The following is a 144179-nucleotide window of genomic DNA, read 5'->3' as shown; positions in this document are numbered from 1 at the left end:
GCGCCGCAACAGTCATTTCCCGTTCCCGTTGTCCCATCTACACCTCCCTCCCCAGAGATCGTTTCTGTCCCATTTGCCCCGCCTGTGATGGAACTTGAACTCGTTGAAACAGAAGAAATGGGCGGACAAAGTGGATGCGCGAGAGTGACCCGTAGTGAGATCAGCAAGGAGAGAAAGAGAGAGTTGCAAGAACAGGCCGAAATGTATATAAATGGGAATGATGCAACGTCAGCGCTAGCTTCGATGTATGACTTCAGAAGTAGCAATGAAAGACAGGTAGTGTTGGAATGCATGGGGGAATATTTAGTGGCGAGATGGAAACAGTTAATTGTAAAGCTACCGCCGCAACGATTGTTGGATTTGAATGCATTAGCGCGCTGTAGACAGAGAGAGGAAGAGATAAGGGAACATGTAGACCGACTTTTTGAACTTAAGAATGAACTTGATGATGAACATGCTGAAATGTTTGCCACACCAGGGTATAGGAGTAAAGATATTAGGAGAGATAGGACGGAAGTGGTAGAGCCCTATATACTACGGCGATATTTGCCGTCGACGAGACAGACAGGCGATAAACTAAAAGTATGTGTAAGAGAGGCGGTAAAATGGATTTCAGATCCTAGCATCCCCACAATGGAAATACATGAAATATTTGATGAATACCCCTTGCCCATGAAAAGAAAAGCACTGCAGATAATGGCTGAACATCTGATAGACAAATGTATAAATGAGAAGAAAGCCAGTCCCCCTGAAATAATGGCAGTGTATAAGAGAGCACTAGAACGTGGAACAGGAGAGACAGCCTCATCACTAGACCTGGGAATATTATTGCATATGAGAGAAGGGGGAGGAACAGAGAGTGCAGCATTTCCCATTTCCCATGAGAGAAGTGCCCCCTACTTATGTACCAAAGGTAGAGATTCCCGCAGTAGGCAATCAACCAGCGCGAGTAACCGAAGCGCATTATACCGCCCAATATGTACATGTCCCCTTTTCCAGACAGGAAGGGAATAACACAAAACAGACGATTCCCGATATAAGAAAGAATCCCGCGGGATTTTATAAAGAAGAGTCCTGCCTGCAATCATCCGTGCTCACCATGGGTGACATAGATCTAATATTCCCAGTAATCCTACCAGCAGACATATGGAAGCAAATCAGAAAAGTGAATGATGAAACGGCCTACGGAGCCACATGGGCGAATTTAATAAAGGAGGATAGAGAAAAAGAGGTGGGGGGAAAGCCGGGGCCAAATATGGTGGCGTTACCAGCACGGATAATTCAAAAATTGAAAGAAATTGTGCCAGAGAAAAGAATTCAATGGGACAAATTGACTGCGTGTGTTCAGGGCAAGGATGAGTTAGCGACAGATTATTTTAACAGATTTGAGGAAGCATTTACAGACTTCAGTGGACAGGATGTAGGCACAGAAGCGGGAAAAAGACTATTTGTTGACAAATATGTAAGAGGGTTAATACTTCCAATTCAAAACTTAATAATGACCTCGGAAAGTGCATTTTAAGCCAAAACGTTGAGTGAAGTACTACATATGGCCCAATATTATGAGAACAGATTGAGGTCAAGGATAGGGCGAATTTGAAAACAAGAGTGCGACTCCAGCAAGTGGCGGGACACAATAGAGGAAGAGGAAGTGCACAAGACAGAAGTAATTTAAACATGCATGGAGGGCCTCTGGGATTGAATCAGTGTGCATACTGCAGAGAGGAAGGTCACTGGCGAGCGCAATGTCCACGTCTGCAGAATAGAAATGGGTATGGCCAAACAAGACAGCATAGGGGGCATCCAGGAACTAATGGGCAAAATAGAAATAGCGTGCAGCAGCACCAGAATGGTCTAGGGAATGGTGCCCAAAATCAGAACCTAGCACAGAATCAAACTTCTACTCCGAATCAGAGCCATCAAAACATGCAAAATGGAAATAGAGGTAGGGGCGGGAAAATTTTTGATACCCGATTGGGTGTGTACTATAGTAATAGTAGCGATTACACATCAGATGATGTGTTGTTTCCCCAATAGGAAAGCCCAGGACAGGGGTCGGAACCAGTGTCTATTCCCGTGAATCAGAAAGGACCCAACGTAGAAATGAAAGTCAGGAATGGAGAGCATAGCTTTCTCGTAGATACGGGGGCACAAAAGTGCTCAATAGATCATCACTTGGTTCCAGAAATACCACTGTCAGGGCAAAGAAACATTTCAGTAGGGTCCGCAGGCACCCCAGTGATAGATCCCGTGTCCCAACCAGTAGCAGTGACATTAGGCCCATTCACCGAATATTGTCCATTTCTTTTTCTTTTAACAGAGAGTTGTGGGGAGAACCTTTTGGGGTTAAATCTATTGAAAAAACTGATTGCAGTTATCCACTGTACACCAGATAGAGTATTTTTGACTATATCACCACAAAATGTACCGGTATCTGAATTTGTGTCCAAACCTTTGCCAGGAGAATTGAGTGAGGTGCCAACTTGTATATGGGCAATGAATGACAATGATGTGGGATGTTTGAAGATAGAACCAGTGAAAATTGCTTTGAAAAAAGCAGCAACGTTACCGCGTATACCACAGTACAAAATCTCAGCAGTAGGAGAGAAAGGATTGAAAAGTCTTGTTTCTGATTTGGTAAGTTGGGAGTGATTGAAGAGATTACAGGCAGTACTTGTAACAGTCCCATTCTTCCGGTGTATAAGAAAGGAGGTAATGAGGTACCATATTGTTTCATAATTGATCTGCGTGCACTGAACAAGGTGGTAGATCCTCAGTTCCCATTGGTTCCAGATGTTACCAGGTCGTTCTCAAGGTGTGATTCCATATTATAATGAATTAATGAAGGGTGATAACCATTAGCACGGCGCCAGTGTTAATTCATTAAAAATATTGATTTGGAGATGGGGATTTGACCCCGTTACAACTTTGAGCGACCTGCATCAGACACATCGTTTTCTCACTGAGACTTATAACCATTGGAGGGTAGCAACTGTGTTGCTTATCACACTACCTTGTCCATTATTTCATTGGAATCACACCTTGAGAACGACCTGAAAGGTCGAAACACGTATCGGCTGTTTAGTGAAGAATAAATTGGATTTGAAGCCTAATTTGCATTTTGTTTCATGGATTCCATAATAAGAACTTTGGGATCTGCGCACTGATTTTACCTTCCGTACTCAATCTCATGGTTACCACAATTCTGACAATGATACCTGCCTCGGCTGAGTACTTTAGTGTTATTGACTTGAAGAAGCGTTCTTCAGCATTCTTCAGCATTCCAGTACACAAGGAAAGTAGATATTTGTTTGCCTTCACACTAGGAGGACGATCATTCACATTCACACGCATTCCACAAGGCTACACAGAGAGTCTGAGTATTTACAGCAGAGCATTGAAAGAACAACTAGATATGCTAGAATTACCAGCAGGTTGCGTATTGTTACAGTATATAGATGATTTATTGATCGCAGTAGACACAGAGGAGATTTGTAAAAAAAGTACGGTGTTGTTATTGATCCATTTAGCAGCACATGGCCATAAAGCAAGCTTAAAGAAATTCCAATATTGTGGAAAGGAGGTGACTTATTTGGGTTACCTACTTTCGAGAGAAGGGAGAAGACTGACGCCAGAAAGAATAGAGAGAGTTTCTGGTATGCCTATTCCAAAGACACAGAAAGGAGTCAGAGCCATAATAGGCATGGCTTCTTATTGTCGGCAGTGGATTGTAAACTTTGCCTTGATTGTGAAGCCAATGGTGGAGTTGACAAAGAAGGATGTTGTAGTGCCTTTGCAGTGGAATGAAGAATGTCAGAGAGCATTTGATCTGCTCAAAGCTGCATTGTGTTCTGCTCCAGTTTTGGGCACACCAAATTATGAAAACATTTTCAGATTGTTTGTTCACGAGCGTGAAGGTTGTGCGTTGTCCGTTTTGACACAGGAACAAGGTGGAAGAAATAGGCCATGCGGCTATTTTTCTTCCGCGCTGGTCCCTTTAGCGCGCGCACTACCAAGATGTTTGCGAGCTGTTGCAGCGGCTGCTGCGTCAGTGAAACAAACTGAAGGAATGGTATTGGGGCACACCTTAATTTTGATGGTGCCACATGCCATAGACATTCTACTAAATAGAACGCAGACGCAACACCTCACCTCTGCTAGATTGACTAGATATGAAATTGTCCTTTTTGCACCACACATCCAAATTATGAGGTATAGCGCTTTGAATCCTGCAGAATTATTGCCACTTCCCATGAAAGAACTCGATGAGAAGGATGAAAATGGTTACTGAGGAAGAAACGAAGGGGAGAATTGATTTAAGAGATACCCCACAAAAAGAGCCCGACGGAGAATTGTTTTGTGACGGCTCCTGTTTTAAACTACCTGATGGCACATCAACTGCTGCCTATGCTATCACCAGGTTAAAGAGCATTGTAGAGAGTAAAATAATCCGCTACAACTCTGCACAAGTGGCAGAGATAATAGCCTTGACCAGAGCCTGTGAGATTTCTGAGAAACTGAGTGTAAACATATATACTGGCAGCCAATACGCCTTTGGCGTGGTTCATAACTTTGGCTGACTCAGGGCTTAGAGAGGTTTCCTGACATCACATGGGGCCAGGATCCAACATGGCCCTTTGATTGTATGATTGCTGTCTGCACTTACGTGTCCGAAGCACCTAGCAATAGTGAAATGTGAGGCGCATAAAAAATTAACATGTAAAGTGGGAGAGAGAAACGCATTTGCAGGCAGAAATGCAAAGCATACGGCCACTGACTTGAATACCAAAATGTTAACAGTACAGTCAGAGGAAGTGACCTGCATGATAGAAAATGGAATTTCTACTGTCAAAGAGATGCAGGCAGAAGCCACTGCAGATGAAATACAAGGGTTGGCTGAGGGCTCTGCTGAATTAGATCTAGAGGGTTGTTGGGTAGACAAGAAGAGTAGAAACTGGATGTTGCCCAATTCCTATGTAACTGCAATGGTCACGATGGCCCACAGCCCTACTCATATCTGTGCCAAAAAGATAGTCCAGCATCTAGCCACAGTATGGGAGAACACGCACATAAAAAAGAATGCCAAAAGGGTGGTTCAGAATTGTATCACGTGCCTACAACACAATGTGGGGAAGGGAACGGTGACTCCAACAGGCAGTTTCGGCCCTCCCTCTATGCCTTTTGAGGTAATCCCTTTTGATTTCACAGAGATGGAAGGATGCCAAAACTTGAAGTATGTCCTAGTAGTTATATGTGCATTCAGTAAATGGGTGGCAACATATTCACTAAAAGACTGTACCGCCATGAGCACTGCAAAAGTAATGTTGAAAGAGTACTTCTCCCGTTTTGGTCTGCCCCGTGTCATATGGTCAGACAACGGTCTGCATTTTGTGGGCGCAGTAATATTACAGATTTGCGCAGGTCTCCAGATTGAGAAGTGATTTCATTGTTCTAGACACCCCATGAGTGCCGGTCTTATTGAACGCCACAACTGCATCTTGAAGTCCAAGGTAAGCAAAATATGCGCAGGAAACAAGTTAAGCTGGTTAGATGCATTACCAATAGCGTTACTGTGCATGCATACATCTGTGCAGGCAAGAACTGGGCTCTCCCCTTATGAAATCATGATGGGGAGACCGGCGAATGTTTGGTGTGCACCACAGACGAAACAGTTGCGGGAACTCGAATACCCTGTGATCAGCATTTATTGTAATCTGTTAATACAAAAATTGCGTTTGATTCATCAGCTGGTGCAGGAGGCATTACCAATAAGATACACTGGTCCAGGAAACGCACTGGAACCCGGAGATTGGGTTCTCATCAAGAGCTTTGAGAGGAAAACATTGCTTGCACCCAGGTGGCGTGGACCCTATTTGATCCTCCTAACAACGCAAACGGCAACTCGTGTGGATGGGAGGAAAGCGTGGATTCACGCGACGCACGCTAAGAAGGTCCCGTCACCATCTGAAAAACTGCCTGATCGAGACGACCAGAAAGAGACAGCGGTCTCAGAAACGAAAGAGACGGTTGCCAGTTCTTTGCCACAAAATTTGCCTGATCCTGAAACAAAGCCTGAAAAGATTGCTGTAAAAGAGGAAGAGCAAAGAATGCCCCAACATTGTCCAACAGAATTTGCATCTCAGCTGACTGACACAAAACGTGTACTGCTTTGGCGCCCATCATCTATTGTTGTGCCACCACCTGAAACGAAATTTGCATCATCACTTGGGTGCCCGCCATCATCTGTCATTGCGCCACAAGCTGACTCCGAGCTTGAGTATGGAAGTGCATCTGCACTATTCATCGATCACACGAAAGCAGGAGCAAGGCGGTATAATCTGCGGAACCAGAAGAAGGAGTGATGAAATCTTAATTTATTTTGATCTTCGTTGCCTCTGTTTCCTGTCATGGATGAAATAGGAACCGGAGGCCTAGAGGAGAGTGGCATGAGGGTTGTGCAAATCGGACAGCCCAAGAACGAGGCTCCTCGGTGCTAACTTAAAATCCATGTGTCCTGAACCCGTGCAAACGAACGGGCGTACATGGTACAAAGGCAATTGATAAATGCTTTGGAATTCTTTGAGCAATGTGCAAGTGCACAGAGATCTTGCCCAATGTATAAGCAATCCAGGCTGCTAAGAACTGGCTGAATAGACTGAGGACAATTACCAAACTTATTGACATTCGAACGAGTGCAGCGAGAAGAGATACTCACGACGAATATTACTGAAGAAGAAGAATTGAGAGAGAAGAATGCCGGAACCAGTTTTTGCCTCCTCTTGCACCACTGCTGATAATGAGTTAAACAAAGCACACGAAAAGTTACAAAAGGGAAATTGTCGGAAAGATTGTATGCTGAACTCAACGATAATAATGTGCATAATGAGTATATTAGCCCCAATTATGACAGTATTAGTATTATGGTACTTGGAAGAAATACACCCATTAGAAGTGCTTTTGCCTGTTAGAAACATTTCCACTACTGAAAGCCCGGTTCATGTGATCACTTACACCTTGTCCCCAATGGAAGAAAGACACAGGGAAGGTTATGGAAATAACACATTACTGTTAATAATGACTATGACACACTCAATATTATGAAAAAATAACTGTTGGGTCTGTGCCCACTTGCCACAGCATGGTGGTAAAGGAATTGGATGGTATGTGCAGCCCCTGCCATTGAGTTCTGCATGTTACGCTTCTTTGAGTGCTTTATATTATGGGAAATGGAACGAAAGCGAATCTGGTCAACTAGACCGAACAAATATGAATGAATCCGAAGAAATCGTTATGAAACCAGTAGGTTGCTCCATATTCAACAAAGCACGATTGATTACACCAGTAATGATGCCACAAGATAGATTGGCTGTGCCCTATAAATCATCTGTGATCACGTTTCATATGAACCCAGAAGGAAATAAAGATGCAGTACCCCCCTCTTATACAGTAAATTATAGTCAACGTTCTGTCCTCTTTTGTTTGAGAAAGAAGGGTTCCTATTCAGTGGGAGCATTTACTAGATGCATGAACATAGCATTCCTTGATAAGGAGGTAGAGCCAATTTATGTAGGAGATCCTGTTTATTTTATATGTGGAGAAAAAGCATATCCCTGGTTACCTAGAAACTGGGGAGGTACTTGTTACTTAGGATTTCTGTTCCCTGGGGTATTCCTCTCAAGAACAGCAGACATAACCAAATTGGCCAGGTCAAGACCCCGACGAAATAAGGAAGGAGGTTTGATTGTAGAGGATATAGCAAAATCATTCATACCTTTTGGGGGTCAAGCAATTAACTCTTATAATATAAGACGACTGTCCTGAATATTAGAGGAAAGAATAAATGGAACAACAGATATATTGGAGGAAAAAGGAATCAGATTAATGTCACTTCAAAATAGAATGGCTCTTGATGTAATTCTGGTTGATCATGGTGGTGTTTGCAAAATTGTGTGATCAGTGTGTAAGCAACTCCTCCCCTACGATTTTCGAAGCGATAAGAAAATTGCAAGTTTTAAGCTCTGACCTCCACCCTCCAGAAGGCAGTTGGGAATTAAACGTAAGTTCCTGGTTCTGGGAAGTTTTACGATCATGGGGATGAAAATTATTTGCAATCCTAGTAGCGGTACTAGGAATATTTATGACATGTTGCTGCTGCATACACTGCTTACCTATAATATGCACTGAAATAAGTGAGGGATGTATACAGATGATGGAAAGGAAAGACATTGCTAAAACAAACACTTGTGGTAATGATGAATCGAAGACAGTAAAAGAATTCATGTCAATCGATATTGATGACAATGAAGAAGAGACCAGAAGTGTGCAAGATTCAGAATCTGATTCAGATACTTGGTCAGAGGAGGATGCAATGCATTGATGAGGAATTTGGCATACGGCCAAAAGGAGGGTTTGTCAGTCCAGAAAAACAGACACCCCCCGATCAGAAGGCAATGTACTTTGTTGGCCGAAGGCAAACCGCCTCATTTGTTTAGTATTAGAAAAATGTAGCCATACGCTTGACTGAAGTGCGGCCATTTTTGAGGTGACTGAAATCGCCATTTTGTTTTCTCTAACATTTGCCTTTTGCTTCATGTCAAAACTGCTTCGCTGAAATAGTATTCTGCTCCACTGGTGCATAACGCAATGCCGCGAGACACATGTTGAAACATAACGCAGTAACCCAGACAGAAATGCCCAGTCTCCTCCCTCACATATCCTTGGGAAGTAAGCAGCAAGGCATTCTAATCAGTACAGCAGGTGCCAGCTAGTCTCGGACACACAGTAGAAATGGTAGAAGCGAACATTAAATGATTTGAATTATGCTCTTCTCTGCTCTTCTTTGCGGCCCCCCTTTACTGAGCCCCGTAGAACTCTGGGGAGCAAGTTGACCGCCAGCACACAAATAGAAACCAGGAGATAGCAAGGCCTGGAATGTGTCTCTCCCCTACGCACAGCTTGCTTGTAGAAACAGAAGCATTGTGTTCTTTAAACAAAGACTTATGTCTGTAGGTTCGCAAAATTGCAAACTGTTGATAAATGAATGTTTGAAGATGTCATACTCGTCACCAATGTCAATCATCATGCCCAATTCAAAGGAAATGTATTAGGGGCGGTATTGGATGTGTCACTACTGATTGTAAAATGCTTGCTTTGTATATATGTAACTGTTGTACGATTCTCACTTCTCTTGTGTCCCCTGAGGTCTGGTAGACACACGTCGTGGGGCGTGGGACCCAGTTGGCCAACTGAGACTATTTGCTTTGCAATAAACCCTAGATTTTGGGAATACAACCTTGTGTCTGACGTATCAGTCTGTGTGTGGTGATTGTGCCTTGTTACCACATGCGAGGGTCCCCTAGGGGCCCCATCAAGGGTGTTGTCATGTGGGGTAAGGGGAGAAACTACGACCTTAGCCTCAATGGTGGCTGTAGCAGTCAAACACATATCAACATTTGGGGCAGCATTGGTGGCAGACGCCCTAGTACAGGTGTCAGCATTTTTGGCCATATCCTGGTGGGTAGGTGGGCAGTGGAATACATAACAGCATTGGTTATAGTAGCCCTAGTACACATATCAACATTATTAGCAGTGTCATTGTGAGTGGGGGACCATAGTACGCATAACAATATTGATGGTAGTAGCAATGGCCTGCAAATCCGTGTTTGTAGCCCTAATACACATATCGACATTTGTATCAGCATTGGTGGTGGTAGCCCTAGTACACATCTCAATAAATTTGGCAGTATCATAGTGAGTGGGGGCGTCATGAGAGGACAAAGGCAGTGAATATTGGAAGGGAAATGTGCACAAGATCACACAGTGAATGGCTTTGTGTCAGACAACATGCACACAGGAACAAGGCACATGTACACTAAAGCTCAGGATTTGCAAGTAGAGCGGGATAACAATACAAATATATGAAAAGGGGTGTTGGGTAAGCACTTAGATGCTCCTTATGATTACAAAGAAAGTCGGCAAGCTCCTTACCCACAATAGCTGTTACAGGTACTGACAGCACTAAGCCCACATACAGGGCAAGCAACAACAGGATCTGAGAGCTAACACCCTTGATGGTATTGTATAAGGTAATTTAAAGGCAATACTTACGAGGATGAGAAAAAACACCTGAAATGTCAGCGAAGCCCATGAACCCTGTTGATCAAACAGGGACCCATAAAGGCTATAACAGCAATAGGAGGATAACTTAATACATAAGACTCATGACAAGGGGATAGTAGGACTAGTGATTACAGAATATTGAAGAAAACATAGGCATTAACACAGGAGCTAGATACAACAGCACTCCACACCTACTAATTAATAGGAAACAAATGGAGAAGTGCACGGAAAAACTTGGAATAGATTCAAATAGAAAATAAACGAACAGGAGCAGGGAAAACGAAATTACAAAGGCAAAACCTCCCCAAGGCAAACTGCTAAATCTATAGACAGGGAGAGACTAAAGGATCAAGGTTTCACAGCAGAATAGGGCAAAGTCTAACAAATATAGAACACAGGCAAAAAGGGCTGCACAGAAAAAGGAAAGGATTGGGAAGTGCTGCCTGCAAAACAGAGGAATGCAGAAAGGGAATCCAAGAAGCAGAAGTCACTAATAAACACATTACGAAAGGGAAATCCAGAGAAAAGGAACAAGAAAGTAGAAACTAGGAACTAGATACTAAGCAAAGAACCAGGAACAGGGGACCAGTCACAAACAGGAACACTGCATCAATGACCAGCACTGGACTGAAGCAAACTGAGGCTTTTAAAGCTGCTTAACGAGCACACGCCTCAGGTGTGCTGCTTGCTGCACCTGCCAGCCACAGGTGTTACTTATCCTCCACCCAACCTTGTCCTCCAAGGGTGGAGATGAAGCAGGTGGCCAGACATTCTGGGAAGCATGTCTTTTAATTAAAGCAGCCTGCTGGCTGCCAAAAACCTGGAAGTTCAGTAGGGAATAAACACCAAATCATTTATTTATTTATTTATATTTATATAGCGCGCAAGAAGCCCAGGGGCATTGAGGCGCTGTTACTTGCAATAACTTAGTTACATGGTACAGGCATGAAGGCGATTGTTAACACATTATGAATACTACAAGATATCGTACTGTTGTTACAGATATTGCATTGGGACGTATATTACAACATATATGATAAGTATTAGTGCTGGTGTGTCGGGTCTTATGTGAAGAGGGAACATTGCCCCAAGTGGTGTGAATGGGACCAAACGGAGTGAATAGTGACAGTGGGGAGCAGAGGCACACATAACAATTTCGGTGGTAGTAGCAATGGCCTTCATATCAGTTTTTGTATCAGAATTGGTGGCGGTAGCCCTTGTGCATATCTCAACATTTTTGGTGGTATCATAGTGAGTAGGGGGGAACAGTAGTACACCTAACAGTATTCGTGGTGGTAGCAGTGGAGCATGTATCAACATTTGTAGCAGTGTTTGTGACAGTAGTCCTGATACTTATATCAACATCAGACATGTTGGCAGTAGCATAGGGAATAGAAGGAGTGATGGGACGCAGGACAGTGGGTGCAGCATTATAGCGGACTGAGGCAGCATGCTTTTGAATGCGTACTTGTGATCTTACATTTGGTACGGTCGTAATGTTCTTGCAGATGGCATGGCCAATAGACTTGCTCGATTTGGTCATGGGAGCGGTGCCCATATTGGTGTTGTGCATAGGTGCCGAAACTTTGTAAAGGTGTACGCTCGTGTTGTGCAGGGTGAGCTGGATGCAGGGACTGATGGCCCTCATTGCGTGCAGGTTCTACGGCGTGTACATTTAGCTGCAGTTCCAACGGTCGCAGTGAGGAAGGACAGGTTCAATTCCTGTCTCAGTGAACTTGGTAGCTGTAGGCATTAAGGCACATATCATGGGAAAATGGGTGAGTCGGAGGAGGTTGTTGCAGATCCTTCTGTGCAGAGTGCAATTTCTAGCGTGTGTCGGATGCAGGTGTTGTAATGGGTTGTTTGACTCACTAAGGTGGGATATTTGGGTGGTTGCTGGAGTATTTCACATGGAGATTTCTCCGTAGCTTCACTGGTCGGGTGATTTCAGCGGAATCCTGTAGGCTCAGGGAGCGGGCAGGAGTGGGAGGGAGCCTTCTTGGAGCGACAGTGCTGTAGGAGGGAAGAAGGGTGTTGGGGCCAACAATGGGATGCAGAGTGTGGCGACCAGGTGGATTGCGTAGGTAGGCTTGTGTGATGCATTATGCATGCAGCCTTATCTGACTGAGCAGTCGCAGACATGGGCGAGGGATGAGCCTTACCTATTCTCCGAAACTCCTGTTGGTCGTGAGCTTCGATCTGTGCACAGGCAGGAGCAGTTGGAGATCTGCGATCCAATCTGAGGCAGTCTGAGGCATACACCAGGCTTATGTTTTGGTCTTGGAAATCGGCCGGCTGTGCCTCCCGGCTAGGGGCTTCCTATCCTAATGTTGCAGGGGGCAGCCAATGGGTTGGAGCTGGAAGGCAGTGCAGAGGAGCCTGCTGGAACAGCAGTTCCTTGGCTGAAATGGCAGCGTCCATCTAAGACTCCCTGGGCACTTCTATGTGCTGCAGGGGAAGTCTTTGTTGCTGGGGGTCCTGCTCTCCGAGAGGGCTTCTTTCTGCAATAGGCAGTTTGAGGCATACAACGGCCTTATATGCCAGCATTGGAAGTCGGCCAGCTGCACCTCCCGGCTGGGAGCTTTGTGGCAATATGTTGCAGAGAGCAGTCAGTGGGCTGGAGCTGGAAGGCAGTGCAGAGGATCCTGCTGGCACAGCAGTTGTTTGGTTGAAACGGTGGTGGCCATCTTAAACTCATGGGGGCATTTCCATGTGCTGCAGGGGAAGTCTTTGTTGCTGCCAGTCCTGCTCTCCGAGGGTGTTTCTTTCTGTAATTATGCAGTCTCAGGCATACAACAGCCTTATATGCAGGCCTTGGAAGTCGGCCGCTGCGCCTCTCGGTTGGGGGCTTCCTGGCCATATGTTGCAGGGAGCAGCCAATGGGCTGCATCTGGAAGGCAGTGCAGAGGATCCTGCTGGAACAGCAGTTCCTTGGCTGAAACGGCCAATTTGATTTTGTTAACGAAAAAAGTGTTAAAAACATTGACTTGGTAGACAGAGGGTGTAAGAGTTTGTGAGGTACATCTTAGATGGAACAGGCCAACATTCACAACAGACATTTCTCATGAGGCTGTTCTGAAAATCTGAATCTTTTTCTGAAAAGACTTGGCCTTGGTTTCAAAGATCACTACTTTTTAACTGTTCAAGGCTGTTTTTACAGATGTGATGGTTTTATGGTTCCTCCAGAGGTGTTCCATTTGCCAGAATTTCCTCTGAAGGAGCTTTAAATTTGACGAATATCAAGGGTCGGATACTCTTTTGGGTGCTCTGTGAACCAGGGGGGCATATTTTTTATACAGATTCTAAATTTCCCCAACTTTGGTCCAAAAACTCCACACACATCAATGTTGGGTTAATAACGGCCAGACAATTCACTAATTGAATGCCTATAATGGCTTGCAGATGTTTTGGCCTATGATAGGTAAGTGGTGTAATTATTGAGGTCCTGTTGGGGGCTTAAGTGCCTGGGTGAAGGAGAACAAGCTGACAAAGTGGTCCGACTAGAAAACTGAATCAGACTTAAGAAAAGGAAACCCTGTCCTCCAAACCAAACCGTGGTTGAGGTAGCGGCCATGTAAATGGGTGGGGAATACTCTTAGAGGTTTCATGCCATGGCTATTCAATATCACCCAGAGGTATCCTGAATCAGCTGGTGTAGCATCATCCAGCGAAATATTAAAATCTCCCAAAAGTATCATTTGTTGTTGTCTAATTCAGTCATTCGACAGGAAAAGATCCAGGTTAGACAAGAACATTTTTCAGAGGGCAATGGGTTCCTGAACCGAATAAAATTTTACACGAGGCGGTAGGCAAAAGCCAAATATTCAAATGACACACATGGGCCGAGTTATCCCAACAGAAAGGATGACATTGTGAGATACCCATACTCATTCTGTAAATAATACCAATCCCACTCCTCGTTTTGTAGTATGATTGATAGATTGAATTAGAAATCCAGAGGGTACTAAAATAAGATACATTGCTTCTGAAGCCTCATTAAACTAGGTTTCAGTAATAAAAAGCATATCAAGGAAAAACTTCTCAATTAGGTAAAGTTCAGCTGCATGATCCATAGTGGACCTGATAAAGTAAGCAAGCATGATAAGTGTTATTGTGCGACGAGACTGGCACTTTTTTGTAGCCAGTCTAGCCATTTTGTATAGTGTCATCACATTTGTATCTGGGCATCCATGATAAATCAAGCATGAAAAATGTTTTTATGTGGTTAGACTGGCATTTTCATTAATCAGGTCCAGCTGTTTCTTACTGTGGCATGACATTTTTTACTGAGCATCTATGATAATACAAGCATACTATGTGTACATATGTGTCTACACTGGCCGACATTGGAGCTAGTTTGGAGATGGATTCTTATTGTATCATGGCATTTTTAATGGAAAAGTCACCAGGAGTGTGTTCTTATCTGGAGGTACTGGCATTTATGGGCAGAGCCAGCGTGGATATGTTTTCTTATTGTGTAATTACTGGCATTATTCAGAAAACAAACTTGAGTATGTTCCTATATGGGAATACATGCATATATTGGTGCAACCAGCATAGAACTGTATGGGCAAGCCAGCTTGGAAATGTTTCTTATACTGGCAAATATTGTGGGGAAAGGCATGGAAATGTGTTGTGAAATGGCCTATGCACAGTCGGTAAATTGCTTCTATTGGATTCTTTTCACAATTTACCCTACGAATCAGATTGCAAACTGTCTGGTTGTTTATCCAGTTTTTTGTAGAAAGTGTGCTGTATAATGAACCGTTTCAAACGATTATTCAAAATTGTGTCTCAGGGGCAGAACACCCCAGGACCCTGTTTTGAGGATTTGGGGTCCCTCGTTTTGCTCTGTCCCTTTTGCATACTTGTGGTAAATATTTAAGCACCCGTGATAAAAAAAAATGTGCTAGGCACCGCTGGTGGCTGCTAAATTTGGGTGCCTGTGGACAGGCTTTGCCCCCTTGTTTTTACTGTATGTGAATGTGAATGATTTAATTTTTAATTTTTTTTTTTTTTATTGTGACATTTACATTTGAAAACTTTTATCACATTCCTTATGTTAAAAACCCCATCTCTCCCACAAAACCACAATTATTTTACTATATCCCCATTCAGATATTCAATTTGTTCTTAACGGTTAACGTTGCGATGGTGTCAATTTCCTGGAGAGTCTTCTCTAAAAACTTTATCGCCTGACACGTGAATTTGTGGTTATGTCCTTGTAGAAAGTAGTAACAACATTCATTGGTACTTTTGCCACCTTCTAGCGCCAAGTATGTCTTCAACAGTTGTCTCGCATTTTCTTCTACGCTGCATTCCAACAGCAGATGAAATGTTGTTTCCATTTATTTTGGTTTTTGACACCCTCTGCAGGTTCCGTTAGTAATCCATCTTTTACCAGTCTGGTTCATGTAATCATTGGTTGTATACAGATCTAGCCTGATTTTCATCAAACTTCCTCTGTAGAAACTAGAGGGGAATTTATGTAAATATGCAGGCATTTTGTTTCTTTTCCAATGTTCGTTTGCCATATTTGCACTATTTTTGAGAGCCATTTTTGCTTCTCTTGTCGCAATCCAGTCAAGTCTAAGAAGTTTCTCCTTCACTTTGTTTGGATTAGAAGTTAGTTCTTTCATAGATGAGTCCAACTCTGCCAACACTTCTACCCACTCTTTTTTCCAGATGTTTAGGAGCTCTGCGTTTTTTCCTTTTCCATTTTCACCAGTATTCTACACCCTTCTGCAGGTTTTTCTTTTGCTGATTTTCCTCAGAAGCCATAGAGAGTTCCATTTCATCTTTGCTTCCATGGAATCACGGCATAATTCCGCTCTTATTGCAACCATTGAAATAGTTTTTGGCAGTTTAAGTAACACTTCTACCCACTCCTTTTTCCAGATGTTTAGGAGCTCTGCGTTTTTTCATTTTCCATTTTTCACCATTATTCTATACCCTTCTGCAGGTTTTTCTTCACTGATTTTCCTCAGAAGCCATAGAGAGTTCAATTTCATCTTTGCTTCCATGGACTCAAGGCATAATTCTGCTCTTATTGCAACTGTTGAAATAGTTTTTGACAGTTTAAATATGGACTTCCAAAACATACGTTCTAATTTTGGCCAGATTTTATGACTTAGGTTCATACCTGCCTCGCTTCCGTACGTTAGCGACGGCACCACTTTCTGAGAGTAAAACATTCTCTCTGTGACAAGAGAAAATTTGCCAAATCTTCTGTTTATAATGCTACCCTGTGAGCATAACATCTTTACCTTTGACAAAAGCTCTTCTTCCCATTTACTTTCTATGCTAGAGCTGTTAAACCTGATACCGAGATAGCGCATCTCTGAGACTTTATCCAGTTGTTCTCCTCCAATTTGCCATTTAATTGTTTTTATTGAAAGTTTCTTACTTCCTCCAATTGTGACGATCTTCGATTTCTCACTGTTTATCACCAGGTTATTAGATGTCATATAAACCTGCAAGTTGATTAATAGCCTCTGCAAACCAATTCTTGACTCGTCCAATAGTACTACGTCGTCGGCATAGCATATAATTGATACTTCCTGCTCATTCAGTTTTGGAGGGAAGTGTCGAATGTTTGTTGTTATTATCGGGAGATCGGGTATATATAACTTGAAAAAGGTAGCTGCCAATGGACATACTTGTTTTACTCCTTTTTTTATAGCCACGTCTCGAGACAGCGTTCCTTTGTTATCAAGACACATTTGTGTTGTTGTTTTTTGATGTAAAGCTCTTATTGGGTTTAGAAGATTTTTCGGGCACTTCCACTTTTCCAATTTGTCCCATAGTTTTCTTCTCTGTACCATGTCAAATGCCTGACTAAGATTTATAAATGCAAGATGTACTTCTCTATTCGATTTTTGTGCATTTGTTATCAGCATGTTTAGTATGAAAACATTTAGGTCTGTGCTTGTTCTTTTTTGGCTCATCCCGGTTCCCTTTTTTGTACATTGGAACAGTAATGCTTTTATTCCATACTCCTGGTATTTTCTTTTGCACTACTATCTGGTTAAATATGGTGTTGATTAGTTTGGCCCATTTTTTGGGGTCTTTTTTCAGATGTATATTGGTTAGGCCGTCCGGTCCAGCTGCCGTAGAGTTTTTTTATTTTTTATTGTGTCTATAAGATCTTTTATCTCCATCCTCCCTGTCAAAGGAGTCTTTATATCCTCTTCACACTGGGTCACATCGTCTTCATAAGCTTTGAATACTTGAGTATAGTGTGAAATCCAGTCTTTTTCTGCAACCCCAGCAATCAGCCTTTGTTGTTGCTTCAGGGAGCAATTGTTAATGATCTTCCATGTATCTCTGGTTGTTGCATTCCGTAGAGACCTTAACATTAGCTCACCTTGTTCTTGCAGTCTCCTAAATTTAAATTCTCTGAGCCAGGATTTGTAACGTTGTTTGACCCGGGGTAATGCATTGACATCATAGGCTTTTTGATTTGATTTTTTTAACTGGCTTATTTCTTACCTAAGTTGTTTCCTTCTCGCCACTAATTCAATGCTATACTGATACTTAGGTACCATTGCGCCTTGTTTTAGACCAGTTTTTTTGTCACGTATACTGCCAGCAAGGATTCATATTCAAGATGTTTATTCGAAGCTGTAAGTTTATCCCTTAAATTCGTAATATCTTTGATGGTAAGATGCAGCCGATTTCCTGCTGGATTCAGTGACAGTTTATGTGATCTCGAGTTAGCTGTTGTTGTTCCTTTTCTTTTTATCGGCAATAGGGATGCTTCCAATATTTTGTGGTAGCTGTCTTCTTGATCAATAATTCTGAACCTTTTTATTTTTTGCAACATTGAAGATGAAGTCCACATGTAATCAATTGTTGATTTCGCCGCTCCATTGGACCATGTAGCACCACCGGGGATTTCACCCTTTGTCTGGCCATTCAGCATTGATAAATTATTTTCATATGCCATTTGTGACTATCTTGCAGCATTGGAACCACCCATACTTAGCTAGTCTACCTGTGGAAATCCATTGGCATTCAAACATCTTATGTTTAGGTCACCACAAATAAGTATATACAAGTTGGTGTTGTCGGCAGTGTTGGTTCGCAGTAAGTCTGCTATTGCTGGTAATAAATTCTCTACCGAAATCCCTACGTGGTTCCAATAAACATTAATCAATACTGTTGTTGAGATCTTCTCGATTTCAGTCTCTCTTTTTTCTAATAGTTCCCACTGTATGCATTTGTTTGGGTTTCCCTTCTTTATTATTCGGTATCCATTTCCTTTTTTAACCAGTATTAATAGGCCTGCAGAAGGTCGCCCGAACTGCCCCTTTATCGCTATATCAACAATGTTACTAGTTGGTAAATCGCTTAGCCATATTTCTTGTAAGCATATTAGGGAGGCATTATTTAGATGTTGATTTTCCATGGTCATTAAGTGATTGAAACCCCTTGTGTTCCATGAGATTACTGTATCCTGCCTTGCATCGATTTTTAAGTCATGCTACTTCTGTTTGTTATTTGTTGCCAAAGAGGTTGCTATCCAAGACCAGTCCTCAATGTTGTTTGATGGTCCTGCAACGTTCTGTATTGGGGTCTGGTTGGTATTCTCAATATGATTATTTTTTACCGTTATTTTGAAAACTTCTTTGTTTATTCTGTGGTCATTTGCACTTTTGATTAGTGCACAGGCTTCCCCCTCCCTATTTGGAAAAGACAATGGGCCTCATTACACGGACGGTGGTAAGGGTTTACCGGTAAGGGTACCAGTGCCGGTAAACCCTTACCGCCTTACTACAAGGTCCCTTTGTGGGACCCTACCTCAACAGCTGGTTTTACCAGCATTAAGGACGGGACCCGCAAAGGGACCTAGGAGGTAATTACAGTACCGCAATTTGCGGTACCGTAATTACTGCCTTCCCCATTCCCATTGAGCCCTATGGGGGCAAAAATGGGAATAGGGAAGTGCCATGGTGAATGGGGAATTACCACCCCCACACACCTTGGAATAAGGCTGTAATTCCGCCATTCACCATGGTGGACGGGGTAAAATACCGGCGGCAAGCATGGCGCTAGTAGCGCCATGGTTACCGCCGTCCGTGTAATGAGGCCCAATATCTGCTCGTCATTTACCACCACAGGAGTATCTTCAAGGAAGTCCCTCATGTCATAACCTCTTTTCTTAAGATCATTTGCCTCCTTAAGCAGCACTGTTTTTGTTGTTCTATTCTTTAGATGCAAAATTACATTATCAACCTGCTCCTCGTCAACATATTCCACAACAGCTATGTCGTCGGACCTTATTGACCTTTAACCAGGCACACACTGTAATAGCTGCATGACATTTTTCCAATTCAAGTTGTACTCATCATTCTCAAGTAATATGTTCTCAAACACTATCTTTAAGTCATCTGATCTCTTTGTCTTGTTTTGTTTGGACTCTGTTCCACCGCTGGTATTTTTACTATTAATTTTCCCTGACATTGTAGGATTCCAAGTTATTTTTTGTACCTTGATTGCTTCTTTTTTCTCATGTTCCATCTGTAATTTTTCACTTTGTCTAACCAATAGCAATCTTTTTTGGTCCAATGTTAGGAATTTGTGTTCCACCTCATTAGTATCTTCGTCAGATGTATCTATGGAGCCATTACTCATTAGTTCCACTAGACAAACATTTTGTGTTATTCCTGAACTCAATTTCCCTTTTGTTTGGACCTCTGAATTTACTTCTGGTACTTGTTCAGCTTCATTAAGGTAGAAAGACACATCATCTATCAGATCTTGCGATCGTAATTCTAGCTCAGAACCAATGTCCTCATCACTCTCTACTATTAGCCTTGGTCTCTTGTTGACCGTTTGAGCTAGCTTACTGACTTTGTTTTCCTCCGTCATGGCGTTTATCTTTAAATTTATGTTTCTAAAAAATGATCTTGCTCCTGTATTTTGATTCCGTTGGGTACCTTTGATGTTTTCTGATTTCTGAGCCTCCACTGGGGCAATACCCTTTACTGTTCTCTTTCCATTTTCTGTATTTTCTTTTGTACTTTGAAGTGTTCTGGACAGGAAGGGGCCTTGGCTTCCCCCAAATACTGGGAACAGTTTGTCCTTATCAGTGGTTTTTGCTGATTTGCCCGAACCTCCCTTATGTGGGACTGTTATCTCCACCTCATTTTTTTCTATTGAAGTTATAGAAATATTTATATTTGTGTATTTATCTTGTTTAGCCTCTTTTGCGTCACTAAATTCAGACTCCATAATTCCTTGTGATGGTGCCTCTCCCTTCTGTGCACTTGGTATCGCATTTGTTCCTTTAGTAATTACTACTTTCATCGATTGGTTTCCTCCATGTCTATGTCCACTTTCTTTTAGGGTTTTAGAAGTACTGCAATTCCACCTCAAATCAGGGAGCACTCTATTCTCATTAATATTGATGGTCTTGTTTCTGTGCACACTCCTTATATCGATGTCTCTACTTTCACATGTTTTCCTCATGCATTTTAAGGAGTCCGCAAGTGCTTGCGATAATTGTTCTTTTTCACGTTTTTCGCCACTTGCTAGGTCAAAGAGTCTTCGTTGCCATGCCGCAGAGTTTTCTGCTTCTTGATTAAGTTTGCCATCAAAATTAACTGACATCATCGCTTGTGCTGACAGTTTTGTTAGCATTAACGCTAATAATGCGTTGTTGTCTTTTAAGCTGTCACTTATGTTTTCTTACAGCTTCATATAAGGTGCCAAAGAGATTGAGAGTGCGGCCATGACGTTGTTATGAATCTGCATGCCTGCTTCAATTGAAAGATGGTTTTTATTTCCTTGATTCGCTTCCTCTTTCTCAATTTTGGATGACTCTTTTAACCGTTTGCTTTTTTCTACCTCCTCATGCGCATTGTTGTCACTTCCAGTAGACACACAAGTGTCTTTTTGAGTGATGGTGACATTTTCTGTTTGATTGGCAATTGATCTGTTTTTTTCTTTTAACCAGTTGTTTCCATCTTGCAACTTGGAACCACATATGTGTCTTCCTTTTGACACAAATGTTGATTGTAGGCAGTATTTGTCATGCTGCAGAGATCTGATCATGTCAACATCTTCTAAACTATTCAATAAGTGTGGGCCCCTGTGGGTATTCTTAGATGTGAGTATTTGTTGCGATTGTGGTAAAAACTCTGCGACATATCCTCCTTCCAACTCCGGAAAGTCATTATAATATGACACTGTATCTGGAGTTTCTTGTTCTTTGTTTTTCTTGAAATTTCCTTTCATCGTTTTTATGAATTGTTCTCTCCATTCTTGCTCGCAAATTTCGTCTGCAATAGATAGTTCATGATTGCTTGTACTTTGGTGTCTTACTCTTTTCCCAATTAGAGGGGAGGCTGCTTTTCTTTTCACTTCGTCTAGGAGCGGTTTCACTTGAGTAAGTTTCTGGATTTAGTGACACTTTTTTCTTTAGTAGGAGTTTTGAGTTCTTCCACTCCTACCACCTCTTTTTCTTTGTCGTTAATGTTTAAAGTCAAATCTTTTACAGATTTTGATTGGACTTTTTCATTGGATTTGTGGGGAACGGATGTCCATTCCGTACCTTTGTCCTTCACATTGTGTCTATTTTCATGAACAATGCCACTGACAATCGTATGCGAATCTTCGCTACACTCGGGAGCCACAATCGCTCCGACCTCTATTCCTTTGTCCAGCCTGTGGTTCCAGTCACCAGCCTTCAACTGATCGTCAAAGCTCGAGGATACTGTGCCAATGTTTTTGATTATTGATTCCTCAATCATTGGTTGTCCGTTGGGAATCATATCCTCATACCGCTCTGCAGTGATCATTAAGTCTGATGCGTCAGAATATATGGAATCATCCAAGTTTGTTGCAGAGCACTGAGTTAAATTAATTTGAGTTGGTTGCACTGTTTCCATCTCCACTGGGGTCTCTACTATGTTTGATGCTTGTGGAGTGTTCCTTGAGACTTTACTACCAGTAGATTTGTCATCACTTAATCTATCACCAAAGCTGATTTCCATCTGTGACCGGGCAAGGACACCGTCAATCTGGGTTCCTACTTTGGATAACTCAGCATCTGTGACATTCAGTGCATGTTGCTCTGTTTTGTCAGTGTTGATTGACTTCTCCTGTATCTCACGCCGTACTTTCAGTTGAGCCAATGCCCTTTTTTCCAGGACACTGCCGGCGCATTGCTGCAAGCCACTATTAACCCCCGAAGGGCGGGTAAACAATTCTTGTGAACTGCCTTTGGATGTTAAGTGTGTTTGTGTTTGCATTTGTAGTGCAATGTCTTTTGATGTTATCTGTATATCACTGTTCCCCACAGAGGGTTGAGGTTCTTCCACTGGAACATTACTAGTATACTGATGTTGTTTAGATTTCCCCAGCAGCCCACCCTTGCCACAATTGTCTAGAGCAGATACGTGATGTAACACAGAAGAGTCCCGATCCTGCTCCTTAGCTGTTCCTAAGCAGGCCAATTGTGTTGCATAGCAGATGACGACATAGTACGTGGATGTGTGGGTAACCTTGACTTCGTTCTGGTGTTGTGTCGCGGTACAGCCATATCAGCAGGACTCTTTTTGGACATGATGTGTACAGTACCTAACAGCGAGAGACACAAACGCCTCGTGCTGATCCTCACGTTGAGTGCTTTAATACCCTTAATCCGTTGGTAGAAGAAGGATATATTTTCCTTGCGCCGCAGCAATGCAGCACAGCCAAACAGAGCCAATAAAAGCATCCCTTCACGCGCCAGGGCTTAACGCCGCAAGTGTCGCTGGGGCGTTCATTTGATGCACCGACTTCCTGGAGGAGCGGAGCAATAGGCGGGATTTACCAGGCTTACTTGCCAATGTCTAGCCAATGTCTTTGCTAGCAAACGCTGCCCGTAAAGTCAATTCAAACAGCTGATTTCCACAAAAGCTGTCAGCAAATGCTCATGCTTGCAGCTCCTCTCACACAGCACAGCCAAACAGCGCCGATAAACGCAGCCCTTCACTCGACAGGGCTTAACCTGTGAATGATTTAAGCTTTAATTTTAAAAAAAAGCGTACATCGTTCACCTAGCGCAGTGTGCAGGTGCCACTACAGCCACATGGTCATTCTGGGCATTGCCCTGGCACGCACACCTTGTGGCATGTCCCATGATTTGTTCAGGAGCTTGTTTGGTAGCCCCAAATGTTGTGTTATGCCACTGAGAGATACACGTGGCCACCAGAGAAGATGATTAATTATGCATGCCACATCCTAGAATGCAGACTGAACAAGTTCATGTGCTGCATTCTACCACCTCCTGCGATATGGAGCAAAGTCTTAACTTCCTGGATACATTTCCCAGCCTCCAAAATTCGTCTCCATCCTGGTCTCGCAGTTTGGCATTTTAGCAGAGCACCCCAGATCCAAGAGGTAGCTGCTGTTTTTGCAGAAATACTTTACCAAGAAACCAGATACTTTTCTAGTGCATAGTCTTTCTTAAGAAAGATATATTCATTGAGAACCCTCTCCCATGGTGCTGGCTGCTAGGTTGTATACTAATTGACCTTTTCACAATTGACCTCGGGAGATTTGACCTCAGGAGAATTGACCTACTTTAGAAGGTCAATTAGGACATATATGCGGGGGGAAACCCCTTCGCAACCCTCCACCCAATCCAAAACACCCCTCAACCCCTCACCCAATTCCCCTTATATTATTTATAATCCAAAACCAACACAATACATAATATAAACGAACTAAAATAATATAAAGGTCAATTGTGCATAAGGTCAATTAGGACTACTGTAATTAGGTCAATTGTGCAAAAGGTCAATTGTAAAAGGTCAATTTGGGTAATACCGGCTGCTAAGGTCTCATTCTAGGGTACATTCCAATAAAAGGGAAATTACACATATTGATAATAGTTTTGATTGACACCATTTTCCATAAATCACCCCTCTTTAGACTTGATGTATACTATCTTACCACTTATTTCATGTGGGATACATTTTGTTATTATGCTTGATATCATCGTCATTATAACCGGTTGTGTCAAGTTGGTTAAACTTTGTCATTTATGTGTTTTTTTTTTTTTTAACAAGGCTTTTTATTAAGATTTTGTTAACAAACAGATTGTTGTAGACATTATTCAGGTCGTAATGTGATCAAGAGCGAACAAGTAGAAAAACAAAAGTCAAACTAAAACATCAAGGACAACAGGGGGGGAAGTCTGACGGGGGATTTATAGGAGGGGAGGCAGCTTCAGCTCGTAGAAAAGGTTGTTGGGATCTGCTGCTGGGCTAAGCGGTGGGCCAACTAGCAATGGCAGAGGTCTAGTTAAGGGGTGATTGAGGTGGACGTCGAGTTGTTTTGACTGGGGATCCTCAACTGTGTCGCCCTGTAAGACTTCTCCTGGGTCCCACGGGATCGAGAGGCCTGTGATCAGTTTGACCTGCTCCAAAACCTCCTTCCAGAACCGAGCCGCTTTCGGAACTGTCCACAGGAGGTTATATAGTGTGCCAGTATCGGTGCAGCCTCTCCAGCAGTGTGGTGGGATGGCAGGGTCACTCTTATGTAGGGTCTCCGGCATTAGAAACCATCTATAGCAAACCTTGATCGCCCCCTCTTTGTTTGTGACACATTTGGAACTCCCATGGGTCCTTGCCCAGATGCAGTTCCAACTCTCTGCATCTAGCTCTCTCCATATGTCTCGCTCCTATCTCTGCATGTAAGGCTCCTTTAAGTTGGGGTCCCCTAGGTCCAGCAGCCTGTATAAGTTCAATATTTTCCCATTGGGCGGCAGCGCCATCAAGGTGCGTTCCAATGCCATCAGCTCTCTGCATCCATGCGATGTTATTGTGTCATGAGACATCAAATGTCTGAGCAGGGCATAGCAGAATCGTTCATTGTCTGGGACCTGAAATTTCACTTTACATTCCTCAAAAGTGAGCAGAGTGCCATTTGTGAAGAAGTCTGCGGTGTGTCTCAGCCCTCCCGCCCTCCACCGGACAAAGTCGTTTGGTGTGATCCCTGGAGTGAAGTCGGGGTTCTCCCAGATTGGGGTCAGTGGTCCCACTGTGTTTGTACAGTTCCATCGTCGGGCTGCCTTCTTCCAGCTCTCTGTTGTGTTTCTGGTTGTCGTGAGGGGTCTGGCGTTTAGCGGGTTTCTGGGCCAGGTGATGTGCGGAAGGGATTCCAGTGGGTAGGGGCTCCAGTCTTCTTCTAGTTTTAGCCAGCGTGGTCGGTTGGTGCCAGATTGCCATGAGAATGCCGCTGAGAGCTGAGCCGTGAGGCAATATCTGTTGACCTCTGGGACCCTCAGACCTCCGGTTCTCGGACTTCGGAGCATCACCACCCTGGCGATTCGTGGCTTCTTCCCTCCCCAGACGTATTTTGAAATGTTTGCTTGTAATTTCCATAGGTCTCTTTTGGGCATGGAGATCGGGAGGGCATGTCAGTGGTATAACAGTCTGGGTACCAGGTTAATTTTTACTGCTGTGATCCTCCCGGTCCAGGATATCTCTTGTTTTTGCCAGCGGGCCAGGTACGTCTGCAGCTTTTTTGAGCAGGGCCGGGAAGTTCATCTTATAAGTCCGGTCTATTTTGCTCGGAATTTGGATACCGAGGTAGCTGAGGTGGGTTTAAGCCCATGGAATAGGGAATCTGGGTACCAGGGAGCCGACCAAGTCTTTGGGGATGTTGATGCCCAGAGCAGTTGATTTTGTGAGATTGACGGTAAACCCTGATACTGCTCTGAAACTGTCCAGTTTCTGCCACAGGGCGCTCAAAGAAGCCTCTGGGTGGGTTAGAGTCAGCAGCACGTCATCTGCGTATAGAGCAGCTTTGCAGGTTTCACCTTTAAACTCATGGTCGTGAACCAACGGGTTCTGACGAATTTTAGAGGCGAAGGGCTCCATGGACAACGCAAAGATGAGTGGGGATAGAGGGCAACCCTGTCGAGTGCCTCTGGTTATCGCGATCCTGGGGGATTTGCTGCTGTTTATTCTGAGTGCCGTGGTGGGATGTTGTTAGTTTGCCAGCGTCCACTTCAGGAACTTCGGGCCAAAGCCGAAGTGCTTCAATGTTTCTTTCATGTATCCCCAATCGAGCATATCGAAATCTTTGTGGGTTTAAAGAGACAAGACAGCCATGCTCTCCCCCGTTCTGTTTGTGGATTCAATGACATCTAGGGTGTGCCTGGTGTTATCCCAAGTGCTGCGGCCTGGGATAAATCCTGCCTTGTCCGGGTGCATCAGGTTCGGGAGAATTCCTGCATCCTGCAGTAGTTTTGAGAATATTTTTGTGTCAACGTTCACCAGCGCGATGGGTCTGTATGACGAGGAGAGTTCTGGGTTCTTCCCAGACTTCAGAATCAATAGTGTGAGGGATTCTTCCATTGTGGGGGTAATGCTGCCTGTCGATAGAAAGGAGTTGTAGAGAGATGCCAAGTGGTGGCCAGGATGTGAGCATATTTTTTGTAGAATTGGTTAGTGAGCGGATGGTTTCAGTTACCTCCTCGGTAGAGATAGGGAGTTTCATGGTGTCCAGCTGCACGTGTGGGGCGAGCCTTTGAATGGTTCACAGGTAGCGAATTTGTGATTCCTTATCCGTAGGGTCCCCGGACATTACGTTCCTTTGATGTTCAATCATAATGTCCAGCTTTTCTGCCTCTGTGCAACAGGGCTTGCTGCTTTGGTGTTGAAGGATCAGAATGTTGTTCCTGGAATGCAGTTTTTTGAGTTTATGCACTAGTAGTCGATTGGCCTTGTTGCTTTTAAGGTAATAGTATTGCTTAATTTGCGCTAAGGCTTGGGTCGTTTGATCGGCCTGGTGCATTTAAAGTGCTGCTTTCGCTTTTTTGAAGTCACTCCCTGCTTTTGCTGTCTGGCGTTGTTTGAAGTTCGCCTCCAGTTCTGACACTTCTGCCTCTAATTTGGAGAGTTGGAGTTGGTGTCAGCGTTTGTGTGCCGCTGTACAGTCAATGGCTATTCCCCTGATCACTGGCTTCATGGCATCCCAGACCATGGATTCAGAGGTGCCCTTTGCTGCATTTTCCCCAAAGTAGTTTGTATGGGAGTCCGATAGATCACGACTGGATGCCACATCTGCCAGGATATAGTCACCTCAGGTGGCTTAAAAGAATATGGCAGACAAAGTCTTTGTGGAAGTGGCGAGTCATAAAATGGTTGGGATTATATGCTGATCATTGGAGAGGAAGGAGGGGAGCAATTGTGTGGTCCAGGGAGGTTGGAGCGTGCCGTGAGTGGCCTTCCTTCCATTGCCCCCCCCTCCTTGGTACTTTGATATTCACATCATGCTAGAAGTAACTGCCCATAAACAACCTGCAGAAAGCTCCCAACATGACCACGGGCAACACCACCCAAAAGACAAATTAATTCAATAGTTCCTCATAGAGCCACACTACGGAGTGACACCAAACTATGGGGAAAACCTCCACAGAACCCTCACAGTAACTAGTGGACATCCCATGCTGCGCCTTGCAGTAAAAGGATGACACAGCAAGCAATGCCCTTAGTGGACCATTTCCAAACAAAAATAAAGAGATTCTTCGAAAATGCATCTGCCGCTAATTCGACAGTGCAAGGAGCCGCTGCACCGGACAATCATATTGAAACTCAGGAGGAGTGCGTTATAGACCTTAATTGCTTAATTGACAATGATGGCTCACTTTTAAAGCTTTGCCATAGTATGCAGAGAAATTTGATGGCACCGTCGGACATTATATATGATAATATCTAGCCATTAGGCATTTCCTGCACCCCTAACTTGGAAAAATGGCTAACCACTTCGAGTCTCTGGCCACTGATAGTGAATCGATGGCTGTGAATATTACCACTCCTTATTAGTCACATAATTATCTACCCATGCTGATGCTTCAATGGTGGTGCTGGAAGAAAAAATGGGTGACTTTTTCCTGTTGTGCTCAAACATGGCGACAGAACAATTGTGTGTTAAGGAGGATTTGGCCAAAGTGATTGATGCAATATTGCGGGCTATGGTTGAGCAGGACCCTCTGAATAGTGGGGCAGCCCGGGGATATGGGATGTACAGCTTCCCTGTCTATGGAAGACAACCCTCTGCACCCCCACCCCTTAATAAAATGTCACACAGGGGTGGCAGGTTTCTGTTCTTCATGGGTGATGTTGTTGCCACTCCAGAGAGAATTATAGCAAGGCTCGGTTTATGTGGTGGCAGATTCTGAGAGTGGAGCATTAGAGACAATTTGTGCCGAATTATCACTCCTCATCAGTTCACCTAGTCCTCGCATGTCCAGAAACTCAAGCATTGTAGGAAGAGGATTCCATCCCCTCGACGGTCGCACTCCAAAAATTAGATCAGCGGACATAGAAAAAATGGGGGCTTGTCATGTTCTCTCGATAATGGGGGGGCAGGATTGTTACTATACTGTGGGAAATAGTGAAGTGATGCGGGTTTATCTTCAGGGCCCCTTGGACACGTGACTTTGCCAGCCCGCTTCAGAACCAGAATTACAAACTAGGAAAGGACCTGTGCAGGTTCCAGCTAACTTAGATATTGTGCCTGAATTCTATCACCTCTGGGCCAATCCTTACTGCCTGCTCCTATTCTGGACCTTAATAAGAACTCTGCCCTACATCTTTTCTGTGTGCCTATCCAACTAACTCAAGAGAGATCGGACATTCCCCTGCCAAAAACGATTTTGTGTAAGTGTCAGAAGGTGCTTCTGAGGGAATCACAGGGTAAGATGAGGTGCACAAAGGAGGGTGAAAGATAGGATTCAGCCGATCTGGCTGCTACTCGGATCACTGAAGCCCTAGTACCTTCTAAATGAGAGACCTGGCTTGAACGGGTTGAGTCGCTGAGACCTAAAATCCTAGAAAACATGGGGCTTAAATCAGACTCATCATGGTTTACTGACTTGTTGCATATTACATTTGTGGAAATAAAACCCACAGCTTTTAGTCCCTTCCTGAACCGCTCATGGCTACTGTAACTATTGCATCTCATCCCGGACCTCTGTACTATTTTGTCTGAGGTCATTCAACAATTGGAACAGCCTACTATTGAGAGTATTGATAATTGGTCATTGGTAACCTTTATCTCTCCAGTGGTAGTGCAGAGGCCTTATATCAACTGGGATTCGAAATTTTAGTATTTCACCCTACCCGGCAAAATACTCTTCCCAGTGTCGTCTCTCAGTGTACAATTCCCATAAGGAGACCTAAACCAATTGAAGGGAAGCAGGACCTACCGAGGCAACAGAGGTAATGGTCCCATTTACTCCAGCCATCCCGCTGACCAGTCCCTTTGGAGGAGGTGTGCACTATTTGCCTGCTATCCTGGAACACCAGGGGCCATCATTATTTTCTTAACAATCCAGGGCCCCTTGCGCCCCTATTGAAGGTCCAGTACTTCTGTTTACAGGAGACCTGGCTAAGTTCATCTTTTGATCTGGATGGATACACAGTGTTATTCTGCCTATTCTTGTGCCCATTAAGGGGCTGACCAAAAGGTAGTCTGTGTATAGGAGCCAAAGCGGTTTATAACATCCGTGAATATCTCCCTGGTAGGCACCATGCTAACTTAGTGGCTGCTACTATTAATACTGTATGGAGCGGCCAGTAGGTCTCCCTGGTGGCAATCCTTTATGACCCTCCGGGTGGCGACTTGACAGCAGAGTTAATGCAGGTGGTGGTAGAGAGTCTGAGAATTTAGTATCTGCCGTTTCCTAAGGTTAGAATTATTGTGACGTGAGACTTTACTGTCGACTATCTGCAGAAGCAACAATATAATGCTAGGGATGGAGGCACGTGCAAAGTTTGAGTTTATGCCTCTGGCTGTTAATGACAGAGAAGCTTGGAACACCTCGTCCAACAGACTTTATAACAGCTCTATTGACTTCATTTTTACTAATTCCCAAATTGCTAGATATATCCCAGAGCTTGTTACCAGGGCAACAAGGGCTAGCAATCATGTGATGCTGTATATGAACTGCCGGGGGCCGCAAGTAAAATGTAGTGACAGATTGATATTCTAAGGTTAATACCCAAGGGAATGGGCTGTTCTGGTCAGCAGGCAATTCAGTAAAATGCAATGTCTCATTAATGCAATGTGGCTATAATCAAGAGGAAATCCTTAGGAATCGCAACCGGGATTTGTGGAAGCTTCAGGCTTTATGGGGACCCACAGATAATAGACATTTACTCAAGAACAATCACTCGGCTAAGCTAGGAATTAGCTATGATTATGGAATAGCTAAAAAGAAAAAAGAATTGAATGCGGTTGTCAATAAAACAAAGAGAAGTTGTTTATTAATGGGGACGGAGAAATTTAAAATCATAGCAGCGGCTAGGGGAAGATATAAGAGGTGGCTAAAGGGGTATAGATTTTCCGGGAATAATGCAGGTTAGAAATGTATAAAGCATCTAATCAAGACATGTGATTCAAAGAAATGTTGGCACCTTATAAGCAGCTATGGGGCGGGTAATTGGTCTGAGGAGATCCCTGGTTTATCAGAGGAGCAGTGGGGTCTCTTTATAGAGAATATCTATGGGTGAGATGGTGAACCGAGTGTGCCTGATGCATTAAAGTCCATGCACAATACATCAGTAGGTACGCACATAAGGGGGGGTTAGAGCCTGTATTGCTTAGTCTAAGGCTACTAGGGCCGCTGGCTCTGATGGACTTTGTAATATGGTCCTAAAGGCTGATCCGCAATCCTCACTTGTACAGCAGTTATTTACACAGATATGTGAAACTGGGAAGTCCCCCGACTCTTGAATTTCCTAATTCCAGTCCACAAGAAAGGGCCACCTGATCAACCTTCACATTATAGACTCTTAGTAATGTTGGATTGCAGCTCCATGATATTTGCAAATTTACTGTTGTAGTTGCTATCCTCTTGGACCATGGAGAAGAGTCTGCTGAACTGTCACCAGACAGGATTTAGAAAGAGTTGTGGGACCACCCACTCAATCTGCACCTTTTTAACCCTGATCTCAGACACACAGTGTTATCTGGGAATAGTGTTATATCTGTGTTTTGTAGATTACTCGGCTGATTTTGACAGCGCAATAAGATCGAAGCTCTGCAAAAAGCTGTCACACTGGGCCATAGACCTGATCTTTGAGTGCAAGTATTTGGGCATTTGCATTAGACCTTCCACTAACTCACCTTAATTGGCAGGGGGATATCACATAGGGCCTGGTATAGGTGGCTATCCATCTAAAGAATTATTGATGCATATGATGGCCAATATATAGAGGCAAAAGTTATTACCTAAAGGTCTTCAATTATCCCGGATATATTATATGCCCTGGAGGTATTCCCAACCTGGGCGATCGTTTGGCTACCAATCATTATTGAGTCTTTCTAGTGGGGTCACAGTGGTAGCTATAAGGCTCGAACTAGGAGTTCCTTCCCTTTTATCACTTTGGTAAGTCTCCACTTGTAAGCTCTGGGCTAAAATGCATTATTCTTGCCTTTGTTTTGGAGATGATTCATTGTTGAACCGTGCAATCATTAATTCTAGAAGATTTTCCAAAAGTGTATGGTTTAAGTATTTGGAGGTAATGATGAAGGCTTGTTTTACTGAAATGTGTCGGCATAAAGCCCCGAACCATGGCTAGACTTTAACTCAGCAAAAATAGAGAAGTCCAGATTCCATGATGCGGGTCAAGCTCTGGAGCATTTTGCTAAATTGCGTAGGTTTGAGGCTTACTGGCAGCAAGCATTTTCTTTCGGCCGCCGGAAGTCGTGCCTTGGAATGTCCTGGTTACCCGCATTGACTAGATTGATCCTCAGGATTTGATTGTATATCCCCCCTGTCGTAGAAAGAACAGGGGGTTGGGCGGCACTCCCTAGGGGTGATAGACTATGTAGACTTTGCTCTAAAAAGGTAGAAATACTGCAACATATTTTGACACAATGTATGATAAATCATATAGCAAATTTACTACTTGCAGTTTGGATACATTTAGGAGCACAATTGCCAGAGTAGAGTCATTGGCGATTACTTCATCGGCCTTATATGTATGGCAGTTGGCAGCTAGTACATTGACACTTGAGTTATTAAGATTTTTTTTTTTGTTTTGTTTCAGATTAATTTTAAGAGACTTGATTTACTTGAAGCTCATTTTATTGTATTTTATGGTATTTTTAACAATTGTTGTATCAAATTATAAAATGGAATACGGTCTGCAAAAATAAATATGCCTGTTCAACTGAACTGAACTGAGTAGACAGTAAACTAAACTGTACTGGGGGAGCAAATAATTCAGAGTTTATCACTACTTACCTGTTCTATCCGCTGGATTAGGGAGTGTCAAATAGAAGGCTTGGGTGGCAGGTGAACATTCAAACAGGCAACAGCCTTTGCCATGGCCCTTGGTGAAGTGCCTGGGCATGCTACCCTGGGAAGCTTGATATAGGGGGCAGGTTGTATCAGGTGGACGGAAGAAAACTCCATTGAGGTAAAGGGAGGGCAGAACAAAGGATGGCAGGGCAAGTAGATGAGAAAAAAGAGAAGTAGAACCTTGCAAATGCACTGGGTTCATTTAACACAAATAGGAGTCATAGCACTATTCCGAGGGTCTGCACAGGTAAAATAAAGGATATCTAATAGATATGAGCACAATGGTGGGGGGAATATGCTCTCCCTTATTTGGGTCAGCTGACTCGCATGAAGCTCAAATGGTGATGTGGGAAGGGCAGACAAAGGAAGGTAGGGTGAAAGTATTAAGGTAAGGTTAGAGGGAGCCCCACACTGGTTCTGGGCCATCTAACAAAAATAGCAAGCCCAGGGAGAAAAAAGAAGCTCATTGGAGGGTCCCAACAAGTAAAGGGAAGATTGTACAATGAATTAAAGCATTCCAAAGTGTAGAAATACACTCTTCCTTGTTTAGGTCAGTATACCTGAGCCAAGCACCAATCGGTGTGTGAGGCTGAGGTAGCAAAAGGCAGGCATAGGAAAATGAGGAAAGGAAGGGAGAGCCTGCAAGGGCTCTGGATTTACCTACAATAACATGATATGATATGAGTCGATATGACATTTATAACGTGCCTATAAACACGTGTTTCAAGGCGCGACGAGGCAAGGGAGGGGGAACAGAGCAGAGACAGACAATGTTCCTACTAGGCCAGGTATCATTCAGATCACGCAAGTGCATGGGAAGGGGGAAAAAGCAAAGTGCAGTGGGGTCTGTGGTGGTAAATAGGGTGGTTAAGAGTAGGTCTGTCGTGACAGGCACTCACTGAAATGTCCAGAAAGGTTCAATGAAGGCTGCACAATGTAGTAGAGCACAGTGGTGTCAGGAAATACACACTTCCTTGTTTGGTCCAGGGGCCATCAAAATTCAGGATAGCGGGAGTGTGGGGTAAAGGGAGACATGGGAAAAGGATGCAGGGAATGCAAGAGAGTGGCATGCAATGGCTTTAAGGCCCCTAGCTCACATTACAGGAATAGTTGGTTCAGTGGGACAATGTTTCTCACCAGAGGGCATGCACAGGTTCAGGAAAGGCTGTGCAATGGGTTGTTTGGGACAGGTGACTCACACCATTCACCAGGAAGAGAATGGTGGGACAAATAGAAACCGGGGGAAAAGCATCAGGAGATGGTTATGTACAGACCCAAAATAGATCTAGATCCATCTAAAAAAATGCCTATGCACAAGGGGAAACGTGAACTCACCAGGGCATCTGCACATGTTCGGGAAAGATGGCATAATGGATCAGATCACCGTGGTGTGGGGGAATAATCACTGCTTGTTTGGGCCAGGTGATAAACATCAACAACCAATTTGTTATGGGTAGGGAGGAAGGGATGTGATAAGATATGATAAGTAATTTATAATGCGCCTGTACACAAGTGTTTCTAGGCCAGACAAGACAAGGAAGGGTAGACAGAGGGAGGACAAAACAAACGATCTTACTAGGCCTTGAGTTATTCAGATCGTGTAAGTGTGAGGGGGATGGAAGAGGAGAAGTACCAGGGGGAGAGTGCAGTGACACAAACGCGGTAAGTGCTGACTGCATGGTGTCTCAAGCAAGTGCAGGGAGGCAGGGGACTGTAGGGTTGAAGGTACAGTCCCTTAGTGGGTGGGATACCCAAAGACAGTGCAAGGGGCTACTGGTCATGCAGGAGCCAGGTGCCCATGAGGTTCAGTGGGTGGCCAGGTGACCAGTTAGCATGGCAGACAGGAGCATCAGCAGGGGCGAGAGAGAGAGAAAGCGGAAGCGAAGAGGAAGGTCTAGAGTTGCTTCCAAAACCTTAGGAGGTCCTGCTCAAGTTTGAGAGAGGCAGGGAGGCTGTTCCAGAAGGAGGCCCCAGCTGAGGACAGAGATCTACCCCCCACTCTCTGCCTGGAGAAGCGTCTGACCCTCAGAGAGTTGGAGGTGGATGAGCGGAGGGCTCGAGAAGGAAGATGCTTAGGAAGAGAGTTGGATTTAATGTGCTCCCCAGCCCCAGAAAGCCTTGTGGATGATGCAGAGGGTCTTGAATTTGATCCTTGCAGCCAACCAGTGGAGAGATTTCAGGGCTGGAGAGATATGATCACTGGGCTTGAGGCTAAGGACAAGTCTTGCAGTCCTGTTCTGGATTAGTTGCAACAGGAAAAGAGTAGAGGCAGTCAGATTTAGAAAGAGGCTGTTGCAGTAGGCCAGCCTAGAGCAAATCAGGGCTCTGGAGACAGTGAGCTTCTGGGGGAAAGTGAGAAAAGGACAAATACCTCTGAGGAGGTGCAGCTGGTAGTGTGACTTCTTATAGATGTCAGAGATGTGAGGAGAGAAGGAGAGGGTGTTGTCGAAGATGACTACAAGGTTCTTTGCCTCACAGGAAGGTGAGGGTAGAGGGCTCAGGGTGGGTGGCCAGAGTGAAAGAGGGAAAGCGGGAGCAGGGGTCCCAATGCGAAGGATCTCCGTATTACTGGCTTTCAGGCAGAGATCACTGGAGGTGCACCATTCCTGAATCACTGATAGACAGTCAGGTATGAACAGGAGAGCAGAGGAGGCCAAGGGAAGCCTGAAGGAGAACCGAGTGTCATCCGCATAACACTGAAAGTTAGAACCCAAGGTAGGGATGTGGTGGGCCAGAGGTGCCAAGTAATGGTTAAAGAGCAAGGGTGAGAGGTTAGAACCCTGGGGAACACCACATATATAGAAAGATGTCATAGAGAGAAAGGACCCAAGTTGGACCTGGGAGGGTCAATCGGAGAGAAAGGAGGTCAATCAGGCTAGGGTTGTAAACACTTTCTTGGCAACCTTCACTGGACTATGTTCCCGGAGAATTCTGATTTTTTGCTTTCTTATATGTTGTCTGGATTAGTCAGCTATGGTGTTTTATCGATGCCCAGATTGCCATGGGTAGAGTTAAATCATTTTCCAAATAAAATACATTTCCACTTGCGACTTTCCATTTTTCAATTTTTATATTTTCTTGAGTGCCAAAATAAATTTCCTTCACACTACGTGTCTTTTTCAAAATATAAATATATTTATTTCATATTTTTCATATATTTCTCATAATTTTGTTCCATTCACTGATTTTTACTGTATCATTTTCAAGTTGTATTCTTTCAAGTTCTATTCTCTCTACACGTGTTTCACCTTATTTACTATCACTAAGGATCTTCAGGAGAGATTCCATTTCTATTATCTACAAAAGAAAGACAGCATGCAATTTGCATTCTTGTTATACCAAAAAGTTAATCAAAACTACTAATTTTTTCAAAAAAATTTCAAATAGATCATGGTGAAAAAAAAGATTCCAAACAGATGACACTCACCAATACTGTAGATTTAGCTTTGCCACAATTCAATCATTTATTTTTAGGCGCTTCCTTTGACTTTTACTTCTATTTCCTTTTGGTGTATTAACCCTAGATAAATAAAAGGGCACACATTTTTTTAAAGTTAGGTTAAGATAAATTGGTTTCTTAACTATTTGCTACCAGACTTTATAGCCTATGAGGGAATGAAGGTTTACCTTAGCTTACCTTGATTTTTGTGTGATGATCCGCTTGTCACTTTTTGAAGTGATCCGCTTGTCACTTTCAATCTTCTACACTGGCGCGCTTTGTTTTCCTCTGAATTCGCGCTATTTAAACTAATATTGCGTGTGATGTCATCACGCTCGCAATTTTGCGTGCGTGATGACGTCATCACGCATGCGTGGTCACCGTGGCGTCCATTTTGGATGCGCTCACGAGCTCCTGTACAGGAATGCTTATTTCTCTCTATTTTCACACTGTTACTTCTATTTATGCGTGTGTCGTCATCACGCTCACGTTTCTGCATACGTGATGACGTTATCATGCTTTCGTGTTCACCTCGGTGGCCATTTTGAATTCGCTTGATTATTTTGCTTAAATATTATCAAGGTGGCATTTAAATTCCTCAATGTTTCTGCCATTAGGGGAGAATTTTTTGTTAGAACTAATTAGATGTTGTTTAGACAGATTAAATTTCTATTTCTACAATAGAATAAGAGAAAAATGTAGACAGTTGTTATTTAAAAGAAGATAAAACAACTTTGTGTTACATACAATTTCAGAGCCAATTGCAAAATTCATTTTCTGAATTAAGACCAGTTTCACATGTGTCCATAGAGCAAATCCATCTTGATTCTCGTTGTCTCAGGATTTTTTCTTTATCACCACCTTTGGCAGGTCTTCAATTCTATCTAATCCATAGATTTTCAGTTGCTCCACTCTAAGTTCTGTATGTTCCATTAGACAATGTAATGATAATGGGTATCTGAGGTCTTGATTTCTTATGGCACGTAAGTGTTCGAAAATTCTTATTTTTAAGCTTCTTATTGTACTTCCTATGTAGGTTTTCATACAAGTACATTCAATTGCATATATCACAAATTTACTGTTACAGTTGATAAACGTATTCATTTTAAATTCTTTTCCATTTGGTAGCATAATTACTTTCTTGCCATTTTCTATTTGCGGGCATAATTTACAATTTCCACACTTAAATGTACCATAGATCGGTTGCTGCTGGAACATACTCCTTATATCTGTCATTTGTGTTGATTTGAGATGGCTTGGACTTAACTTATTCCTCAATGTTGGCGCTTTTTTAAAGCAAATACTTGGCTTTTCATCAATATACTTCAGTAAACTATTGTCCAATTTTAACATGTTCCAATGCTTAGTTAAAATTTTTCTTAGTTTTGAGGCATCTGAACCATAGGTGGTAATGAATTTAGTTTGAGTCAATTTCTTCTCATTCTTCGGTTTATCCTTTAATAAGTACTCTCTTGATATTTTTTCTGCGTTCTTAATTGATTTCTTTATTTTTTTCTCTTTATATCCTCTGTGTTTAAATTTAGTGATCATTTTTTCAATGTTGGTTTCAAATGTTTCATCTGTGCTACAGTTTCTCTTTATCCTTAAAAATGTTTGAAAAAATTAGTAGTTTTGATTAACTTTTTGGTATAACAAGAATGCAAATTGCATGCTCTCTTTCTTGTGTAAAAAATAGAAATTGAATCTCTCCTGAAGATCCTTAGTGATAGTAACTAAGGTGAAACACGTGTAGAGAGAATAGAACTTGAGAAAATAAAACTTGAAAATGATACAGTAAAAATCAGTGAATGGAACAAAATTATGAGAAATATATGAAATATATGAAATAAATATATTTATATTTTGAAAAAGACACGTAGTGTGAAGGAAATTTATTTTGGCACTCAAGAAAATATAAAAATTGAAAAATGGAAAGTCGCAAGTGGAAATGTATTTTATTTGGAAAATGGTCAATCAGGCTAGGGCTTGATCTGTGATGCCCAGGTTGTAACGGAGACGATTGATCAGGATGGCGAAGTTGACCGTATCGAAAGCAGAGGATAGATCAGGGAGAATGGTTAGCGTTGAGATTAGAGAGCAAGTCTTCACATGTGTTCAGGGGAGCAGTTTCCGTACTTCTTGTGAAGATGACGTATGTGGATGGATGATGCATGGAGTAAGGATAACATGGGTAGAACGAATGAAACGATCAGAGCGAAGATGACTTATGTGTATGGATGATGCATGGACAAAGGATAACGTGGCTAGAACGAATGACGGGAGTAGTGCATAAAATGGTGGAGGGCATAAAATGGTTGAAGTGCATGGAACGGATGGGAGTGCATGGAACGGATGGGAATACATGGAACGGGTTGGAGTGCACAGAATGGCGGGACGTACATGAAATGGTTTGGAGGGCAGGGAATGTCTGAAAGAACACTGAAAGGAATGGTCTGAGTGCTTGAAACGGTCGTAATGCATGGAACAGTTGGAGTACATGGAACGGATGAAGTTCATGGAAGTATTGGAGTGGGCGCGATCTCAAGCACCTACAGTAAACCACCATACTCACATCTCCATGCTTACTCTCTTCTTTACACCACCACTCAAATAGAACACAGCGATACTATGACACCATTCGGTATAGCTGTTCTCATACCAACATCTGCCTCATACTCCCCATCACTCTAACTAAACACTGCTGGTTACACACCCCCCAGCCAGGCGTTCTCCTCAGGCGTAACGCAGCCATGATCGGTCTGGATAATTCTTGCCAGAACGAACACATACTATTGACCTCCCAACCACCACACCTACCGCTAAGAAGCAGCTATGACACGAATGCCACACCAGCTGCACACATATCCGGTGCTCACACGCACCTTTGACTCTCTCTACACTCTCTACTGACTTGAACTTCGGTTCCCAAGGGCGTTCAACCTACCAGCGCCTTCAGACCATACCAATGGTATATAAGGCGCTATATAAATGCAAAGTAACATAACATAACATAACTTCTGGCTGCTCTAAAGCCACACTGGTGGTCATGGAGGCAACCAACAGATTAATATGGAGCGTAAGCTGTTAGATGTCCAGCTTTCCCAGGAGTTTGCCCAGGAAAGGAGTGAAAGAGATAGGGCAGTAATTTTCCAAAGAAGAAGGATCGGCAGAGGGCTTCTTGAGAAGGGGGTGCATAAGGTAGTGCTTTAGGGGGAAAGGGTAGGTTCCAGTGGCAAAAGACTGATTGCAGAAGTTGGGCAAGGATGGAGCAAGGGTGTCGGTGTGGTCCTTAATGGTTGTGGAGGAGTAGGGGAGCAACTGCTCTGGCGAGACTTTCATTTATTGGACTTGTCTAGAAACATTGTCTGGAAAGGAGGAGAAAGGAGGAGGGGTGATGGCCGGAGAGGGGTCGGGAGTGGTAGAGGGAGGGGAAGAGGAGAGAGTGGACAGGATGTCCTGAGTTTTAGTCGTGAAGTGAGAAGCCAGTGCCGTGCAGAGGACCTGGGAGGGAACAGGAGAGGTGGAGACAGAAGCAGTTTTGGCCAGCTCCTTACAGATTTTGAAAGGTTCGGCTGAGTTGTTTGAGGCTGCAGAGGCGCGTGCTTGGATATAAGCTCTCCTCTTGGACAAGAGAGAGAGTTATATTGTCTTTGGAGCAGGCAGCAGGCCAGTTTGTTGGAGGATGAGCCTGATGCCCTCCACTTCCTCTCAGCCACCCTACACTTGTGTTTAAGGGTGAAAAGGTCGGAATCATACCAAGAATTGCACTTGGATGTGTGCTTCAGACGGCTCCTCATGAAAGGGGCAAGGACATCAAGAGTGTTAGAGATTGAGAGATGCAGGTTGGCTAGGGCTGTGTCAGAGTGTGAGTCAGCCTCAGGAATAGGAGGAGGAGAGAAAGTAGCCTCCACTGACACACGCCTCATGGGCCAGATGACTAAGAAGGTAGGTGGTGGTGCTGTGGTCAGCTTTACCTGGGGGACAGAGAACGACAGGTGAGAGGAGAGAAGAAAGTGGTCAGTGCAAGAGAGAGCAGTGGTGAGACTATTGGAGAAGGGGATATCTGATGAGATAAGAATATCCAGCGTGTGCCCCACAGAGTGTGCCGTGCCAGAGGGAAGAATAGGGAGAACAAGAGAGAGTTGCAGCGACTGTGAAAGAGCCTAGAGCACATAGGGGGGCTAGAAGCATCAAAGTGGATTTGGAGGTCTCCGAGGAGGAGAAGTTGAGATGTAGAGGCAAGGAGGGAGGACGAGAGTTCAGGCCACTCGGAGAGCAAGAGGGTGACCTAGCCAGGTGGCCTGTAGATGGTGACCACAGTGAGATAGAGGCCAGGAGAGATAAAGAGCCTGCATACCAGGAATTCAAAGGAGGAGTAGGCCTGTGTAGGAATGACAGATGCAGGGATCCACTCAGGGAAGATCAGGGCTACTCCACCTCCTGGATGGTTGGTTCTGGGTTCGTAGAGGATCTTGTAGGCATCATGATGGAGAGCATCAACACTTGTTACAGAGCTTGATGTGAACCATGTCTCCTTGAGACCAAGGGCATCCAGATCAAGTTCTTCGAGAAATCGGCAGATGTCCAAAGAGTGTTTGACAGCAGAGCGAGACTTATGAGTAGCGACTTGGAACAGAATGTCACATTTAAAAGACTTCCGTGGAGGGGTACAGGCATGAGTTACACCCTGCAGAGTTGGCAAAGTAGTCAGAGAGGAAGAAGAGGGTGCCAGAGAGGTGGTGAAGGAAGGAGAAGGTAGAGAAGCCAAAGAAACTGAGGAGGGTGCCAGAGTGGTTTCAGAAGAAGAAGGTGGCGGAGGAGCCAAATAGGTGTATGTAGGAGTAGCAGGAGAAGGAAGGAAGTTGATAAGATGCAGGAAGCATCTATCAAAAAGGAGGGGTTTGGGCCCAGGGCCCTGGACCAAGACAGTGCCATTCAGAAAGACATTGATGATGGTCTTGGAGGAGTGTAAGGGGGCCAGGAGAACCTCTCACCGAGTGCCACCATTCATGGGAAAGGACGAAAAAGGAGAGTGAACAGAGAACATATGGGGGTTCCATAGGCCTGGAGAGGGAACTACAAACAGGACGTCAGTGAGGGTCTGTCTGGAGGAAGCACTGGTGTGGGTATTAGCGATAGGGTGGCCTGGGTTGGAGACCAGGGTGTCCCATGTGAGCTTCCAGAGACTTAGTGAGAGGGATAGGATGGGAGAATTGCAGTTGGCGAGACTGAGAGCATCATTGAGGGGTGTGAGGCAGAGAGCAAAAGAGGAGGAGGCAACCCAAGCAGGAGGTGTGGGGTGGGGGCTTTCACATACTAGGGGCACTCATAGGTCGAAGGCACAAGAAGGGGATGGGTACAGTGACATAGGATACCGTCACAACAATAATTGCAGTTAGGGGGACCTAAAGAGGAGGAGACAGTTCAGTAATGTGCGATAATACAATAGAGACGATTAGGGGTGTAAGAGAGTGAGAGGAAAATGCAAATACAGTACAAAATATGCAGAACACTAATAACCCTGGGGGACCTAGAGGAGTAAGAAGAGAAATGCAAACAGTGCAACAATATACAATAAATAGTCACAGTACAATAGAAAGTGAGAGGGGAACGCAAATACAGTTCAACATGCGCAGAACACTAGTAACCCTGGGGGACCTAGAGAAGTAAGAAGAGACATGCAAACAATGCAGCAATGTACAATAAATAGTCACAGCTGGTGGGGGACCTGGAGAGGGAAGGAAGAGAAGGGAGAAAGGACCAAGGAGCATGGGGAAGCGCTCGAGGAGAAGAGTAGAGATGGGAAAGACTTGCACGGCCGGGAGAAGCGGAGCCTGAGTTGCAGGGGTAAAGCACACGTGGAGACAGGCAGAGCGGGGAAAGACGCACAAGGCCAGGAGAAGCGGAGCGTGAGTTGCAGGGGAAAGCGAACGTGGAGATGGTCAGATGGGGATGGACACGCAAGGTTGGGGAGTTGCATGGAGTGCAGCAGAGCTACTCTCCCTCCCCGCACCTTCTTACCTTATGGACGCTGATGGACAGAGATATCGTCCGTGCTCACAATCTGCACCGCTAACCCTTTGTCACCAAACACCTGTGTCACACAACACCGTGGCCTTGACCAGTGATTACTTTGCTGAAGAGGGTCGATCCTCAGTTCTTAAAGGCTCGGGAGTGTGGAAGTTGTGTTGTGTGTTAAGTATCATCGGGCAGTGACTCCTGCATACCTACGTTGCACAAAATAGCAGCCGTGTCCTGCGAGGGTTTTGCCACAGAGGGGCCAGTCCTCAGTTCTTAAAGGCTCGGTAGCATTAAAGTTCATTCCATGCTACATGTTGTCAGGGAGTGTCTCCTGCGTACATGCGTCGCACAAAAACACAGCGTTGTCCTGCAAGGAATTTTCCACGGAGGGTCCAATCTCCAGTTCTTAAAGGTTCGGGAGCATGGAAGTTGCATTGCATGCTACATGTCGGGCAGCATCTTCTGCGCACCTGCGTTTCACAACACTGCGGCCTTGACCTTTAAGGGCTTTGCCACAGCGGGTCCGATACTTGGTTCTCAAAGGCTCAGGAGCATGCAAGTAGCATTGCATGCTACGTGTCATGGGGCAGTGTCACCTGTGTACCTGCATCACACAACACCGCAGCCTTATCCTGCGAGGGCTTTGCCGCAGAGGGTCCGATCATCAATTCTTAAAGGCTCGGGAGTGTGGAAGTTGTGTTGTGTGCTAAGTATCATCGGGCAGTGACTCCTGCATACCTACGTTGCACAACCTAGCAGCCTTGTCCTGCAAGGGTTTTGCTCAGGAATGTGGAAGTTTCATTGCATGCATGCTACGTGACATCAGGCAGCATCTCCTGTGTACCTGTGCCTCACAGCACCGCGGCCTTCTCCTGCGATAAAGGGTGGCTTGAGAAAAGGAATGGGGGAAGCTAAGGGAGAGACCCACTATGGCTCTGGTTTTACCCAAAAAGAATGCAATGATCCAGGGAAACAGAAATTCTCACTGGTGGTCTGTTTAGGTTCAAGAAAGGCCACACAATCCAACCGTGGAGCCCATCCAAAAAAAGGTCAAACAATAGTAAATGTGTGACTCATTTGTCACTGGCATCTTTTGAGGCATCAATTGTCCTCAAATGTTTGGCACTGTGTTGCTTGGAGCGGCATCATCTATACAATAATGAACCCTGCATTTGGAAACATGCTTGAATATGCTATATAGGTTTGGCAGTACAGATTCCTCTGTGATCCAAACAGAGTGCTTCGTGCTGCACTTTAATTTTAACAGGCAACCTGTGCAAATGGCAAAAAGCAGGTGATACACGATCACATTAGCCTAGTTTGCAAAGTAAGTAGGCTGCTAGGTTCCGCACATACTGGAGCTTGGAATTGCGGAATCTGGCCGGTCCAGACAGACTGCACTACAGGAGACAACCCAGGGTGACATGAGGGAACTTATCAAAGTGATTTGAACACTACCAGAGAAGTACCTAGACATCTTCTGTAGCAATCTAATCTAGAAATCTGGGGGAGAGTTACCCTTCACTACCCTACACAGCCCGCTCAATCCTTTCCACGGGGAATGCTGGGATGCTGAGTGGTTAATCATCTCTATGAGCCAGTAATTAACTACTCAACAGTGTGTCATCCCGAGCTCTACCTAGTCATAATATGGAGCACATGGGCATATGTTGCTAATGTTTCCTGTACAGTTTACCTGTGGTCATACGATGGCAATGCTTGGTGTATGTTAAGGGTACCTGCATGACATTATCCCAGTGCTTGAGCACAGCAGCTATAAATATTACAGCACTACCCAGGCGTACGGCACAATGTGCATGTTAGACCAATCTACTCCTGTAGTAAACATTTTAACTCTGCAATCTGCTGTCAGATAGCACAACTGTCAAACCACGACTGACACACAAAACACACCCAAAGCTGTGCATTCATGAACCTTGTTCTGAACTGTCCAGTCCAGAAGCCATGCACTTAAACAGATGAATTGGCTGTGTCAATGCTTCTTTATAGTTATTGCCTACCTCCTATGACATACTTACTGCATTATGGTGACCAAAATGCTACCGCATTTCGAATCCTCATGGAAACCACATCAGCCACAGATTTAGCCACTCGCAGCACCACACCCATCTCTCTGCTTCTGCCTAGAGATTATTGTTGCAAATAAAGAACAGCCATAGGGCTTCTGCTTCATGTTGTCATTAGGTATCCAATGGGGTGTTCTTTACCCGTTTCACAGGCCATACCGGAGTTAACGGCCCGAGCGCAGCCCGAGACGAGGACCCAGGACGTTACCCCTGGTATGGCCCGTGGAACGGGTTAAGAATGCCATTGGCACACTGGGTTACCAAAGTGGTAACCTGGCGTGCTAAAAAAAGCCTTTTCATTCATTGAACAGGACACTGTGTGCGTCCCTTTCAATGATGGCCATAGGAGCCACTCTTCCATTACCATGGCAGCCGGAAGACGCAGGGGAGCTGCTGCGGTGGGCAACGCCACAATTAGCTGGGTGGGGTTGGGAACATAGAAAAATGGGAACGTAAAAAAATAATAGGAACGGAGAGTGAGGGGAAGATGGCGGGCTCGGGAGCCGGCTATCAGGCGGCTTCGAAGGCGGGCTAGATCTGGAGTATCAGCCCCTGTCTCCGGCCTCCTGATTGGCCGGCTCCCACCCGCCGGGTGCTAATATGTGTTATGATTAAAGAATGGCCTCCTGGATAGTCTGGCGCCCAACGATACAGGGCCACACCCGTGGAAGTTTAGGGTTTTGCAAATACCCAAACATTAACATCAAATCAACGCATATTTTCTTTGCACATGATCAAAATAGATTATTAGCCGCTGGGTTTTTGTAAGAGCACTACTAACAGTTTTGTGCACTCTATTAATTTGCTGCTCATTGATGGCTGCATGTATGTCAGCATTGTACTTTGTCATGCTGTACTATGCTCTGAATGAGTGAGGTACTGCATACGCTAACGTCCATGCATCACTTTCTTTGAAAAACCAAATGTCAAAGGATTTTACTGTCTTTAAAGGCTGGGTGTTTAAATGTTCTGTCAGTTAAAGCACTGTTTTTCCATGGACTCATATTATGAGTGTACACTGTCTTTCTTAATGATGAGGGTTTCTTCCTCTCCCTCTCCTTGCTCGCTCCATTCTCCTGCCTTTGTACCCATTGGCCGCTGTAGTCTTCTCCCTTCAGCCTGGCATGTCCTCGGATGTCCTGAGAGCACACGGTAATTGAAGTGCAATGTGTGAAAGTAGGATGCGCTGACCCTGGTCAGAAAGGGAAATTGACATTATGACATACCACTAGAATAGGTCTGTCATGCTTGCACGTTTTAGGCTACGTGTGAATCATCAATGGGACTGATTCTGCTGTTTTATTTTGAAACCATGTTTCATAATTCCTTGATTTAGTGAAGGACATTATGCAAAGGTTGTCCTTCTGAGCGCTGACACCGCATCCTCTGATGAGCTTGACACCAGGGTGCATATGAGGAAGGAGATGATAGTAGGCGCATGACTTTATGCAGACGCAGCAGCTGGAGAGCTTGCAGGCAGGTTCGAATTGTGGTTTGCGTAACTAGGCAACACAAGATTCAGCGCTGAGGCAACACTGAGGGAGCTGGATTTTAGTTTTTACTCTCCTCTCTACATTACCATTTCCACTTCTCTCCTTTCGCTTTGCTTCCTCTTCGTTTCTTCTCCTCTTTTCGCTTGTCGTTTCCTCCTCTATTCTTCTCACGTTTTCTCCATTGCTTCCTCTAATCTACTCTTCATCTCGTCGTCTTTCCTCTGATTTCCCCGCATCTCCTTTCCTTCTCTTCTCTTCTCTCATTTCATTCTGCCTCTCCTCCTTTCATCACAGTATACTTGCTCTCTTTTCTCTTCTACTCATGTTAATCTCTTCTCACTTCTCCTTTTTTCTCCTTCCCTCTCATGCATTTTTCCCTCTGTCTCCTCCATCTGTTAATACCAGATGCATATGTTATTTCGAGAATTAACCTCTTGACATGTGGCTTAATTCTATCCTGCAAACTGGCTGGAAGAAGACCTCCAGTCATCTGGTATTTGTGAGATGTCAAATTCCCTTTTTCTAAAATAATTAATCATTTGCACTGGGTGAGTTCGTCCACCTGTTCACTACTTGTAATTTGTAATGGCGCCAATGAATATGGACTGGAACTCCCTTACCAAGGTTTATAAGATAGACGTAAAATGCTTCCCAATTTAGTTAAACCACCTGCTTTTGCTTAGATGTTGCCTGTTGCACAGTTTGCATTAACCTGTAACTTCATCTTTCAAATGATAAAAACATTCTAGATTCACAGTCGCTTCTAAGCATACAATTTGCCCATGGATCTGGAAAGTTATGTTGCGCTTTAAACCAACTTCTAGACTCTCAGTTGCAGAGGTGCAGTCAATGCGTGTACGACTATCCATCTTGTTTGGAGCACATGTAATACTCAGTAGATGAATTGGAGCAGAATAAATAGGGTATACATAATTAATTCTTGTGCCCGGTGATGGTTGTCAGAGTTCACGTTTTTTTTAATCACTGACATGGTACAAGTTTCAAGTTTATAATTCAACAACGACCCAACTGGTGGGGGCTTTACTGTGCCGGTATTTAATTTAGCCTGGGCATTACCTGTCCTGGTAAAGCCCCCACCAGGATGGGTTTATCCCGGCATGATTAGCTAGATGCTAATAGTTTATTTTTTTTTAAGTTGAGAAACGGCAAAGTTGCCATTTCTCCACTTAAAAAAAAAACTAGAAACCAAGATGGCCACCATGCACTAAGGTGATGGGAACTGCACAAAGTCTGTTCTCCCTTTCCATGGTGCCCATTGCCACAAATAGATATGCGCCGGGAGCACCGAGGGGTTCCGCCGCCGGCGAGGGACCAAGGAACGCAAGGTAAGGGAGGCAGGTGCGGGGGGTTGGGAGATGTTGCGGGTGGAGGAACGAGGGCAAGGGTGTATGGCTGAGCACCTTTCTTAATTCAGCATATTTTCATTAGAACCGTGGTATTTATTGGGTTAAAATAACACTCTGTTAAACAGAAAGTTTGATTATTGTATTTTTTTTATTTGATTTTACAATTTTGTCAGAAAGTGTATTCTTTTGTTCAGGATTTTCAGAAACATACTATGAATTATTCATTTTATTCAGTTTTCTGCATGTGTAAAAAACGTGTACTTTTTAATGACTTCTATTTATGAACCAAGTTGCGTGTTTTTTAAATGAATATTGTAATTGGAAATTCAAGATAAGGTACAATACAATTTCTTTCAGTTGCCAAACCACTTAGTGAGTATAGCTCACAAATTAAATCTCGCCTTTGGTATGGAGCACTTCAAAATGCCCATGTTCTGAATGAGCACTTCAACATGTTCACGTGAGCACTTGCACCTGCTGAATGCTCACAAGGCCTAGTAGGACCGCCTCTCTGCTTCTTCATGGTCATTATATTTGCCTTTCATTAACATGTGACCTCCCCGTTGCCATGTGGGCGCTTCGCAACAAAATGTACTTGATGTATAAGCGCCTTACAAATGCACAATAAATAAAAATAATTCCAGACTGAGCAATCACATCCCTTCATGCTTCCAAGCATTACATTGATCAATAATAACAGTTGTGGGAGGCATCTGACATAAGATACTATAGAAAAATATGACATTATTATGAATAATTGAGTCCCTAACTAGAGAGCATCCAACATCCACAACTCTACCCCTTCCTAACTTCATGAAGTCAGTGAAGGGAAATGGAGAAGGGTCAAGAGGCTATAAAAGAGTATTGCATTCATTGTCTAAGAAACAAAATAACCAATACCGGTCAAACAGGTTCACCAACCTCCTTGTGGCCAAAGCGAAGAGAGTTTACAAATATAATGCCAAGTAAATTCTTTCAGGAGTTTCTGAGTCACAAGTATTTTCAGAGCTAATCCTTTGAAAAGCTGAACTCCTCGTATTGAATTGGGCTATTGATATATAACAGCTACATACATAAGAGTTAATTGTGGGTGGACCTCGGCCCCTCCACAGTCATTTTATTTAGTTTCACATACGGACTTTCTGGAGTTTTTATCTCACGAACTCCATCTTTTGTTTGTATTTTTTTTTAACTTGGAAGGGTTTTCCCAGCATGCTGTGCGATTATTTGTGTCAACATTTTAGTTTGCTGTTAATCAATTGGGTAAGGCCATATGGATTTGGTGCATCATTTCTTCATCAGTGTTTTTGTTCTGAGTACAGTTTGTAGCATCTACGGCTATTAAATTGTTATACTGTTGAGAGTTTATGAAGATTCTAAAATGTGATCATCATCCAGGCTTTTTTTTCAGTTTGGCTAAAGCAAGCCACAAAGCGCTCCTGGAAACTTTAACTTCATGTCTTCTTACTAAGAGCAGCGTTTTTATACGCAGGAGGCACATAAGTATTTTCTCAAAACCCACTTAGCAATAGTGACAACGTGTTAACTAGTCTCTTGTTTTCTTGCAGAGTTCGAGTATTATGTTCAATTGTATCAACAAAACAACACAGTTGTTTAATGTATGGCCGTTAACGCTTGTAGAAGTTTCCCCAGTGCAGAAATACACTGAAGCAATAGTAAATTGCACTGCTAATTCTAGTACTAATGTACACTGCAAGAGTGCACCATTTATGTAGCGTTTTTTGTCACATTTCTTTTTTTAACTTCCATCCATTTATGGTTGGAAGAAGGGCAAAAAGCAAAACAAGTCAAGCAAACCAAGTTTTCCGAAATCCACTCCGTCAATCTCCCTGCCTTACTCTACTAAAGAAGGACATTTTGACATATTACTCTTTTTTAACCTAAAATGGACTTTCAACCACACATCTCAGCCACTATTTTGCCCCTAAAACATGCCAAATACATGTGCTCTGCAGGTGTGCAAGACATTCTCTATCATTTCCAGCCTGCACCCAAGCAAACCATTGCCAGGCGCAAACAATATTCTGTCACGAGCCCACAGTCAGAGCTGTGGTGGACCAGAGGTTTTACCTGTAACCTGGGAAGTGAACTGTGCCATGTGCTGTGACCAGCATCGCATTGTCATGCTGGGATTCACGCATAGGATTCCTAAGGAATCCTTCTGTGTTTATCACCGGCTAAAAGCTGACATATTCCATAAGAATGCGTTGTAAATATCTGCAGTGTTTGGTGTGTTGAAGGAAGCACCTCGAGCTCTCTCCGACGTTGTTAAGGACTAGGAATACCATTTTTTGCAACGTTGCTACTGGCCCTCTAAACCTGCACAAGGAACTTAAAATACCCACCAGGCAGCCCGAAGCGTGTTGCGCGCAGTGAGTTAGCAGAGTGTTTGATGTATTAAAGGAAGCACCTCACTCTGCGCAACGCGCTTCGCGCTGCCTGCTGGGTATTTTAAGTTCCTTTTGCAGGGTTAAAGGGCCGGTAGCAATGTTGCAGAAAAATATATACCAAGTACAATACAACGTTGGAGAGAGCTTGAGGTGCTTCCTTCAATACACCAAGCTCTCTCCAACGTTGTTTTGGACTTGGAATACACTTTTCTGCAACATTGCTACTGGCCCTTTAACCCTGCACAAGGAATTTAAAATACCCATCAAGCAGCAGAAAGCGCATTGCACGGAGTGAGTTAGGAGAGTGGTGTATTGAAGGAAGCACCTCGAGCTCTCTCCAACGTTGTTTTGGACTTGGAATATGCTTTTCTACAGCGTCCCTACTGGCCCTTTAACTCTGCACAAGGAACTTAAAATACCCACCAGGCAGCGTGAAGCGCGTTGCGCGCAGTGAGTCAGCAGAGTGTTTGGTGTTTTGAAGGAAGCACCTCAAGCTCTCTCCAACGTTGTTTTGGACTTGGAATATGTTTTTCTGCAATGTTGCTACTGACCCTTTAACCCAACACAAGGAACTTAAAATACCCAGCAGGCAGTGCGAAGCGCGTTGCACGGAATGAGTAAGCAGAACGTTTGGTGTATTGAAGGAAGCACTTCTAACTCTCTCCAATGTTGTTTTGGACTTGGAAAACGTTTTTCTGCAACGTTGCTACTCGCCCTTTAATCCTTCAAAAGGAACTTAAAATGCCCAGCAGGCAGTGCGAAGCAAGTTGCGTGGAGTGAGTTAGCAAACTGTTTGGTGCATTGAAGGAAGCACCTCGAACTCTCTCCAACGTTGTTTTGGACTTGGAATACACTTTTCTGCAACATTGCTACTGGCCCTTTAACCCTGCACAAGGAACTTAAAATACCCAGCAGGTAGCGCGAAGCGCGTTGCGCAGAGTGAGTTGGCAGAGTGTTTGCTTTATTGAAGGAAGCACCTCGAGCTCTCTCCAATGTTGTTTTGGTCTTCGAATATGTTTTTCTACAGTGTCCCTACTGGCCCTTTAACTCTGCACAAGGAACTTAAAATACCCACCAGGCAGCGTGAAGCGCGTTGCACGCAGTGAGTTAGCCGAGTGTTTGGTGTATTGAAGGAAACACCTCAAGCTCTCTCCAACGTTGTTTTGTACTTGGTATACATTTTTCTGCAACATTGCTACTGCCCTTTAACCCTGCAAAAGGAACTTAAAATACCCAGCAGGCAGCGCGAAGCGCGTTGCGCAGAGTGAGTTAGCAGAGTATTTGCTTTATTGTAGCAAGCACCCACCTCAAGCTCTCTCCAATGTTGTTTTGGACTTCGAATATGTTTTTCTACAGCGTCCCTACTGGCCCTTTAACCCTGCACAAGGAACTTAAAATACCCACCAGGCAGCGTGAAGCGCGTTGCACACAATGAGTTAGCAGAGTGTTTGGTGTATTGAAGGAAGAACCTCGAGGTCTCTCCAACGTTGTTTTGGACTTGGAATACATTTTGCTGAAACATTGTTACTAGCCCTTTAACCCTGCACAAGGAACTTGAAATACCCTCCAGGCAGCATGAAAACAATGTCGGCCTGCATGGGCTTAGTTATTGATCCGAATGTAGTGGTACTGGCTTGCATACATGCCCCCCCCTGTGGAGGGGACAAAGATAACAAACTACTAAAATGTAGCGGAAGGGGCACACACAAATCAGTGTGTCCGCAATTCCAACATGGATATCGAAATCTGAATCAATCTAGATCCAACTACACCGATATTGATAACACGTTGTTGGATCTATGTAATACCCTGCAAAATGCCCTAGAAAACAACAGGGGGTTGGTGGAGACATCTGTTGAAGTAGAGAGCCGGGTTCCTATCCACATGGCCTCATCTCTTACTGCCCATCCTTCCACTATAATTCTGCCTCCAGCCTCAAACCCACGCCTTTCTGCGTCACCCAACTTGTTCCCTAACACCCCATTGGAAGTTCCCCACAACACAGTGGAGGCACAGAGCCGCACAACACGAATACTGTGCATTCCGATGCAGTTCAGTTTGCAATCAAGATTCTTCTAAAACTCTGTGGCTTAACTCTGAATGAAGTGCAGCTGCTTGGCAAACAGGTTTCTGCATTGGATGCTAAGCTTTCAGCAATGGCTTCATCCATGGTCACTTTAAACAATCCCACAAGCGACTTACAGCCACAACAGTCCTCTACAAACCCCGTGGCAAATGGGCTCTCTGTGATTCTAAATCATACTTCTAGCAGGTTGTAAACTAGTCTCTTGGATGTTACCATCTATATGACACACAAAGAAAGGCGTTTAGCCAAACGAGCAAAGGCATGCCAACAAGCTGCATCTACATCATCACAATTGATCGCAAATAAATCGCAAAAACAAGAGGGATAAGAAGAAGGCCACAAGGAAAAAGAGGCAGAAATCAGCAGGTACGCTTACCAGTTGACTGATTGGTGATGTCACCCACTTAAAACTGCATATATTAGAAGAAAATCTTACATCAACTCCTACAGCCTTGTTAGCATGTCTACCTTGCTCTCTGGGACCTCTACAAGATGGCCCTTTACAAGGTCCTCCAATTGTGGCGCCACCGATTCAACCTACCCCTGTAGTATGTGTATACCAATCAGAGCCCGCCATGGTGTGACCATGCAATGTCAGTTTAGATCCAAAGATGTTTACGTTTGGGGGAGGGGCACAGACCTTTTCTGATAAAGCCACCAATAGATCTGATGTAGTATTGGTCTGTAGAAGAGTTGTGGCCCTACAAGTGCTCTCCTTGTCTGACTTGAGTTTTGTTGAATCTGTTAAAACTTGGGGAGGCAACTATGTGTGGGTGCACTGTGCCACCCCGCAAGTCTCGCCACTTGTAAGATCTCACTGGGTTGAAATTGAGAATGCAGGATATCTGATTGACAGTTTAACACAAATCAGCCTTAAACAGCAGGAAGATGAATTGGCAGCAATCCGATTGGCTTGCAGGATCCAAACCCCAATTAAAACTGGGGGGGTTGGGTACTAGCAATTCACCCCCATCAGTACCTGAAGACGCTATGTGTCAAACACACATACAAGGGAAGAGTTTTCAACACTCTCCCCCGAACCACAGAAGCCAAATTGATTCGACCCTCCCACTGTGGTTGGCACAGGCACCTGATTTTACAACACACATAACCACGTGGCAGCCAATGTGGGTAAGTGGGATTAGGCAGAGGTTGTGGATAGGGTAGGGTAGTTAGGAACACCGGAAAGAGGGAGAGGGGAAAGCCTAGTTGGGATAGGTATGGGAAAGCAACAGGAAAAAACCCTAGCATGCATAACCAGAACTAACCATGCTCATATTCTCCAATCCCTGCCTGAATTACTTTTCTAGTACTAAATGGCCTAAGCCAAATGCCTTCTTCCTTCCTACCTTAGTGAAACCCAACAGAACACATGAACATATAAGCATTAAGGCATGAGAACATGTAGTTGCAAGCTGGATGGCACAAACAAGGGAAGCTTCCCAAATGAACTGACAAAAACACATGGCCCAGAGGGCAGGCGTGAGCACACATACACAGCAGTACATAACATTGCTTTCCAGCATAGCACAAATTGCACAAAGTTTGCTGAGCATGAATACACGACTTATATAAGCACCCATGGCCAACAAGGTAAGGAGGTGTATTCCCACTTCTCATGAACATAAATGCGCGTAACTTAATAGGAAACACCAGAGGTGTGCCTCCGTAATCATTACTGAACGTTCTTCCCGATTGCCGGAAAAGACTGAGGCTGAGAACCACTAATTCAGTATTTCCCCAGGCAGCGTAGGAAACCTAATGTTAACATGAAGCAAGGTGCTCACAAAACATTGCCTCTGCTTTTAGAACAACTCATAATATTCAGAGCAAGTGATAAAGTACTTAGCTTTTGGTCTGGGTGCCCCACGGGACTAGCCGGACTGAAGAAGCAGCGCCTTGTCAGGAGCCTGTCTCTATCACCGCCGCATGGCCCGCGGTTCTTCTTCCCTTCTGTAGCAGTTCTTCCACGTTCGAGGAGACTCGAAGGGGCTCCGCCTAAAACGTCCATACCGATACAAAATAATCTGCACCTCAGCCGTGCCATTGCTGGCTGATAAGCACACCCCAATCATAGTCCGCTGGTGATGTGCGCGAAGAACAGAACTACTTTTGTCCCAGGGGTTGCTGGGAATTGAAGTTCCCAGGCTAGTGTTTCCTGATTCAGCTAGCCTGATGGTCCTGCAAGCTCTGTTACGGGGCCCACTGCAGCACTCCATGCCTGCCCCAGCCGCTATTCCTGACACTATGGGATGGGAATGGATCAGGACATTTCTGTTGAGGCACCTAGCATAGCGCGATTGATTGCTGAAGGGGGAAACTTGGAATACTCATGGGCATAGCCACTTTGTGAGCCCTAATGGCACTATGCGCCGTTTGCAAGAAACTTGAGGTCTTTCTTTTACAAGATACTTTGTTGACCAAAACAATCTACTTTGAGGGTTTTTCCTTGTTTCAGTCACTCGCTATAAAAGGGACACTGGGATGTCTCTCGGGCGGCCTTATTATAGGGCTTAGGCAGTCTCTACCCATCCATGGTGAAAAACTATTTGTAGTACAACTAACGTCTTGGCAATTGAACTGGGTTTGGATACTTGAGACAGGGAAACCTTGAATTTACTATTGATCAACGTATATGCACCATCCCCTTTGTCTAACTTAGATGACTTACATGAAGACATCAATAATGTCTGTTCTAACTGGCTGATGATTGAGACCCACAAATGTCTCCTATTCAGCAGTGATTTAAATGGCAGCTGTATACATAAATAACCAGGTGTCGCGTATGGGTCAGTGGTCTCTACCAGCGTTATGCTGAAGGGCCGCGGTCATTCCAAGGAAGCTAAATGGATTTCTTTACTTAGGGACTTAGGCCATGTTATCTTTAATGGTCGTACCCCCGGTGATATACCCGGCCACCCTACCTGGCAGATAGCAAATAGGTATTCTACATGAGGCTATTTCTTTGGCAGTAACTCATGTGCAGAGAAGGTGGAATCATTGGTGGCCTTGGGTACAGAATATAATGATCATGACCTCCTGACCCTTTCCCTGAGTATGCCTAAATTGCAAAAATGCTTAGTTGGCATCCGGGGGGCGGGTATCAACCAAGCTGGGAATAGGTTAAGCTGGATACCTTGAAATATTGACTAGGCTTCCAGTGCAGCGTATCAGCTGTTAAAGTTCAAAGTCAGTAGATTTGCATCCATGTATGTGAACAAAATGTCTGCCTATAAACATTTACTCTCCTTCGAAACAGACTCTATGCCTAATAAACCCATTACCACACATTCTACCCAACACAAACATGCCTTTGACATAGAGATCAGAGACACCAAATGACAAATGCATTGGCATATTAGAAAAGCCATTCAAAGGGAGGTATGAAGTGCGAGGTAGGGGCTAGGATGATGAAGATCAAAAATAAATACAGAAACTGTCTTAAAAGAAAATACTGTCTTGGGGTGGCACCAGATGTTTTCCACATTATGTGGTAACACATATAGGGTAATTTGGCAACTTCTATCACGGGAAAAAGGAGTCTCAAAATGACAGATAGTTAACCCCATCCCTGCGAACAATTGGATCAGTTTTCTTAAAGCTAAATTTGTACAGGCACCCCTTATGCGAGACAACCAAATCGGGGAGGGGCTCTTTTCCCTTGAAAATTGGCACTGATGCAATTCTGAAGGCTAGAAGAGCGCCAGGCTCCAATGGTTTATCAAAAGCTGTCCTAAAAGGAAATCTGGTTATTTTGCCTACGATTCTAGAGACCTTATTCCGAAAAGTCTGTAATGAGGGATTGGTCCCTAACCTCTGGCGACAGGTAATTTTACTCCCTGTATACAAAAAAGGAGATAGAGAGAAGCCTGAAAACTACAGACTACTCTCTCTCCTTGATGTTACTCGGAATTTGTTTACTACCTTTGTCTTAGCTACCCTGCAAAACTGGGTCATGAGCCATAACATCTTACATCCTACCCAGACTGGCTTTAGACCAGAGTCAAGTATCACACATAATATCAGGGTACTTGACAAAATGATCCAAGATGCAGCAATGAGAGGTAACCCTACTACTTATTTTATATTCGTTGATTTAAGTGCATTGTAAATAGAGACATACTGTGGCAAAAGCTGAGAACTATGCCCTAACTGGATTGCGAATATATTTATTATATTGCACACTGATACTGGAGTCTATGTACAGTTGGACAATGCTGGAACTCTTTCCCCAAGGGTTGAAATAAACATGGGGGTGAAACAGGGGTGTTCCCCTGCCCCCCTGTTGTTCAACCTGTATTGAGCAGACCTTCCCCCGATCCTGGTTTCGAATTGTGGCTGCTCTGTTAAAATAGGTGATACCACTATATCTAGCATCTGATATGCTGACAATCTTGTAGTGATAGATCGCACTATAGCAAGGGTGACAGCTAAATTCAAAACCTTGGTTGAGTATACCAAGCAAAATCAGCTGTCGATTAACATGAATAAGACGCAAATGATGGTTGTGTCAGGGTGTAAGGTACGAAGAGTTTGATTGGAAACAGAACTTGGTTCTATTGACTAGGTCGAGAGTTATGTTTATTTAGGAGTGGAGCAATCGGCTGAAGATGGCTACCATAGTCTCATCGAACTAAAAAAACGTAAGGCATGTCGATTGACCTATGCTATAAATCATTTTACTATATCTACTGCAGGATTTCCCCTTGCTGGTACCATCAAGTTATATAATCAGTGCTTTGTTCCAGCAAATTTATATGGCCTTGATACATTGGTTATACCTAACTGGAATTGGGTTGGCGTTCTAGAGAGGAAAGTTTGGAGGAAAATGTTGTCTCTCGCCCAGTCTACACCCATGGCTTATCTAAGACTGTAATTAGGTCTGACTTCGAGGAGAATGCAGTGTATGCTACAAAGTGGCTTGTCATATATAAAAGCGAGGTCCAATACTAAATGTCCCTTATTAAGAATACTTGGGAGTGCCAAAAAAGGTACAACCAAAATAAAAACTCTTGATTTCCAGTGCCTTAATGTAGAATGTTTTGCGCGATCAAATGGATACCAGATTTTGATTGTGGTACAGGTTTTCCAATGTTAAAAAACACATTTAGGAGAAAGATGAAATGTCATGACAGGCTGAATAGCTACATACACCTGAAAAAGTTACATAATTATACCTTTATGACAGGAATTTCTCAAAAATATCTCAAAACACAGCACTATTTGATCAAGTGCCCTAATCCACGTGTACGTAGTTTTATGTTATGCCTTAGAACTAACCAACTTCCATTGCTTGTGTCCTAGGATGCCTACATAAAAATGCCCAGAGAATCCCGAACCTGCCGCATTTGTAAAAGTACAGATAAACCTGAAAGCCCACAGCATGTCCTAACGCAAGGTGTGAAATTGGGTTCAAAATATATGTGCACACTGGGACAGTTTGTTGGCGATTATGACACCATTCATTTTGATAATTTTTGGCATTATTGCCTTAATTCGACTCTGAAGCTGTACATATTGCAATCTATGGTCACAAACAAACTGTTTGCTCGTAGTCTGATTATAAATATGCAACGACTCTTGTAATAGTTAAAATGTCAGATTGATTGCTTTCCTTATTCTTTAAAAAATATATGTCTTTCATTTTAGCTTTTATTTCTCTCCCTTTCTTTTTATCCACTTTTAATTCTTGAATTTGGTTATGTACGTTATTATTATCATCTTGATTGTATTTATGGAATATCTATCTTTTGTAAAAGTTAATTTTGAACTAAAACAAATAAAGATTATTATATCTCCCAAGTGGGTATATTACTGGAGACATGTACTCTTCTTTGTACTACAAAGTACCAAAAACGAACATTAACCTGTTTTCACCTGGTTTTCCCCACATATTTTACACTAGCAGTGCAAATCATGAAAATTGGAATGAGGGGACTAAAGTGCATGGAAGTGCATGCAGATGCGGTTTTCTTGTGTAATTAACTATTTCACTAACGTTTCATCTGTACTGTTATTCCATGTGAAGGTCTCAAACCCAAATGTGACTCGCTACAACGAGAAAGCTGGATAAGCCTTCTCGTTACTGCTATATTTACAATTCTTTCAGTCAATATCCTCTGCAACCACCTTAATGAATGCAGATTACCTTCAAGACATTTGTCTTAACTGAAAACGTATCCAGCATTCTTTTCAACTGCCCCTTTGCACGTATATATACATGAGTTAATTAGCACACACTCCCCTGACACATTCTTTCTAACAGACAGTCCTTGACCTCTCAGAGAGCCTTCAACACCATAGACCACACCATGCTGCTCAACAATGTAGTAAAGCAATGTCCATACTTGAGTTAGATTGCTTATAAGTAAGTTTACTTCCAGTTCTTCAGTTACATATCACAGGACATAAAGACATAAGATAGATACTAAGATAGATACTATCACCGGCACCCATCACCCAGGGAGGGAGGGACCAACTGACCCATAAACAGAACACTCAGCACAGCCTTCTCTCACTCATACATCAACATTCCACTTGGTACTGTGATGTCATGCAAGTACCAAGTGGCTAGCTCAGCTCGCTCAGGCAGTGCCCGAAGAGTGTGACATAACACATCTCCCTCCTTAACGAAACGTCTACACAAACAATAAGCACTTTACATATAGGCAAGTCATATCACCATCCACCATACAGCTTCGCAAGAAATCCCACAGCTATGCAATTCCAAACTTCACCTACATATCCAGGTCACCCTCAATACCAACACAAATCACCTTCTGTCTATCCCTGCCACGGATAAACTCTAGACTCTCACCCTAGACACATGCCAGCCTATACACCAGGCTAAAGCTACTCTACAAACCAAACACTCGCTAACATAACATATATCCTTCCGCCCGCCCCTGCCACAGGCGAGCCTCCAGGCTGCCACCCTGAAGCATGGCTTGTGATCCTGGCACAATACTAGACATCCAGGAAAACAACAGAATCACCATACCTATTGAGAGAATTCATAAAACCGCTATCCACTGCTGAAATATCACCACTATGCCTACATCACGAATATACAAACAAATACAACAAAACGACTAGGCCAGAAGAGTCCAACTCAACCACACCAAGATAAACAGATCCTACAACAACTCGAAGATACTGGCCAGGCATCTCCAAGACCACCAACAAAACAGTGGGTTGGACTAAACGCTCAACTCAATGGCAGCACTGACGAGTCCCATAATCCTGATCTTGGGGTACCTTGGCCTGGATTCACATATAACACAAAAAGAAAACAACTACAAGGCAACTCTTCATCTTGGACAACATATTTCCATTTGGCCAATGTTACCACCAGAGGGCGTCCCCAACCAGTACAACAGCTAATTCTAAGATAACCACTACCACATCTTCATCCAACAAAACCACCTGTCCATTTCAGATAAGAGTTGACTTCTTCTAACAGTGCACTACTACCATTCCTAAGATCTTCCTAGAATCACCCGACCACAACTCCCACTCACCTTAGTACACTTCTCCACTTACTCACTCCTGCTCCTGAAAGGGCGCTACCCCCATTAAAACAAGTGTCCATTGCCAACCAATTGCCACCTAAACGAGGCGCTACCTCAATACAGTCAATTTAAGTAAAAGCGCTACCTCCATCTCAATACAACACCTTAATGAGGCGCTACCTCAATACACATATGTAAACAAAAGCGCTACCCCCATCTCAATGCAGCTGGACAGTAATCCTAACTGTCCTAACTCCTAACCTACCCATCAGAAAAATGTCTCGAAGTCATTTGAACATGAACTAAGCTCACATCATTCATAACCAGATACATATCCATCAGGTTTACATATTCACAGTCAACCTTATGTACAATGTATGTACCATAAATAACATTTCTTTAAAATTGATGATTTAACAAAAACATTTCCTACACAGTTCTTTTGCTTGTCCATGTTTTGCATTAATCTTAAATGCAAAATATCACCTATATAGTTCTTTTGCTCGTCCATGTGCTGCATTAATTCTAAATGCCTAAAAGTCCAAAAGTCTATAAAACACTTTGAACCTAAAAATTCTCAATAGGTTACACTAGCTCAATCACACACAAAGAGCTCCACACGGTATCACACTGCATTTAATTATGCACCTTTTAGTAAACTGTGTAAAAAGTCCATAAACCTGCAAATATTAAAGAAATGGTTAAATTCTAACTGCAGTGACTTAACCCATTCCATACACAGTCTCACCAGACCAGCATTTCTCATACAACAGTTTTCACCAAAGCTCACACTAATACTCAGTACAACAACAACCAACATTGCATTAATTAAGTTCTTAACTTAAATCCTAAATGCAAAACAAAATAAACTCCATCTCAACATGCATTTAAGCATTATACAGTCTCATACAAGTAGCATTGTACAACAATTTTACCAACATGTTAGCCGCTGCATAGCGCCTCAGTAGTGAGGCGGAGCGGCGTTACCTGCACCCGACCTCATGAGCGAAGGATGCCTTCCACAGTACTTCACCACGTTGCCCGCTACATCGTACCCCTCACGGGCGGAGGATGTTTGCTGCATACCGAGCAGTACAGCGTTCCTCCCCACACAGTAAAATTAGAGCGCGTTCCTGAAACGCGGGATCGCTTCTCCATTCCTAGTCTCCGTTCCATCCAAATCCAATTTAAACTCCTGTGCTCCTCCTGTGCTCTCTAGTAGACCAACGGTCCGTTGAGCTCCTGTGCTTTCTGCTCTACGCGCTGTTTCTTCACGCACCACTGAAAAGAGATCTGCTCAAACTCCCCAAGCACTGATCATCCGTGCACTGAACAGTCTCAGGAAACATACTTGGCACATATATATTACGTCCATTGTCCTTCCGTTATGAAGCACATAAAGAAGCAATTATCCTTCCTTTACTTCATTTCTGTTTATGGGACCCTTCACTGCGTGCACACAAAGGAAAGGATTCACTTCAAATTAAAAGGGACCCTTCTATCTTATTGGCGAGCCTTTCATCACTTCTGCAGTCCCTTTAAGTTCCTTATGGCTCCAGACACAGCACTCCCTTAGATAGCAGGCTGCTCGTCCGTCCAAATTAGTCCAGGAGCACTTTTACTAAAGCGGATCAACAAATCTTCTTATTCTAACTCCCCAAGCGCAGATCATGCGTGCACTAAACAATTCCAAGAACCATACTTCATGCATATATATCACGTCCATTTAAGTCCAATATGAAGGGTATAAAGAAACGTTTATCCTTTCTTTACTTCAATAATTTAAAGAAACCCTTCCATCATATTGAGGAGCCTTAATGAGCCTGCAGTCCCATTATGTTCCTTATGGCTATAGACAATTCACTCCTGTAGAAAACAGGCTGCTGGTCTGTTCATATAAGTCCAGAGGCACTTTTCTTAAATGGAACACCTCTTCTTTTGTCCCACAATCGACCATTCTAGGGCCACCCTTGTTGCATGGACCCCTTAGACTTCTCATGCCCCGGGACCCTTCACTCCAAAGGCAATAGGCTGAAGGACCAGCACTCCCAATGCAACGGGCTGCTGATCCAATCTTCTATGGTCCTCGCTATGGTCCTCCTCCTCCTGCTCCCTCTCCTCCTTTGTCCGCCCAGGGTGATGGGTATGCTTACTTGGGGGCGGTGATGTCTTCTTCTTTCCTTGGACCAACATTGGTCCCATCCTCGTCGCCATTGTAGTAAAGCAATGTCCATACTTGAGTTAGATTGCTTATAAGGAAGTTTACTTCCAGTTCTTCAGTTACATATCACAGGACATAAAGACATAAGATAGATACTAAGATTGATACTCTCACCGGTACCCATCTCCCAGGGAGGGAGGGACCAACTGACCCATAAACAGAACACTCAGCACAGCCTTCTCTCACTCATACATCAACATTCCACTTTGTACTGTGATGTCATGCAAGTACCAAGTGGCTAGCTCAGCTGGCTCAGGCAGTGCCTGAAGAGTGTGACATAACAAACAACCTTTCCCACATAATTAAACTGTCAGGCACCATTGCTGACTAGTTTTCCTCCTTCCTCACTGACAGAGCACACTTTGTCTCACACCACCTTATCGCTCAAACCCCACCACACCAGATAAGTGCCTTGAAACGACTATGCATTATGTTCGAAGCCATATACCTTAAAACCCCATCTTACCTTAACGACAAACTGAAACCGAAAACCCACACAAATACCAGACTTGGTATAGAAAAATCTATAAATGAGGGGAGTCTAAGGATCCAGACAAGTCAGCACCTTCTAAACATTCCAATCTGCAAACTAACATGCACACGAGAAACAAGCATTACCCAACGGGCACCCAGAGTCCCCACAAGTAATTCAGCCCCTACTTCTGTATCCTAATCATCCTGTCCTATCCTGAAAACATTTTGTAACTTCTGTTTCACCACCTACCTTCTGAACATTTCACCCTTGTAATGTGCACAGAGACCTTCTAGGTAGGACCGGCACTGAACACAAATGTAAATACAATATCCTGAACCACATCTTGTCTAAACAGCTGACAGTCCCTCCAAACCTTATGATTCAGCCAACTAAGTTACAATGTGAATTTGTGCTTTCTCCACAATCTCAATCTAACAATGGTGCAGATGCTGTAATATATGGACATATTCTATTGATGTGAATTATAATTCTAAAGATGTCTAGATTCTAACTCAATGTATTCATCATTTACTTCGTTTTTTCATGTCCAACACCTTTTGTGCATGGTTCTTCACTTCAGCAAATGATTGGGGATGCCACTGAGCAACTTATGTTTGCACCTGCTACCTTATACCCGATTCACACAAACTCGGAAATCTCTGAGATTTGCTTGAGCAAAACTTTGTGAATATCATTTGTACATGAGCAGCTGAATGATTGTACAGGAATCTCCAGATTTGCCCCAGCTTTAAGCTATCTGAATCAGTAATATAGTACCCAGTGCATATCCAAGATGCTCATGGACATCCCCTCATTTGCTCCAGTGCAAATATTTGAGAATGAGCCCCTATGTTTGAGAACCATGACAATAATTGCATGGAGCACCTACACCATTAAGCTAGCTTGGTCTGATGTTTTTAAGGTGTCAGTGTCATAAATTAGTACAGATTTCAAGGTCCTAATCCAATGAGCTGCAGCCGGGACCTGTCTTTTTACTTTTTTCAATGTCAAATATTGCTTATGTGTCATTAAAGGTAAAGTTCACATTTAGGCCTTGATCATTTGTAACCATAATTTTCTCAATAATAACACATGGCATCTGAATTAACTTGACATCTAAATATGGGTGCAGATGTCCTCTTCATAGTCTAGTCCTTTGGATATCGAATATACCTTCTATGTTAAATTAAGTTGCTATATGATTTATGTCATGGGAGGACAAATGGAGGGAACATGGCAAGGGAAATGTGCACTAGATCACACATTGATTAGCGTTGAGTCAAACAATATGCACTCAGGAACCAATACACATATGCACTAAAACCCACTATGTTCAAGTAGAGCGTGATAAGAATACAAATATATGGAAAGGGATGTGGGGTAAGCACTTAGAAGCTCCTTATCCCTATGATTACAAAGAAAGTCAGCAAGACCCTTACCCACAATTGCTGTTACAGGTACTGTCTGAGCTAAAGCCACATACAGGACAAGCAATGACAGGATCAGTGAGTTAACACTTTTGATGGAATTTTATTAGGTAACTTAAAGGCAATACTCACAAGGACGAGAAATACCACCTGAAATGTTAGCGAAGCCCTTGAACCCTGTTGATCAAAGAGGGACCCGGAATGGCTATAACAGCAAATGGAGGATAACTTAATACATAAGACTCCTGACAAGGGACACGTAGGACAACTGATTACAGAATAGCGAAGAAAACATAGGCATTCACACAGGAGCTGGATACAACAGCACACTACATCTAACAAAACGGAGCAATGGAAGAAGTACATGGCAAAACCAGGAACAGATTCCAAGAGAAAGTAAATGAACAGCAGCAGGGAAAACGAAACTACAAGTGCAAAATCCCCTCCCTCCCCAAGCAGGGAAAGAAAATGGGAAAAAAATGAAAAATCTATAATGACGGGAGTCTAAGGATCCAGGTGGCAATGCAGAAAAAGGCAAAGTCAAAGGAATGAAGAAGACAGACAAACTGGGCTGCACAAAAAAAGGAACGCTTGGGAAGGGCTGACTGCAATACAGAAGAAGACAGAAAGGGAATACAGGAAGCAGAAATTACTAGCATGCATACTCAATTAGAAATCCACGGAAAGGATAACAAGAAATAAAGAACTAGAAACTAGACATTAAGCTACAAAGCAGGAAAAAGCGACCGGCCACAGACCGAAACACTGCATCAATGAGCAGCGCTGGACTGAAGCAAACTCAGGTGTGCTGCTTGCTAGCACCTGCCAGCCACTGCTTATCCACCACCAAACCATGTCCTGCAAGGGTGGAGATGAAGCAGTGGCTAAGCATTCTGGGAAGCAGTCTTTTGATTAAAGCAGAATACTGGCTGCCAAAAACCTGAAATGGATCCTGAAGGGAAGTGAAATGGAAAATAATGATTTAGCACTCTCAAATCACTACATCATTGTCTCTTAAGGTTTGAAAGGAATGAACCCCAAATCATGCCCCCAAGTGGCACAAAAGAGAGCTAAGGGAGCAAATCATTACAGTATACCCGCTCCTGTGGCTGTCTTCTTGCGCCGGCCACCCGCACCATGCATCTTGTTTCCATGATAGGAGCTATGTTTCTTCTGAGGTGGTACTGATTGAAATGGAGGCATGTGGCCAAAAACAGATGGACTGGAATACATATAATCAGGCTGCAGTATAGAAAAAAAATAGGCAGGCCCCTGGTGAGGAAGATGCTCCTAAGTCGAATAAAGGCGTGAAGGATTTTCAGGATCTGACACAAAGTATGAGCGCACAGGAAACTCAGTCACTTGGAGCGGACACTTGTAAGTCCTTGAGGATGATGACAGGCTAGTGTAACATGCAGTAGACAATGGCAGATAGTCTGTTAACCTTTTTGCTAAGAGCGGACAGGCCGGAGATGTAGAAGCAAAGGCAAGCTGGCAAAAGTCTCCATTTCAAATGCTGAATACTCCGAAGGGCAATCTGGAGGTGCTGCGGTAGTCAACGGTAGTCAATTGTTGGGATTTAGGAGGAATCTCTGTAGCTGAAGGAAATGCAGCAGGATCTGACTGTGTAGGCAGGTATACCTGTGTCATTGACACTAAGGATAAGCACACTACAGGTGTCTTATGAATTGAGGGCAGACATGCAATAGCCTCTAAGACTGAAGACATGCACTTAGCACAGACTGCTGGAGGTTCTATGGCTGAAGAGTGATATACTGGATGAGTTGCTGTAGCTGAAAACAGGCATGCCGGAGGGGGACTTTGAGGCTGAAGCCATGCATGCTGGAGCTATCTCAGCAGGTGAAGACAAGCACATAAAGGACTTTGGAGCTGATCACGTGAATGGTGGAGGCTCTTGAATAAATGGCAGACATGGCAAAGGTTCATTGATTGAAGACACTTGTGCCAAAGGTGACTGAAGACCTGGGGACCGGAACGTAGAAGAGTCAGTGGCTATAGGAAAACAGACTGACATCTCAGAAATGGACATTCACATTGGTGGCTCAGGAACAGAAGGCAACTCTAGGGCAGTAGACTCCTTGGCACCAGTAACCAATGAATGAGCTGTACATTTGCAGTCCCTTTCTTTGTGGAAGTCAAAATCAACCAGTGGCATCACCATAGTAAAATCTCTGTAAATTAAGTTTTCATCAATTGTCCACTCATCTGCCTTAGCCTCTAAACGTAGCACATTACCAACCAACAGTTCAGGAATTGCCTGCAAGTTTTCTGGTCCTGTAGACTGTGGATTGAGTTAATCAGAACAAGGAATCCACACTTTATCTGACTTTGTTGTGACCCAAATTGGTAGCAGCAAGAGTGAATACAGTGTTAGCATCATGTTCCACACCAGCTAGGTCAATTACTATAGTCTCAGCAGCTGGATCAAGAGCAGAGCCTACGTTTACTGTAGTGCCTGAATCTATGTAGAACACTCTTCTGGACTGTGTTTGGAAATGAGAAGCTTGCGTATGTGCTAGCTCTGGGTTGTAACAAGCTGCTGCACGGGAAATCTTAGCTAAAGCGTGCATAGTACATCTTCAGCTAACTGGAATCCCTGACAAAGAGGAGGGCACATGTCAGACACTCTGCCCTGATTAAGTATAGCACTTGAAAAAAGACTTTCAGTCCCAGTAGATCTTACATACAGACAAATATCGGTTCCCTGTGTTAAAATCGTGGCACAAATGGCTGTGGACACAAAATATTGCGGCAAAAAGGCTGTGATTTTGTGCCGTAATCCATGTAAAGGATGCGGGGGACACCCCTGCAACCCCCTGACCCATTATACCATTTAAGGGAAGCGGGGGACACCCCCGCAACTTGTGCTCCCCTTAAATGGTGTGATGGGGTACACCTTTAACAGTTCAAACCACGGCATTTTTGCCATGATTTTTTGTATAGGCGAAATTTTTGCCGCAATTTTATCACTGTATACCCAAATATCATGGTCTACTAAAATCTCTGCGCTCACAGACTGAACAGTGTTCACATCATCAACAGCGGATAAGATGTGATCTGTATTCAGCAAAGACTGCAAGGTTTTATTCTCCTCTTGCAAAGAAACACATTGGCCCTCATTCCGAGTTTGGAGGTAAGTAAAGTCCCTTACCGGTGTGGCGCAAATAGCGTGTCCGTGCTGCCACCAGTCCGCTAATAGTGGACTATTACGACTTTGCGGGCACGAGCTTTGCGCCATGCCGGTAAGGTACCTAGTGCCATGCCGCAAAAGGCACCCAAAAAGCCCTTACCGGCATCAAGCTTAGCGCAGATAACACTACCGACACAGTTCACTGCGTCATTAGCACTGACTGTAAATAGCGGTGACTGTAATTAGCGGACACCGCTAATTACTGTCACTGCTAATTAGCAGACCCGGAAATAGCGTCATCGCACAGGAACGGGAAGGAGCACGGTGGCCATCTTTAAAAACACAATACATTGGCATCCTCAGCACACAGGACCCCTGGGACACTGCTGATCATCAGAAAACTTCCTCCTGCAAGACAAGAATGCCGAAGGCCCTGAAGAAGGGATCTGCCTGCCTCAGAATGCAAAGATTCAATCAGAACGAACTCCAGATGCTTGTCGACACTTTGCACAAGCATGCAGGCACAGTCTTCTCTAGCAACCTGAGGAGAGAGGCAGTGCAACGTAAAAAAGAGATCTGGGCACTTGTTGCCCAGAAGGTTAGTGCAGCGGTCAACACACCACGCACAGTGAAAGACTGCCGTAAGCGATGGGACGACCTGCGCCTAAGGGTGCGCAATATATTATCAGTCAGTCGCAGCCAGGCCATGGAAACTGGAGGAGGACCTAGTTCACCCATAAAGCTCACCCCGTCGGAGGACACATGCGCAAGCATGATTGGGTTGGAATCCATTGAAGGCGTAGGCGAGATGGAGTGTGACACCACCACATCTGGCAAAGGAGGTGAGTGTCCAAAGTAAACAATGCTATGCCAAATCTGATGAAAGTCAACCCCAATGCCAGTCGAAAGAGTCACGCCATGGTCGCCCACACACACACACTCCCTGTAAAGTAGGCCGAAGCAACAGAGACACATGCTGATGCCTGCTGCAAGGCAACATCGCACATGACACATACCATAAAAAGTAGGAAATTCCACGAGGCACACATCGTGCATGATCAAAAAAAATGCATGTCAGACAGCACTGTTCCTGGCCAACATGAGTGACGCCAACATATGCCTGCATTTCCCGCCCATGTATGAAATGACCCGCCCATCCCAACACAAATACCTATTACCCCCATTGTGTGGTTGAGCAATTGTTCCTATGTATGTATGTTGCCTATCAAAACATCACTCATGCCGTCCCTCTCTTCCACCCCCACAGGCAGTGACGATGACAGTGATGGGCAGGATGCCACCCCTGCACAGGCCACACCCAGAAAGAGGTCCCAGGAGGACAGCAACCGGCCCTCAACCTCCAGGGGACAAGCCAGGGGCGGCCGTGTCCCAACAACCAAGCCACCACAGGTACACATAGCACCTGTGCCACCAAGACCTGTGGTGGACACAGCACCACCACCACCCCCACCCACTGGTCTGCCTGCAGACACCTGTGAGACACCCCATTCAGAGGAGTCTAATGTGGCTGGGGAGGTGGCAGCCATGCACCCCTGACAGTGGATGACAGCCAGGAGGATATCTGGGGCACCCTGGAGGACGACATAATGGATGTGGTCCAGACCCCAACCCAAATAGCATCCCCCGAAGTATCATCGATCGATACCGGGAACACCAACAACCCAGAGCAGTTCAGCCATGACCACACCCAGGGACATCTTAGTCCAGTTTTCAGTGTTGGGGAGGATGAGCAGGCTGGGCATGACAGCCAGATTCACAGCACACCCACAGGTGCACCCGCAGGGCCACAGCAGACTGACCTACTCACTGCACTCATACGTGAGTTTGTACAGGACAAAAGTCAGTCCAGAGAGGAGTGGCGTACAGAGTTAGCAGCACTAGGCCGGTCCATTACGGACAGCACCACCTCCATGCTGAGTCGCTTCTCAGACAACACCAGCCGCCTCTGTAAGGAGGTCTCGGCCCTCTGGCAGGTGCTAGGGCGCATCGCGGATGCCATGGAGGCAGGGCATCTTCCCACACAACCTCAGCAGGCAGCCACACCATCGTCCTGCAGCTCCACTCAAATGAGCCCGCTCAGCAGGTCGACCCGTTCACAGCGCCGACAAGACAGGCCACCCCCTGGATCAGGGAGTGCAGAGTGACATTTTTGGCAGCCCCATGTAGGCTACGGGGACTCAATGGGACTTTTGTGGGGGAGTTGTGGGGGGAGGGGGGGAGGGTGTGTGGGGGAGTTGTGGGGGAGGGAGGTGAGGGTGTGTGGGGGAGTTGTGGGGGGCAGCAGAGGGGGGGAGAGTGGTGGAGGGTTTTGTCACTTACGTTAATATTGTTACATTCAATACACCGGTTGTGTAAAAAACAAGACCTGAGTGGACAGTCATCATTGCACATGTGTAATTTAATCATTTACAGTGCATAGTGTACATGTACCCCCACACCCAGTGCCCTATGTCCAACCATTATTTCACCCTCTGCTGACATGTGTGTCAGAAATATTGTGCGATCACTGACTGGTGCACAGCACGTCCCTCCTGTGGATCGGCACTGTGAAGATGTCCTGCCACATCTTCCTCCTCCCCTTCATCTTCATCAGGTGGTATCAGTTCCATGCCAGGGGGCAGGGGCATGTTCCAGCGGATGCACATATTGTGCAGCATTACACATGCCATGATGATCTTGGCCACCTTCTCATACCTTCTTCTCACCCGACCGGCTGAGGCAGCGAAAGCGTGCCTTCAACAGGCCAAAGGTCTGCTCGATGACCACACGGGTACGGGTACGGGAACGATTGTAGTCCTCCTCGTGCCTGTTCTTTGGGTTTCGGATAGGGGAGAGGTGCCACGGCTTCAAGGGATAGCCACTATCACCTGCATGAGAGGGAAATGAAGGTAAATGTTAGGCAAATCATGAAGGACAGCTCTAGTGGTCACTCATGCCTGCAGGTTATCGTTGCCCACATGCACATGATCCTGGATGCATTGACGCCATTTGGAGTCCCTCAATGTGTCCTGTGCCATGGACTAATGGTGTGGGTTGCATCTTCAAGATGATACATGGTGCACACTGGCATCTTGTTGCACATGCATTGTGTATACATACAGCAGTGTTGGAGTCAAATTAGTGAGGTGTTGTGTCCTGTGAGATTTACTTAGAGGGAGCGTTGGCAGTAGTCTGTGCAATATTGGGCAATCAGCATAGATCATTCCGATGTTGACATGCAGCACTCCTGTGAGTGTGCCGGCCCTGTGCCAGACAGTGGATTCCCTAGTAGGGTCAGTTTGATGCAATCCCAGGGATGCTTGTCCTGTGTGGTGATATGCTGGAGACAGCAACATGGTGCATATGCACTGCATGGTGCAGGATGGTGTTATGGAGGTTGAGGGTCGCTGATGAGTGGTGCACGTGTTGTGGGATTGGGGGTGGTTTCCTGTTAGTCATGTAGTGATAGGTGTCGACCTTACTTCATTCCCATGGGATTTGGGTGTCATGTACCATTTGAGATGCTTTGGGCACAGTGTTTGGTGATGTGCACATCATGATGTCACATCAACATTGGCAGCATGGTGGTGTGTGCATCTCTCCCCCCATTTCAATGCCATGTGCCAGTCATGCAACTTACCAAGCAGCCAGGCACGTCGTCCAGCATGTCGCTCCATGAAGCGATGAAGCGTGGTAGGGTGGAGTTCCACAGGACCATAGAGTCATGAGTTGATCCGAGATATCGGGCACAACAATGTGTGATGATCTAGCTGGCGTCGCATACCATCTGCACATTGATGGAGTGGTATTGCTTGCAGTCGCGGTACACCACCTCCATGACATGCGGGACCACCAACTCCACGTGGGCACCTACACAATTTGGCATGCCTGTCAGTGCATGGAAGGCAACTTTGGTATCAAATGTCTCCTGGGGAGTCCGTGGGAGGGATATGCAGTCCCTTGTGTGCTTGAGGAGGGAAACCAGCACTTGGTTCAGAATCCGGGAAATTAAGGGTTGTGATATGCCATGCATGTGCCCTACTGTGTGCTGGTAGGTGCCTGCGGCAAGGAAGTGGAGCACAGATACTACCTTCAGTAGAGGGGGATGGCGGTGCGTATTTCAATGAGGCTCACTATGTCGTCAGGTATCAGGTCCACTATGGTGGTGGTGGTGTCCCAGTCCAGACGGTACAGGGTGTGGATCTGCTCAGGGGTTAGGTTGAAAGGACTGGTTCTGATGCAAGTGATTGGGGGCTGCCGGCATGGTAACGGTGGCTGCACTGGTGGGGCATGCTGAGCCTGTCTCACCTTCCTTCTCATCCTGCGACTCCTCTGTGGTGGCGGCTGTTGTTGTTGTCGTTGTTGTTGTGGTAATGCAAGCAAGTCCTCCAGCTCCAGTAATGCTACTACTATTGAAATCATCTTGGTGTGGGAGGGGGTGTGGTGTGTGGGAGTGCTCCTTTTGTACTGGGCCTGACTCCATTGTCTCCACCTGTGCTGATTGTGTGCACCTGTGGCAGTTGGGAACACTGCTCAGGGCTTTTTACGGCATATCGGCGATGCCGGTATTTACGGTGTGCCGGTAAGCACTTTTTTCACCCTCATGAGGCCGTTATTTGCATGTCCACCCCACTTGTGATCTACTCCGGTTTACGGCATGCCGCTAATGCTGGCATGGTGGGTCGCGTGCGCGTGCCCAGACTGCTATTAATGGTATCGTACTATCCGATGCCGTTAATAGCGGTGTTGTTGGTCGGAAAATATCCCGTAGAGGTAATCGATGCCAGTATTCCTTTACCGGCATCGTTTTTCCCTTAGCACCAACCTCGGAATGACCCTCATTGTGTCTTAACTCCTGAAGCTCAGCTTTAAGCACATCCTGCATTAATTGCACATCACTATCACTAGGCACATTAAGGTAACATCAGAGATGGGTCCTGCACTATCAATCTAGATGTGCAGTGATTACACATTGTCCCTTAGTGCTTGTAGTTTTTGTGATTTCTTCTTTCTTTTACCAACTTTGTGTTTCCCTTACGAAAACGATTAACATCAGACATCTTGACATTAAGGACTACAGTATGTTGTTGGACCGAGGAGTATGCTACAGACTGAAGGTAGAAAACAGAAGTTATGCAAGGAACCCCTCCATTCGTTATGTTTCTATCATTAAAACATTCAATCTGAGAAGCGTAACTGGAAACATGGGGTTCAACAACAGAGGTACTCTTGTGTAGTTAGCTTAACAGTGTGCTGTATTCTGCTGCTAAGGCTTGTGCAGACAAAGAATCATTATACGAATAATGGACAGTAATAGGATCTGGCAATGTAGAATGTGCCATCCAGTAGGAAAAATAGTTTTCCCGTAAATGCCCCTTCGTAGCAAGGAGTTCATGTATGTAAGAACCTGTAATTTGATTGTTGCAGATAAATGTAGGGGAAGCGTTCTGTAAAAACCTGCTAGAGGCTTTGCTGCCTTTCTTTAAGTTGCCATATTCAAACAAACAAATCAAAGTTCACAAGTGAATGCTAGGTATCTGAATGCTAAGAAAACATAGGCAGAGTGTGGGAATAGTGGGCTGGTCATTATGTCTTCTGTCATGAGAGGACAAAAGCAGTGACTATGGCAAGGGAAATGTGGACAAGATCACACAGTGAATACCTTTGAGTTAAACAACATGCACTCAGGAACCAAGACACATACGCTAAAACCCAGGATGTGCATGTAGAGCATGATAACAATACAAATATATGAAATGGGATGTGGGGTAAGAACTTAGAAGCTCCTTATGATCAAAATCAAAGTCGGTAAGCTCCTCACCCACAATTGCTGTTACCGGTACTGTCCATGCTAAGCCCACATACTGGACAAGCAATGACAGGTTCTGTGAGCTAACACCCTTGATGGTATTGTATAAGGCCGTGGTCTTCAAACTTTTTAGGACTGGGCCCCCCCTGAGCAAAATGTGGGCAGGCTGGGCCCCCCAAAAATGTCACATGGACAGTAAGTCCAAATGGCTATGAACTATCACGCGCCGTCACTGCACCTGACTCCCATTATAGTCCCTGGGCTCCCCCACCTGCTCCCATCACATTCTTTGTGCTCCTTCATCCCACTCTTACCCAGTCCCATGGGCTCTCCCCACCCCACCACAGAACCTGTGCTTCCCCACTCTGCTCCGACCACTATCCCATGGCTCCTGCACATCCTGCTACCAGCACAGTCTCTGGGCTCCCCCTCTCTGCTCCCAGCACAGTCCCAGGGCCAGTGGCCGCTGGTGAATTTTTAAGTGGAGGGACAAAAATATTTCCCCCAGACATGCCATAGTGACTGAGACTATCAAGGGAGCCCAAACTAATGAAGGGGGGTTCACAGGGTTTACCCCGCGGGAATTATTTTAAAATAATCGGTTAAAAAGTTTCATTTTAGAGCATACTTTAAAAATAAATTGGGTAAAAGGCCAAGCAGTTTGCAATTGTCACTGGGGGGGGGGACAAGGGGGCAGGCATAATATTTTTACACTGGACATCTATGATAGTTGTCCAGTAAAAAAATACCAACCCTGTCCCCTGAGCTCCACAGCGCCTCAGAAGGGGAGCTGATTTTGCAGGGGGTTAGGGGGATTGTGCAACAAAGGCATTTTTAAAATCCTTTTGTTGTACAACCATCCCCCCACTCGCCAAAATCAGCTCCACAGACCAACTCAAACATACACACACACAACAATCGCTCTATCATTCACTCGAGAACGTATCACCATACACTCACTCAAAACACAAGCATACACGCATCCCTGAACAGGAATCGTTAAGCAAGAGCTTCCTGGTTCCTGCACATGCATGCACAGGGGCCTGCACGGGAGCAGGGGCCTTCACAGGCCTGGACAGGCCTGCACGTGGGTGCTGAAACGCATGGGTGCTGAAAAGTCCCACTGCAGGCTGCTCTGCCATTTGTGCAAGGAGGCGCTGGAGCTGCCCGTCGCACATACAGACATGCAGTTACCCAGCCAGCAATTATAATGCGCTATGCAAGGCTGGCGAAGCAAAACGCCCCCAGCCTTGCATGGCTCTGTGAGCATTTGCAGCTGGGGAACTGACTGTCAAAGGGAAACACTGTTTCCCTTTGACAGTTCGGCCAGCTCAAGAGCACTCCCTCACCTGGAAAAAGCAGCTAAGGGAGTGCTCAGTGTTTCACTTGGCTGGCTCCTTGGCTCCTCCATAATGGATGAGGGGGGCAGTGGGTCGATACCCCCTCTGCCATTACAGATAAGCCGCCAGACTCGGACTGGTCTATGGTCTATAGGGCAAAGGGGCAATGCCGAACCAAAAATGAAAAATGGTAGTGTGGGCCAGTTTTCTGGGTCAAAGTGGGCTACTTTTTTGGCCAATGTGGGCTAGTTAAATGAGTTACTTCACTACGCAGTTAGTAGTTTTGACCATTGTTGCGGAACAAATATTCTTTAAATATCACACATTGCTTACATTTGAACAAAAAACACCCCTTGGGTACTATTCAGTCTGTCACTAAAGGAATGATTTGTCATTTGCAACTGTGGGCCACTTTTTCATTGGTGCCTGAGACAGTTTTATGCTCCAGTCCGACCCTGTGGGTCACCCCAGCCCATTTCCGCCATTAAAGAAAGAAAATTCAAGCCGGGGTCTCATGCCCACCCCCCCCCCCCGAATGCAGCTCTCTCCCCCTGGAGGGCGCACCCCACAGTTTGAAGACCTCTGGTATAAGGTAACTTAAAAACAATGCTCACAGGGACGAGAAATAACACCTGAAATGTCAGTGAAGCCCATGTACCCTGTTGATCAAACAAGGACCCAGAAAGGCTATAACAGCAAAGGGAGAATAACTTAATGCATATGACTCCTGACAAGGGACAAGTAGGAATAGTGATTATATAATAGTGTAGAAAACATAGGCATTCACACAGGAGCTGGATACAACAGCACACTACATCTAACAATCAATAGGGAACAAAGGAAGAAGTCCAAGGGATAACCAGGAACAGACTGTAAGAAAAGGTAAAGGAATATGAGCAGGGAAAACAACATTACAAGTGCAAAATCTCCCCGCTCCCACCCAGAGAAGGAACATGGGACAAAATGAAACATCTATGAATGAGGTGAGTCTAAGGATCCAGGTTGCACTGCAGAAAAAGGCAGTAAAAGGCAAAGTCAAAAGACAAGCTGGGCAGCTCAAAAAAAGGTAACCACTGGGAAGTGCTGACTTCAAAACAGAAGAAGACAGAAAGGGAATCCAGGAAGCAGAAATTACTGATAAGCACACTTAATCCGAAATAAACGGAAAAGGTAACAAGACATAAGGAACTAGGAACTAGAAACTTATCTAAGAACAAGGAATAAGGGCTCAGTCACAAACCGGAAAACTGCATCAATGACCAATGCAGGACTAGACTTAAAGCTGGCTAATGAGCACACACCTCAGGTATGCTGCTTGCTGGCACCTGTCAGCCAGAGGTGCTGCTTATCCTCCACCCAACCTTGCCCTTCAAAGGTGGAGATGAAGCAGTGGGCCAGGCTTTCTGGGAAGCATAGTCTTTTGATTAAAGCAGCATAATGGCTGCCAAAAACCTGGATGGCTCTCAAAGGGATGTGACATGGAAAAAAAGGATTTAGCACTCCCATATCACCACAGCAGTGTCTCATAAGGTTTGAAAGGAAAGTCCAATGCAGAATAAACCCCAAATCAGGCCGCCAAGTGGCAGGAAAGAGAGTGAAGCAAGAAAATCATGACAATTTATCAATTCTAGCCCGACTATCCTGGCATTATATTCAATTAGGCTAGGTTGTAGATACTGATTTATTGCTTTGGGCCAATGTAACAGTCCCTGTTCTTCAGGCTAAATGTTGTATTTCTATGGGACCGAACCACATCCTCTTTCAACTAAATCACAAAGATGTTATTTTAAAATGCTTTGTTCTACTTTAACTTCATATTTCTGCTTTTAACAGTGCTGTTTTCTGCTTTAGTCATTAAATGTGAAGTTCCCGTTTCTTCTGCCTATAATGGTCTTTATCTAGTTCCACATTTTCAAAATGTAAGTTAAAATAAACATCTATTGAACTAAGACCATCCTTTTCAGTTCTTTTTTCTATCAAGTCATTCATTTTGTGCAATTCGTTCATGGCCTACTTATAATCAAATCTATATTTTCCTTAGACTGATTCTTTTAATTTCAAACTCAATTGATCACACCTTTAAGGAGTCCATTGTGTTTTTTTTATATATATGCAAGCTTATAGGCAGGTGCCTGTGGCTATGTGGCATTTTTATAGTGTTGTATATATCAAAATAAAAAACTAACCCCTGCTCACCCCTCGTTGCCGAATGTCAATAAGCAGGATGACTGAAGAAGGAGCACTTTGAATAGCAGCTGTATCTTTCCAGCTATACTGGCCCCTAAGAATGCCCTTAAAACACTTTTTTAAAGTCATCGTTCTGATTAGATTTTGACTGATGTTGTTCTTTTCTCTACTTGTTCTTTCTTCCCTGTCTTTGGACCCTTTAAGTGCTTGCCACCCCCATTGCGGGGCAGAGAGTCCCCTTCTCAGAAAAAACTTGTTGTAATTTGTCCTTGATTCTTTGGGAGTGAAGAGGTCTTCCCCAACGTCCAACACCCAAAAGAGGCCCACTTGCAGGTATGTCATATACGTTCTAGGTGCCACAAAGTGTTAATTATGATTTTTACTTTAGATGATCTGTTTGTTTTTAAATGTATGTCTTACTCTGTCTAAATGTTAGTTTTCTAAACATCATAACTCTGCATCTTGAGTATTTGTGCAATTAGCCTCTTACCTGCAGCCAGTGGTGCCCCCAGACATTTTTCATAGAGGTGGCCACACTTGAAGTCTTGGGGTGGCACGCCAAAACAAACATACATAAATAAATGGGCCGGTGGTGGGGCCCATGTTTTTATAAGGGGGGCCGTGGCCCCCTCGGCCACCCCTTGGAGGCGCCCCTGCCTGCAGCACAGCAATAATTTTTGTCATAGTGCAGTCAGACCTATTTAGAGGATGGCGCTAGGATATGGACAGCAATGCCCTGGCTAAGATGGGCTGTGGCTCAGTGAACAAACGTAATCACTACAGGTTCCTGTGTATGACATCATGGTCACAGGTTTGAATCCAGGCAGATCCACTCAGCCCTTGTAATTGTAATTGTTTATTTGTAAAGCACTTATACACAAGTGAAGTGCTTCAAAGTGCTTCAAGGCAGGAAGTGAACAAGGGCATACAGTTGACATTCTTAGGCCTTGAAGTTTCCTAATGATCTAATAAAAAATAACTAGCATACTAGGCCAGAGGCATTTCTACTAGTGCACGTGCTTGACAGGAAGGAATGAGAGAAGGGGGTGGGGGAGAAGGAAAAGAGCATAGAATTAATAAACTACCGTACTATGCATAACGACATGTCAGCTAGTGCAAGTGCATGACAGAGAATGGGGAGGGAAAAGGGGGAGAGGGAAAAGGACATACAGACATAACTTACAGACAATAATAACGTCTGTACTACGTCTGGTGACATTTCAGAGAGGGGAGACAGAGGGAGGACAAACAATCTTGATAGGCCTAGTACATTCAAGATCATGCAGGAGCGCAGACAAGAGACGCAAGGGAGGGGGAGAGGGACAAGTGTGCCCAGTCCAGCAGGAAAGTATTTCGACTGCAGTGGTGCCAAGCAGACTGCAAAGGCCCAGAGGTAAGTGCAGGACTAGCGGGGGAGCCTGGGACCTATGAGACTCTGGAGGTGCACCAGGCGACCAGTCAGCGAGACTGAGCAAGTTGAGGAGAGGAAAGGAAGAGGGGGAGGCAGGAGAGAAGAGAAAGGAGGTTAGCAGGGGAGGGTGGTTAGTATTATTAATATTATTTATCATCCTTCTGATTTAGATGAAATGAGTACAATTGAGCTGGGTAACAATACACATATGTTATCTGTCAATTTTCCCACAACACCCCACAGGGGGTGAGTGTGCACTCTACAAATACACCTGTTATGTTAATGAATTGTAAAACAAATCAAGGGGAATGTTGAGTAAGAGAGATACTGATCAGTGAAGGAGCATGTTGGGAGAGCTTTATATCAGTGGTCAAGGCCTTCTGCTGACTAATGTTTTACTGTGACTCAACATAGTTTAATTGAGCTTCTTATCCCTGACCGCGTGGGCAATACTAGCTCATAATGGCCTGGAAGCCCTCGGTCAGGTGTTGACAAGAGGTCAGGTACATTACGAGCCAATTTAGCCCAAGGTCAGGGGCTATGTAACTTACTCCCAAGCACTTCCCTTCGTGGCACTCCTAGCACTTACCCCACCCACACACTCCCTCTGCCCTTCTCTTTCTCTCCACTTGCACATTCTGAATGCTCACCAACTAGGCCTAGTAGGACCATCTCTCTCTCTTTCTTCACTGTTATTATAATTGCCTTTCGATCCCATGTGCCCTCATCGCTGCCCTTCGGGCACTCTGAAACACAGTTTACTTGATGTATAAGCACCTTACAAATTCACAATACAATAGAAAATAAATAAAAAAAATATGAAGCCATTAAAATCTGTAACTCCATCTTTAGGCCAAAAATGTCAAAATGTATTTCAAGTCTGCCTCCTTGCTTTTGGGGTTGCTTTGAACTGGCTCTGTATACAAGGTGGGACTGCCAGCGAAATGAGGGAGAGGAGGAGACTGAGTGCAGGAGGATGCAGTGGTAATGCAAAGGGATGGACGGATTAAGGAGTACTGAGGAAGTGAGAGTAACTCTCAAAGGAAGGTCATGGAGCCCAGAAGAGCAGCACACTTTACACTAGACAGGATTGTACTATCTATTTGTATCCAAGAGACATTGTTGATACACAAGGTCTAAAACATCTTCCATATAACTAAAAGGATAAATATATTTTTGAGAGGCCTTACTGTATCAGTTGACACATTTTTGCTTCTTCTCGTTTGAAGAATTGCTGGTTTGTGGATGTATTAACAATGTAAAATTGTTTAAAATATTTTTTGTTCTACTTACGGCTGTCTCAGGACGGGATGCCAAGGTGCCCCACTACACATAAAACCATCTAATGGCATGCACCATTTACAACAACACAGGTGCAATATCATCCACACCCCTACGTGCCATCCACAGTCCCTTTATCTTGAATCATGATTCACATCATGTTCACACTATGAACTTATTTGCCTGAACTTATTTGCCAACATTGCCCCACCTGCCACCCCCCATGTTTGTATGCCTTCCAATTATTACCTATGTCTGCAGAAGTATCATTAGACTCCCCACTATACGACCAACAACTCTTTATGGAACACTCAATCACGGCACTTATACAGCACTTCAATGTTCATGTCAATAAAGTTGTTTGTGGTTTAAATTAGATCCTTTGGTCTTTGTGGATGCATGCATACTGAGCCACTGATCCCTGGAGACCACAGCTCACCGAACGTATGGTAAGCACGCACTTCCCGCCATGGCCCTTTATCAACCGCCTTATCCTTTTTACACTTAAGCGGTTCTACGACCTCTTTTATGCCTGGCCCAATTACACACAAGAGCTGCCTGGCCCACTGTCCTCTAAATAGTAACTCCCTGACAAGCAACGCCCATGACGCAGTGTCTGTTGCCCAGCAACACCAGGCGTCCCACACAATAGTCCACATACGCTGTTCACTGCCTTATTAAACATCACGCTTGTACCTGTAACGGCACAAGAGTATCCTCTACACTTTTGTCGGACCACTAACTCCCTGCGAAGTCATGCACTGATGCGGTCTCTATCGCCCGTGATGCAGTGTCTGTTGCTTAGCAACAGCACGCATCCCACACAATAGTCTGCATACGCCGTTCACTGCCATGTTAAACATCACGCTTCTACCTGTAACGGCACAAAAGTATCCTCTACATTTTTGTCGGACCACTAACTCCTTGCAAAGTAATGCATGGACATGTTTTCTATTGCTAGGCAACATCATGTTTCGAGCTAACAAACCTTGCATGCCTTTGTTATTCATGCTTAACATCAAGCATTCATGCGTGATGTGACCATGGCAGCACTTATCGCTGTTTTTCCACTCTAGTCGCCCAGCCATCATTACCAGATGGTGTACCTTGATTCTCCACTACTGCAACACTAACTCAAGCCATGCAGCAACCAGCCTGTCAGCACCTATCCTCTCTAATCTACCTATTATATCACAAGACTGCATGGCACTGTCTGCAACAAATTGTATGTTGATACGATACAGCAGCTGATAATCCTTTGCTTTCTGCCTTACCCACAGGAATTTTTTGATAAGAAATATTCTTGAGGAACTAGTGACTTCAAGCATCATCTCTGGTTCCTCCCCATTTGTTGGCGACGTCATCTCAAAATTATTGACGTGCACTACCTTCATGGAAACCAGGTAAACCTTTGTTGAGCCACTATATCATTAGGCTGCACAACACTGTCTGCAACTAATCGTATGTAGATACCACACAGTAGCTTATACTACCTTGCTTTCTGCCCTACCTACAGGATATCTTTTTTTTTAAATAAGAAAAACTCTTGAAGGACTAGTGATCTCAAACGTCTCCTTTGGCCACTCCCCATTTGGTGGCGACGTCATCTCGAAATCAATGATGCGCACTACCTTCATGGAACCCAGGTAAACCTCTGTTAAGATAATCAGAATATATTCTGACCTAACCAGACGAGTAACCTTCAAAGTAGGCCTAACAATGGCTTCTCTCTCCTTCCTCTACAGCAACCACAAGAGCCTTTAAGACATGGTGCCTGTAAATGAGGCAGTGGTCTAATAAAAACTCTTTCTTTCTCAAGATGCCACCCACGATTAGAGGTAGGTGCCTACCTATAGTCCTTCTCTTAACCTTAGACACTAGGTTGTTTTGATCAGAGAGCTCCTTTTTAAATAATATTTTATTCTCAGTCTTTTCAGATGAATAATCACACCTACTTCTACAAGTCTCTTGCCAACAGCATCCCATAGTGTCCTGATGACAGTTTGGAGCATTGTATATTCTGTACCACTGAGAGAACTTGATGCAAACCTATTTTCTGAACCAGAAACACTGCTTTTGTGTCAACAGTAGATACGTACTGCTAATGTTTTGACAGTACAGAAACCATCACCAGTGTGCTACTAACCTCACCGTGTACAGAACTGTATGTTTTATGCTTAGTACATGATTAGTAGTTTAGCCTTTGCTTTTTAGTTTACTTCTTAAATGTGAATACATTTTGTTTTATCAATATTACTCCTACTTTGTCTGTGTGATCAAACGGCTGCTTCACAATAATTCCTAGCCATCTGTAGGTTTGTTTGCACCTCCTGTGCGTCAAAGAGAGGGGGAGCCTTGACTCTCTGTTCTTTCTCTCTCAGAAATAGTAGTTGACCAGAACACGCTTAATGAAGTTCAAAGTGAGTGATGGAGGATCATTCCACAGGCTACATGATAATGTCCAGGCTATATAAACTTGCATAGCCCACAGATTGTCAAATGGCAACCTGGTCTGAATGCTGCAAATGAAATGCAGTGACATTCTGACTAATAGATAAATGCTTTCTACATAGAATCAAAAGAGTCAGACTCACAGACTCATCAGAGCCGCCACCTAATTTTCTTTAAAGGAATAGTGCGCTCAAAAATATTATTGGCTAAAAAGATGGCCAATAATCAAAAAGATATCCCAAAAATATTTTTTTTAAAAGTCCCTATGTAAAGTATTGAGCAAATGAAGCTCAAACTTAAAAATGGGAAGCACTAGGAGTCATCCATTTTGTGAAATGGATGCCTCCTGTGCTTGCCCTTGCGGCACTAATGAAGCAAAAGCCAGCCAGCTGTAATAAACAAAAGCTACTTTCTTCATTGGTGCCGGAGGACGGAGAATAGAGACAGCAGGCAGGAAAGCTGCATCTCGGTAAGTGCTTATTTCTTAATTTCTTAAGCACCAGCTGTGTTTTTTCAGGCTGGAGGAGCCCAGAAAACTTAGAAAGAAAACTGCAGCTTTTAAAACGTTGTATTTATGTTTGTGGCAGCTTCAGCTTGGAGCCCAAACTACCGCAAACATAAATACAACGTTTTAAAACGTTGTAGGAGCTGTAGGAGCCTGGAAAACTTAGTAAGAAAACCGCAGCTTTTAAAACAATGTATTTATGTTTGTGGTAGTTTGGGCTCCAAGCTGAAGCTACTGCAAACATAAATACAATGTTGTGGTATTTAAAAACGCTGCAGTTTTCTTTCTAAGTTTCTTGCGCTCCTCCAAGCCGGAGGAGCCCAAGGAGCCTGAGAAACTTGGAAAGAAAAATCGCCGTGTTTTTTAATGCAACTTTATTGTGTTTCTGCCTGCCTTGGCTATCACTTTGAGTCTCCTGCGCTCCCCAGGGGGACTGGGAGATTCAAAGTAAAAGCCAAGGCAGGCCAAAACACAACACAGTTGTGTTTCGAAATTCTGCGGTGTTTCTGCCTGCTGCAGCTTGCACTTTGAGTCTCCCAGGCTCCCCCGGGGTGCCCGGGAGACTCAAAGTGAAAGCCGCTGCAGGCAGAAACACAACGCGGTTGTGTTTCAAAATGCTGCAGTGTTTCTCACTACGGCAGCTTTCGTGTTATGTCTCCTGGGCTCCCCCAACCCGCAACAGTCAGAATAATAATGTGGTATTTATAATTTCCGTGTTTTTCAAACCACGTTGTATTTGTAATTGCCGCGCCTCTGTTTTTTGCGTTCATTTTACATTTTCTGTGCTTCCCTGGGCTTAGGGAGCCCCGAAAACGTAAAATGAAAGTGAAAGCAGCTCTGCTCTGGCTGCAGTAAGCAAACACTCCCAGTAGGGGGCTTTTCCTGCTTGTTTAGTGCTGCCAGGGCAGAGCTCAGGAGGCTGCCTGAAATGGCAAAATGGATGCTCCCATGTAAAAGCTTTGAGCCTTGTTTGCTCAAAGTGTTTACCTAGGAAGTGTCATTCAAAATACGTTTGAACTATGTTTTAGACTATTGCCCATCGTTTTAGCAAATAATATTTTTGAGCGCACTATTCTTTTAAATGGTACAACAGGTGGCAACTAGGCAAAGGGTAAGAATATCAAATGCCTGCCAAAGAAGTGCAGACACTGCTCCCTCTAACTAGAGTAATAGCTGCATACTGGTCAGACCCATTGGCATCAGTGGGCATACATTTGCATATACTGATGATGCCCAATGAAACCAAAAAATGTGCCTGGGATTGATAAGGGAATTATTATTATTATTATTATTATTATTATTATTATTATTATTATTATTATTATTATTATTATCATTTATTTTAAACATATATATAAAGGCCACCCTAGCCCAAGTATAATGGTGGACTGTAAAATAAAAACGAATCAGCAATAAAATAAATAAGAACAAGTGATAAACAAATCAAAGTAAGAACATGAACTTGACAATGAAGGAAATATAATGACTACCCCAAAACATTACAACCAGAAAGTCTAAGAGAAAAAAATGCAAAGAGATTAATTAAGCATAATCCAGAAGAACAACATGAGTTTTTTTTAAAAGAAAACGTTTTTGAAATTCCATCATAGAAAGAAGACGGTGGATAGGAATGGGTAGCACATTCCAAACTTGAGTCATTGCTGCAGAAAAGAGCGATGCAGAGTAATGTGCCTGACAAAAAAAACAGGGAATGCTAAAGATATCATTGAATCTAGTATGTCAACGACAACCAGATATGTTAACCTTTGGAGCCAGGTAACAAGATTGGCCGAATATCAGAGCCTTAAAAGTGATGCACTAGATCCTACAAGCATGTAGTGAAAGGAAATCTGGAGCCAATGGAAAGTAATAAGTATGGGAGGGGTGTGGCCGAATTCCTGCAAGCTCGAAATCAAGTGTGTTTCAGAGTGAAACACAGGTTCTAAAAGGACAAGAGAATAGCTATCAGAAGAGCATTTCTTCCATTCAGATTTAAAAGCGCTAGCACTTGAACAGAAGTGCAGAAATATGACAAGGAAAGAACATTTCAAATTGTCTTAGCAAGTGATAACTGAAAAAATAAGATCGAGAAAGATAGGAAATATGAATATCAACATTAAGATTTAAATACCCAAATAGGAATCTAGAGCTTTGACAGAGGACCTAATGGTTGCAGTGATACCCGAAGAAGGGCACTCTTGGATAGTGAAACAGAGGGAAATGAATGTGAAGATATTAACACAATTTACAGGCCGATTCATGGAATAATTAGCGCGGCGCAAGTGGGCAAAAACGTGCGAATCGCAGTGGAATAGCGAAAATCGCAGTGCAATTGCGAAAATCGCACGAAAAGCAGCGCACGTCGATTCATGGAAGGCCGTGCGCGAGAAAACCAGCGTATGTGCGATAAAAAAGTGCGCGGCGCACGTTGGCGCACAGGCCATCTAACAGCGTGCGCCAGGTCACAGCGAAAATCGCACAGGCCACAGCGAAATTCGCACATAGCGCGGCGCACGCAACAAAAGTAGGCGGAACACGGGCGTAACACTCGGAATGGGGAACAACTTGCCAAAACGTGGGCGTCACGGGGGAAGTACAGGGCACAAGTGCGCGGAACGCCCACACGCTCGCCTACAACACGTATTCATGGAATAGAATAGGGGAAAAAAGCGCACGCTCAAACCAGCGCACAGGCACAAACACGACCGCCACAAGAAAGCAGGCGGTAGCGTCTCTGCGGCTGTAAGAAATGTGCGCCAAAAGGTGCGCCAACAAATAGCACCTATATACTGCCATGATGAATGTCCCATACTGTGGCCCTCCAGGAAAAATGACGTGCAAAGGGGTACCCACAAACACGGACACCCGCTGACAAAAAATACGTGTGCGTGTATACCGGGGTGCGCGGGAAGTCTAAAACGCGATTTCAGCAGGGTACGTGCATCACAGGGGTTCGCGTGAAGTTATTCACGCGATCGGGCCTGGGGGAGCGGGCTACGTGTATTTCAGGGGTTCGCATGAAGTTTCTCACGCGATCGGGCCTGGGGGAGCGTGCTACGTGTATTTCAGGGGTTCGCGTGAAGTTTCACACGCGATCGGGTCTGGGGGAGCGGGCTACGTGTATTACAGGGGTTCGCGTGAAGTCCCTCACGCGATCGGGCCTGGGGGAGCGTGCTACGTGTATTTCAGGGGTTCGCGTGAAGTTTCACACGCGATCGGGCCTGGGGGAGCGGGCTACGTGTATTACAGGGGTTCGCGTGAAGTTCCTCACGCGATCGGGACTGGGGTAGCGGGCTACGTGTATTACAGGGGTTCGCGTGAAGTTCCTCACGCGATCGGGCCTGGGGGAGCGGGCTACGTGTATTCCAGGGGTGCGCGGGAAGTTCCACACGCGAATCGCCTGGGCGCGTGTATTTGAGGGGTGCGCGGGAAGTTCCACACGCGAATAGCCTGGGCGCGTGTATTTCAGGGGTGCGCGGGAAGTTCCACACGCGAATAGCCTGGGCGCGTGTATTTCAGGGGTGCGCGGGAAGTTCCACACGCGAATAGCCTGGGTGCGCGTGTATTTCAGGGGTGCGCGTGGAGTTCCACACGCGAATAGCCTGGGTGCGTGTATTTCAGGGGTGCGCGGGAAGTTCCACACGCGAATAGCCTGGGCGCGTGTATTTCAGGGGTGCGCGGGAAGTTCCACACGCGAACAGCCTGGGCGCGCGTGTATTTCAGGGGTGCGCGGGGAGTTCCACACGCGAATAGCCTGGGTGCGTGTATTTCAGGGGTGCGCGGGAAGTTCCACACGCGAATAGCCTGGGCGCGTGTATTTCAGGGGTGCGCGGGAAGTTCCACACGCGAATAGCCTGGGTGCGCGTGTATTTCAGGGGTGCGCGGGGAGTACCACACGTGAATAGCCTGGGTGCGTGTATTTCAGGGGTGCGCGGGAAGTTCCACACGCGAATAGCCTGGGTGCGTGTATTTCAGGGGTGCGCGGGAAGTTCCACACGCGAATAGCCTGGGCGCGTGTATTTCAGGGGTGCGCGGGAAGTTCCACATGTGATTTGACAGTGTGGGTCCTCCCAGGTGTACCCTGTACACCCTCCACGGCCCCTGCAGGCAGCCCACACCACAGGGGACTACCCTGCATCCCTGGTCATGTCCCGCAGGCAGCCCACCCAACATGGGCATGCCCCCCAGCAAAGGCACATGTCTCCTTGAACTAATGAACACCAACTCATGTCCCCTTGCACCCCCACCCCCCAGCACTGTGGGGCACCTGCCAGCAGGCCCCCACCCATGTCCAACTCATGTCTCCCACCACCCCCACACCCCAGCCACCAGGGGCACCCTCCACCAGGCCCCCACTCATGTCTCCCACCACCCCCACACCCCAGCAGTGCAGGGGCACCCTCCACCAGGCCCCCACTCATGTCACCCACCACCCCCACCCCCCAGCCACCAGGGGCACCCTCCACCAGGCCCCCACTCATGTCTCCCACCACCCCCACACCCCAGCAGTGCAGGGGCTCCCTCCACCAGGCCCCCACTCATGTCTCCCACCACCCCCACACCCTAGCAGTGCAGGGGCAGCCTCCACCAGGCCCCCACTCATGTCTCCCACCACCCCCACACCCCAGCACTGTGGGGCACCTGCCAGCAGGCCCCCGCCCATGTCCAACTCATGTCTCCCACCACCCCCACACCCCAGCCACCAGGGGCACCCTCCACCAGGCCCCCACTCATGTCTCCCACCACCCCCACACCCCAGCAGTGCAGGGGCACCGTCAACCAGGCCCCCACTCATGTCTCCCACCACCCCCACACCCCAGCAGTGCAGGGTCACCCTCCACCAGGCCCCCACTCATGCCTCCCACCACCCCCACACCCCAGCAGTGCAGGGTCACCCTCCACCAGGCCCCCACTCATGTCTCCCACCACCCCCACACCCCAGCAGTGCAGGGGCAGCCTCCACCAGGCCCCCACTCATGTCACCCACCACCCCCACCCCCCAGCACTGTGGGGCACCTGCCAGCAGGCCCCCACCCATGTCCAACTCATGTCTCCCACCACCCCCACACCCCAGCCACCAGGGGCACCCTCCACCAGGCCCCCACTCATGTCTCCCACCACCCCCACCCCCCAGCCACCAGGGGCACCCTCCACCAGGCCCCCACTCATGTCTCCCACCACCCCCACACCCCAGCAGTGCAGGGGCACTGTCAACCAGGCCCCCACTCATGTCTCCCACCACCCCCACACCCCAGCCACCAGGGGCACCCTCCACCAAGCCCCCACTCATGTCTCCCAGCACCCCCACACCCCAGCAGTGCAGGGGCACCCTCCACCAGGCCCCCACTCATGTCACCCACCACCCCCACCCCCCAGCCACCAGGGGCACCCTCCACCAGGCCCCCACTCATGTCTCCCACCACCCCCACACCCCAGCAGTGCAGGGGCACCCTCCACCAGGCCCCCACTCATGTCTCCCACCACCCCCACACCCCAGCAGTGCAGGGGCACCCTCCACCAGCCCCCCACTCATGTCACCCACCACCCCCACCCCCCAGCCACCAGGGGCACCCTCCACCAGGCCCCCACTCATGTCTCCCACCACCCCCACACCCCAGCAGTGCAGGGGCACCCTCCACCAGGCCCCCACTCATGTCTCCCACCACCCCCACACGCCAGAAGTGCAGGGGCAGCCTCCAGCAGGCCCCCACTCATGTCACCCACCACCCCCACCCCCCAGCCACCAGGGGCACCCTCCACCAGGCCCCCACTCATGTCTCCCACCACCCCCACACCCCAGCCACCAGGAGCACCCTCCACCAGGCCCCCACTCATGTCTCCCACCACCCCCACACCCCAGCCACCAGGGGCACCCTCCACCAGGCCCCCACTCATGTCTCCCACCACACCCACACCCCAGCAGTGCAGGGGCACCGTCAACCAGGCCCCCACTCATGTCTCCCACCACCCCCACCCCCCAGCCACCAGGGGCACCCTCCACCAGGCCCCCACTCATGTCACCCACCACCCCCTCACCCCAGCACTGTGGGGCACCTGCCAGCAGGCCCCCACCCATGTCCAACTCATGTCTCCCACCACCCCCACCCCCCAGCCACCAGGGGCACCCTCCACCAGGCCCCCACTCATGTCTCCCACCACCCCCACACCCCAGCAGTGCAGGGGCACCGTCAACCAGGCCCCCACTCATGTCTCCCACCACCCCCACACCCAGCCACCAGGGGCACCCTCCACCAGGCCCCCACTCATGTCTCCCACCACCCCCACCCCCCAGCCACCAGGGGCACCCTCCACCAGGCCCCCACTCATGTCTCCCACCACCCCCACACCCCAGCAGTGCAGGGGCAGCCTCCACCAAGCCCCCACTCATGTCACCCACCACCCCCACACCCCAGCAGTGCAGGGTCACCCTCCACCAGGCCCCCACCCATGTCCCCCTGCCCCCAGGTCCTGACGATACACAATCATGGCAGTAATGGGCAGCATACCCAGCACAAACACCCAGGCAAGGATTGCATCCACCCACATAGTGAATGCAATTACATGACACAACCCCAATGGCAAGTATGTAAATGAACACATGTCCGTCACACACACATACACAATGGCTGCAAGTGAATGTCAAAACCCATATCATGACATGTATGAAACCAAAGACAAAATAAGACAAGTGGAAGTAAAAATAAAAAATGTATTAAAGATTAAAAATAAGTAAACAAATCAAACATACAACTATGTGGATGATAAAATAAATGGTCCATGTTGGAGAACAAAAGTAAAAATCAAAAAACGAAAAAGGAATACAAAAACAAATGTTGACCAAAGCAATATCAAGTAGAAGCAAAAGAATGAAAAACCATTTCCACATGGTGAACACAATAATGAAAAAAAGAAAATTTTCCTTCAAAAAACAAACTAAATACAGGAATGTACCAGGGTCCATGAGCCCAACACCATAAAGGAAACCTACTACTACCTAATAAAAAAAATATATACAAAAAAGTGGCCTTTGTCCGAGCGGTCCAAAATAATAAAAACAAATAAAGGAAACCTAACACTAACTAACTATTTACAAAGGCAGCGGGCAAGTCCTGCGGCTCACTTGTTGATGTTGCTGGCCAGGGCATCATCGAACTCCATGTCGATGTCCTGGAGGCGGGACTCTGTCCTGGCCCCGAGGTCTCGCAGGGATAACCCCATGTTCAGCTCAAACTCCCTGCGAGCTTCCTCGAGGCACTCAGCCCGCCTCAACGCCCGACGCATGGAGAACTCCGCCCTGACCATGGCGAGCCGCTCCTCTTCCGCACGCTGCCGCTCCGCACCTATCCGCTGGACCAACTGCTCCCACATGGAAGACACCACCATCCCAGGGTTGCCCTGCCCTCCGGCCGATGCCTGCCCCTCTGATCTTGATGGCCCCGAGCCATGATGCCTCCCACGTCGAGCCCGCTGCTGCCTCCGACGCCACTGCCTCTGCCAGCACGACGGCATCCAGGCTGATGGAAACCACCGACGCCGTTGTGCACGTGCCCTGCCTGATGATGCTGTCACATCTTCCATCTGCTGGGGTCCAGTTGCTGTGTTGTCCACCCCTGCTGGACCTCCGACTCCCAACTGTGGCAGGGATGGGACCGAGCTGGCTGCCTTGGTCGGGGCAGGTCCACAGGGGGCCCTGGTGGCATCTGGGCTGGAAGACGGCAAGGGGAACGACTGGTGGATAGCCTGCACAGAGGAGGAGAGGGCCGCCACATTGGCCAACACATGAAGGAAACCCCCGAACATGGCCGATCCCAATTGGGCCACGTCGGCACGGTGCACTTCGTGATGACGTGCGTGCTCCTCCCGGGAATCACGCACGGCATCACGAATCACAGCCGTGCGCATCGCGACCCCAATCAGGACCTTCTCCGCACGGCCAGGGGTTCCCACGTCCGCAGGTGGAGGGGAGTCAGGTGACATGGACATCCCCTCTACCTGCGGACAGGCCTGGGACGGGGCATCCCTGCTGGTGCATGGTGGTGCACTCACAGGGTCAGGGACAGCGACATGCACAGGCCCCTCCACGGTGACCTGTGCTGCCTCCTGCCCCTGGCCCTGGACTGCACCACTTGCACCAGCAGGGATGCCCCCACCAGGCCCCATGTGTGCCCCAGTGGCAGCCTCCTCCTCCTCTGTGCAAACCACCAACCTGGATGGCTCCTCACCGTCTCCCACCGTAGCAGGCCCCTGTGGGGGCTCACCCACCCCTTCCGCTGCAGCCGTGGGGGCATCCCCGCCGCCTTGCTCCACAGCGCCGTCTCCGCCCTCTTCTTCACTAGCCGCTGCGTAGAGGGAGACAAAGAACACAAGCATCAGGGCACTGTACAATGGTCCCCTAGACAGGAAGCAATAGCAGATGAGCACCACTGTCAAAGTACACTTCCATCATGTCCCTCCACAACACATGGGTCAGTCCAGGCAAAACACACACAGTAACAGGCATGGTGCATGCCATGGACATTTCCATGCATGTCCAAGGGACTCTTGAAACATTCAATGATATGTAACTCACATGCATCATGGCTCATGCCTATCACATGCACACACTTCACCTCAGTCACATCCATCTGGCCCCAAACACACCAAACACAGCGGATACAAGGGTAATTTGGCTGCTTCACTGAATCTGTGCATTGTCACACACATGTGTCATGCATCCATGGCATGCACAAGTCACAGACACGCAGGTCAGGCACACAGACATGGCTACCATATATGTACCTGGCATCAACACCCATCCCTCACCCCCACCCATGTCCAGGTACAGAGACTGGCATGCTCTCATGTTCAAAATCTGCATAGGGCTCCCCATGCGGCATTTCAACACATGTAACAACCATGTGGATCACACATCACTGGTCGCACATGCATTACCATGATGTCCCTGCACACATACATGCATACATGGCCTATGGCACACATACAGGCAAGTATCATAGAACCAGCACACCGCAACATGCCCTGTCTCACACAGTAATGCTTGGACACTTACGCTCAACTCCAGACGGGCCTCCCTCTCAAGGATCTGGGCGTGGAGCGCTGGGCGTACGCGTTCCAGGACCCTCATCTGGATGGAACTCATGCGGCCCCGGCCCCCCTCCACGAGGCGCCGGGCCTTCACAAGGGTCCTGGACCTCAAGTCCTCCCAGCGCTTCTTGATCTTCAGGACGTCGCGGGTTGCCACCCCCTCCGCGTTGATGGCAACCACACAGTCGGCCCAGATCCTCTGCCGTCCTTCCTTGCTGGCGCGGGACGATCCAAAGAGGGCATCATACTGCCCCAGGACATGCTCCACCAGGACACCAACTTCGGTGACAGTGAAGCTGGTGCCCCTCTGCCCCTCTGGCCTGGGGTTGCCACTGGTGCCAGATGTGGAAGTGCCCAACATGGCAACCCCAGAGGCAGGTGTGGGTGGGCAACTGGGTCCTGGGGCTGGGCTGTGGAGCGATGTAATCCCAGTCGGGAGTCTTCAGTTCCAGCAGGGGTGGACACAGCAACTGGACCCCTGCAGATGGCTGATGTGCAGGCACCAAATGGCAGGGCACGGTGGCAGCAGGCAGGCAGGCAGGCAGGCAGCAGCAGATGGCACGTGGGAGGCTGCTCGGGGCACTGGGGGGCAGTAACTCGGCCTTCTGGGCAGGAGCGTGGTCTTCCGTGTGTTTTCGCGTGGCCAGCTTGATACGGAGTGATTTGGCACGTGAAAATCCTGCACGTCAGCGTGAAATCCGAGGAAAGGCCCTTAGCGCGTAAGCGCGTCAGCACGCATACGCGATTCTATTGGACCAGAGTCCCTCAGCGCGTAAGCGCGTCTGTGACGTGACCCGCACGGGTGTTCCCCACTCAGCACGTGATGACGGGGCACACGTGGAAATACTGCACGTCAGAGTGTCATCGCGTCTAATTGGACAAAAGTGCGCGTACACGCGATTGTCCTATGTACGTGTATTTAATGGGTGCGCGGGCACTTACACACGGAAGTACGTCAGGGAACCTGTATCCCGTGGTGCGTGTGAATTTCCACACGCTATTGGACTGGGAACTGGATTCCAGGGGTGCGCGGGTCACACGCTGTATCCCGTGGTGCGTGTGAATTTCCACACGCTATTGGACTGGGAACTGGATTCCAGGGGTGCGCGGGTCACACGCTCGCCTAGAACACGCGCAAAGCATACATTTGCGGACTTTAACAATAACAAGCTCAGACGCCAGGATGAACATACCGTTCCTAGCAGCAGTGGCAGTGGGCTACCAAAGGAGGAGGAGGAGGATAGTCTGGGCCAGAATATTCACACCCAGAACCTGCCTTTTCGGGATGCCTGATGACCAGGTGTATGGGAGGTACAGGTTTCCACCACACATTATACTGGACCTGGTGAGTGAGTGGGAGGATGACCTCACATCACCCACCCTGTGCTCCCAAGCACTCAGCCCCCTGGAGAAGGTCCTCAATGTACTGCACTTCTTAGCCACTGGATCATTTCAGCGGACAAGTGCCATAGTGGGTGGGGTGTCACAGGCCACCCAGTCACGCTGCCTACACCAGGTCTTGAACATCATCACTGCACGCCCATCAGTCCGCAGGCACATATACCTGCCCAGAACACCTGCAGAAAGGCATGCTGCCGCCCTGGATTTTTACGCTGTGGCACGATTCCCCAAAGTGCTAGGTGCCATCGACTGCACCCATGTGGCTCTACGTCCCCCCAGGGCATCTGAGCACATCTATAGGAACCGCAAGCACTGGCATTCCATCAACGTGCAGGTAGCATGTAATGCCAAGGGAATCATCACCTCAGTATATGCCAACTATCCCGGCTCCACCCACGACAGCTTCATTTACCGAATGTCCACCCTAAGCCGGGACCTAGAAGCTGGGCGGCATGGCGATACATGGCTGCTTGGTGAGTATGTATGCCACTGCACATGCATGCATGTTGGATACTGAGCAAGGTCACAACCCCACCAATGATACCAATCACCACCTCCACAGGGGACAGTGCCTACCCTCTCAGCCCACACATGATGACGCCAATTCGGAACCCCACCACGCCACCCCAGGTAAGATATAACACAGCCCACATTACAACCAGGGGCATAGTGGAGCGCACATTCGGAGTGCTAAAGTCACGCTTTCGCTCCCTTGACCGTTCTGGCGGGCAGCTGTTATACGCTCCCCAGGTAGTGTGCAGGATCATAGTGGCAGCATAGTGGCAGCCCGGGGCCTGGCCGTGGACATGGTGGTGGCCCCACATCCCCAACCACATGCACAGCCGCTGCGCATGGGAGGGGAAAGGGCACGGGGGAGGCAGCCCGTACACAGCTAGTGGCTAATTACTTCACATAGAAATCACACCCCTGTGGAGTGCACACTGCCCTGGCACTTTCCATCTGACAATCAATGATGACTCAACCTGACACTGATCCTGAATGTCTGGAGAATGAACCGGGAATACCATGTCAGCCTGAGATTGTTCACCTGGAAGTGTCACAATGTGTGCATCCCTACCCACATAGACACCACCAATGCAGTTTTGTGAAGTTACACATTGAGGCAGCTAAAATGAATACCCACTTGCAAAATGCAACAAGAGGACAGTGCCATGTCAGCCAACCCAACCCCAGCACCGCCACACGACACACCGTGCCATGTCATGCTAATTGCAGGTAAACAAAGTAATCCCCACAACATGACATCAGTCTCACTATGTACAGTGGCACTATTAGAAACCTGCAACACCTGAAATGCTCACAGCAATGCCGGACCAACAACATACTTGAGCACGTACTACCATTAACATGACATCACAAATGTTACATATTAGTAGTCTCACCACCTGGAAATGCCTGCACTCCCACCACTACCAACTGTGCAGTGTTGTCGCCATGTAGAGTTGTAGGTGCACTGCTGCCAACATGGACCCCATCTCCAGACTAGAGGTCCTTGTGTGGACATGAGGAAGGGACCTGCAAATTGGGAGGTAGACACAGAAGAAGAGTTACACATCAATGAAACATGCAGTGTACAACACAACAGCAATATGCACTAGGAATGTATACACAGTATTGACTACAGACTGCCCACACAGCTCATGGGAGTCCAACGTCACTGTGTAATTCACTGTCATTTGGGCACACCCTTTGCAAGCCCATGGAAACGGGAAGCAGGAGGGGTGTGTGTGACTCAAACCCAAGCATCTGAACCAAATACATTACAAGCCTGCATGTGCCCAGCCACAATGCAGCGTATGCCCACAGGAACCACGGAAGCCAACAGATCGTCCCAAAAAAATTGGGAATAAAAGAAATCAAAATAAAAATAAAAATAAGAAACAATCAAAAATGGCCATTGATGGGCCCGGGGGGGTTGGGGAGGCCACCCAGGAGGTCCGAGGACAGGATGCACACCAGAACCCACCTGCGTGGATCCTGGGAAGATAAAACACCTCCATGGGCTCATGGCCCACACAGCTACCCTATTGTGGGAGTATCACTGCTGTCGCTATTATCACCCTGTGCAGCTGCATCCGGAGGTGGTTGCACTATGGGAGGCAGCCCACGCAAGGCCCTAGTCTGCTCCTCCATGGCTGCAAGCATGCGGGTGTGGTAGGTCTGGTTCTGGAGGATGAGTGTGCGGAGGTCCCCATGCAACAACTCACGGGATGCCCGGACCTCCGCCCTCGTTGCCTGCATCTCAGCTGAGAGCGTACGGGTGAGACGCTCCAGCTGCTGTTCTGTCCTTTGGTGTGTTGAAGCCTCAAGCTCAACAAGAGTCGTCCTGAGGTGAAGGAGCTCCTGCCTCAGTGCTTCCCTGTGGCCCTGGGACTCAATGGAGATGGCCTCCTGCAGAGTCGCCAGTGCCGCCCGCCTGTCCCTGTTGGACCCCAACATGTCCTCCCTGTGTGACTGGCAGATGGAGTCGGTTGCCTGCTCTAGTCGCTCCATCAGCCTTTCTGGGGGGACAATGGAAGTGGCCACCCTATCCATGGCCTGAGCCATCATCTCGGATGATGCAGCCTGTTGGGTTGCCATACCGTAAATGGATTGCTCCCATGCGGTATTGCCGGGTGGCGTACGGCCACCACGTCGGCGGGCACCACACCTGTCTGGGGCAAGGCGAACTGCGCCTTGCTGTGCCGGCACTGCCTGAGGCTGCAGGACTGCATTCCCCCTCTGATCTGCTGGCCCAGGAACAGGATCAGATGTCGCGGAGTGTGACCCTGCATCCGTAACCACCGAAGGTGTAGCTGCCAACACTGACATCCCCATGGAGGGTTCTGACCCTGGTGCAGGTAGGTGAGACAGAACAGAATCCCTCCCTGGAACACTCACCTGCGACGGCACGTAGGTCTCATCCGAATCAACACCTGAGTACAGCTCGGGGGAGGTGCAGCCAGAGACACCCCTTGAGAGCACGACCTGCAGCACTTGTGGGTTCTCCCCCACCACCACACCACGTCCCTCACTGGTGGTTGGTCGGCCCTCGGACCCCTCCTGGGTCTGCACCATCTCCACAACCCCAGCAGTATCAGGTGCGTCTTCCCCTGCAAAGACATGAAAACAAAGAAATGGAAACAGGCATTAGCACCATGGCACACAATGAGGGCTGAGAAGCAAGAGAACCAGTACTTGATTGACACATGTCCCACATGACTAAAACCCTCCCATGCATGCACCCTCACTGCGTATGAGGTGCAGGCAAATGGCACACACTGATGACACCAAGATGGAAGATGAACACATTTTCTGCATGCTGCCTGGCAGTGGCATCACACATTGGCCTGTGATTGCCAGGTGAAACACACATGCCATCACACAGATGGCATGTACCATTGCTATTGAGTGAAGATGGAGAGAAGGCAGCACCTATTTATTCAGTCCAGTTCCCGCATGTAATTGCTTTTCTAATTCTAACAGGTCAGATTTTTCACCTGGAGCTGCCAGTCTGAAATGGTCCAATTGCACAGGGACATGTGTGTACAAATGATATCCAGGTAACAAAGTCACTCCACTTTACCATACCCATGTCAGACATGTGACTAGTGGACAGCGACATGCCTAGTGAAAGTGGTGGAATGCAAACAAACTGACTGAATGAACAGTGAAAAATAAGAAAATATGTTGTGGCAAGGTGACACTTCAAGGGCAACTGGCGTGCAGTTGGGCTAGATGTCTACTGTTGGCAGAAGGGATACTGCTATGGCCAAATGCAGCTGCGCAGGAAGTATTGCATGAAGCACATGGCTGACCCATACGACTCAGGCGCACACACTCTCACCTGGCAGACAAACAGAAGCCCTCACACACACACCATGCACATGTATGACACACACATGCATGTGCACTCACCGGACAATGCCTCGTAATCAGCCAGATCTCCCACGCCTTGGATCTGTTCCTCCGTGACGTAGGTCCCAGCGACTGACTCATGTGGAGTGAGTTCCATGTCTACTACTGGAGACCCACCTCCAGTCACTAGAATTGCGGCATGACTTGAGGCCAGCTTACTCTTTGCCCTGCGCTTTAGGTCATTCCAGCGCTTATAGCAATCATTGGCTGTGCGCCTCACGATTCCAAGGGCGCTTACGATGTCCGCAACGGTCTGCCAGTGTGCCTGGCGTTGTGCAGGTGTGGTCTTGGATCCTGCAACAATGACCATCTCGTTGTCATGTCCGGACACATACTCGACAAGTGCATTCAGTTCGTCATCCGTGAAGCTGGGCTTCCTGGACGGGCCGGACTGTGTAGCCGTGTCTGGGGCATCAGCCTGTGCCGGACGAGCACTCTTCCTCTTCCGCTTGGAAGGTGGTGGTGATCCTGAGTGTCCTGCGCCGCTCTGGACACTAGGGGCAGGAGCCCTGGTGGACTCTGTATCAGGAGTGTGGGATTGCACACTCAGCATGGGAGTTGGTGCAGGCATTGGCTCTAGTGTGATGGTGTCAGGGGGAATGTCAGCAGCATGGACTAGGACCGACACTGTCCTGGCTGGGTGTGTGAGGGCTGGGGTGGATGGAGCCGCAGCTGCCCCTGCAGCCTCTCCGCCCTGCCTCCTTGGTGCAGCAGATGACCTTGCTGCCCCAGATCCACGTGGCATGATGGCATCAACGTGCACCAGCGCACGTGTCGTAGCCCTGCTGACCTGGAAGTCAGCCATGGAGCCAGCCAGGTCTGGTGCCACAATGGGCTGGTCCAACAAGGGCTGAGCATGGATGGTGTCAGCCACATCAGCCTCAATGGGAGGGGGGGAGGGGGAGGGGATTATGGGTGCCCGTGACTGGTCCTCCACACATGGGGGGACAGGCTCACCCTGCAAGTTACGACCACGTCCCCTACCGGATCCACCACAGCCACCACTTGTGGCTCTTCCACCTTTGCCACCCTTACGGAATCCTCGCCTCCCAGCCATGGCACTGATGTTAATGTGCGTATGGGAGTGGATGTAGACTATTGTCCTGGGCAATTGGGGGTCAAAGGGGTTGGGTACCAGATGGTAATTGTACCCTAGTGCTCTAGCAAGGCTGAATGTAACCCCTGGGGAAAGATGACGGGTCACGCAACGCACAGGAGGCCCAAAAAAGGGAGATGACGTGCACGCAACCCCTCCTAGACCACGTGTGCAGAAAGAAAAACCTGCACTACGCTGTGGCACCCAGAAACACAAGAATGAACGTATGCGTGTCACACGCAGCCTAGAATGACCTCTGAAGGGGTAGGCTACACACGGGGCAAGCACAGATGTTAGATACGTGCGTGACTCACCGTCTGCCTGGTAAACGAGCGTGTAAAAGGAGCACGTTTGGTTGGCAACACCCCCGCCAAAAGAAGATTTGTACGCTGTCTGAGGAGACAGGACAACAGTAGAAGGGAACACTGTTTGAGGGAACAGGCCCAGGTAAACCAGTAAAAGCGAAAGAAGAGAAAAAGCTGTCAGAGGTAACAGGGAATACGAACTTGAAACGCCGTGAAGTAAATCGCGTGTGAAACGACAAGAAGTACAGTATTCACCCACTCGCTCTCCACGAAAAGCACGTACAAGGAAGTGGTGTTCTACGCGTACCTTTTATACAGGCCCACACGTCCAGCGTCACTTACGCGGCGTGTACGCGCTAGGGCCATTTCCACCAATTACACGCTTTGTCACTTCTGCGTGTAGGGACATTTCCTCCAATTACACGCTTTGTCACTTCTGCGTGTGGGGCCATTTCCACCAATTACACGCTTTGTCACTTCTGCGTGTAGGGCCATTTCCACCAATCACACGCGATGAGACTCTGACGTGCAGTCTTTCCACGTGTGCTCTGTCATCACGTGCTGTGTGGGAAACACCCGTGCGGGTCACGTCACAGACGCGCTTACGCGCTGAGGGCCTTTGGTCCAATAGAATCGCGTATGCGTGCTGACGCGCTTACACGCTAAGGGCCTTTCCTCGATTTTCACGCTGACGTGCAGGATTTTCACGTGCCAAATCACTCCGTACCAAGCTGGCCACGCGTAAGCACATGGAAGACCACGCTCCTGCCCAGAAGGCCGAACTACTGCCCCCCAGAGCCCCGAGCACGCTCCCACCTGCCATCTGCTGCTGCCTGACTGCCTGCTGCCCACGTGCACTGCCATTTGCTGCCTGCACATCAGCCAGGGGTGCTGTTGCTGTGACCACCCCTGCTGGTACCGAAGACTCCCGACTGGAATTCCATCGCTCCACAGCCCAGCCCCAGGACCCAGTTGCCCACCCACTCCTGCCTCTGGGGTTGTCATGTCGGGGCAAACACCATCTGTGACCACTGACAACCCCCGGCCAGAGAGGCAGAGGGGCACCAGCTTCAGTGCCACCGAAGTTGGTGTCCTGGTGGAGCAAGTCCTGGGGCAGTATAATGCCCTCTTCGGAAGTTCCCGCGCCGAAAAGGAAGGACGGACTCGGATCTGGACTGACATCGTGACTGCCATCAACGCGGAGGGGGTGGCAGTCCGGGACTTACAACATGTCAGGAAGCGCTGGGAGGACTTCAGGTCCAGGACCCTGAACAAGGCCCGGCGCCTCTTGAAGGCAGCGGATGCCAAGGGGTGCCGGGGCCACTTGTCGGAAGAACAGATGGGGGTCCTGGAACGCATATCCCCAGCGCTCCACGTCCAGGTCCTGGAGAAGCAGACCCGTCTGGAGTCGAGCGGTGAGTGTACATGCATCCTGATTGTGAGCAGTGCGTGTGGTGATTATTCGGTATTGTGCAGGTTGCACATCTGTTTGTATGGGGTCGAGTATGGGTGGGGGTGTACATGGCCGTGGGGCTGACACATGAGAGGGCTGTAATGTGTGAGACATGGATGGTGCTTGTGTGTGTAGGCTTGCATGGCAAATGCAGTTGTGCGTGCACACATGTTTGTATGTATGTGTATGTAAGTAGACATGTCCGTGATGTCACGCATGTATGTTGTATTGGGCTGCATGTATGAGCACTGTGTACATGTGCATGTGTGTGTATTTGACAAGGGTGCAACAGTGATGCAACATGGATGCATGTGACTGCGGTATGTGTAAGCCTGATTGGCAGATGTGACATGGATGCCCGTCTGAACAGTGCGACACTTGGCAGAGGTGTACACATGCATGCAAGTGTGGTGGTGTGTGTACATGTGTGGTGCACTTCCTGTGTTGCATGTGATGTCTGGGTCACCTTTGGCTGCTCATGCTGTTGTATGTGTATGGATGGTGGTGGCAGTTGCGATATGCTGTGGTATGGCTCATGTGTGCGAGTTGCAATGACATGTGTGTTGGGGATTGTGATGACATGTCTGAGGTTTGCCAATGCCACTCATATGCAACTGTCATGTGTGTATGTGTCCATTGTACAGTGCCCTGATGCCTGTGTTTTGTTTCTCCCTGTCTGCAGCGTCAACTGATGAAGAGGGCGGAGAAGGTGCTGTGGAGCACAGCGGCGGGGATCCGACCGCCAGCCGGAGACGCAAGGCCCGGCTCCCCTCCCGTGTTGTCATCTCGTCGGGGAGTGAGGAGTCCGGTGCCGCGTCCCAGGCCGCAGCTGCCGGGGGGAGGTCCAAGAGGCGGAGGTTGGAGTTGGACTCCTCGGCAGCAGAAGGGGCAGCTGGGACCCCACAGGGCCCAACAGGGGAAGATGGCACGGAGTCATCCAGGTTGGTGGGGGGTCTGGTGGAGGAGGAGGCCGTGCAAGCACCAGAGACGGGGTCTGGAGGTGGGGATCCCACTGGTGCTAGTGGTGCAGTCCAGGACCAGGGACAGGAGGCAGCACAGGCCGCCGCGGAGGTGCCTGTGTGCAATCCTGTCCCCGATCCTGTCCCTGCATCATCTTGCACCAGCAGGGATGCCTACGTCCAGACCCGTTTCCAGGCAGGGGATGAGCTGACGTCAACTGGCCTTCCTCTGCCTGCGGACGTGGCTATCCAGGTCCGGGTTGAGCCTGTCCTGGCTGGTGTGGCGTTGCGTCAACGGGCCATGCGAGGTGACCTGCAGTCTTTTCATGGAGAGACTGCACGTCATCTCGAATGGCTCGTTGACCACGTCAGCCTGCTGGGACAGGTCACCCAGACTGGATTCCTCCGTCTGATGGGGCTTGTTCCGACCCCCTCCTCAACTGGACCCCCTACGCGCCAGTCGTCCTCTGTGCCATCTTCCCACCCATCAGTCACCTGGGTGCCCTGTGGAGCTGCCTCTGACGGTGCGGCCAGGCTGGTGGAGGAGGCATCCCTGCCACAGTCGGGAGTCGGACGTCCAGCAGGGGTGGCCACATCAACAACTGCACCCCAGCCGGCGGAGGATGTGCAGGCAGCAGGAGGCAGTGCACGGGCAGAGGCAGAGCAGCAGCAGCAACATGGTGGGAGCCATGAAGGCTCGGGGCCTTCGACATCGGAGGGGCAGGCATCGGCCGGAGGGCAGGAGGACCCAGGACAGAGAGTGTCTTCCGTGTGGCAGCGGTTGGGCCACGCCATAGGTGCGGAGCGGCGGCGGGTGGAAGAGGCGCAGCTCACAATGGTCAGGGCGGAGAACTCCATGCGGAGGGCCCTGAGGCGGGCCGAGTGCCTCGAGGCAATCCGCAGGGGGTTGGAGGAGGACACAGCGTCGTCCCTGCGGACCCTCGGGGCCATGGAACTGGACCGCCTCCGGGACATCGAACAGGAGTTCGATGATGCCCTGGCCCGGAACACCACGGAGTGAGCCGCTGGACTTGCCCGCCGCCTTTGTATATAGTTCTTTAGTTTTAGGTTTCCTTTGTTTTTTCTTATGATTTGGAGTCGACGGACACTGCTCCACTTTTTGTATATAGTTGATATTTAGGTAGGTTTTTTAGGAGGTTTCCTTAGTTCAGTTGTGATGATGGACCCTTGTTATTTTTGTACATAGTTCTTTGTTGCATGGAGAGTTTTTACATTTCACTTTGGACAAAATTTTATGGATTTGATTTTCTACTTTTGTGTTTTTATGCGGACATGCAGCTTATTTTTTCACATTTACATTGTAGTTATTTTTCTTTCTTTACCATTCGTATTTTTGTCCAATACATTTTTTTTTCCATTGTTCACCGTGTGGTTTCATCTCATTGGTTTCATGCATGTCATGTTGTGTGTTTTCCCATTCAATTTGAAAATCTGTGTGTGACGGACATGGGTTCATTTGCTTCATGAACATTGGGGGTGTAACATGTGTTTTCATTTCCATGTGGGTGAATGGGTTACTTGGTAGGGCTTTTTGGCTGTGGAGGCTGACCATTACGCACATGATTGGGGATTGTGAGGACCTGGTGGGGGCTGCACATGGTGGCAGGGGGGTGGGGGTGGTGGGATACATGAGTGGGGGCCTGGTGGAGGGTGACCCTGCACTGCTGGGGGTTGGGGGTGGTGGGAGACATGAGTGGGGGCCTGGTGGAGGGTGACCCTGCACTGCTGGGGGGTGGGGGTGCAGGGGGACATGAGTGGGGGCCTGGTGGAGGGTGACCCTGCACTGCTGGGGGGTGGGGGTGCAGGGGGACATGAGTGGGGGCCTGGTGGAGGGTGACCCTGCACTGCTGGGGGGTGGGGGTGGTGGGAGACATGAGTGGGGGCCTGGTGGAGGTTGACCCTGCACTGCTGGGGGGTGGGGGTGGTGGGAGACATGAGTGGGGGCCTGGTGGAGGGTGACCCTGCACTGCTGGGGGGTGGGGGTGGTGGGAGACATGAGTGGGGGCCTGGTGGGGGCTGCCCATGGTGGCAGGGGGGTGGGGGTGGTGGGAGACATGAGTGGGGGCCTGGTGGAGGGTGACCCTGCACTGCTGGGGGGTGGGGGTGGTGGGAGACATGAGTGGGGGCCTGGTGGGGGCTGCCCATGGTGGCAGGGGGGTGGGGGTGGTGGGAGACATGAGTGGGGGCCTGGTGGAGGGTGACCCTGCACTGCTGGGGGGTGGGGGTGGTGGGAGACATGAGTGGGGGCCTGGTGGAGGGTGACCCTGCACTGCTGGGGGGTGGGGTGCAGGGGGACATGAGTGGGGGCCTGGTGGAGGTTGACCCTGCACTGCTGGGGGGTGGGGGTGGTGGGAGACATGAGTGGGGGCCTGGTGGGGGCTGCCCATGGTGGCAGGGGGGTGGGGGTGGTGGGAGACATGAGTGGGGGCCTGGTGGAGGGTGACCCTGCACTGCTGGGGGGTGGGGGTGGTGGGAGACATGAGTGGGGGCCTGGTGGAGGTTGACCCTGCACTGCTGGGGGGTGGGGGTGGTGGGAGACATGAGTGGGGGTCTGGTGGAGGGTGACCCTGCACTGCTGGGGGGTGGGGGTGCAGGGGGACATGAGTGGGGGCCTGGTGGAGGGTGACCCTGCACTGCTGGGGGGTGGGGGTGGTGGGAGACATGAGTGGGGGCCTGGTGGAGGGTGACCCTGCACTGCTGGGGGGTGGGGGTGGTGGGAGTCATGAGTGGGGGCCTGGTGGGGGCTGCCCATGGTGGCAGGCGGTGGGGGTGGTGGGAGACATGAGTGGGGGCCTGGTGGAGGGTGACCCTGCACTGCTGGGGGGTTGGGGTGGTGGGAGACATGAGTGGGGGCCTGGTGGAGGGTGACCCTGCACTGCTGGGGGGTGGGGGTGGTGGGAGACATGAGTGGGGGCCTGGTGGAGGGTGACCCTGCACTGCTGGGGGGTGGGGGTGCAGGGGGACATGAGTGGGGGCCTGGTGGAGGGTGACCCTGCACTGCTGGGGGGTGGGGGTGCAGGGGGACATGAGTGGGGGCCTGGTGGAGGTTGACCCTGCACTGCTGGGGGGTGGGGGTGGTGGGAGACATGAGTGGGGGCCTGGTGGAGGGTGACCCTGCACTGCTGGGGGTTGGGGTGCAGGGGGACATGAGTGTGGGCCTGGTGGAGGTTGACCCTGCACTGCTGGGGGGTGGGGGTGGTGGGAGACGAGTGGGGGCCTGGTGGAGGGTGACCCTGCACTGCTGGGGGGTGGGGGTGGTGGGAGACATGAGTGGGGGCCTGGTGGAGGGTGACCCTGCACTGCTGGGGGGTGGGGGTGGTGGGAGACATGAGTGGGGGCCTGGTGGAGGGTGCCCCTGCACTGCTGGGGGGTGGGGGTGGTGGGAGACATGAGTGGGGGCCTGGTGGAGGGTGACCCTGCACTGCTGGAGGTGCAGGGGGACATGAGCAGGTGTGCAGGGTAGTCCCCTGTTTTGTGGGCTGCCTGCTGGGGCCGTGGAGGGTGTACAGGGAACACCTGTGAGGACACACCCAGCCTAACTGCGTGTGATAATTCCCGCACACCCCTGTAATACACGTACCTGGCCAAATCGCATGTGAGAATTCCCGCGCACCCCTGTAATACACGTACCCAGCCGAATCGCGTGTAGAACTTCCCGTGTACCCCTGTAATACACGTTCCCAGCCAAATCGCGTGTGATAATTCCCACGTACCCCTGTAATACACGTACCCTGGCCAATCGCGTGTAGAACTTCCCACGCACCCCTGTAATACACGTACCAAGCCAAATCGCGTCTGATCATTACCACGCACCCCTGTAATACACGTACCAAGCCAAATCGCGTGTGATCATTCCCGCGCACCCCTGTAATACACGTACCCAGCCGATTTGCGTGTAGAACTTCCCGTGTACCCCTGTAATACCCGTACCCAGCCAAATCGCGTGTGATAATTCCCACGTACCCCTGTAATACTTGTACCCTGGCTAATCGCGTGTATAACTTCACGCGTACCTCTGTATTACACGTGCCCTGGCTAATCGCATGTAAGACTTCCCGCGTACCCCTGTAATACACGTTCCCTGGACAATCGCGTGTTGAACTTACCGCGTACCCCTGTAATACACGTTCCCTGGACTATCGCGTGTTGAACTTCCCGCGCACCCCTGAAATACACGTACCCTGGCAGCCTGGCTAATCGCGTGTATAACTTCACGCTTACCCCTGATATGCACGTTACCCGCTTTGCGTTCCTTGTTTGGCAGCCCTGTAAACTGGTCCAGGGTTAGCGCAGCCCTTTGCGATGATTTAGCGATTTTGATGGCTTTTCCTTGCGCGAGGGCGTTCTTGGGGGCGTTACTGGCGCTGCTGCAGGGTCGCTGCGATACTCTGCACCACGGCTGGTTTGGGAGCCTAAAATCCATGAATACGCTGTGCGCGGAAATCGGTTTTAGCGCACGTGCTTGGCGCAGGCAATCGCACGCGGACACTCTGCGCCAGCCGCTTGCAACACTTTTCTGCGAAATTCTATGAATTACCCTGTTAATCTTAATGCTTTTATGTTTTATGTTTAGTGAAAGTAAAGGCAGTCAGTCCTCACTAGCACCAAGACAATCCCGTGGACAGTATATGTCAGCCAATGATGACACCTTAAGGAAGAGTTGGGTGTCATAAGCGTACTGGTGTTTTGAGAGGATGTTAGCCAGTGATGACTGTTTACGGAAGCGTTGACTGCAAAATAGTGCCATATAAACCAGCTTATTTGAAACAGAGCTCTGTACATGATGCGGTTTCCCTTTTCTCGATCCTGCCCTTAATCACCAAACGTAAAAGCTCACTGAATCTTGTCCCTAACATGTGACATGTGACATCACCCTACTGTGTGATAATACAGTACATGGCATATATAATAGCATTTTTCAACCACAATTCCAATGCTGGGGTTATATGATCTGTTCCAAGCTCTTCCCTCCTAATTTCACATATAAGGCCCTGCATTCCTTTAACAGCCCCATCACCCCCATTTCCTCCATTATCCTACTTCCACCATTGTTTTTGTATTAAATACCAGTCCCAGCTGTCCCAGTCCCAGCCCCCCCTGCTGTTTCTATGGCTTCCATGTTGTTTTTGAATTTACACCAAACTTTCCAAAACATATATGGTCCCCTCGGTTTGCTTCTTCTGTGAAGCTTGGTGAGGTTTTGTCAAGGGAAGGCAAAGTTATGGGGGTTCCCAAAATGTGTAATTTTCCTCATAGATGCAATGGAAAATAAATTTGCTCACGCCTACAGCTTAGACCGCTGGATGGATTTTCACCAAATTTGTGGCAGGAGTGGTGGCGTGGTCCTGAAAGTCTGCCTTTGAAAGTTGGGTGTAAATCCATCCAGAACTTCATATTTTAAAATGGCAAAAAGTAGGTCCCAAAAATGAGTGATATCTGGGTTCGGTCCGCAGACTCATTTCCTGATTCAGTCTGCGATAAGCCCTCTGGACCAATCAGGGTCTGGGGTGATGTCTGCAGACAACGGACGCGCCCACTGATTGGATGGTGAAAAGTGCGAGGTGCGTCATATTTTTAAAATGGCCACCATGTTGGATCCGCGGACACCGGAGATTGGATTTAAGAATTCTGAAAATATGTATCTTGTAAAATAGATACTAATATTGGACTATTGAGCACACTAGTAATGCACTGAACACATAGCACTTTTGTATCGTATATGAATAATTGTGTAATTTGCAACTGTCCATAGACAAATGGATTTTTTTGTGAGTCATTAGAATTAAGCCCACTTGGCTGTGACCGAAAGAATATAAGCAAATGATTATATACTATTATTGTGAATGAGATGAAACAGAGAGATCTGTCGTACTTTGTGCTTCTGAATGAATAGTCCTCAGGGTGTCGCACAGGATGAGCCTGTTGTGGCTGATATGAATGTATCATAAAAGCCACTTGACTGTAGGGCACAATTGGGAAAAAAAGATTTGAAAAAACACATCAAATGTAGTCATGTATATTATGTATGTTGTGCGCTTATTTTAAACTGATGTTAAGACCAAGGGGGTAATTCATAGAATTCAGCGCACAAGTGGCGCACGCGGCTGGCGCACAGTGTGCGCGTGCGAATCCCTGCGCCAGCCGCGTGCGCCAAAACCCATTTCCGCGCACAGCGTATTCATGGATTCCAGCCACCAAAACCAGCCGTGGCGCACAGTGGCGCAGCGACCTTGCAGCAGCGCCAGTTACGCCCCCAAGAACGCCTTCCGCGCAGGGAAAAGCCATCAAAATCCCCAATCCAGCGCAAAGGGCTGCGCTAACCCTGTACCAGCACGGCAAGCGGGCTACGTGTATTTCAGGGGTTCACGTGAAGTTTCTCACGCGATCGGGCCTGGGGGAGCGTGCTACGTGTATTTCAGGGGTTCGCGTGAACTTTTTCACGCGATCGGGCCTGGGGGAGCGGGCTACGTGTATTTCAGGGGTTCGCGTGAACTTTTTCACGCGATCGGGCCTGGGGGAGCGGGCTACGTGTATTTCAGGGGTTCGCGTGAACTTTTTCACGCGATCGGGCCTGGGGGAGCGGGCTACGTGTATTTCAGGGGTTCGCGTGAACTTTTTCACGCGATCGGGCCTGGGGGAGCGGGCTACGTGTATTTCAGGGGTTCGCGTGAAGTTTCTCACGCGATCGGGCCTGGGGGAGCGGGCAACGTGTATTTCAGGGGTTCGCGTGAAGTTTCTCACGCGATCGGGCCTGGGGGAGCGGGCTACGTGTATTTCAGGGGTTCGCGTGAAGTTTCTCACGCGATCGGGCCTGGGGGAGCGGGCAACGTGTATTTCAGGGGTTCGCGTGAAGTTTCTCACACGATCGGGCCTGGGGGAGCAGGCTACGTGTATTCCAGGGGTGCGTGAGAAGTTCCACACGCCATTGGCCTGGGCGCGTGTGTTTCAGGGGTGCGCGGGAAGTTCCACACGCGAATAGCCTGGGCGCGTGTATTTCAGGGGTGCGCGGGAAGTTCCACACGCGAATAGCCTGGGCGCGTGTATTTCAGGGGTGCGCGGGAAGATCCACACGCGAATAGCCTGGGCGCGTGTATTTCAGGGGTGCGCGGGAAGTTCCACACGCGAATAGCCTGGGCGCGTGTATTTCAGGGGTGCGCGGGAAGTTCCACACGCGAATAGCCTGGGCGCGTGTATTTCAGGGGTGCGCGGGAAGTATTACACGCGATTTCAGCAGGGTACGTGTATTTCAGGGGTGCGCGGGAAGTTCCACACGCGAATAGCCTGGGCGCGTGTATTTCAGGGGTGCGCGGGAAGTTCCACACGTGAATAGCCTGGGCGCGTGTATTTCAGGGGTGCGCGGGAAGTTTTACACGCGATTTCAGCAGGGTACGTGTATTTCAGGGGTGCGCGGGAAGTTCCACACGCGAATAGCCTGGGCGCGTGTATTTCAGGGGTGCACGGGAAGTTTTACACGCGAATAGCCTGGGCGCGTGTATTTTAGGGGTGCGCGGGAAGTTTTACACGCGATTTCAGCAGGATACGTGTATTTCAGGGGTGCCGGGGAGTCCTACATGTGATTTGACAGTGTGGGTCCTCCCAGGTGTTCCCTGTACACCCTCCACGGCCCCTGCAGGCAGCCCACACCACAGGGGACTACCCTGCATCCCTGGTCATGTCCCGCAGGCAGCCCACCCAACATGGGCATGCCCCCCAGCAAAGGCACATGTCTCCTTGAACTAATGAACACCAACTCATGTCCCCCACCACCCCCACCCCCCAGCATTGCGGGGCACCCTCCACCATGCCCTCGCCCATGTCCCAACCATGCCCCCCTGCACCTGGGTCCCAACAATCCCCAATCATGTCCGTAATGGCCATCCTCCCCTGCCAAAAGGCCCAACCAACTATCACATCCACCCACATATCAAAGGCAATTACATGTTACACACCCAATGGGCCTCATTACGACCCTGGCGGTAAGGGGTTAACGCCAGCGTTAGCTGCGCCGACCCCTTACCGCCAATTACGAGTTCCCCTAGCGCCATGGTGCTTTTAACACCTGCTTTTAGCGGGTGTTAAAATCCATGGCGCTAAGGGACCATGGAGTTAATTACGCCACCGTAATTTACGGTGGCGTAATTAACGCCTTCCCCACTCCCATTATGCCCTATGGGGCAAAAATGGGAATGGGGAAGGGTAAATGGGGATTGGGGACTTACCGCCCCGCCAAGGTCGGAATGGGGCGGTAAGTCCGCCAACCACCATGGCGTAAACGTAGTTTACGCCATGGTGGTAAAGTCACGGCCCAGGCGGTAACTTACCGCCTGGGTCGTAATGAGGCCCAATGTAAATAATGCAAATGAACACATGTCTGTCACACACAATGGCTGCAAGTGAATGTTAAAACACCCAACATGACATGCATGAAAGCAATGAGATGATATGACACATTGAAGGATGAAAGTAAAAATGTATTGAAAATCAACTAGAATGGAAATGAAATGAGAAAAACCACAAAGCAAAACAACAAAAAGAAGATGAATGTCCATGAAAAAAATCCAAAAATTCAAAAAATCCATAGAAGAACTATTTACAAGACAATCCCGGGTCCATGAGCCCAACCAAATGAAACCTAACTATGTCAACTAACTAAAAACTGAACTATATACAAAAAAGTGGCGCATTGTCCAATCGCAACCAAATAAAAAAATAATAATTTAAAGGAAACCTACCACTAACTATATAACTATATACAATGGCAGCGGGCAAGTCCTGCGGCTCACTCTGTGATGTTGCCGGCCAGGGCATCATCGAACTCCATGTCGATGTCCTGGAGGCGGGACTCTGTCCTGGCCCCGAGGTCTCGCAGGGATAACCCCATGTTCACCTCAAACTCCCTGCGAGCTTCCTCGAGGCACTCAGCCCGCCTCAACGCCCGACGCATGGAGAACTCCGCCCTGACCATGGTGAGCCGCTCCTCTTCCGCCCGCTGCCGCTCCGCACCTATCCGCTGGACCAACTGCTCCCACACGGAAGACACTACCATCCCAGGGTTCTCCTGCCCTCCGGCCGATGCCTGCCCCTCTGATCTTGATGGCCCCGAGCCATGATGCCTCCCACGTCGAGCCTGCTGCTGCCTCCGATGCCACTGCCTCTGCCAGCACGACGGCATCCAGGATGATGGAAACCACCGACGCCGTCGTGCACGTGCCCTGCCCGATGATGCCGTCACATCCTCCATCTGCTGGGGTCCAGTTGCTGTGTTGTCCACCCCTGCTGGACCTCTGACTCCCGACTGTGGCAGGGATGGGATCCCCACCGAGCTGGCTGCATTGGTCAGGGCAGGTCCACAGGGGGCCCTGGTGGCATCTGGGCCGGAAGACGGCAAGGAGAACGACTGGCGTATAGTCTCCACAGAGGAGGAGAGGGCCGCCAGATTGGCCGACACATGCAGGAAACCCCCGAACATGGCCGATCCCAATTGGGCCACGTCGGCACGGTGCTCTTCGTGATGACGTGCGTGCTCCTCCTGGGAAGCACGCACGGCATCACGAATCACAGCCATGCGCATCGCGACCCCAATCAGGACCTTCTCCACACGGCCAGGGGTCCCCTCGTCCGCAGGTGGAGGGGAGTCAGATGACATGGACGTCCCCTCTACCTGCGGACGGGCCTGGGACGGGGCATCCCTGCTGGTGCAAGGTGGTGCACCCACAGGTTCAGGGACAGCGACATGCACAGGCCCCTCCACGGTGACCTGTGCTGCCTCCTGCCCCTGCCCCTGGACTGCACCACTTCCACCAGCAGGGATGCCCCCACCAGGCCCCATGTGCGCCTCAGTGGCGGCCTCCTCCTCCTCTGTGGAAACCACCAACCTGGATGGCTCCTCGCCGTCTACCGCCGTAGCAGGCCCCTGTGGGGGCACACCCACCCCTTCCGCTGCAGCCGTGGGGGCATCCACGCCGCCTTGCTCCATAGCGCCGTCTCCGCCCTCTCCTTCACTAGCCGCTGCGTAGAGGGAGACATAGAACACAAGCATCAGGGTACTGTACAATGGTCCCCTAGACAGGAAGCAATAGCAGATGAGTGCCACTGTCAAAGTACACTTCCATCATGTCACACCACAACACATGTGTCAGTCCAGGCAAAACACACACAGTGACAGTCATGGTGCGTGCCATGGACATTTCAATGCATGTCCAATGGACTCTCGAATCATACAATGTAATGGGACTCACATGCATCATGGGTCATGCCTATCACATGCACACACTTCACCCCAGTCACATCCATCTGGCCCCGTACACCCCAATCACAGTGCATACAAGGATGACTAGGCTGCATCAGTGAATCTGTACATTGTCACAGACATGTGTCATGCATCCATGGCACTCACAAGTCACAGACACGCAGGTCAGGCACACAGACATGGATACCACATATGTATCTGGCATCAGCACCCATCCCTCGCCCCCACCCATGTCCAGGAACAGAGACTGCCATGCTCTCATGTGTGCAATCTGCACAGGGCTCCCCATGTCGCATTCAAACACATGCAACAACCGTGCGGTTCACACATTACAGGTCGCACATGCATTCCCATTATGTCCCTGCACACATACATGCGTACATGGCCTATGTCACACATGCAGGCAGGTATCAGACAACCAGCACACTGCAACATGCCCTGTCTCACACAGCAATGCTTGGCCACTTACCGCTCAACTCCAGATGGGTCTCCCTCTCCAGGACCTGGGCGCGGAGCGCTGGGTGTGCGCGTTCCAGGACCCTCAACTGGATGGAACTCATGCGGCCCCGGCCCCCCTCCACGAGGCGCCGGGCCTTCATGAGGGTCCTGGACCTCAAGTCCTCCCAGCGCTTCTTGACCTTCTGGATGGTGCGGGTTGCCACCCCCTCCGCGTTGATGGCAACCACACAGTCGGCCCAGATCCCCTCCCGTCCTTCCCTGTTGGCGCGGGACGATCCGAAGAGGGCATCATACTGCCCCAGGACTTGCTCCACCAGGTCACCAACTTCGGTGGCAGTGAAGCTGGTGCCCCTCTGCCCCTCTGGCAGGGGGTTGCCACTGGTGCCAGATGTTGATGTGCCCGACATGGCAACCCCAGGGGCAGGAGTCGGTGGGCAACTGGGTCCTGGGGCTGGGCTGTGGAGCGATGTTATCCGAGTCGGGAGTCTTCTGTTCCAGCAGGGGTGGACACAGCAACTGGACACCTGCAGATGGCTGATGTGCAGGCACCAAATGGCAGGGCACGGTGGCAGCAGGCAGGCAGGCAGGCAAGCAGCAGCAGATGGCACGTGGGAGGCTGCTCGGGGCAATGGGGGGCAGTAATTCGGCCTTCTGGGCAGGAGCGTGGTCTTCCGTGTGTTTTCGCGTGGCCAGCTTGATACGGAGTGATTTGGCACGTGAAAAATCTGCATGTCAGCGTGTAATTCGAGGAAAGGCCCTTAGCGCGTAAGCGCGTCTGCACGCATACGCATTTTCATTGGACAGAAGGCCCCTCAAGCGCAAGCGCCCCTGTGATGTGACGCGTACAGACGTGCATGCGCATTTCAGCGTGCGTGAAAAACTGCACGTCCGCGTGTACTACGAGGAAAGGGCCTATGCGCGTAAGTGACGTGACGCGCGCAGGTGTTTCCCTCATTGCACGTGATGACAGAACACACGTGGATTTCCACCAATCGCGTGTGAAAGTTCCCAGCACCCCGGAACACACGTACCCAGGCTAATCGCGTGTGGAACTTCCCGGGCACCCCGAAACACACATACCTAGGCCACTTGCGTGTACGCACACTCCCCTCCGATCACACGCGATGACACTCGGACCGTATCCGAACACGGGAAACACGCGCACGGCAAAAGACGTGCACAGGCGTCAACGCGTCTGCCACACGAAGGCAGGCGGAAGCGTCCCCGCGCACAGTATAAAAGTGCGCGCAAACAACAAACGCGTATATACAGCTACGATGAATGCCCCATTTGTCGCTGCACTGATCGTGGGACACCGCAGGAGGAGGAGAATAGCCAGGGCACGCATTTTCGCAACACGGACAAGCCTTTTTGGGATGCCTGACGACCAGGTCTATGGCAGGTATAGGTTTCCACCCCATATCATCCTAGACCTGGTCAGGGAGTGGGAAGATGACCTCACATCCCCCACCCTTTGCTCCCAAGCATTGAGCCCCTTGGAGAAGGTGCTCAATGTCCTGCATTTTTTGGCCACTGGGTCATTTCAGCGGACCACTGCCATAGTGGGGGAGGTCTCACAGGCCACGCAGTCACGCTGCCTACACCAGGTACTGGCAATCATGACAGCGCGCCCCTCAGTCCGCAGGCACATATACATGCCCAGAACACCCGCAGAAAGGCAGGCCGTTGTCCTGGATTTTTTCAGGGTGGCACACTTCCCCAAAGTGCTCGGTGCCATAGATTGCACCCATGTGGCCCTACGTCCACCTAGGGCCATTGAGCACATCTACCGAAACCGCAAGCACTGGCATTCCATCAATGTACAGGTGGTATGTGATGCAAAGGGAATCATCACCTCTGTCTATGCAAACTACCCTGGCTCCACCCATGACAGTTTCATATACAGAATGTCCGCCCTGAGCCGGGCCCTGGAAGCTGGGCAGCATGGCGACACATGGCTCCTAGGTCAGTACAAATGCCCTCGCACATGCATGCAAGTCACACACAGACAAATATCCAAACCCTAATTATCTCAACTATTATCATCTCCCCAGGGGACAGTGCCTACCTTCTGAGCAACCACATGATGACGCCAATCCGGAACCCCACCACACCACCCCAGGTAAGATACAACGCCGCCCATATTGCAACCAGGGGCATAGTGGAGCGCACATTCGGAGTGCTCAAGTCACGTTTCCGCTCCCTTGACAGCTCTGGTGGGCAACTACTCTATGCACCACCAGTAGTGTGCAGGATCATTGTGGCAGCATGTGTCCTGCACAATGTTGCAACACGGCAGGGCGTCCCGGTGGACATGGTGGTGCCCCCACATCCCCAACCACAGGCGCTGCCCATGGGAGGGGACAGGGCACGTGGCGAGGAAGCCCGGACCCAGCTGGTGGCCACATTTTTCACCTAAACTCCCACCCCTGCGGAGTGCACACAGGCCTGGCACATACCAGGTGACAATCGATGATGACAAAGAGACAGTCAACTGTCACAACCTTACCACCCTGAGATAGTTGCCATGGAAGTGCCACATCGTCTGCATCCCTCGCTACTTAAACACAAGCGATCCTGTGTGACCAAAAGGCACACATATGACATATGACATGATATGGGCCATACACAAGTCTTCCAAGGCGCAATGAGGCAGGGAGGGGGGAACAAGGGAACACAGAGAACGGTACTACTAGGCCAGGTGTCATTGGGATCGTGCAAGTGCAGGGGTAGGGGGAATGGTAAAAGTGCCAGGGGAAGGGTGGGGGGGAGTCCAGTACAGGGGAAGTAGCCCAAAAAAATAATACATAGGTCGCCTGGTGGCAACTACAAAGGTGAGTGCAGACAAGTGCTGGGAAGGGAGGGCTGTAGGGATAGAGAGACAGTACAGCAGTGCAGGGGTTGCCAGGGAGGCAGTGCAAGTGGAGAGTGGCTGGGCCAGGGACCAAGGTCGGTGAGAGTGGCCCAGTTGCAGCTCCTGTGCAGTTCCAGTGGAGAATTCTGCAAGGGAGAGGCAGACAGTAAGCAGAAGCAAAGAGGAAGGACTTGAGGTGCTTCCAGTACTGGAGATGATTCCCCTCAAGTTCAAGTCAGGCCGGAAGTCTGTTCCAGGGGGAGGGCCCTGCTGCGGAGAGAAATCTACCCCCAGCTAGTTGCTCTGAGAAGCGGATGACACGGACATGCAAGGTGTGCATCACACACACCTGCAAACCAGGCCATGGCCATCACTGTCATGTCACACAAACCCTCCCAAACATCAACATGTCATGGCACGCAATACCCATACACCAATGCAGTAACGATAAGGTACACATTGCCATGTCCTAAATGCACAGTGGCATCGGACACTGCTGCCTGACCCGGAATCAGATGAAATGACAGACCAACAACCTCCCACCCAAAATAAGTCATTTCAAAATGCATTACAACAGTCGTAGACGTAACATCACAATGAATGCCTGTCTACATGCACATCATGCATTGCAAAATCAACACTGCAGCTCATGTGTGCAGTGTCCTACTCCTGCATCACACTGCTCAGCGCACAGCACAGTGAACAGCCATTGTGTGTGATGCACACCCTGAGCATCACATCTAAGTGACAGACCACGTCAAACATCAAATCAGGCATGTACTGGATCCATGATCGGTCACAGAACATGTGCTGCCGGGACACAGTGGGCACCAGAAGGCAAACAGTGTACACGTGTATATGCAAGGGTGGGAGTACATGTAGTGCATCAGGGTGCAAGTGTGTGGTTCTGCAAGGACATGCACTCCACATATGCATGTGCACTCAAGTGACCATCAGTGTTCCCTACACATCACATGTGAACATCCACCATGTGTACACCCCAGCATGTCAAACCACAACTATCCCCTCGCACCTGAAAGGAAAACACAACACATGAACGGGCATTGATCAGCAGAACACAACATGTACATGGGATACCACCATTACTATGTCAGAGTTCCCATCACACTGCAGGGCAAGGCAACAATCAACAACAACCCCCCCCCCTCCCTCACAAATGACCATGACCCACTGAACAACTGCACCTGGCTCATGGAGCCCCCAAACCTCAATTCCACCTGGCTACAGGATCACCTTTACCCTTCGTCACCATCTCCCACCTTGTGTGTAAAAAGATGCCTGAACCCTCAGAATACACACTCATTTCTGAAACACAAAATCCAAGGCATAAAAACGAACCCAAACACCCTCCAGTAGATGACTTGACGTAGCAGTACCTCACAAAGGCCAAGTACTACCACAATGATGCAACAACCAAGGTAGCACAGCAAAACAATGTCACGACAGGATGTGAGACATGTGTGGTACATGACATAGGATGATGCACCATGAATGGATGTGTACTGTCAGAGGTCCCCTGTACAGGCGCAGGAGTGCCACGAAACAACCACCCCCACCATGTCCCGGGTGCCTGCAAGGTCAAACTCACACAGGCCCCTGAGACCCTGGTGGGGAAGGAGGTTCAGGGATATGCAGTCGGGACAGGTGTTGACACACTGGATGACTGGAATGAGCGGCAGGAGAGGGGAGGTGGAATGACACATGAAACTAGGGAATGCACGAAAATGTACAACCTGCATGAACACATACACAATCCAAACAGACTTGGACATCATCGTCATGGCCTTCTGTAGTCCAGGCTCAGGAGTGGTACGAACCAACCACCCCCTCTAGGGTTTTGGCGCCTGCAAGTTCGGGGCTTACACAGGCATCCGCAACCCCAGTGGGGAAAGAGGGTCAGGGAACGTTGCTTGGATAGGCACGGGAAGCAGGAACACCGGGTAGAGGGTACAGGTTTCAAAATTGCATAGGATCACGGGTGATTAGGGAGAAAATAACATACCAAATTGAACCACACATACATCCATGCATCAGTACACTCCCCAGCAAGCCTATGCAGAGCAGTTAGTAAGAAAAACAACAAGACACTTAGCTCTGGTTTTGAGTGCTGGCCTCCTGCCTGCACACTCTCAGGTCCGGTTACAGGAGCACTGCAATGCTGCAAAGAGAGACACAGTCAACAACCTGTACGTGCCAATTGCACAAAAACACAACACCAAACATGCCCCATAGCAACAGACTACTCTACAAACAGACAATCTGTGGTTGATGCTTCGTACCCATATATAACATCACCCCTGTGACGGGTCATACACAGTCAATGCAGTAAGGCAGCCGCTGCTGGGTGCATGGCAAATGGAACACCAATGTGTCACAATTCACACAACATGCAATGTTCCCTGGGTAAGCAGACAGACCCATATAGCAAGCCATGACTACAGAGCAAGTTGCGTACCACCATGACCGAAACAAAGTTGGCAGTGCATTTATCATGAAGTACGTGGAAAAGACATGCACTGCACCCAAGTATGTCCCTTGCTGCATGTCCCTGTGAGCTGCCCCTTTCCATGTCTCGGAAGGCTACATGGTTGATACAAGTGGCTCAATGGACCTTGGTGTACCGGAGGGTATGTGCCACTGCCCCTGCATGTGTCCCAGACAACCCTACTATCAGCAGCCATCAGTCCACAAACACATCTGAGCTGCATTGTGTGCTTCAACACCAATATTCGTCTAAGCTCACCCTCAGTGCTGTGACTAAGCCTGCATGTGCAACTTGCCTGGTGCAAGCTGTGCTGTGTCGTGGCCCCCCTGTGATGCTCACCTTGCCTGGAGTTCCTTGGAACATGTCAGCAGTTCTAGGATGTGGGTCTGCAATCACTGTGCCTCTGCTTCTGCACACATGTGCATGTGGGCACCAACAAACGGGTCCAGAATTCCGTCGTCCAATGGGACATGTCTGCTGGCAAAGGTGCTCTGGAGGCTCATCCCCCTGCAGAAAGGGCATGGAACACATGATTAATGCTTCAAAGTCATCTGTGTGTGTCTCATCAGGCATCTCATTACTTGACCATGTCAGAGAGTCACATCACAAATCACACCATCAGTCCGTCTTTCACCTACAAAGTGTGGAACACTATCTACAGCATGAATTGCAACAAGCACATGTACAGGAAAGAAATGAAACATACTACACAATGCATAGCAATCAATGTCCACATTAATCATGATACACCCCATCTAGCAAAAGCTGAACAGTGGACAATGACACCTAAATCATCCCCACTAGGGGTGTCAACACAAGTCACACAGCACCAGACATGCCACAGATCTGACAGTCCAATGCCCTTGTGTAAAATGCTGTAACACCGAACCATCCTTGCGAGCCCATGGATAAGGGAGGCAGGAGTGGCATATGTGAGTCAAGGAACCCAAGCAGCAAACACATACACAAGACAACCATGAAGGGCCCAGCTGGAACAGACAGTGGATGCCTTCAAAAGCCACAAAGCACCGCACCGTCACATGAAAGCACAATAGACTAGCAATTTTAAACTAAATCAACTATTAACTAATTACACTAACTATGGAAAACCTACATTACCTATTTAAACTAACTATCAAACAGAAACTTAACTAACTAAACTAAAAGAAAAATCAAAAATGGCCACATACGACCCGGGGGGGAGGGGAGGCACCCAGGAGGGGGGAGGTACAGGGTGCTGCTCAACATCCACATGCGATGATGCTGAGCCAAAAAAAAAACCTCCATGGGCTCAACGCCTGCACAGCACGACCTATGTGGGAGATAGATGGTCGTCCGAGTCTGGCTCATCCTGGAACGGAGGACGTGGCACAGTAGCCTGGCCACGCCTAGCCGCAGCTTGCCCCTCGTCGGCAGCAAGTCTGCCGGACGGGTGAGCCTGGTTCTGTGTGGCGATGTGACGTAGGTCTGCATGCAGAACCTCCCGTGATACACGTGCTTCCTCTTGCAAGGTAGCACGTGTAACACGGAGTTCCTCCTGCAAGGCCTGGCTGGACAACCGCTGCACCTCCCGGCAAGCCTGTAGCTCAGCCGAGATGGTACACTCAAGCTGTGCAAACCTCTCCTCTGCCCGCTGCCTCTGGGACATCATAAGGACACCCAGAGTGGATCTGAGGGAAGCATACTCCTCCCTCAAGGCATCCATGTGCGCCTCTGCGTGAGCAGCAATTGCTTGACGCAGAGACGACATTTCAGCCTGGCGTGCCCTGTCTGAGGCCGCCATGCCCAGCCTGAGCGAGCGGGCCGTGGACCGTGCCGCCTGCTGCTGGAGAAGCACCTGCCTAGCAGTGGGGAGCACAGATCGGGCCACACGCTCCATGCTCTCAGCGATGTTCTCCATTGCTGCCCCCTGCCGTTCGGAATTGGCAGTCATGTCTTGCTCCCACTCAGTATACAGCGGTTGCGCGCGGCGACCGCGTTGCCGGGCTTGACCCCTGCAGGACCCAAGGACCGGGGGTCCTCGCTGTGTTGGCACCGCCTGCGGCTGCACGACTACATGCCCCCGTCGACGTGATGTCCCAGGCACATCAGTGACTGGTGTGGAGGGTGACCCTGCGTCCCGATCCACCACGGGCGGAGGAACCAAGACTGTCTGATCCCTCAGTGCAGGTGTCGCAGACAGAGGAGTGTCCACATCAGAATCACTCACCCCTGACACATGGACTTGATGGTCATCCAACTCAACATGGACGTCAGAGTCGTCATCAAGGCTGGACTCATAGGCAGCCAGAGACAAGATGGACGGCAGCACTTGGGGGTTTTCGTGGCCTACCACCCCACGACCCACACTAGTGCCGGGTTGATGTTGGTTACCAACCCTGTGTCTGGCATGACAACACCATCCTCTGCCTCCATTGCGTCATCACCTGAAAAATAGAGAGGAAAAGGTCAATACACATGTCAGAAGCACACGACATACACACACACACCGACAGCAAAGGCATCAGGCAGACATGTGACACACAACATATGACCTGTCATGCATGCTGGGTCTACTTTGAATAGCTTCTGTGATCAGACCTGTTGAAAGGTGGCACTTTCCATGGAAGTGGGTCTATGCAGTGCAGGAAATGTGTACGCCACTCACTACCTACATGTACAAGCACTACATGGTGTGTGCCAGGAAATGTGAAGGCAGTGCAATGTCAAAATCAGACATCACGTGCATTGTGCATTCAATGTGTACCATGTCTAGAAGCCAAGCACCCCTCCACCCCAGTACCAAAGCAGGGATGCCTATCATGGTATCAAAAGGCTGACCATACACCTGTGTATTGACTGGCAGTGTTGACTGGCATCAACAGCTTCATGTGATTCAAATTACAACACTGCAAATGATGCTGGGACAGTGGGCAGGACACATGATGGAAACTCCGGAGGCCGCCCACGTGTGAAGAAGACACAACAAGAGTTGGACAGAGTCATTGGCCATTGAACAGGCTGAGGCCTGTGAGCCACACAGATTGTCAGAGCCTAAACATGTGTGCAACGCAGGACTGAGGCACAGTTGACATGGGAAGGCTGATGAGATGGCAGGCAATGTATGTAACCAAGGACTGATATTACAGTGATCATCCAGTCAAGGACACATAGGGGCATGTGTGCAATGCACATGGAGCATGAATGGGCACAGTCCTGTGGGACATCTGACCCATGCACAGTACAAGTGAGATACCCTGCATCGAGTACTAAGGCTGTACGACATGGCATATGTCTGGCAGATTCTACGCTGGAAGTTAGCATCTACACAGGACACATGGACAAGAAACTACACATTGGCAAGATTGGAGCAGACCAGTGCAAAGGTGGAACTGGGGTGCAGAGTGGCGGAGGAGGGGCAAGGGAGCATGCCTACATGGAGTCCCGCATGCAGGCAGAGGAGACATGCATGACGGTAGCATTGCATTACATACACATCAGAACCATGTACAGGTCACATGTAGCAGCAATCATGCACAACACATCCCACAAGTGAAACACACACGTCCTCAACAAACACGCATCAACACTCACTGGACTGGGCATCAAAGTCCAGCTTCTCTCCCACTCCTTCGACCAATTCAGGTGGTATGAACTCCGCAACGAGAGCCTCATGCGGAGTGAGTTCTTCCTCCTCTGGTGCAGGCCCACCGCCAGTCACCAGAGTCAAGTTGTAATTTGAGGCACGCTTGGCCTTAGTGCTGCGCTTGATGTCATTCCAACGCTTTTTGCACTCCTGCGCCGTGCGCACCTCATGGCCGAATGAACTGACATGTTCCACAACATGCTTCCAGTGGGTGTCACGTTGGGCAGCCGTGGTCTGACTATTGGCACCCACTAGCATGTCACGGCTGTGGCCCCGCACGTAGTCCACGAGAAAGTCCAGTTCCTGCTTACAGAAAGGCTTCTTCCTCGACGTGCAGGAGGTCGTGGCTGTGTGTGGGGTCCCAGCCTGTGCTGCAGGTGCAACCTTCCTCCTCTTGGACTGTGGCGCAGACCCTGGCTGGCTAATGCCGCCCTGACCAGCATGGCCAGTGGGTTCGGTGGATTGAGCCAAGGGAGTGGCAGGTGGAGGGATGACCAGAGGCCTGACTTGTGTCAGTGGCAGCTGGGTGCCCACTAATGGACCCTGCGCAGCAACATCAGCTGTGGCAGGGTGGTTGGCCGCAACGGTCCTGGTTGGCAGACTCACAACCGGGGTGCTGTTGGGTGCATCTGCCCCTGCACTTGCCAACACCCGGCTGTTCGGGGCAGCAGATGACATGACTGCCCCAGGGACACGTGTCTTGGTCTGAGCAGCCCGGCCTGCCCCTATGGTTTCCCCCCTGGCCTGTTGGAGATCTACCAAGGGCTCTTCAAGTGCCAACGCAGCCTGCGCTGGCAGACCCTGAGCCTGGGTGGCGGTGTCCACAGCTGCACCTGCAGCTACCACTACCCTTGGGCCCGTGGCAGTCGATGGAACGGACTGCCGGGTCATATGGGTGCCAGTGCCAGATGCAGGAGCTGCATCCCCCGGAACCACAGGGGGTGGTGGCATGGCTGCACCGACAGATGGCACAACATTGTGCTCAAGTGGCGCACCCCTGCCTCTTCCCCCTCTGTGGCTGCCCTGGACACCCTGGAGTCCCCCTACTCCCTGGTCACCACGGCCACGTCCCCGACCACGCCCGCCACGAGGAGTACGCCCAGCTGAGGCTCCCCTCACCTTTGGTGGCCTCCCAACCATGGCACAGATGTAGTAGTGCTGGCACAGATGGAGTGGTGCCAATGGGAGGTGTACACCACAATTGACCTGGGCAATTGGGGTGAAGGGGGTGGGAAGCAAGATGTTAACAGCCCCCCTGCACCTGCAAGGCTGTATGTGACCCCGGTGATGTGGTGACGGGTCACGCAACGCTCAGGCACCCCAAAACTGCAGTAAAACCGTGCATGCAACCCTGCAGCCTACGTGCGTGGATTGAACCTCCCGCAGTACACGGTGGCACCCAGTAACACGAATAACGCGTACGCGTGGGACACGCAGGCTACTATGACATCGAAAATAGGTGCGATACACAGGGGCACCCGCAGTGGGAAAAAGAGCGTGTGTGACTCACCGTCTGACTAGCGCGATGCAGAAAAACACGCGTAGCCAATACCCCCGCCAAAAGAAGAGATACGTCCTTGATAGCTGTGAAGTTGTGATGGCGCGCGAAACAACAGGAAGCAGCAACACACGTCGGTCTCCACGAAAGGCACGTACAGCGAACTGCTGGGCCCGCTCACCTTTAACCCGTGCTGAGGGAAACGCACGCGCGCGTCACGTCACTTACGCGCATAGGCCCTTTCCTCGTATTACACGCAGACGTGCAGTTTCCACGCGCGCTTACGCGCATGGCCCTTTCCTCGTATTACACGCGGACGTGCAGTTTCCACTCGCGCTTACGCACATGGCCCTTTCCTCGTATTACACGCGGACGTGCAGTTTCCACGCTTGCTTACGCGCATGGCCCTTTGCTCGTATTACACGCTGACGTGCCGATTTTTCACGTGCCAAATCACTCCGTATCAAGCTGGCCACACGCTCCTGCCCAGAAGGCCGAACTACTGCCCCCCAGAGCCCCGAGCACGCTCCCACCTGCCATCTGCTGCTGCCTGACTGCCTGCTGCCCACGTGCACTGCCATTTGCTGCCTGCACATCAGCCAGGGGTGCTGTTGCTGTGACCATCCCTGCTGGAACCGAAGACTCCCGACTGGTATTCCATCGCTCCACAGCCCAGCCCCAGGACCCAGTTGCTCACCCACTCCTGCCTCTGGGGTTGTCATGTCGTGGCAAACACCATCTGTGACCACTGACAACCCCCGGCCAGAGAGGCAGAGGGGCACCAGCTTCAGTGCCACCGAAGTTGGTGTCCTGGTGGAGCAAGTCCTGGGGCAGTATGATGCCCTCTTCGGAAGTTCCCGCGCCGACAAGGAAGGACGGACTCGGATCTGGACTGACATCGTGACTGCCATCAACGCCGAGGGGTGGCAGTCTGCGACTTACAACATGTCAGGAAGCGCTGGGAGGACTTCAGGTCCAGGACCCTGAACAAGGGCCGGCGCCTCTTGAAGGCAGCGGATGCCAAGGGGTGCCGGGGCCACTTGTCGGAAGAACAGATGAGGGTCCTGGAACGCATATCCCCAGCGCTCCACGTCCAGGTCCTGGAGAAGCAGACCTGTCTGGAGTCGAGCGGTGAGTGTACATGCATCCTGATTGTGAGCAGTGCATGTGGTGATTATTCGGTAGTGTGCAGGTTGCACATCTGTTTGTATGGGGTCGAGTATGGGTGGGGGTGTACAGGGCCGTGGGGCTGACACATGCGAGGGCTGTGATGTGTGAGACATGGATGGTGCTTGTGTGTGTAGGCTTGCATGCCAAATGCAGTTGTGTGGGCACACATGTTTGGATGAATGTGCATGTCCGTGATGTCACGCATGTATGTTGTTTTCGGCTGCATGTATCAGCACTGTGTACATGTGCATGTGTGTGTATTTGACAAGGGTGCAACAGTGATGCCACATGGATGCATGTGACAGCGGTATGTGGAAGCCTGATTGGCAGATGTGACATGGATGGCCGTCTGAACAGTGCGACACTTGGCAGGGGTGTACACATGCATGCAAGTGTGGTGGTGTGTGTACATGTGTGGTGCACTTCCTGTGTTGCATGTGATGTCTGGCTCACCTTTGGCTGCTCATGCTGTTGTATGTGTATGGATGGTGGTGGCAGTTGCGATATGGCTGTGGTATGGCTCATGTGTGCGAGTTGTAATGACATGTGTGTTGGGGATTGTGAGGACCTGGTGGAGGCTGCCCATGGTGGCTGGGGGGTGGGGGTGATAGGGGACATGAGTGGGGGCCTGGTGGGGGCTGGCCATGGTGGCTGGGGGGTGGGGGTGGTGGGAGACATGGGTGGGGGCCTGGTGGAGGCTGCCCCTGCACTGCTGGGGGGTGGGGGTGGTGGGTGACATGGGTGGGGGCCTGGTGGTGGGTGCCCCTGCACTGCTGGGGGGTGGGGGTGGTGTGAGGCATGGGTGTGGGCCTGGTGGATGCTGCCCCTGGTGGCTGGGGGGTGGGGGTGGTGGGAGACATGGGTGGGGCCTGCTGGCAGGTGCCCCACAGTGCTGGGGGGTGGGGGTGGTGGGGAACATGAGTTGGACATGGGTGGGGGCCTGCTGGCAGGTGCCCCACAGTGCTGGGGGGGGGACATGAGTTGGACATGGGTGGGGGCCTGATGGCAGGTGCCCCTGGTGACTGGGGGGTGGGGGTGGTGTGAGACATGGGTGGGGGCCTGGTGGAGGCTGCCCCTGGTGGCTGGGGGTGCAGGGGGACATGCGTTGGGGGGGGGAGTAGTGCAAGTTGACATGTGGGTTGGCTGGTGGGCATGGGCATGGTGGGTGTGGTGCGTGCATGACATGTGCTGGGTATGCCCCTGTGGTGTGAGCCACCTGCAGGGGCCGTGGAGGGTGTAGAGGGAACACCTGGGAGGACCCACACGTGCAATTCAAGTGTGCTGCTCCCCGCGCACCCCTGTATTACACGTACCCTGTTGATATCGCGCACACCTGTAATACACGTACCCTGATGGAATTGTGTGTAACTTCCCGCGCACCCCCGAAATACACGTACCCCGCTCAATCGCGTGTGTCACTTCCCGCGCGCCCACGAAACACGCGTAGCCCGCTCCCCCAGGCCCGATCGCGTGAGATAGTTCACGCGAACCCCTGAAATACACGTAGCCCGCTCCCCCAGGCCCGATCGCGTGAAAAACTTCACGCGAACCCCTGTAATACACGTAGCCCGCTCCCCCAGGCCCGTTCGCGTGAAGGAGTTCACGCGAACCCCTGTAATACACGTAGCCCGCTCCCCCAGGCCCGATCGCGTGAAAAAGTTCACGCGAACCCCTGAAATACACGTAGCCCGCTCCCCCAGGCCCGATCGCGTGAAAAACTTCACGCGAACCCCTGTAATACACGTAGCCCGCTCCCCCAGGCCCGATCGCGTGAGAAAGTTCACGCGAACCCCTGAAATACACGTAGCCCGCTCCCCCAGGCCCGATCGCGTGAGAAAGTTCACGCGTACCCCTGAAATACACGTAGCCCGCTCCCCCAGGCCCGATCGCGTGAGAAAGAGTCACATGACCAGCTAACTGATGACTCATATGTGTGTAGAAATAAATAATGCCCAGTGTAAACATGATGTAATTTCAACTGACGAAGTCCCAGTGTTTGCGTTGGAACGCGTGGCTTGACGAGGAGTGCTGTGGACTACTTATACTGTTTTTTGGAAGTCCATGTTGGTTAAATGAATTTTAATTGTGGATCCATGTACAATTAAAAATTAAAGATGTTTTTTGCACTTAAAACCGGACTGAGTGCTCTAAGAATGTGTGTTCTTTACTTGTGATAATGGCCCTCATAACAACACCGGCGCTAAACCATGGCGCTATTAGCACCATGCTTGCTGCCGGTATTGTAACGAGTCCGCCATGATGAAATGGGGAAGTACCACCCCATTCCAAGGTTGGCGGGTGATACTTCCCCATTTTACCATGGCCCTTCCCCATTCCCATTTTTGCCCCATAGGGCATAATGGGAATGGGGAAGGCGGTATTTACGGTACCGCAAATTGCGGTACCGTAATTAGCACCAAGGTCCCTTTGCGGGTCCATTCCTTAGCAGCTGGTAAAAACCAGCCGTTAGGTGGGAACCCACAAAGGGACCTCGTAATCAGGCGCTACGGGTACCGGTACCGGTAATCTCTTAGCGCCAGGGTCGTAATGAGTCCCAATGTCTCGTTATTACGGAAAAGCACCCAAGTGGAATAGTTGTTTGTAATTTTTTATGGTATGTCCCGTGACTGTTGTTAGAGCATCCACGTGTTGTTGACTTGTGCACCACTTTTGTACACATATATATTTATTTATGTTTACTCTTTACAAAATTCACTACTCGAATTAAAATAAAATTAAATCACACACACTGCACAGGGCCTTGTTCTCAACCAGTAGACCAGTGCACAAAGAACACATGCGCCGATGGACTACACAAGGTAAGTAGTTATGCAGGCTTGGTTTCATCGGTAACAGTGAACACTGAAATTGCTCTTGAGCATTGCTATATTTTGCTTTTTCATGAACAACATTTTGAAATCAAGGCTGCCATGTGTTCAGGCTAATTGCAAACATGTTGTTCCAAAACTATATACCTTGGTTATGAAAGGAAAGATAAATGTCATGATAGTTCATATCAGAAGTCACTGCTATAGGAGGGGTTTCATTTAAATTCCCCATGTACTTAAAGACATCTGTACATTGTAACATATTCCGTTATCTTAGAAATTATACAATTGTGTATGTTCCTGTTTTTGTTTCCTCTTTCTTTTTGATTGTGCTTAAATAAGAGGAAAATACTGTTCTTTCTTCTAAGAATGTATTTGTGCGGCTTTTGCAGAAAAATATTTAAACGTTAATTTAAAATTGTTTATAATACCTAACCTGTAACCTCACCTCTCCCTCCAAATATGTGTTTACTGTGAGCCAAACACATTAAATAGAATAACGATGTTATTAGATACCGATGTTATTACAATAAGAATGTTATGTAGAGTTAAAACAATGCTGGAATACCACGTATGCATTTGTGCCAGACTCGAATGTTGAAATGTGTAGCGTCATGCACATCAAAGCCAGCAATTACATTAGAAGTGCGAGTTGCCACCTTAACTAGTGTTTCAATGCTCTGGCTACTTGTAACCATAGTTGATGTGTTAATGTCGGTTGCTACATGTTGCTATAGTATGTTGCCATCCAACATATGTGCATCTGCTGCTGTAAACACCTTTATGCCTTTCTATCCCCATCCCAAGCATGGCTGCTGGCCTTGATGTCCTCATACTAGTGTTGGCTATTGCCAGACCCAACATCAAACACTGACATCCCTGATTGTGTTTTTCAAAACGTGGTAATGCTGTGCTGTTTGATCTTGCACCTGTCGTCAAGTGCAAGAAACTGCACACAATTTCTCCCCAGAATTTAATGTCTATTTACTCTGAGTGTGCAAACAAATTCAACAAGAAATTCAAGTCTTTTTATCTATTCATGTGTGCTAGCTATTACACAGCCATGTCACGTGTTAACATGCTTTCAGTAAAGGCCCGTCCTCCAAAGACGTGTTCCCTTTGTTCAAAGAAATTCAAGTGCTTGTGTATGTCAGCTATTGCAAGAAAACTGGTTGCACATGAGCGTGCTTTGACTCAAACTGCCCATGCACATGTCTGTCACCTTGTCATTGACGCCAATGACATAGTCATTAGCAAAACCCTGCAAATGATTTTTTTCACAGAGACCTTTCCCTTTCCTACAACATGTGCTAATACGTTTTAAAGAAAATGCAAGTACTAGTGTCAGCTAAGGTGCTCAACCAAGTTATGCTTGAGTGCATGCTCACTCAGGCCACGTCACGTGCCCTATCAAGGGTTGACTAGCCTGCCTTTATCAGTGAAATACAGATAATTGTTTATAGATGTTTGAAAAAATAAAAAATAAAACAATAATATTCTGTTCAGCAATGCCTAAAGAACCCATGAAATAAATGTCTAAACCTCTGCCTAGGTAAAATGCTCTGGGTCTCTTACAAGCAGCAAAATAAATCACCCTTACCATCTTTGAAGGATTGCCAGTGACTTCTGTAGAGATCCAGAAGCAAGTCCCTTAAATAGATAGTATTGGGATGAACGTCCAACGTCCCACCCGTGAGAGAAATTAAAAACGGAGAAAACCCATAAAACACAGGTCTGAAACCACACCAAAAGCCAGAGGCCCAGATAACATGCATAATACATGGGCACTTCCACCATCCCCCCTTAGATGTAAGATAGACAGTAGCCAGCACGACACACACATACACACACACACACTTATAGTTAGGCTTTAGGTCATGTTGAATGATGGACAAGTAACATATAGGTAAATATTAGGCATAAACCAGACATGAGGGGGGCGCTTGAGAGCCCAAGCAAGATGGCGGGCTCCCTGTGAAGCTCTGAGACGGCAGAGCCATGTAACCAGAATTATGGCATAAGCCCTTCACTTTCTGTCTGGCCTGTGGAGAAAGTTGCCCTGCAAAACCATCTGGGCAAGCCTGCATGTAGCAGTGCCCATCGGGATCCTGACCCAAAAGTAAGCCCTGCTGGGCTCTTTCTGTCTTTTTCGGAGCCTGCGGTCCATTCGGAAATGGATGCCGCAATTACAATGCAGATGCCTCTTTGAGGCTTCACTACACTGCAGCGTCCTGATTGGCCTACACGCACCTTTGATGTTGTGCAGGGGAGCTGGCAAGCAAAGACAGCCTCTGACAAAGGCTGACAACAAAGGCTTTCACTTCCTGTCTAGTCCTGTTCGGCAATGGCCGGCACTGGATGCTTCATGCCACACAACACACCTGTGCAGATATTTGCTTCAGCATCGTCACTTTGGCATTCCCTCATGCAGATACCTAATGTTATGCTGTTTCCAGCACCACCTACTGATATCAGAGGTACGCAGACACGTATTCCACCCGTGTGCCTCCCCTCATGTCACTCCAAAGATATCTTGCTTCACGATTCACCTTTGTTGTACCCAGACAACGTGTACCCACTATCCAGGAAGTTGCCCCATGATCAACTACATAGCCAATTTCACAACCCCAATCAAGCATCCATGTGCAGATGCCATTCAAGCTTGTTGCTGACCCACTCCCAGCAATGAAGGCCTACAGCCCTAAATTGACCTGCTTCCCAACATGCTCACTCAAGCTTTATTGCAACATTGCCTCCTTCCTCCCACCAACGTTCCACCATAAACCTTTGTGTAATGCACAGACACAACCACATGTAACACTCACCCCAAAGTACTGCTTCACCCAACACCTTCTACACTACTCCATATGGACTGCTTTTTCTAATTTGCATGCCCTGCCCAAGCCCACTTCCTTCTTACCTAGCCTTAATGGATTATTCAATTGTCACAAACCAGTACTGACCTTATCCCATGTCTCTACCACAACTGTGCACATAACACTTTGCAACCTCCTTCCGCAGTGCACATACATCCATGGAATCAAGGAGCCCCTTGAACAGTATTACGCAGCTAAAGTAGTTCACATACTACACATAGCCACTAAGGGACGTACCACTGTATCCCCATTCCCCACACTGAGTCACAGCGCACCTATTCATTGGAAGCGCTACTCCACACACAACCTCTCACAGGCAGGATACCCTCCCACCTATTATGAGCCTAGAACTCACATCCATCCACTTGACATCAACACTCAGGCCAACTTCATTCCTTCAGGCCCCCTCTTCCAACCTTACATGCTCATTAGCGCACAGCCTGGCACAGGCACAGAGAGACTACCCAAACTCTCTCTACTGGCACAATCGCAAGGCACAGACAACATACTCTCTCTGACTTGACAGCTCCCAGGCTGTAATTCCCACACCATACCATCTCACATGTGCATTCATTAAAGCCTAGTCAGTCATAGCTCATGCCACTGACATCCAAGACCTGCTCACCAACCAGAAAATTGACATACATGTCATAACTGAGAGGCAACAGTTTCACCTCACTGATGATGCCCAACAAGGCTGAAACACGTGTATGGGGTTACTGATGGTACTCTTGTTCAGAGGAGAATTGCCTAGCATTTCGGCGCTGGACTGCCCCTGGGCAGGACAAAGGCTGATATGCGGGGAAATTTCTTCTCTGTGAAAAGGACAGTGAGCTAAAGACTTGGTAGAGTCTCTCCCAGGGGTTATTCAGCCAAGAACAGGTCATTGGGCTGTGTTCGTGCTGGTAGAGAGATTCCCAGACCCCCCTTTGTTTGCATACATTAACTTTGGGTTTCACCCTAAGTTAACAGGGCGATCCAGACGTGGTCTCCCTCTCACTGTTCTTAGAGAGGCAACAGTTTCACCTCACTGATGATGCCCAACAAGGCTGAAACACGTGTATGGGGTTACTGATGGTACGCTTGTTCAGAGGAGAATTGCCTAGCATTTCGGCGCTGGACTGGCCCTGGGCAGGACAAAGGCTGATATGCGGGGAAATTTCTTCTCTGTGAAAGGCACGGTGAGCTAAAGACTTGGTAGAGTCTCTCCCAGGGGTTATTCACCCAAGAACAGGTCATTGGGCTGTGTTCGTGCTGGTAGAGAGATTCCCAGACCCCCCTTTGTTTGCATACATTAACTTTGGGTTTCACCCTAAGTTAACAGGGCAATCCAGACGTGGACCCCTTGCTCACTGTTCTTAGAGAGGCAACAGTTTCACCTCACTGATGATGCCCAACAAGGCTGAAACACGTGTATGGGGTTACTGATGGTACTCTTGTTCAGAGGAGAATTGCCTAGCATTTCGGTGCTGGACTGCCCCTGGGCAGGACAAAGGCTGATATGCGGGGAAATTTCTTCTCTGTGAAAAGGACAGTGAGCTAAAGACTTGGTAGAGTCTCTCCCAGGGGTTATTCACCCAAGAACAGGTCATTGGGCTGTGTTCGTGCTGGTAGAGAGATTCCCAGACCCCCCTTTGTTTGCATAACTGAAACATGGCTTCATCCAGCAGCTGGCCGAACACTCTCCATTGTCATTCCACCCAGACACACCATCCTTCCCTGTGACTGTCTCTCGCACAAGGAAGGCGGGCTTGCACTTATCCACAAAAAGACGCTACCCATTCACATGCTCCCCACCACTGCCTCTCCCTCCCATGAAATAGTCACTGCCAAGCTCCTCACTACCCCCACATCCACCATCAACCTCCACGCTGTCTATCTCCACCCAGATCCAGTCAAATCATTCAAAGAAGACCTTTTGCAGCACATCCATACTAACATCAAACCCTTGTCCAAAATAATCATCATAGGGGACCTCAACCTGGGTTACAATGACCCTGCTGACAAGGATGCCCTCAATCTGACCAGCTCCATTAAAGCCCTAGGATTTACACAATGTGTCACTAGTCAAACTCATCGACTAGGCAGACACTTGATTGGATCTCTGACATCAACCACCATACCACTGTTGTAGCCAATTCCCTGAATCTCTGGACTGACCATCACACCATCACCTACAATGATCCAACCTGCCTCCCACAGACCATCCACAACACCCCACTCCCACCTACCAATACACGCTGCTCCTGCAGCCGCACTAAGGATCGTCTCCTTCCTCACCTGATTGTGGACAAAACTATGGCACATACATCCCTGCCGCCACTGCACATCTATAATACGTCTGTCACCTCAGCAATCGACTCCATTGCACTGCTTAAACTGTGGAATGCAAAACCCACTATTCACAAAAACCCTTGATTCACTCCCACACTTCAAACCATGAGAGCCGAGGAATGCACACTGGAAACAACATGGCACAAAACCCCCACTATGCCCAACAAAACATGCCTAGCAAACTTCTCAAAAAATACAAGCAAGCCATCATCACTGCCAAAGCTACTGCTATCACCAACAGAATCTCCCAAGCCGACTCCCATTCATGTGAGCTATTCGCCATTTTACGCAAGCTAGAGACTCCTGTCACTTCCATCAAAAACTTTACCAAAGACGATGCTTGGTGCCAAAACATCCAAGATGTTCACACCAACAAAATCTCCACCCTCCACCAGAAAATCCTAGAGAAACAAAAGAAACCCCAGGCCACAAGCCATACTCCTAACCTTATGCATAACACTGCCTGCGCTCCACTACCAACCACACCCACCCCATTCATCTTCCTCCACATCTCAGAAGAGGATATTACCAAAATCATGATAGCCCTAAACCATCACGATGCCAAGAAGACACTTGCTCTGCACGGCTCATCAGAATCCCTCACTCCCATCATCACAGTTTTCATCAACTCCACTTTCAGCACTAGCCTCATCTCACCCACACTTAAGGAATCCTGGATCTCCCCCTTATCAAGAAACCTTCAGAAGACCCTGCCACGGCAACAAAGTTACGCCCCATCACCACAGTTCCATTCCTACTGAAAATCATCAACTGTGTCACCTACCTCCAAATACAGCCCCACCCTGAGAATTTAAACATACTAAGCTCTAGGCACGGCACTGAATCCACACTCCTAGATCTCAAAAATCAACTATATGGCATCCGTGAATCTGGCAACCTAGCCCTCCTAGTCTTGCTAGATCTGTCAGCAGCTTTTGACTTGGTCAACCATCATACCCTCTGCCAACACCTTACCACTGTCGCCCCCTTATCCCCCAAAGCAACCAAATGGGTTGCATCATTTCTATTATACTGAACAGCAAGGGTCTACGCAGGAAGTGTAGCCCCCATCCCAACACAAGTACCTTGTGGGGTGCCGTAAGGCTCCTGCATCTCACCCACCTGGCACAACATATACATTAAACCCCGCTTCAACTATCCGGACACCCTCGGCATATCCTACACCAACAATGCCGATGACACCCAGATCCTCCTTCCCCTCTCTGGCGACCACACACAAGACACCATTTCCCTCAACAGAATCTATGACATCATACAAGCCTGGATGGCCACCCACCAAAACATTAACACAGACAAAACTGAGATACTCCTGGTGTGAACCCTTTCACGGCTGGCCAAAAAAGACCCAGACTATAAAGCCTTCACTATGGACATCCTCACCATCACAGTCTGCCCACATGTTAAAACCTTGGATTCCAACCTCAGTATGACCCGCCATGTCAACGCCATTGCTTCATTAGCGGCCCATACTACCAAGCTTCTCAATGCAGCCAAACCCTTCCTTACCACACAGGATTGATTGTCAATAGCTCCTCGCAGGCACCTCTAAGCGCAACATAAATAAGCTCCATACTATGCAGAATGATGATATTCAAACAGCTTTGAACCTGACCGAACAGGGCCATGTGACTGTCCACAGTAAAGCCACCCACTGGGTACCAATAAGAGAGAAAATCAACTTCAAAATCCTCTCCATTACCCACCTGATGAATTTCTCTTTAGACCAGAGATTCCCATGGACAATGAGGAAGGGCAGGTTATCCCCCTGAAGTTAGAAGCAGAAGTGGTCAGAGAAGAAATTAAATCTGTTCTTTTGGAATGTGATGCACATTTTATGACTGGTAGGGTTAATGGGAGACTTAATGCTTCTTCAAGCCTATCCAGTAGGGCAGCATGTTGCACTGGAGTGCAGTCTGTGCAGAGGAAACCCCTCCTTTTCCAGTATGACAATCCTGCATGTACAGTTGACGTCACATAGGCAGAGTCAGAGTACACCATCACTTCCCCATCCTCAAATCTTCGTAGCGATTCAATGGGTGCCACTAATTCTGCAGCCTGTACTGAATAATTTGAAGAAAGTCTCATACTTGTTACTACATCAAATTCACTTCTTGATTCAGATGTACTACTGCTGCTCCAGTATGCCTTTCCCCAGTGGTCTGGTCAATTCTTGAAGAACCATCAATAAAAACAATTTCCCCCCTCCCAAGGGCATTTTCTCTAGACTGGGGAATATCATTATAGAATTCAGTATGCGTTGTGCAATCATGTACATAATCATCCTCTCCTACTAGTTCTGATATAAACATTGATTGATTTATTGCCGTACATATAACCATTTTAATTGCAGAGTTGGAAATAATCACCTCATACCCTGATGCTCTTTGTGTGGTCAAAGTACTTCTGGGTTTCTCTAAAATCACAAATAATGCATGTTCTTTAAATAACCTTTTTGTACACCCAATTGTAATGCTTGAAGCCTTTTCAATTGTGAATGCAGCAGCAGCTAAATATGGCTCACAGGGATATTATCCCTTCATAACTGAATCTAAAATCCCACTGTAATAAGCCAATCATTTGTGTCCATGTCCTAATGTTGTCTTCTGTGTAAGGACTACTGTTGTGACTTCTCCATGGGAAAATAAATGCAAGTCTTTGTTATAATCTGGGATCCCCAACACAGAGGTTGTACTGATTGCCTTTTTTAATTCCTCAAATCCTTCAGTCATCTCATCTGTCCATGTAATTGTGCTTTCATCCACTTGTGCTTCTTTAAGTTCTTCTAAAAGTGATCAAATATATGTACAGTAATCAAAAACACATACCCTGCAATAGTTACATATGCCTAAAAACTGTTGATTTTCCCTCACTGTTTTAGGTGCTATGGTTTTCATGATTGCTTCTGCTCTTTCAGGTGTCACTTTTCTCCCTCTGTCAGAGATCAACTGTCCTATGTACAAGATCTCTTCCTGTCAATATTGTAACTTATCTTTATCTACCTTGTATCCTTTCTCTGAGAGTATAATCACGAGTTTAACTGAGTCTTCGCTACATTTTCTGTCTCACTACACACCAAAATGTCATCCACGTACTGGATTATTGTACTTTTGAGTTGAACATTACCCAGGTCTATCTGGAGGACTCTGTTAAAGATTGACAGGGACTCACAGTACCCTTGAGGCAAATGAGTATGTTTCAGATGGGTATGTCTATAGGAAAAATAAGTCAAATCTTGTGAGTCTTCATGAAAGCAAATTGAAAAGAATACATTTTTCAAATCTATAACTGTGAATAATTTGGCCTTAGATGGGATGTTACACAATATTGTCACAGGATTTGAAAATAAAGGAAATTCAGCTTTGAATATATTGTTTAGGGGCGAAGGTCCTGCATACATTTTCACAATCCCCCCTTTGATTTTCTCACGGGGTGCACAGCTGTGCTACGTGATCAATCTGAGGGCTACATATGCCCTGCTTCATTAAAGCGGAAATGGTCTCAAATATTCCTTCATCTGTCTCTCTGGACGTGGGATATTGCTTTGCTTGTGGTAACTGCACCTATCCCTTTTAATAGACCCACATCATATGCGCTTGTGGTCCTTAAAATCGTTGGCCCTTTCTCTAATTCTTCCTGAAAGAATCACAGTCTTCTTTTACCAATGCAACTCTGCAGGCTTTCTATATTTTAACTTTGATAGAATAAATGATCCTTATAAAAAACATTAGTTCATCATCAGAGTAGTCATCTCTAAACAGTTCATCATCTGTCAAGTCTGTCAGTCCATATCCTTCATTGAGGGCTATCACTTTTCTCCATCCCCTTCCCTCATCGTCTGTCCCATGAAACCTCACCCTGTCTTCTCTTATCACTGCTGCTTCTAATTCCAAAGGAGTAACGTGCCTTCCCTCATCCTCCATAGGAATCTCTGGCTTGAACAAAAATTGATCAAGTAGCCTTAATAACGTACCTCCCAATCTAGGTAACTATGATAATAAAAAAGTCACTCCATATAAAAATACTTCCTCATCTAGAAGGACTCACTGTAAGGCTTTATTTCATGTAAAGGCTAATTAAAATCCTCTCACATTCATATAATGTATCCCCAGGGTTGAACACACCATGCTTTCATCAGTAAAAGATATCGTCATGTTGTCATTAAATCATGTCCTAGTATGTTTACCAGTGTCTGTTTAGAGTACAGCAATGGCATATACATGTTGTGTTCCACTATAGACATGGGCAAATCGTCTGTAAATGGAACTAAATGTGTTGCCACAGAAAACCCCTGAGCATTAATGGGATGCCTGACATTGGATATTTTCCCTCAAAGACACTCATACAAGTCGCTCCAGTGTCTATAAGAAATTAAAATGCCTTACCTCCTATTGTCACCTTGACCCGTGGTTCCTCTTGGGAGGCTGATGTTACAGATAGTAATGAACACATCAGGTCCTCCTGTGGGCTACACTACTGTGAGTATAAATTCATCCATGTGTCTGTGAAAGGATTCCCTCCTACCACAGTCGCACTCCCCAATTTAGGTTTTACTACTTGTGTAGTTCCCTTGTCCATTTGACATTGTGATGCACCTATTGCTTGCATTGGGATGTATTGTATTTGTTGAATGGGTACCTCTTGCATTTGCAAAGGTGTTTGTTGTTGCTCCCCCTGTAATGACTGTGTCTGCATTGGTGCTTGTTGGACTTGCTGGGGTTATAACAATTTTGTCCGTACTGGCACTTGCTGAAGATGCTGTGGTTGTGGCGCATATGTCTGATTTTGTGTGAGATCTTGAGCGTGTGATCTTGAGCATAATATCCTTGTGAATCTGTATTGTATTGTGCAGCATATCTCATCCCCCCTTTGGAGATTGCCAATTCTGTTATGTCCTATTTTACCACAATTCCAAATTATTTGTGGCCGTGCGCCATTAGATCCTCCCCTTTCTTAAGGGTTTTGAAATCACCCTCATCCCCCTGCTCGAGGCACCTTTCCCTCTGCCTCTTTGCATATAATTATACCCATTCTGTTCTTGGGCATTGCTGTGGTTACTCACTACTTGTGCCATGCTTCCTTCATTACTTGTCAACACTGCTTCCTCTTTGGTGAACTTTGATCATTTCATCTGCACCAACTTCGCCTCTGATTGCTTTCTATCGTCAGCTTTCATCATGTCTTTTTCTTTTAGCATTCTGCAATAATGCATGATTTCCAATTGTATCTCTGGCCATGGTTTTGCTTCCTTTCCCATCTGTTTCTTTAACTGCCTTTGTACCAGCTCTGGCAGTCCTTGACATAATATGAGATAAAATAATACTACCGTGTCATCCCATGATTCACCCGTTGAATTTGAAAGTGTGAAACTGAATATTAATCATAATGTCTCCCTGACCATTGATGTCATCTACAGACCCCCCCAATGCTATGCCCTCCTTTGAGGAGCAATGTATTGGCCTTCTTAACAAGCTAAATAAAGCCAATACACCTGACATCATTCTTGGTGACTTCAACCTTTGGGCAGACAACCCATCGGACAAGCTAGCTACCTCCTTATTGAAAGCTCTTGATCCTATAGGGTATGTCCAGTGGGTGATTGGAGCGACACACATAGGTAGGCACACTATTGACTGGATTCTTTCTTCCAGTTTAACTTTATCTATTTTAACCGTCTCTGCATGCCCATGGTCAGATCACCATCTAGTGTCCTCTCATGTACACTCACCGGCTCTCAGTTGCAAAATCAATGATGCCCCGAGACTTGTGAAAAAGTCAAGAAATATAAAAAAGATCAGTCCTGATAAATTATCTACTATTCTTAAACCAAAACACAATTGTCTTGAGATGTTTCATAATGCTACGGACTAAGAATGCATCGTTTAATGAGGCCATCCTTAATTTTAGACACACTAAAAGGGCACCAGAAAGAGAATGGCATAAATGCCCCTCTCTACTTACACTCTCCCACTACCAACAAACAGCACAGGATCTAAAGGCAGCCATTATTGCAGCAAAGTCTAGCTTTAACAACAGGATCATACAGCCCAAATCTAATTCTAAAGAGTTGTTTATGATCCTGAGGGAATTTGGAGGCAAGTCGTCCTTGGGGCTAGCACCCAACTAAGATTCAGGTTGTTGTCAAGGAATTCATGATGAATTCAAACTTAAAATTGCCAGACATCAGGAATCCATCTGTGATCAAAGGAAGGCTAACCTCCCCACCTTCGGAGTCACCCCACCGCTTCAAGTCACTCCAGTCCCACTGTTACCTCTAAAGAGAATTTGTTCATTTTTTACCCCCTGTAGCAAGGTAGAAATGTATAATATTATAGGCGCCATGAAACCCACCATCTGTCATGGTGACATATACCCACCCAGCATTTTTAAAGGCTGCCTGGACAGCCTTTTTCTTTGCATGACAAAACTGGTGAACATCTCTTTTGCTGAAGGCCATGTGCCCCAGTTTCTGAGAGAAGCCTGGATCACCTCCCTATTAAAAAGAACAACCTTGATCCCTCCCTGGCAAAGAACTATTGCCCAATCACTAACGTGCTGTTTTTGCAAATAATCTTGGACCGAGTGGTCTATCTTCAACTGCAGAGATTTATTGAGAGCAATAACATTCTTGGTCCACGTCAGTCTGGCTTTAGAGCCAGACATGGAACAGAAACTGCCTTGCTGGATTTCAAATCTAATCTATCCAGTATTGTGGACAACGCTTATCCAGCTCGCCTATTGCTACTAGATCTATAAGCAGCCTTTGGTCTGATTGTTCACTCATTTCTGGTCACCAGGTTAAGGGGCTTGGTGGGTTGCTCAGGAGTTGCTGCCCAGTGCGTTGCCTCCTTTTTGGGGCCCTGTTGCACTAGTTTTGCCATTGATGATGCTGGATCTGTTCCTGTTGCTATCTCCTGTGGGATTCCACAGGGACCCGGCATCTCACCTTCCCTCTTTAACATTTACATTCTGCCTTTTCTGATGCTCCTGGACATCTTGGCTGTGCATTATACTAATTATGCTGATGATACCAAGGTGGTCCTGAAGCTTTTGGGCATCTATACACAGGATACAGCAACCATTGATGAGATATATAGATCCATTCAGGCCTGGATGGCAGACAACTCCTTTGCCTTGAATAACGATAAAACTGAGCTGCTGAGTGTTTCTCCAGGGCCTAGACTATAAAAACAGCCTGCTGACTACCAGAGTTTCACCATTGCTGACACCAACATCCCGCTGGCTAAAAGTGTGAAGACCCTCTGTGTCATGGTTGATGCTGAACTTACTATGAAACATCATGTTACATTCCTGCGGGCCTCTTATGACTACATTAATAAACTCCTCAGCCATATCCGCCCTTTTGTTTCATCCAAGAATACTTCTCTACTTGCCACTGCATTGGTGAACTCATGTCTGGACTACTGCAGCAGTCTGTTACTGGGTACCTCACATGCAAACACTACAGCACTACAGGTGATCCAAAATAGAGCAGTGCATGCTACTTGTGGACTTGTAAGATGTGATCATATCATTAATGCCCGGTGGGAGCTTCAGTGGCTCCCTGTGAAACATTGCTTTACTCATAAAGTACTAACTTTGAGCTACAAGTGCATGAACAATGAAGCACATTTATGCCTCCTTGACCGTACTAAGGTTTTCCGTCCCAGTCATCTCCTCAGGTCCTCTGATCAGGCGAGATTCCACCTACCCAAATTCAGGCTGAAGGGGTTTGGTGGGACTATGTTTAATGTCCAAGCTCATTTAGCCTAGAATGCTCTTCCTCCTGATCTACTCCTTAATTGTACTAATCTGTGACCTCTCTTTTTTCACCCTGATCTTTGTTGTCAGTCTTCTTATGTTTGTGTGTGCCCTGGACCTCCAGGTGTGTGGTGCATTATAGAAATTCCAATAAATAAATAAATGTGCCTCTGAACTCCATCTGTCCTAATACATCCAGAATAAAAACAATGAGGTCTTCCTCCTCCCTCATCTTCTTAGTCATTATCGCCCCAATATCTGATGCATCTGGATATTGTACTCTAAGTGCTCGACATATGTCTGCTCTACAATTATTAAATGGCACTCCATCGTCCACTGTGTTTTGCGCAGTTTCTTTTGAATACCCTGCTCTTTTCCAAATGTCATCAGCTCTCTCCCCTACGATAGCTGATAATAAGCCTTTTATATCACCTAGAGCTAATGTCATTCTTGATGTCCTTTTCTCAAATTCTTTTATCCATTTTCCTGCACCAGAAGTTAAACTCAGCAGTGTGTGCTTTAGATTTTCCTTATCCATCTAAATCCAGGGTATATATTGTGGCCGACCCCCTCCTTTCTCTATTAGTGGAAACTGTGAAAACCTTTGTCCTCGGTCATACCTACCCACACTACCCTATCACATAAGGCAGGGACACATACCCTGTGCTCTGCGATCATACCTGCAGTGGTTCACTATATGGTATTGATTCTGGTAGTCTTCCTTTAGGGTCCTCTAAATCTGACCATTGTACCCCTTTATCTACACTTGATAGTCTTGAGAATACATATGGACCCTCTTTTTTGTGTCCTCTCATTTTGTTTTCTTTCTTCATCTGACATTATTACACCCCAACTCTTATGACTATTGTCCTCTTCCACATCATCAAGATCTAACCTACTTAAAGATAATATTCTATGATTGTCTATTCTGATGTCATCTAAGCTTCTTCTGTTTCTTTAAAGGAGGATCTTTGTTCACCCTCTTGAGTTCTATATCCATCCTTATCCCTCATTTGTCTATATATTTTTCTCATTCTTGTCGCTATTGTCTCTGTGTCTTCTTCTCTCCATGTTGGTATGTCTAATAATCTGTGCAAACCTCCACAGGACAGTTGTGACCCTCTCTCCTCTTTGGTTTGCCCTTGTGTTTCAATGGGTATCATCATCTACAGCATATCTATTCAATCTCATCATCTTTAAATCCCTTCAATTAATTTCTTCCTCCATTCTCTTTATTTCCCTTAATTCCTCTTCCTCTTGCCTTCTTTACAACCTACGAACTTTTAATCTTTGGGAATCTGCTTCTTCTCGTTTCTCTTCTTTTGGTCTCTCTTTTTCTCTTTTTGCCTTATGCTTTCTTCATTCTTCCCTTCACTTACATTACTTATCTCTTTCTTGTTTGTATACAGTCTCTTCTTCCTTCTCTTTCTCTTTCGTATCACGCTCTTCCCTTTCCCCTCTTTCCCGAACTCCATCAATACCTTTGTCATCTAGTTCTAGCGATATTTGTCATCCCATCCATTTGGTCTGTGCTATTGTCATATCTTTAGCTGTATCTTTCATTTTATTTGTTTCTCTGACTCTATCTCTATTTTTTTATTCTGTCTATCCTTTTTCCCATCACACTGTTTACTTTCATTGTGTGACTGTATATATGTGTAGTCTCTTCACTGGTATAGCAGGGGGTTATTATTGTGGATTAAAATACCCTGTTGCTGCTTCCCATTCTTTTAGAGGGTAAAATCCCTTCTCTTTATTCTCTACGTCTTGTTTCTCTGGAGGGAAAAGAGATGCTGTAGGTGTTACATATTCCCCTGTATGCTGATTAAGCACCTACTCGCTATAGACTGGGTCTTCTTTCTCATTCTGGTACATTTTGCAAAGCTCTAGTACTGCCAATTTTTCTCTTGCTTCTTTCCCTTAGGTGTGGCATGTGAATATGTCGCCAGATTACGTAATACCGTATTTGACAATGAACCTACCAGAGGTCAGGGCATAAATGTCTTATTGGTCATGCCCTTAATCCATTCGGAATGGTACGGCCTACTTTTGGTAGTATATCTTGGTAATGTAATGCATAAATGTGTGACAGGTGTTTCTTCCATGATGACAAGTCAATTCAAACTGCCAATAATTACCCAATTTCTTCCTCTTCCTTCCAAGTTTATTAATTATATTGTTTTAATATATTTGAGCAGGCACGATCAATCGCCATTCATGTTCTAGAAAGTCAGAATATCTTCCATAACTTTACTGATTATTTTTTGACAAAATCTATTGACATAGTTCTTCTCGCTCCTTTGTTTAAACTTTCTGTTAATTATTTTTATATCATTTTTAGTTTTTTAGTATCTTTAATTTATACTTTGGTTTCATCTAATTGTGGCTATTTGATTGACATCAATCCTTTGTCCAAACATGTAAGTAAAAAAACAGTTTTTTAATTATTTGTGCTACTGTTTCTTACTTTTTGTCATTCATTTTAAACACGTTATCCTTTATACAAACATATTATACCTTTTACATATGTGCACTTTCAAGATATGTGTGTATTCCACTTACGTACATCTACCTTTACTTAGTAAATCTAACTCCTCTCTTTTTGTTACTCCCGGTGGGAGTTTGACACATGCTCTTCTAACTGGCTCTGCCTTTAGGAATCCGCTCCTATATGGAGTTATAGTGTGGAACCTTTCTGCCGGGTCCGTGAAATCAAAGTATTCTTATCTCTCTTCTTTTTATAATCCCCAAAATCCAGTTCCTCTTTATGTCTTTTATATATGGCACATAACACAATCACAGTCCCTCCCCTTTATTTCTACCAGCTGCAATGGTCTACTTACATCTGTCACTCAGCTTGAGTCCCTCAGCATCGACTCTCCCACAATCGACCAGTTTGCCTTTCATCTGCAGGACATCTGCAGGGACCAGACTGGAATTTTGTCACAGATGGAGCTGCTGAACGTATGTTGATCTCGTATTTCTTTTTACGTGCCGCTCTCCGCAGGAAACTCAGTGATCATCTGGCTCATGGCGGGAGCCGTCGATCATTCGGGAATCTGGGTCTGGGTTCTAGGTCGATTAGACCTCAACCATCTGCACTGCTACCAAATGTGCTGCAGCACCTTGAAGCGTCTTAGTGCTAGATGGAATTACCAAATACAATGTCTCAGACCAAATAAGCGGACAGACTCATAGAAGATGTTAAAATACTGCTTTTATCTCAATGAAGGACAGCATGGTTAATTGTCATTCATCAAAATGATTCATGCAGGATCACACTGTCTTCTTGTTTATACTTAGTTCATATAATACTAGATGCGTCATTTATGGCATATTACAAAAACCTATCGAGGGGTGGCATTGGATTAGGGGAACATCTCTGCATATATAATGCATGAATAGTAGTCTCTCATTGGCAGTTCCTTGTGTGTAGGACACACCCTGAGCTACTGCTACATACATAGCACACTGATTACCACACTGATTAGAGCAACTAATATGGCAGTGGAATAAGACTTCCTGTATGTAAAAGTACATGCCTGGCGTTTCTGATTGGTTGGCAACCCAAATCCAACCTTGGACATTCGGCTCACTAGCAGCAGGTGCATAGACATACAACCCAGGTGCTTTGAGATATGTCAGCTCTTCCCTTGTTTTCCCAATTAGTCTACCGTCTCTCATCGGTAGGCCTCATGCCAGTGTCCTCTGTTTGAAAATTGACCTTGGCCATCTACACTCTCTTGAAACATTCAAGGGAGTGGAGGCACACCATTATCTTAGTTTCAAGCCTAATGAATAGCCCTTGTTTGCAAGCTCTTCTTCTCATGTTAAGAGACCACATATTTTTCCATTTTAACAGAGTATTTAACACTATTTGATTCAATTATACTGGTGCAGTTGCTCCTCTTGGCCTTTGATTTTCTTGTTCATTCTATCCCATAGAAACTATATATGCTTTTAATTGTCCTATAGTTGGCATCTGTAAATGTTCATGTTCCTCCTAATCTCGAGAAATATGTCCTTCGCATATGGTCTGCCCGTTAGACTTCCTTTGTATTTTTCTTTCATCTGTTGAAATAGCATCCTTGGTCCCAGGCCAATGTGCTCCTTTATTTTGCAAGGGTAAAACAGCCTCTTCATTGTCTTTTCACTTCAGGATCCTGGAGCCGTATTCTGAGGTAGCTGGGTTGATTGACATAAGCTGTCATCCATCTTTTTCTGATGGTCATCCTAAACGTTAAATATATACGTCTTAAAAGCAATCTTCTATGTGTTCTTTCTACCTTGAATTGAGGTGTATTTACAGTTATTGACTAGTAAGTCACTGTATTCTCCTTTGTGTTCATGATCACTGTATCATTGGGAACATGTTTCTCTTACTGATCCAATTACATCGTCATATTTAAGTATTTTCATATTGTTTCAGCATAGGTTCTTATATTTTCTTTATGACATTCTTTAACTGTCTTCAGACTTTGTTCTGCCATACATCCCTTCTTTTCATGGCTGCATTTCGACAGCTCGGCAAAGGACATCCTTCTTGTAATCGTTCCCCAACTATGTTAGCTTGTTGGTACACTCTAAATGGTTGCCTGAGTGCATATCGTCTCTAATATAACTGGAGGTGGTGCAGGAATATTGCAATGATTCATGCACAGGTTGCCAATTATGGCTCTTCCTCTGTCATTCCAATGGGATGGTGCTAAGGGGGCGGAGAGCAGGGAGAAGGTGTCCACCTGCTCCTCTACAGTGTTTTCACTAGTACCAGATGGGAGAAGGACTATTGGCCTGCCCTGCAGATCTATTGAAGAAAGAATCAGCAAGCATAGTGCAGATAGTGAGTGACAACTGCTTAGGATCATGGGCCAAGTACTCAAAGTTATTCACATGGGTCGACAATGAAGCAGGACATGTATCTATAATACAGTAACAAATGCAACAAAATGCTTCAAGAGTAATGGCCTGATCCTGGTTAGAGAAAAAAGAGGATGTGGACAGATAATCGAAGTCCCTGGAATAAATGGAGGAACTGCAGTATTGATGGACCGATACTGGACACGTGGATCCAGAGCCTACATGCAGTTGCCTAAAAATTGGGGAGGAATATGTTCCATGGTAATGATGCATCTTCCAGCACTGGTGATCCCAAAAGAGACCTCCATGTTGATGAATTTTATAAAAATGGATGCCCCCCTGAGGATGAAGAGGTCACCTAACCGCCATCAGCAGAAATGAGAGAATTATTTCTCAGCAAAATCAAGTGAGGCTTATGAAAATATTCCAGAGGAGCATAAACTGCTCACCAAGACAGCAATGATGATGACAGTTATATTCTTGGCAGGACTTCAAGCTGCAGTAAACTTAAAGTGGCTGCAGATTACAAGATTAGAGCTGCTGCAAATGATCAATGCGACAATTAATGGATTTAATGCTATTAGAGAAGAGGTGAGAGCCATCAGGCTAAGGTCCCTCCAGAACAGACATGTTGTAGACCTGATTAGAGCAATGGAAGGAGGCATGTGCGCCAAGATCGGCCTTCTTGCTGTACATTCATACCATCTCAAGATGGAGGAAATGGAACACTGACAGAGGCAATAACTATGTTGATGACCTTGCATATGGAGGATGAAACAGCAGGAGGTGATTGGTCTTCATTTTTATTGTCATGGATTCCAACCTGGCTGGCAAATGCTTTTAAAATACTTGGAGTTATACTTGTGTTGGTGATGCTGGGATTTTGTCTAATAATGGTCATCTTGGGAAAATGCAAGAAGACGGCCAAAAAAGCTGTCAGATGAAAATCATGATTGATATAGACTCTGGAAATAGTGAGCGGATGCAGAATGAGAGAAGTACCCATGAGAATGTACATAAAAGTTGCCTTGCACAACCGGGAACCATGTTCTAATACCCCAAGGATCATATACAATATGCAAGACGTTGGATTTGCTGCCCACCATCCGGAGATTGCTGTCACATGACCTAGAGTGTTGATGAACATATAAAGAATACAGGTCACCTGAGGGGGTGACAAAGATTTGGCAGGATGAAAAGGAGGATGAAAAGAAGATGGAGATAAATGATGAAGAGGAGATGAAGACCATGGAAGTAGAGAATTTGGTTGAAAATTCGACCAAAGGGGAATGTAGAGGAGCAGGTAAACGCATTTAGCAGTGTAGCATTTTTCTACAGACTTGCGTGCACTTGGTGGTGCAGTATTTCCTCGCTGTCTACACACAGCTGGCTGGGACTGCCCTCAGCAATATCATGTGCCTTTTTATTGAAACCCTGACATGGGAGCGCAGCAGATGGGTGCAGCGGGCATGCTCTCAGCACGCCAACGTTGCACCTAAATTAAGCCCGTCTGTGCCCGTCCGTGCACAGCCCATGCCCTGGGCCCTTTGTAAAGATACTCCTACTACGATAAACTGGACTCGGCAAGACCTTTTACTGCTAGCACCTCCTAATACTGCCCTGCTGAACATTGAAGGTGATACTCATAAATGCTGGCTCTTTGGTTTCACATGCCGCGTTCTATCACAATCTCCACAGATTTAGCCCCCAAAGTAATTAGTATTGCTGAAACCTGGTTGAGAGAGAAAGACTCTTCGAGCCCATCTGTGGTTCAGTTCCTACCTGAATCATATAACATCATCT

Source organism: Ambystoma mexicanum, chromosome 4q (genome assembly GCF_040938575.1).
Source record: "Ambystoma mexicanum isolate Mex_15411 chromosome 4q, UKY_AmexF1_1, whole genome shotgun sequence".
Lineage (NCBI taxonomy): Eukaryota > Metazoa > Chordata > Amphibia > Caudata > Ambystomatidae > Ambystoma > Ambystoma mexicanum.
Note: the sequence above shows the minus strand (reverse complement) of the source record.